Source organism: Dermochelys coriacea, chromosome 6 (assembly GCF_009764565.3).
Source record: "Dermochelys coriacea isolate rDerCor1 chromosome 6, rDerCor1.pri.v4, whole genome shotgun sequence".
Lineage (NCBI taxonomy): Eukaryota > Metazoa > Chordata > Testudines > Dermochelyidae > Dermochelys > Dermochelys coriacea.
Window position 1 is genome coordinate 19,087,445 of NC_050073.1, and position 144,179 is coordinate 19,231,623.

At 42.6% G+C, this 144,179-nt stretch overlaps 1 protein-coding gene across 1 annotated transcript; it reads left to right on the forward strand.

Annotated features, from left to right (window-relative positions):
• Positions 1-973: 973 nt before the first annotated feature.
• Positions 974-75,568, forward strand: LOC119857298 (mucin-5B-like). Its single transcript, XM_038406066.2, has 48 exons — positions 974-1,075; positions 2,734-2,989; positions 6,008-6,122; positions 8,573-8,660; positions 12,198-12,340; positions 12,709-12,937; positions 13,496-13,621; positions 14,646-14,763; positions 18,589-18,727; positions 19,322-19,423; positions 26,869-26,938; positions 27,150-27,287; positions 27,978-28,142; positions 32,722-32,816; positions 38,757-38,883; positions 42,462-42,711; positions 43,964-44,016; positions 45,894-45,994; positions 46,426-46,577; positions 50,220-50,358; positions 52,216-52,326; positions 53,052-53,231; positions 53,775-54,011; positions 54,753-54,909; positions 55,093-55,221; positions 55,707-55,791; positions 56,013-56,050; positions 56,874-57,044; positions 57,988-58,053; positions 58,288-58,389; positions 59,228-59,487; positions 59,929-60,106; positions 60,806-61,056; positions 62,317-62,500; positions 63,027-63,231; positions 64,282-64,460; positions 65,535-65,604; positions 65,792-65,904; positions 66,376-66,407; positions 67,610-67,787; positions 69,453-69,557; positions 70,054-70,094; positions 70,973-71,095; positions 72,592-72,687; positions 73,434-73,562; positions 73,748-73,787; positions 74,481-74,604; positions 75,199-75,568. The coding sequence occupies exons 1-48, from the start codon at positions 991-993 to the stop codon at positions 75,371-75,373; spliced, it is 6,450 nt and encodes a 2,149-aa protein (XP_038261994.2). The 5' UTR covers positions 974-990; the 3' UTR covers positions 75,374-75,568.
• Positions 75,569-144,179: the final 68,611 nt, after the last annotated feature.

The following is a 144,179-nucleotide window of genomic DNA, read 5'->3' on the forward strand; positions in this document are numbered from 1 at the left end:
CCTTACTCGATGAGTGGTCCCATTGACTCCAGCAAGCTACTCTTCAACCTAAGTAATGGGCCTTGATTTGAGGTGACTGGTGATGCAGAGATATTTTGTGTCCCTCAAGGTACCCCTCTTGCATAAGTGCATAGACCAGCTCATGACTGAGCTCTAATGGTATTTTGGTGGGCCTGTGTGAACTGGGCTTTTGAAATCTCAGAGCCTCTCAAGGAAAACCAACTCCAATAAATCAATGAATTCCAGCTTTATGAGACCGAAGACTAAATCACCCTCCTATCCCAGCAAAGCCACATTTATATGGAAGGGGTAAGAAGTTTGCATTCTCTGTACTAATATTGCACCTGTTCTGTGGAAAGTCGACTTCAGTGTCCAGTGCAGCTAACCTGGCCCCTTTCACTTTTTAAAGTCCACCACTCAGCTGTCAATATTTTTTTCTTTAAATAAGCCATTCCTTTATCCTGACCCTACAGTATTTTTTCTTCTATTGCTCAGAACTAGCCATCCAGCCAGCAGAGGGAGAGTGTAATAATGACCAACAAACTGATCCTCAGGAAGAGCAATTCCACTGGTGTCTGAACAAAGGAGTAAGGGACGGAATCAGGGCCATGAGTGCTTGTGTCCAATAAGTCACAATAAAAAGGAAAATGTTTGCCACAAAGGAAAAGACAAAACTGGAAGGGAAGAAGGAAACACCATTTTAAAGTATTTAAAAGGGGAATGGAAAAAGCTGTAGTGAATCCCCTCATGCTCATCCCCAAAAGAATTAAATTCCACAAAAACACATGGTTGTCTTTTCAGAAGGTAATGTGAGCGCTCAGTCTTTTAAGCTTGAATCAGCGAGGGAATAATGAGTGAAGCTCCACCTTTCAGGGACCCTGCCATCAATGTTTTGTTCTCACGCCAAATTCCTGGACTATAAAACTGTGCCGATAAGCCAAGAAAAAAACCATTTCCCTGGGAGGTTTTTCAAGTCACCTCTTCGTAGGTATGATGGGGAAAAAAAAGGGAGGGTCACTATGGATATTCTGCCTAATTTGGAGTTATTGCGAGAGCAAAACACCAGTGCAGATAGGTAAGAAAAATCTAACTCTGAAGTTGTTTGCTTAGATATTTACCTCTATTAAATAACAAATACAAATGTCAAATTAAAAAAACTTGGTTAGACTGAGATATATGTGCGTGCTGTAAATCGCTTAACACTGTGTATGTACACTGTAAATGAACCTCATTTAAGTATTTAATTGTTTTTCTTTGCATTAAAAAGCAATTCATCTGCCATTCCACGGTTCCAAGATTAGTTGTTTAAAGAACAGATTTGCTGGACACAGTTTGTAATATAGAAAATGGTGACATCCTTTTTAATTGTTTGACTTTTATATAGTCTCTAGGGGAAATTTTTCTGCATGATGTCCCCCAGAGTTAATTGCCTGGTACCTGCACTGTAGTAGGAGTTCTATTTTTCCCCCTACTGCACTGTTACCTTCTGATTCCTGGTTCTGAATGTCTCATAGCTTTCTGAGTTCATTTATTACACAGAGTTGATTGTGAATTCATGTGATGGCTGCTGCAGGGTTAGTATTTCTAGCAACTCCACACCAACAAATGAGTAAAACCTACCTATTTTCCCTTGCCTCGTATGCAGAAAGGTGCTCTTTTATTCCACTCTACTCTAGTGTTACAAATACCTATTATCAAATGCAATATGTAAAGACATACTGGCACCTTAGTTTGTGTTATTGATGCATCTTATTTAAATAAAATACATTTTCAATGTATCCCTGCTGATTCCCAGTTATGAATATTTCATAACATTTCAGAGTTCACAGAGTATGTTAAGGGCTGATTTTGATTTGATCTGTGATGTATATTGCTCGGTTAATATTACTGAAGGCCATCACACCAACAAATCAGGAAAACCGTCCCATTTTCTCCTGCCATTCTGCCAGGTAGGCAAAATGAGAAGCTTAAAGCATATTGCAGCAAAGTGTAATTTCTGTTAACGGAGAATTATACCAGTTTTGCTTAGCTTCACAGTCTGAGGTTGTTTCTGAGACGTAGTTTCATACACAGTCAAAGAAAGTTTTGATGTGTAACTTTAGCATATGCAATTGAAAGGTATTCAATTAGGCAGAATCGAGAGGTTCAGTCCTAAGAGGGGGATGAAGAAAAGGTGTCTCTAAGCATCACAAATTGGCTGTACAGGGGCCAAGGTTCTGGCCCAAAGTTTTTGAGATGGGACTGAGATGTACTAGAAGTTGGGGGTCTATTTAAGGTACAGCAAAAGTTTGTTTCTGGCATCACTCTTAAAGAAGGGAAATGTTTGCTGAGTCAATATTAGACACACTTCTGAATTTGAATAACCTATGAAATGCAGCCGTAGTTTAGAAAAGTTTTTAATTACAACCAGCATTTCCGAGTCTACTGCTGGAGGCAGCCATCTTGCTGAAAAGTGATGTTATCTGTGGCACTTGCTGGATGAGAGCCCGATAGAAGAGACTGCAAACCAGTTTCCAACCTGCTTTAATACAGTTTAAGGGGAGGTTTACAGAGGCTCCAAGAGCACTTAGGTACCAATGAGCCAATGAGAGTTGGATGCCAAAGTGCCATGGATGGCTGAAAATCTCCCCCCTTAAATCTCTAAAGTGCTACTTCAGTGGCAGGTGTTAGGCACTGTGTAAGTAAAAGCCTGCAATACACACTGATAACATTACCCCCTATCTCTTTCTACAGTCCAGCGCCCTGCAGTCACCAGGAGTGAATGTTCTACTTGGGGCAGTTTCCACTTTCAGACATTTGACCATGTTAAATTTGATTTCCCTGGACTCTGCCACTATGTTTTCGCCTCGCACTGTAATGACAGCTACCAGGACTTCAACATCCAGGTCAAGCGCAGTGACAAGAATGGATTTCCAGTCTGCTTCACTGCGACCATTGATGGAGTGCTTCTAGAGGTGAAAGAGTCAGGCATCACAGTGAATGGACATGAGTAAGTAAACATTTATTGTTCTCTCTGGGCTATGTTGTTTGTTCTCCCTTTTAAGTACATTCTTGTATATTAGCAATGCATTAATGACCCTTCTAGACTTGGCAGATTCATCAAAGGAAGGAATAAGACATTCAAAATACCCCACATTATGCAATACATCTGTATACCAGGTGAGAGGGGTTTCAACCTGCACCCATCTGGTAGGTCAGATTGTGCCACAAAGGATGAGGACTGACAGAGCTTGTATTGTAGTTTGTATCCTAGTTAATGCAATTAAAGCCCTTCTGCCATTGACAACTCTTAGAAAGTTATACAGGGACTGAGCCTTTGAGGTGCTGAACAATTTCTGTGAGAGCATCTCAGCTGCCACTGACCCTAATAGGAGATGAGGCACTCAGCACCTGGCAAGGGTTCCATTAGAGTTCATAGATGGTAAGGACAAAAGGGACCCTTATGGTAATCTATTTTGATTTTCTACATAACACATACACGTTTCCATCCAATGATTACTGCAGTGTGGGATTAGACTAGGGTGACCAAATGTCCCCATTTTATAGGGACAGTCCCGATATTCGGGCCTTTGGCTTATATAGGTGCCTAATACCCCCCCATCCTGATTTTTAATACTTACTATCTGGTCAGACCCACTGTGATGGGTTGGATCACAGAAAAACCCTTGGGAAATGCCAACTGATGTGCTGAGACTACCTCGAACCCATTTTCTCTCCCAGCCTGGGACTCCACAACCTCGCCTTGTTTAAGCCAGACACGCTTGCCTGCTGCAAACACAGACCCAGGTCTGAACCATGTCCCCCTGCAGGCTTAGCTGAAAACAGCTTAAGAAGTGTTCCTGTCTCCAACATTCAGATGCCCAGCTCCCAATGGGGTCCAAACCCCAAATAAATCCGTTTTACCCTGTATAAACTCATAAATTGTTCACCCTCTATAACACTGATAGAGAGATATGCACAGCTGTTTGCCGCCCCCCCCCCCAAGTATTAATAAGTAAAAAGTGATTTTATTAAATATAAAAAGTAGGATTTAAGTGGTTCCAAGTAATAACAGGCAGAACAAAGTGAATTACCAAGCAAAATAAAATAAAACATGCAAGTCTATGCCTAATATAGTAAGAAAGTGATTACAGATGAAACCTCACCCTCAGAGATGTTCCAGTAAGCTTCTTTTACAGACTATCCTCCTTCTAGTCTGGGTTCAGTGATCACTCACACCCCTGTGGTTACTGTCCTTTGTTCCAGTTTCTTTCAGGTATCATTTATGGGTGGAGAGGCTATCTCTTGAGCCAGCTGAAGACAAAATGGAGAGGCTTAAATAGACTTTCTCTTGTGGATGGAGACCCCCTCCTCTCTCCTATACAAAATCCAGCTCCAAGATGGAGTTTTGGAGTCACATGGGCAAGTTACATGTCCATGCATGACTCAGTTTTTACAGACAGCAGCCATTGCCCACATGCTATCTTGAATGTCTCCAGGAAGACTTCTTATGTGGATTGGGGTCTTCCAAGATCCATTGTCAGTTCAGTGTTTCTTGATTGGGCACTTAATTTGCACATTCCTTTCTCAAGAAGCTGACCAAATGCTGTATTAAGGCTACTTAAAACAAACAAGTACACAGCCAATATTCATAACTTCAAATAAAAAAATGATACATGCATACAAATAGGATGAATATATTCAGTAGATCATAACCTTTGCAGAGATATGTTACATGGCACATGTAGCATAAAACATATTCCAGTTATGTCATATATACATTCATAAGCATATTTCCATAAAGAATTATGGGGTGCAACATCACATCCACAATTAGGTGATGATCAGAATAAGAATTGAAAGACTCTTCCACAACTAAAAGTTCAATTCAGAAACTGTCTTCTCCTATTACGAATTATACAAATATAGTATACATGTGGCATTTCACTTTAAATGGTAACTTGAAATGAACTGCTAGCACTCTGTGGAGCATGGGGTAAGTATGATCCATGCATGAACCACTGCTAAATACATTGACAGCCACATGAAGAATAAGCTGAATTTTTTGACTGATTTTTCAAGGGCAACCCCCTGTAAAGTGCATTGCTGTATTCCAGCACAGAGATGTCAAGAGCATGGGCAAGGGCTACACCTAGCAGAAACACTCACACCCTCCTTGCCAAGCAAAGATGGAAAAAGTATATTGGCCGCTGTTTCTGTCTAGACATCCAGAAGTAGTGGAACATAGGAAAGAGCCATTAGATTGCAAATCTTAGTGACAAAATGCAGGTGCATCTCATCAATCAAAGGAGAAAAAATCTGCAATTTCTTCCAGTTATTTCTCCAACCAAACAACCTACCCTTCCTGTATTGCTAAATGAAATGGGACACCAGCATAGTCCTGGTATATATGTAAGAGAGGGTCACACTGTGGAAAAGGTTGAGGAATCCCTGCTTTGTCTTACATAGGCTGAGCAATTGCTAACTATCCAAACTCCTTTCTCAGCCAGGCACAGGCAAAGTGAGAGACTATTATCTGGCTCAGATGCAAAAGCAATATAGAGGCACTGCAGGCCAAAGCACCTCTGTATCTCCCATACCCCTTAAAGACAGTGGAGACAGAATAGAAACCTGTGGTACCTCACATGGGGGAGCCCCCAGGGCAGAGAAGCAATGCCCCCCCTCCTCAGTACTATGATATGGCTCCTCTTACTATCATAATGGATCTAATCCTCAGCTAGTATAAATCAGCATAGCTACACCGAACTGAATGGAGTCAATCAGTTTACACCAGCTGAAGATATGGCCCAGTCTCAACAGGCTAATGGACAAAATACATTGCCTTGTGGATTAGGATTGGCAAACGGGCATATTGGACAAGATAAAAGAATGCATTGTGCATAAATGAAGACCAACCCTAACTTTTACATGAACATACTTATACCTTTCATTGCTTCAATTTTACTTCTTTTAATTTGATTTGGGCTCTATTTTATAGTTTGTTGGTTTTTTCTGCTCTGTTTTTTAGGATTCCACTCCCCTTCAGCTTGAAGAGCATTTTGATTGAAGACACCTGTACTTACTTCCAAGTCACATCCACGCTTGGCCTGACTCTCAAGTGGAACTGGGCTGACACTCTCTTAGTATGAAGATCCAGTTAGTTGGTTTTCTTTTAGTGAATTTTAGTGTTGCTGAAAGGTGCTGGTTGACAGTCCTGGAGACTGTGGTTCTCTAATTATCCACATAATGGGTACTTCAGAGATTTTTATTCCCTGCAACACAATTCAGAGAGTTAAAGAAGGGAATAGAACAGATAGAAAAAGATCTAAAAGTTGCTGATGTGGATAGAAGGCCAGCTTGGTATCCATATGGGAAAAGGTTCTACAGTCACATGATAGTTCAAATTCTGATTTAGTTTGCTATTTGCCCCAGCCAGGAAGACGTAGAAGTGCTATGAAGTTTGCCCTTCAATCCAGTGGTGAAGAGGATAAGCCAATAGGAGTCACTATCAAGTGTCCAGAAGCTCATTCTCACCAGGGTTCTGCTGTTCCGTGAACATTTAGCATCCTGTCTAGAGTGGGACTGTAGTGCCTGAGATGGGGATGGAAGAAGTTGTCCTACCGTAGGATACTTGTATTATTGATCTAGCTGTGTAATATATTGCATTTAGCTGTTTATCTGATAGGAATAGAAATTGTTAACTATTTTTCCTTGAATTTGGCCTGTCTCCTATGAAGTTCTGTTACAGGTTTATTACTAAACAATAATGTTGCAAATTTGTCTAACATATATTTACATCTTGTAATCCATTCACTTGTATTTGCAAGTTTACATATACATTGTAATCTGATTTCTCCCCCCACCCTTCTATTGGGGGGAATCACCTTCCCTCCTTTGTTTGATGTAGTTGAGTTTATGTAAACCAGGTATCGGCAACCTTTGGCACGCAGCTCATCAGGGAAATCCGCTAGTGGACAGGACGGTTTGTTTACCTGCAGCGTCTGCAGGTTCGGCTGATCTCAGTTCCCACTGGCCACGGTCCACCGTTCCAGGCCAATGGGAGCTGCGGGAAGCAGCGTAGGCTGAGGGATGTGCTGTCCGCCACTTCCTGCAGCCACCATTGGCCTGGAGCGGTGAACCATAGCCAGTGGGTGCTACCATCGGCCGAACCTGCGGATGTTGCAGGTAAACAAACCATCCTGGCATGCCAGTGGATTTCTCTGATGGGCCATGTGCCATAGGTTGCCAATCCCTGATCTAAACAGTTTCTAATTGGAGGAGCTTGGGTAAAGTACTCCTAATTATTTTCCTGGCTTCTTGATCTTAATTCAATAGATGTTTCATGAGCATTGTTTATGCTCAGTAATTCTCAGGATTTGTCCATCCCTTTTTCTAATTAAGCTGCAAGTATATATATGGTCCATTCTATAGCCCTTATTCAGCTTTTTACTGAGGTAACTCTCCACTGAAATCAATGGGAATATCCCTGAAGAAAACTGAGGTCCAAATACTACTCTCAGCCACCTTGGTATAAATCTATAGTAACTATAGATAGTCCAGATTTACACCATGTGACTGAGGGCAGCTGTTCCCCTTCTAGTAAGAACCTCAGGATTTGGGCCACAGAGTGTGTAATGAGAAAGGACTTGTTAAGACCAAATGTATATAATGAAAAAAGCAACATTTTATATTTAACTGAATCTTCATACTTTAAAGCAAATTATGTACTGTGACAGGGTAGAGCCAGATGGCTATAGGAGAGTAATAGAAGGCAGATATATTAGCCCCAGGATAAGTAGGTCCCTTTTCCCTGGGTAAGGTAACAGGGAAGGTTCCAGAACAATCAGGAACCTTCTGGAGACAATTAAGACAGGCTGATTAGAACATCTGCAGCCAATCAAGAACTGCTAGAATCAATTAAGGCAGGCTAATCAGGGCACCTGGGTTTTAAAAAGGAACTCACCTCAGTTTGTGGTGTGCATCTGAGGAGCTGGGAGCAAGAGGCACTAGGAGCTGAGAGTGAGAACACGGACTGTTGGAGGACTGAAGTGTACAAGCATTATCAGACACCAGGAGGAAGGTCCTGTGGTGAGGATAAGGAAGCTGTTGGGAGGAGGCCATGGGGAAGTAGCCCAGGGAGTTGTAGCTGCCGCACAGCTGTTCCAGGAGGCACTGTAGATAGCTGCATTACACAGGGCCCTGGGCTGGAATCCAAAGTAGAGGGCAGGCCTGGGTTCCCCCCAAATCATCCCAACTCCTGGTCAGACACAGGAGGAGTTGACCTGGACTGTGGGTTCAGAAAAAATGGCTAAGCTGAGGGCTGCCGTGAAGTTCCAAGGCGAGCAAATCTGCCAATAAGCGCAAGACCAACCAAGATAGAGCAGGAACTTTGTCACAGTACATTAAATAATGCTCCAAAAAAGTAATAGATAAACACTAAAGGAATGCAGCTCAGCTGTTAGTTTAGAGAGTTTCCTTTTGTTCAGACATACCATTCAACATTTTCACATGATAGAAGAAATTTGACACCTTAGTGCTTTTCCACACTGAACCACTTAAAACCCTGATCTTCCTGTTTGTTTTTATTTTGTAGCTGGACTTGGAAGATACATACAAGGGGAAAACATGTGGTCTATGTGGGAACTATGATGGCAATGAGAAGAATGATTTGCATTTGAATGGTAGGAATTGGATATTATGTGTTCCCTAGAGTTTTATGAAGCATGACACAAAAGCTAAAAAACATTTTCATCTGGTTTGCTGAAAGGTACCCTGATGTACACATTTTGACAAACCTAGGTGACTTTTGAGAAACCTAAGGCTGATTCATGATTCTCAGGGGGTTGCAAACCTGAAAAGATTCACATAAAAACCCCATTGAATCAAAGTTAAATGCAGACCTCTCATATTGTACCACTGCCATATTTAGGGTTGCCAACTTTCTAATCACATAAAATAGAACAACCTAGCCCCACCCCTTCCCTGAGGCCATGCCCCCACTCACTACATTCCCCCTCCTTGGTGGTTTGCTCTCCCCTACCCTCACTCACTTTCACTGGGCTGGGCCAGGGGTTTGGGGTGTAGGAGGGGGTGAGGGATCTAACTGGGGACACGGGCTCAGGGGTGGGGACAGAAATGAGGGATTTAGGGTGTGGGAGGGGACTCCAGGTTGGGGCAGGGAGTTGGGGTGTGAGAGGGGATGAGGGCTCCATCTGGGGGTATGGGCTCTGGGGTGGGGCTGGGGATGAGAGGTTTGGGGTGCAGGAAGGAGCTCTACATTTCGGGGGGCTCAGGGCTGTGGCAGAGGGGTGGGGCTCAGGGTCAAGGCACAGGCTTACCTCAGGTGGCTCCCGGTCAGCTGCGCAGTGGAGCTAAGGCTGGCTCCCTGACTGTCCTCGCTCCACATTGTGCCCCAGAAACGGCCAGCAGCAGGTCCGGCTCCTAGACAGTGGGGCCAGGAGGCTCCATGCAGCTCTCTTGCCTGCAGGCACCACATCCCCTGCAGCTCCAATTGGCCATGATTCCTGGCCAACAGGAGTGTGGAGCCAGTGCTTGGGGCGGGGGCAGCACATGGAGTGTGGTGCCAGGAGAGGTGGAAACTAGCCTGCATTAGACCTGCAGCACCACTGACTGGACTTTTAGTGGTGCTGACCGGAGCCTCCAGGATCCCTTTTCGACTGGGTGTTCTGGTCGAAAACTGGACACCTGGGAACCCTAACTATTTCCCCTTGATAGTAATAGGTTCAAAGGTAGCTGCACTTTCATAGTAGGGATGGGTAGATGTTCCCTCCCTGACAGGACTTCACATTTTCATGCTCTTACAGTTGGGAACCAGTGTGATTTTGCATTTGTATATTGTTAAAAATAATCAACAGTGATCCATACTTTCCGGAAACTTCAATGAGCTGAGGATAATGTTTGCAAAAACCATAGTGCAAGCTACTGCGCTGGAAAGACGTCAATGCAACCCTCAACTCTGGCCCATATGCTCCCTCTGCTTCTGAAAATGGAGGGGAGCCTGCACCCCTGGATCAGTACTGAAGGGGAGCAGCAGGGGGAGTGTCCCCCAGCATCATGCTCCCCTCCTGGATGTTCCTCAAGTTTGGGCTTTGCAGGTGGAGTTCCCAGGAGGATTCTTTTCCCTGCCAATATCTGTGCAGGAAGCAAATAGAGTCTTCATTAACTTAAAGTTCATGCCCTGTGGTAGTTCCAGGGGCACACACTGATCGGGGAAGCCCCTTGCAGTATGGCTCCTGCAGGAGCCATGACATCTGATGCCTGCAGCTACTCATGGGACCGAACAGCACTGAAGAGGCAAGGGTAGGGTTGCCAACCCTCCCTGTTTGGATGGGAATCTCCTGGAATCGCGCTCAATCTCCCAGAGGCTACTGAAGCCAAAGCAGGAGATTTTTAGGTTGCTAAAAGTCTGGCGGTGCAGTGGGGCTAAGGCAGGCTCCCTACCTGGCTTTGCTCCGTGCTGCTCCTGGAAGCGGCCAGCACATCCCTGCAGCCCCTGGAGGTGGGGGGTAGGAGGCTTCATGTTCTGACCCTGCCCTGAGTGCTGAATCCACAGCTCTCATTGGCCAGGAACTGTGGCCAATGGGAGCTGCGGGGGTGGGGTTCCCACAGTGCCCGGAGCCCCTTGAGGCATCCCCCAGGGGCTGCAGGGATGTGCTGGCTGCTTCTGGGAGTGGCGCGGGGCCAGGGCAGGCAGGGAGCCTGGCTTAGTCCTGCTGCACCACCGACCGGGAGCTGCCTGACTTAGGCACCACCCAGCCGGAGCCCGCACCCCTTACTGCCTCTCGCACCCCAACCCCCCTTCCCAGCCCTGAGTCTCCTCCGGCACCTAAACTTCCTCTCAGAGCTTGCACCCCCACCCTCTCCTGCACCTCAACCCCCTGCCCCTGGCTAAACCCAGAGCCCCCTCCTACACCCCAATCCCTTGCCACAGGCTAAGCCTGGAGCCCCCCCTACACTCTGAACCCCTCAGCCCCAGCCCAGAGCCTGCTCCCCCTCCCGCACCCCAATCCCCTGCCGCAGCCCAGTGAAAGTGAGTGTGGGTGGGGGAGAGCAAGTGACAGAGGGAGGGGGGATGGAGTGAGTGGGGTGGGGTCTCAGGGAAGGGGCGGGGCAGAGGGCAGGGCAAGGGTGTTTGGGTTTGTGTGATTAGACAGTTGGTAACCCCAAGCAATGCCCCTCTCTGTGGTAGCACTGTGCCTCCACTGGATCCTGAGGGATCTGCATGTTTTGGGGATAGAACACCACAATCTCCTTCCATGGGAAGGGAACATCCCCTCCCCCTGACTGAAGAATTCAACAGAAACTCTGAGTTGAAACCGAGTGTTACCTAGACACAAAAGCCAGAGTGGTTGAACAAAATACCTATGTCATAGCACTGTTCTCCAAACCATTTTTAATTAGGAAATAAAGGGTTATGTCCAAACAACTTTACTTTCAAATCCATTCTGGGCCCACACTGCATGTTGACAGCATCGGCAGTGCTCACAGCCTGGATCAGCCAAAACCTTGTGCTGCTGATAGCTCCTGGGTACGTGAGAAATGTGAGGATTTCAACTGCACTCCGCCCCTGAAAAGGGGAGAAATGAAAGGAACCCTACATGTATCCATTACCCGACTTACACAACCCTATCAGGCTGATGTGGGGAACTTCAGGATTCTGTGTAAAACTTTCAACAGCAGCTAAATTCAGAATTGACTTAGGAGCCTAAAGACAAAAGGTTCACAATGGCCTAAGTGATTTAGGAACCAAATTTACATTACTTTCCAATGGGACTCAGTCATGTAGGACTATTTTGAAAAATTCACAATAAGTCTCACTGAAAGTCAATGGGACTTAGGCACCTAAGCCACTTAAATACTTTTGACAGTTTTACCATCTAGTTCAAATAGGCACTTAAACAGTTGAAACCCCTTAAAACTGATGACCTCTAAGTGAAAGGTCAAAGTTCACTTTTTTAAAAAAAAGACGTATCATTTCCTAATAAAGGTGTTCCTTATTTCAGGATTCTAACTCAATAGGAATGATGTAAGTCTGTCAGTCCCTATATTTCAAGTGTCTGGGTTATGTTAAAGAATTTGGGTAAAGAACTTGTTGCCCTAGAGCACAATAATTAAATCTGTCTTCACAATACAGAAGCAGAGCTGAAGATTGATTCTGCATCTGATTGGTATTCAGGATGAACTTGGGAATTTTCCAGGTTATAAACTACTCCCGAGGCAGTTTGGAAACCTTCACAAAGTAGAGGAGCCTACAGAAAAGTGCCCTGATGTAGCTGAAGATGAAGATGCCAAAAACCATAAAGGTCGTGCTCATCAACAAAAAAATAAATGTAGTAAATATGTAAGTGTGTGTGGCCAGTGTCACAGTAAGTATAAACTTCCCTGAAATACAGTAAAGTACAATTCCAGAGGTTATCTTGAGGCAAATATTTTATAGACAATGTTCAAAGAATTAAAATTCTTCAGGAATCCAACCATGAATCAGAGCCCAAAATGAACCTGTAGTTGTAAGAATCTGCTGTTATAGCATTACAGATGTTTATAGTGGAAAAATGCATGAGTGAATTTCATTGAAGGTAAATGATATGATGGTCCCTTCTGGCCTTAAACTCTCAGACTCTGTAAGTCAATGGAGCTATGCCAGTTTATACTGGCTGAAGATCAGGCCCCAAGTTAAGATGTGGATTATTCCTTTTTCTTTCATTATAGAAATCAAAATGCAAGAAACTCCTAGCCCATCTTGGGAACTGTTCCAGAGTGGTTGCTTTTGATGACTATGTAGCCACCTGCACTGGAGACATGTGCATCTGTGCAAAGAATTCTTCTTCTGATTCTGCTTTGGTTTCCAACTGCATATGCAGTACCCTTAGCCAGTATTCCCGAGACTGTGTCCTGAATGGGGGAATCCCTGGGAAATGGAGAACCAAAGATCTTTGTTGTAAGTAACTATAGAATTTGAATTCAGTAACTAATTCAGTTGGCATCTAAGAAAAATTTATATATCCTTAGCAGTATTTATCAGAGTAGGAAACTGCAGTGTTCCTTTTAATGTGTTTTATAAGAGCTTCAGAAATTATGTGCTTTCATAAAATTCTCTGCTTAGAATGATTATTCCAAGAATTGAGCAAGTTAAATAAAGGTTAATAATGCAGGTATTTAGTCCAAGCTTCTGAGTGTGTGTGATGATCATCTGCCTGATAGAGCATGGTACAACAGTGACTACTTCATTTTGAGAGTGAGTAAACAGTGAACCATTAGTGTAAATAACATTATAGTATATAATGCCTTCCAATTTAAAAACTGCGAGAGCTGTTGGCTTATAAAACCAAAGTAACCATATACTTAACTGGTTCCTAAAGTGGATAAAATTATACTAATGCTCTGGATAGAACATTTTATAACCAAGATTGTTAGTTTCCTTTGGAAAATGATAAACTGCACTTAGAACATTGATTTAGTACATTACCCTCTATAACTGCTTCATTTGGGTTTGCAGTCCAAGAATGTCCAAATAACCTGGAATATATGGAATGTGGAAATCCCTGTGCCGACACATGTGCCAATCCAGAGAGGAGCAAGATTTGTAAAGCCCCATGTACTGATGGTTGCTTCTGCCCTGGTGGTAAAGTAGCATCCTTCTTATAACAGGCCATGCTTATCAAGGGACTAACGGGGAGATACCTCTCGTTGTTCAGTGAAAGGCATTTTTCTTCATTAAAATGTGAACCTACTTAAATAAAACTGTAGACAGAATTTTACATTCCTGTGTCTGGAAAACTGGTAAGCAGATAGATAATAGTTTGTGTCTTACAAGTTTGCATGAATTATCCCAGGCAGTCATGGAATATCCAGTATTGACTGATGACTAGGGATGAACGAACTGTTTCTTATAACAGAAGAATGGATTAATATAGAGACTGGTTTGAATTACATCTCTTTCTCCTGGTCCAGTCCTCTAGAGGATCAGGTTCATTAAAATGGAAAGGAAGACAGGAGAGTCACTGGTGTAGGACCAGAGAAAAAGGCACAGGTCTGGTTGGGGAAGGAGCATGGAAGGAAAAGCTGTCTCAATGGGGAGAATATAAGCAGAGAAATGTTGTGTGAGCCTGAATGGGTGGTCAGGCACCTCCATGGTTTCAGTTAAGATTTCGATAAGTGACCAAATCACTGGGAACTTGCTCTTCCTACAAATACAAAAAATGTGTGTGCAGATGCAGGCTTGCATATAGATAAATGGAGGCTGGGTTGTGGCCCTGAAGTTCTTTTCTGATTTCTGAACCAGTATTAGAAATGGATGGAGACTGGATCATAATCGTGCATTTGGCCCTTTACAATAGTGCCACACATGATGTAACTTTTCAGCAAGGTGACAATACACAGCACCATGGGATCAGAAATGCTCATTGCAATTAAAACCATTTGCACTTTAGCCATGCAGAGAAATGCCTCTTATCAGCTAATAGATGAACTTTCAGAATGCTACAGACAATTAACAAAAAGACATGATTTTCCTTTAAAATATAGTCACCCCAAGCCAGACCTGCAGAAATGTCCAAGTATGATGTACTGTGTTTTCTTATTTTTTCAATTTTCTTCAGTGTCTTTTCCCACTTAAGAACTATTAATTAGCCTGTGTTTCTGAACAGGGACTATTCTTGATGACATGAATGGCAACAAATGCATCCCCATTGACACCTGTCCATGCATGTTTCAAGGCAAAGTCTATGCAAGCGGAGGGTCCTACTCCACTCCTTCGCAAAACTGGTATTGTTACAAGCCTAATAATATTAATGTAGCAAATGCATTTATTAGAAAGCATTGATGAGTTAAATGTCATTGTCTCCACACTCTGGTCCTAATATTTGTCTTAACTAAAGATAGTACCGATACAAAACTTAGGATCTGATCACCACCACCCACTCTCAGAGTGAGATCTGAACATCATGTAGTTCTGACCTTAGTTGGGAGTCATTTGCAGATACTGTTGCGAATTATACCTGATCGGTCACGCACGGTTCAAGTTTTTAGGCTGAGGCACCAAAAACCAGGTCCAGATCTGCAGAGTTTCCAGTCTGTGTTTAATGTATTACGCTCGAGCATGGTGCCCCCCCCGCTAGTCAGGAGGGGACCTCATATACAGTTTATGCAAAGCTTATATACCATCTGACATCGCGTGCTGCCTTTGTGCATCGGCACCCTTAACCAATGAATTCCATCCTCACCCCATCCTCAGCCACCCTCTGGTGAGTGCTTTCTCGTGTTCTGAGAATGTCAACAACTTTATCATTAAAACGGAACATGCAGTTACACAACATGCCTCGCATACCACAAAGACAGGAAGGACAACAGTTTCAAGGCCCGAAACGATTCCCCAAATGTGCTGCGGTCTGTGCTGAACAGTTTCAAGGCCCGAAACGATTCCCCAAATGTGCTGCGGTCTGTTCTGAACAGTTTCAAGGCCCGAAACGATTCCCCAAATGTGTTGCGGTCTGTGCTGAACAGTTTCAAGGCCCGAAACGATTCCCCAAATGTGCTGCGGTCTGTTCTGAACAGTTTCAAGGCCCGAAACGATTCCCCAAATGTGTTGCGGTCTGTGCTGAACAGTTTCAAGGCCCGAAACGATTCCCCAAATGTGCTGCGGTCTGTGCTGCACAGACAGTGACTGGCGCCAAAAGGTGCCAGCTCTGCACATATTAGCTTTTCCCTCAACATACTGAACCTGAGACTTCAGAATCTGAAAGCCTGAGCCTCCCCTGTCTGAGATAAAGGATCAGGTCTGTTAGCTTGGAGGCATTAGCTGACTCAAACTTCTATGTGGTCTAGTCACTATGGGGGGACAGTTACACTGTGTTAGTCTGGGTTGCATTCAAAATTAGTTCCTATAGAAAAAATGGTCTGCTTCAAAACCCTGGATCTAAACCCCCCTGAATGTTGAGAATGTGTTGATCTGGGTCCAAACTTTGCAGCTTGAACCAATCTCTAGTCTTCACCTATAGAAGGTTTTCACTGAAGAGACCTGTCATGTATGCTGTTTGCCAGTTTTCATTTTACCCTTTTATTCATCATTCTAGAGTCCATTGAGAAGCTCAACAAACATGCTTGTTTTTCCTGCTGGCATTGTCTTTTCCTATTTGCAAAATTTCCCTTTATCCCTAGTTCCTCATGAAGTCCAAGCAATATGCCTATGTTTTGCTGGTTTCCTTATATGTGCATAGCTTTAAGAATGAAGAGTGCCTGTTATCTTGAGTTCTCCATACCTGCTGAACTGCTGCATCTGCAGCATAAAGTAGTGTAAGTCCTGCATACAGACTCTTTTATGTTCTGTGCAACACTGGGAAAAGAAAGCTATTGATTTAGAATCTGTAAGATATTTCTCAACTAATTATAACATCCTGGGTTTTGAAATAGTCAGTGTCCCTTTCAAGGGCCTGAATCAAAGCCCATTGAATTAAAGGAATCATAGCAGTGTTGGGCTGGAAGGGACCTCAAGAGATCATCTAGTACATCTGTGTGCACAGAGGCAGGACCATGTATACCTAGATCATCCCTGGCTGGTGTTTGTCTAACCTGTTCTTAAATGCCTCCGATGGTAGTAATTCCACAACCTCTCTGGGCAACCTATTCTGCTATTTAACTATCTTTATAGTTACAAAGTTTTTCCTAATATCTAACCTACATCTCCCTTGCTGCATATTAAGCCGATTACTTCTTGTCCTAACTTCAGTAGACCTGGAGCACAATTAGTCACTGGCCTCTTTATAGCAGCCCTTAACATATTTGAAGACTGTTATCAGGTCCCCCCTCAGGTTACTTTTCTCAAGACTAAACATGTCTCCAGGGTGTCCACATCTTTCTTAAAGTGCGGTGCCCAGAACTGGACCGAATACTCCAGAGGAGGCCTCACGAGTGCCAAGTAGAGCAAACCACTTACCTCTCATTTCTTTCATATGACACCACAGAATGACATTAGCCTTTTCCACAACTGCATTACATTATTGGCTCATATTCAATTTGTGATCCGCTATTACCCCCAAACCTTTTTCTTCAGTACTACCACCTAGCCACTTATTCTCCATTTTGTATTTGTGCTTTTGATTTTTTAATCCTAAATATAGGACTTTGCACTTGATATTGCATTCCAGCTTGGTATTGTCTGCAAACTTTGTGTGTGCGCTCTATGCTATTATCCAAATCATTTATGAAGATATTGACTAAAACCAGACAAAGGACAGATCCCTGCAGATATTTTCTTCCAGCTTGACTGGGAACTGTTGATAACTACTCTCTGAGTACTGTTTTCCAACCAGTTATGAACCCACCATATGCAGTAGGTTCATCTAGCTATATTTTCTTAGTTTGCTTATGAGACAGTCATGAAAGACTACATCAAAATCAAGATGTATCATGTCTACTGCTTCCTCCCTATGCACTAGCCCAATAACACTGTCAAAGAAGGAAATTAGGTTAGTTTGGCAAGATTTGTTCTTGACAAATCCATGTGGGCTATTATTTATTCAGCCAATTATCCTTCAAGTGCTTACAAATTGATTGTTTAATCATTTGTTCCAGTATCTTTCCAGGTATAGAAGTTAGGCTGACTAGTCTGTAATTTCATAGGTCATCTTTGTCTCTCCCATGAAAGATAGGTGCTATGTTTGCCCTTGTCCTGTTCTCTGGGATCTCACTCATCCTCCAAATATCTCTTGAAGATAATGGTTAATGGTTCCACGATTGCTTCAACTAGTTCTTTAAGTACCCAAGGGTGAATTTCTTTCTATTAATTTCAGTAAGCTTTTATTCTTTCAGGGCCTGATGATGCAAAGCCTTATACATTTGGGAGGAGTATTGCATTTAATAGGTAGCTGAGTAACAAACTAACTAGAGCTCGTCTGAAACTATACATTGAAATGTTTTTCCAACCGAATATGCCATTGTGGATAGAAACTGACATATTGTTTAAAAAATATGTCAATTGTCTCTGACATAACAGTGGCAAAATAATATTTCTAAATTTAAAAAAGTTGTTTCTGAAATTTTTGTTTGGGGAATTCCAAAGCTTTGCTTCAGGGAATTCTGAAATTTTATTCAAACTGTTTCATTACAACATGACAAAGAAACTATTTGATCTAGAAAGGAAGATAATCAATCAATCAATCAATCAATCAGTATTAAGTAGCGGCTGCAATTGATTATTTTAAAAGTGAAATGAAATAAAAGTAATAGACTATTTCAATCGTTATAGTCTGTCACCTTATGATGCATGTTATGAAGTAATGTAAAAATAGAAAATATTACAAAATAAAATAAAATTCAAAAAAAAATTTCAGAATTCCAAAATGAAATTTTTCCAATTTGGAATTTCTCTTTGGCAGGAAATTTTGAAAATGTTTGTTTTTTTTCTGATCGAGAATGGACACAAATTTCAAAAGGTTGAAATTTCCGATGAAATGGAAATTCTAAGTTTCAGCCAGCTCTACAAACAAGAGGAAGAAGATGTGACTGATTTATACAGACATCTGAAGTTTTGGACACAGATGATATCTCCTTACATGTATTCCAGTTATAACTGTTCCTTTTTGTTTTTTATAGTACCTGTGCTGGGGGCCAATGGGTTTGTGTATCTCTGCCTCTTTCTGGAAATTGCAGCGTAAAGGGAGGATTCCACATTACTACGTTTGATAACAAAGAGTTCATTTTTCATGGCAATTGTCATTATGTCTTAGCTAAGGTATGAAAAATAGCTTCTTTAATTTCTCAGTCTATTTAGGATAAAAAATTAAACTATGTTAGAGCTTTAACGCCTAATTTGCTCAGATGGCTCCCAATCTAACAAAGCACTTCAGCATGTGCTTAACTTTTAAACATGAGTGGTCCTATTTGTTACCTCATAACTCTGGATCCCATCTGCTCTGTGCTTATCAGTGGGTCCTTTCTGCATCAACACATTTTAAATAAGTTTAAAAAATATTTATTTTTCTAGTGGACCTATTAGCCTAGATTTCCTCACTTTGTCCTGGTGGACAATTGTCTGGCAAAGGAAGGTGGATGAGCTGGCCCCTTCTTCTCCAAAGACCCACCTCCAAGTAGCCCTTTGAAAAATAGGTTAGTAGCAGATACTGAAGGAATGGACCTTAAGGGAAAGGTTAATGGGCATGGTTTTGAAAGTGGGAGTGAAAGATAACATTTTGCAATTGTAGTTGGCATGCCTGGGTCCTTTCCTATTTCCCTGTAAATGTTTTAGGGATCTATTTTCCCCACTGCTTGCTTCTTAATTATGTGATAGAAAATGGTTCACATACCTGTTTTTCTGGCTTCTTTTCAGGACTTTGGCAGCAGCTTTGTGGTTGTTGGAGAAATCATTCAGTGTGGGATATCAAGCACTATGACTTGCTTGAAGAATGTATTAGTCACATTAAGAGGCCTTGTAAGTCATTGGTAACTATTTAGGTTAAAAAGAAATGTAAGGACCAGGAAAAATCATCTGGCCCACCATGTCTGCACTTTTTTGGTTAAATGTTTGTACTATTCCCCTACAAGATCAGAGCTCCATTGTGCTAGGCTCTGTATAAACACATAAGAAAAGGCAGTCGTTGCCCCAAAGATTTTACAGTCTAAACAGACCCGACTGATGAAGGTTGGGAGAGGGGATGTAGTATTGTCCCCATTTGATAGATAACTGTGGAACACATGAGTCTCTGTCAGGTGCCTTGATCACAAGACCATTCTTTCTCTAATCCGCATGCTTTTTGATCATCCACATACTCTCCTACTCCAGGAACAAATCATTGGGGAATTATTGAATTCATTTGTACTTTTTGCTTCAATTATGTTTCCTGGGAACTTCCTCCAAAGTAAGTCAGGCAACTCTTACCCCCACCCCATATATGTATATAAGGCGGAGCCACCAAAAACAGATCTAAAGTATTACCACCCTTGCAGCATTCCTTCTTGACTGTTTTGAAGGGAAAAGGGAAAGGGGTTTGAATTTGGTTTTATGGGTCTCCTCTGGTAACATAAATCAGCCTAGCTCCATTGAAATTCATGGTGTTACACCACTTTACATCAGCTAAGAATCTGGTCCATATGTTTACCAGCTTAGTTCTACAGAAATCCTCTGTATTCTCCTAGGTTCCTAACTTTTGTGATTCTGCCTCTTGCATTTTTCACAGTGGTAAGAGGTTCAAAAAGGATCTCTATCAGCCTTCTGTGACAAAGCTCTGTCCTTGCCTCCGTGGGTCCCGCGTTTCCTGGTGGATTTCACTAGCCTAAGAGGCTCACTATGACCCTCCACGTAACCCTTCTTTCTCTAGAGACAAGGGTCACAGTCTACTGAGCCATTTTCATCATAAGCCAGCGAGGGAGGTGAGGGGAAGTTATCCTTCCTCGCACAGACTCTGTTGTCTCCCAGTCTCAGTGATTAAACAGGGGGCAAAGGTGGTGGTGGGGGGAAGAGACTGGGTCCACTCTCTTCTCCGGGCTCCAGCCCAGGACCATAATAATAGTATCAGCTATGGTAGCTGACCTTTTAGAAACATGACATGTACAATTCCCTGGGCTACTTCCCCCACAGCAGCCCTCACTTCCTCAAGCTCCGCTTCACCCTTACCTCAGGACCTCCTTCCTTGTGCCTGATATGGTGTGTACTACTCAGCCTCTCCAACAGCGCAACTTCTTCCCACAGCTCCTGACATGCACCCCCACCTGACTGACTGGGAGGTTTTTTACTAATTTCAGCCAGCCCCTGATTGGCTACAGGTGTCCCGATCAACAGCATTCTCCCTGTCTTCTGGAAAGTTCTTAACTGGCCCCAGGTGTCTTAATTGACCTGGAGCAGCTTCCATTTCACTTAACCTGGTACCAGGGATTTGTTTAGCCTGGAGCTAATATATCTATCTCCCACTACTCTTCCATAGCCCTCTGGCCTCGCCCGTCACATATCCCCCCCTCTGCTCAACACCATAGAGTTGGGCAACTTGGGACGCCAGGCAGTATGCTCATGACAGACCATCAGCGTTGCCAGGGTGGCATCCAGCCCTGTGCCGTATGCGGAACTGGAATGGTTGGAGGGATAAGAACCACCTGGTGACCCTTGCATTCTTTTCCTTATTCCGCTGCATCCACTGGAGGGTTGCATGGTCCATCACAAGAGTAAATCGCTGGCCTAAGAGGTAATAACGCAGTGTCTCCATAGCCCATTTGACAGCAAGGCATTCTCTCTCGACTACTGCGTATTTCTGTTCTCTTGGGAGAAGCTTTCTGCTTAGGTAGAGGATTGGGTGTTCCTCTTCTCCCACCATTTGTGACAGAACTGCTCCCAACCCCACCTCGGAAGTGTCTGTTTGTAAAATAAATTCCCTGTTTAAGTTTGGGGCTATGAGTACGGGGTCATTACAGAGGGCCATCCGAAGGTCTGTAAATGCCCCCTCTGCTGCGGTTCACTTTACAATGTCTGGACCTCGGGCCTTCACCAGGTCTGTTAGGGGACTTGACCTACTGGCGAAGTGGGGAATAAACCGTAGGTAGTAGCCTACCACACCTAAAAATGCACGGACCTGCTTCTTTCGGCTCAGCTGGGGCCAGTTTTGAATTGCCTCTAGCTTATTCGTTTGGGGCTTCATTATGCCCCTTCCCACAATATATCCCAGGTACCTAGCCTCTGCTAGCCCTATGGCTCATTTAGCAGGATTAGCAGTGAGGCCAGCCCGCCTTAAGGTGCACAGTACTGCCTCAACTTTCTCCAAGTGGGTTCCCCAGTCTGGCACATGGATGATGACATCATCTAGGTATGCAGCTGCATAACTAGTATGGGGGCGCAGCAGCTTATCCATGAGGCACTGGACTGTGGCTGGGGCCCCATGTAGCCCAAAAGGGAGGACGATGTACTGGAATAGCCCATCCGGGGTGGAGAATGCTGTCTTTTCTTTAGCTTCTTTGGTCAGAGGAATCTGCCAGTACCCTTTTGTCAGATCCAGTGTAGTCAAGAATCGGGCACTACGCAGTCGGTCAACCAGTTCGTCGATGCGTGTTATGGGGTATGCATCAAACTGGGATATTTCATTCAGTCAGCGGAAGTCATTACAGAATCTCATGGTACCATCAGGTTTAGGCACTAGAACAATTGGACTGGACTACTAACTGTAAGATTCTTCAATAACCCCTAATTCTAACATTTTCTTTACTTCGGCCTTGATTTCCTCTCTTTTGGCTGCTGGGATTCGGTAGGGTCTCAATGTTACCTTGGCTCCAGGGATCATGCGGATATGGTGATAGGTCTCAGTCATCCACCCTGGTTTTGTAGAGAACACATCTCTGTTGCGATTAATCATGTCGGCTGCCTCGATCTTTTGGATCGGCATCAAGTCGCATGATATCCTCACTTGCTCGTGTAAGTTATCCTCCTGGGGAAGGATCTCCTGCATGACTAAGCATGCCTCTCGATCGTGCCAAGGTTTTAGAAGATTGATGTGGTAAATTTGCTCCGATTTCCGGTGGCCTGGCTGCCGCACCTTATAGTTCACCTCTCCCACGGCTTCTATTATTTCGTAGGGTCCCTGCCACTGGGCCCACAGTTTACTTTTTGCTGTAGGCACCAGTACCAGTACCATCACCCGATCCCCTGGTTGGAACCGTCGAAGCTTCGCTTGGTGGTTATAATGGGTTCATTGGGTCTCCTGTGCTTTCTCCAAGTGTTCCCATACAACGGGCGTAACTCGGGCTATCCGATCTCTCATCTGCAGTACATGCTCAACTATTCCTTCCAGGATTTGGCTCCTCTTCCCAGGCTTCTCTGGCTATATCCAATATGCCCCGAGGGTGGTGCCCATATAGTAGTTCCAATGGAGAGAAACCCATGGAGGCTTGCAGAACCTCCCGGATGGCGAACATGAGGTAAGGCAATAGGGTATCCCAATCTTTCCCATCCCAACTCACCACTTTCCTGATCATGGCCTTGAGGGTCCTATTGAACCTTTCCACAAGGCCATCTGTTTGCGGGTGGTATACAGAGGTCTGTAGGGCTTCTACATGGAGCAATGAACAGAGATCTTTCATCAGCTTGGACATGAGAGGTGTCCCTTGATCAGTCAATATCTCTTTGGGTAGCCCAACCCGGGCAAAGATCTGTACTAGCTCCTTAGCTATTGTCTTGGAAGCTGTGTTGCGCAGGGGAACAGCTTCTGGGTACCGGGTTGCATAGTTCAGTACAACAAACACATGTTGGTGGCCCCGAGCTGTCTTCTCTAGGGGCCCTACCAGATCCATGGCTATCCGTTCGACAGGAACCTCTATTATTGGAAGAGGTATCAAAGGAGCCCGCAAGTGCGGACGAGGGCTATGTAACTGACACTCCGGACAAGAGGTACAGTATCACCGAACTTCTTCATGTACTCCTGGCCAGAAGAACCTCCGCAGGATCCATGCCTAGGTTTTCTCTACCCCTAGGTGTCCTCCAAACAGGTGACTGTGGGCGAGACTCAATATGGCTTTTTGATGTTTTTGTGGTTTTGTGGTACCAGAAGTTGTTGTATCTCTTGCTCCTGCATTTGCAGCACACGGTACAGGAGATCTTTCTTCACTATAAAGTAAGGTCTGGGACTTCCCATCCACGGGTATCCCATCAATCTCGGACACCTCTTTCCTGGTGTTATATATCTGGGGTCCTCCGCCTGGTCCCACCCAAAAGTCTCTCTCCCGGGACTAACCTGTCCAAGCTCCCAGGGGCCGGCTTCTGCTTCTTCCAATGGCTCGCCACCGTCATGGCTGGGGGCAGCTTCTGGCTCAGCTTCTGTGTTGGAAGTTTCTCTCTTGGCTGCTTGCGTCCATCTGCCTACTAGGGAGGTCTTCTGGCCCTGGGACAGGATCTGGGTTCCTAAGGCATTCACAGCCTTCCTCTCTTTTTTTTTGGTCTTCCTGGTCTTTTGAGGGGCTAAGAACAGATCCTGAGAAATCTCAGTGAACATCGGGGTTGACATTCCCCCGGTGATGAGTCGCTGTCCTCAGGGTCCCCACCCACCTCCAGCTTCTCCGAGGGGAGTAAATTATCAAACCCTGGATAGTCCCTCCCAATGACTACAGTATATGGGAGTTTAGGAACTATGCCCACGGTCACCTCAATGAGGTTTCCCTGAACCTCTATCTCCACTGGGATGGTGGGGTAATGGCTCACAGCCCCATGCATGCACATCACTGCTACGCGTTTGGCTTGTAGCAGCTGACTATTTTTTACCAGCTTACCTGATATGAGGGTGATAGCACTCCCAGAGTCCACAAGCGCTGTAGTCTCTGCTCCATTTATCCTCACTGGCCTGGTGTAATTATGCAGGGCTAATGCGACCCCCGTGAGGTGGATAAGGGAGCATGGGACCTCCCAATCCCCCAAGTTACATTGCATAGGCTCCTTGGTGCTGGGACACTGTGCTGCTATGTGTCCCCACTCCCCACATGCATAACATCTATAATTGCTTTTAATCACTCCCCTATCCCGGGGGTTAGGGGGTTTAGTCCTGGGGTTCCCCCCACTCAGGCCAATCCCTTCCTTCTGGGGTCCCCGCTGGTTTTCGGCCCCCCCTTTCTTCCACCTAGGACTCCCCGGGGGGTTGGCTGCCCAACCTTCCAGGGTTGGGGTCGGGTGCTTGCTTCGAAAGGGGCCTTCCTTGGGTCTGGGTCAGTTCCCTGGCTGTCATCCGTCTTTCTACCAGTGTGATCATTTCATCGTATGTGGATGGATCGTTCTGGCCTAGCCATTTGCGGAGATCTGATGGCAGTCCCCGCATGTAATGGTCCATGACCAGGGTCTCCAAAATCTCCTCCAGCCTGCACACCTCGGGCTGTAACCACTTCTGTGCGAGGTGTATGCAGTCGAATAGCTGGGACCTTGGGGATTTGTTCTCCTGGTATATCCACTCATAGAACCTCTGGGGCCTTATGCTGCCGTTACCCCTGATCGTTCTAGGATCTCTGCCTTCAGACGGGTATAGTCAATGGCATCCGTGGCAGGCAAGTCAAAATAGGCCTTCTGGGCCTCTCCACACAAAAAAAGGGGCGAGAATGCTGGCTCACTGCTCCTGGGGCCACGCCTCATGCTGAGCAGTCCTTTCGAATGAGAGGAGATATGCCTCTACGTCATCTCCTGATGTCATCTTTAGCAGACAACCAGTGGCCCTCAGGGTTCGCATCCTGTCGGATCCCCGGGCCTGGGTGGTGAGGATCTTCAACTGGTCCACCACCTCTCTCAAGAGGGCACGATCTTGGGTCGCCAGGCTCATCAATAATTGATTGGTTTCCTGCTGTAGCCACATAGACTCCTGTTGTGCCATTGCCTGAACCCGGGTGGCCTCCTGCTGGGCTGCCGTGGTTTGTACCAGAGCTCTTACCACTTCCTCCATTGTGGTATAAAGCAAACAAACAAAAACAAAAACAAAAAAATCCAAAACCCCAGTGCACTTTTTTTTAAACCTCTTTCTTCCACCACGCTGTGAATGAAGTCCCACTCCTGAAACCAGTTGTGACAAAGCTCTGTCCTTGCCTCCGTGGGTCCCGCGTTTCCTGGCAGATTTCACTAGCCTCAGAGGCTCACTGTGACCCTCCACGAACCCTTCTTTCTCTAGAGACAAGGGTCACAGTCTACTGAGTCATTTTCATCATAAGCCAGTGAGGGAGGTGAGGAGAAGTTATCCTTCCTTGCACAGACTCTGTTGTCTCCCAGTCTCAGTGATTAAACAGGGGACAAAGGTGGGGGGGGGCCGGGCCCACCCTCTACTCCGGGCTCCAGCCCAGGGACCCTAATAGTATCAGCTATGGTAGCTGACCTTTTAGAAACATGACATGTACAATTCCCTGGGCTACTTCCCCTACAGCAGCCCTCATTTGCTCAAGCTCCACTTCACCCTTACCTCAGGGCCTCCTTCCTTGTGCCTGATATAGTGTGTACTACTCAGTCTCTCCAACAGCGCAACTTCTTCCCACAGCTCCTGACATGCACACCCACCTGACTGACTGGGAGGCTTTTAACTAGTTTCAGCCAGCCCCTGATTGGCTTCAGGTGTCCCAAACAACCTAGCATTCTCCCTGCCTTCTGGAAAGTTCTTAACTGGCCCCAGGTGTCTTAATTGACCTGGAGCAGCTTCCATTTCACTTAACCTGGTACCAGGGATTTGTTTAGCCTGGAGCTAATATATCTATCTCCCACTACTCTTCCATAGCCATCTGGCCTTGCCCCATCACACTTCTCAGTCCTTTTTATAATTTTGAGTATTTTTACTTCAAAAACATCTCCTCTTTTCCAAGAAATAAAAAGAAGGCCAGGTCCCTTATATCTTTCTTATCATTAAGATTCTTGAGACCTAACAGTACCTTTGTTACCTTGTGCTGTATCTGCTCTAATCTCCTTTGTGGAGTACAGTCACCATAACAGCACATAGTTTTCCAGATGGAAGGCCTGATCACGCTCCCCCTTTTGCCTATGGCAAAATTCCAGTGGACTCTTCTGGGAACAGAATCAGGCCTGATGTCTGCACAGTGCTCTGAAGATGTAAATTTCCCCTAAGTAAATTTCCTCTATTGTCCTCAAAAAGTTAAGTGAGTTAACATATGCTGTTGAGGATATTGCTTGGGATATGGGTTCTCTTTTTTTCCAGTACAGCTCTCAGAATTTTTCAGTGTTGCTGCACAGATCCCTGGACCACACCATTCACCAGATAATATCAAACTGTGTTATGGGGTGGAGGAGTCTTCAATGGTATTGATTTATTAAAGACCCTCCCTTCTGTAAGCAAGTTTCCAAGGCTGAAGCATGTCAGAATGTGACACCAATTCCATCCCTTTCTCTGATATTTGATTGTCATTGTGGCATATTTCATTTTCCATTTGCAGAATATCCGACTCTGTTCCTGTGGAAACGTCTATATCAATAATTTCATTGCGGTGCTGCCAATAGCTAGAGGTAAGTGTTCCTTCTTCAGTGTTTACATCTGCCCAAGGTTATCCCACACCTGCCTGCTGCAGGGTTCTTGCACCTTCCTCTGAAGCATCTGTTTCTGGCCACTGTCTGTTCAGTGAGAAAGCAAATGGAGGTGTACATTTGTAGTCCACTTTTCACGTATATGCAGATTTGTGCATATTTTCTTGGTAAAGATATATTTATATATTTTTAGATGGCATCACTATCTTCAGACCGTCTACATTCTACATCAACATCTTGACCTCAGTGGGAGTACAGATTCAAGTGCAAATAAAACCCATTATGCAGCTCTTCATAACAGTGGATGACTCTTACCAAAATCATACATCTGGTACAGTATATTATGCACTTGATGGCTACTCATGTTATAATGGTACATCCATCACTCTTCCTGTACAAATTACTTGCTTCCATTTTGACTTTAGTGAATTGAGAGCCGTATTGAAATACCTTGCCTCCCTCCAATAAAAACTTAAAGTCTAGGTAGAATTGACTAAATCCTTCCACTCTGCTGAAGTAGATAAATTGAATTTCATATTGTGTGGTATGTGAGAATCTTTTGAATTATTAGACTATAAAGGAAAACTGGTTAAGATATTGGGTCAGGACTCAAGGGATTTGGATTAGATTCCTACATTTTCCACAGACTTTCTGTTACACCCTGGAAAAATCATTTAACCTCTCGGTGCCTCTGTTTCCTGCCTGTAAAATGGGGTAATATTCTGTTTCTGCAACTTTTTTTTTGCCATTTCTTTAGTTTGTAAGCTCTTTGAGACAGGAACAGTCTCTAACTATGTGTATATACAGCACCAGTCTCTGTTGGGGCTCCTTGGTGCTACAGTAGTATAGATATAAAAATTATACCTTTAAAAAAGTGTACTGTGTGAACATTAAATATACCAAGCAAGACAAGTCTCCTACTTCCCGGATGGAAACTTAGAGCATCAGAGAGCTAAGCTCATCTCTCTAAATCTCAAAACCCTATTTATACCATTTGTTTGTGATTTATTCCCCCACCCAGGTCTTTGTGGCAATTTCAACAACATCCAGATTGACGACTTTCGAACAATTAGTGGAGTTGTGGAGGATTCAGCTTCAGCCTTTGGTAACTCATGGAAGACTAGGGGTAGCTGTCCTGATGTTGAAGACAACTTTGAGGACCCTTGTGCAAACAGTGTGGACAAAGGTACTTACCCTCACTGATGTTCCAGAGCTAAATGTCTGTTGTATTTTGGGTAGCCTATAATGCTTTAGAAAACTTTTAATCAGGGAGTTTATGATCACAAGAGCTGCCTGTCTTCCAATGCTATTAGCAGAGAGAACACAATGGTTTCTTCTGGAAGTGGATTTAACCTAAAAAGTTTGTTCTTCCATGTTTAAAAGGTGATAGTTTTGTTTTTAAAACAGAATATACATACCAATGCAGAAAGATGTGGCACTTTCCATTTGATTTGATCACTGATTAATTTGAACCCTAAAGAAGATGTATTAGAATAAAGAACATTAAAGACTAAAAATATATTGTTATTAACATTATTCTCCATATCTTCTGCTGATATAAATTGGCATAGCTCCACTGAAATCAGTGGAACTACACCATACTACACTAGTTGAGGATCTGGCCTGATAAGCCTGACCCTACATTCCATAGAATCACAGAATCATAGAAGTGTAGGACTGGAAGGGAACTTGATAAGCAATCTAGTCCAGTCCCCTGCACTGAGGCAGTTCTAAGTATTATCTAGACCATCCCTGAGAGGAGTTTATCTAACTTGTTCTTTAAAAACTCCACTGATGGAGATTCCACAATCTCCCTAGATAATTTGTTTCAGGATCAACTACCCTTACAGTTAGAAAGCTTTCCTTAATGTCTAACCTAAATTTCCCTTGCTGCAATTTAAGCCTATTACTTCTTGTGCTGTCCTCAGTGGGTAAGGAAAAAAATGTATCACCCTCCTCTTTATAATAACCCTTTAAGTGCTTGAAGGCTTTTATCATATCCCCTCACAGTCTTCCCTTTCCAGACTAAGCAAACCCATTTGTGTCAGTCTTTCCTCATAGCTCATGTTTTCTAGACCTTTTATAATTTCTGTTGCTCTCCTCTGGACTTTCCAATTTGTCCACATCTTTCCTGAAATGTGGCGCCCAGAATTGGACACAATACTCCAGTTGAGAACTTATCTGTGCTGAGCAGAGTGGAAGATTTATGTCTTATGTCTTGCTTTCAACACTCCTCCTAATACATCCCAGAATGATGTTGGCTTTTTTTGCAACAATATTTCATTGTTGACTCATATTTAGTTTGTTATCCACTGTAACACAGTGATCCTTTTTTGCAGTACTTCTTCCTAGGTGGTCATTTCCCATTTTGTATTTGTGAAATTGATTATTCCTTCCTAAGTGTAGAACTTTTCATTTGTTCTTACTGAATTTCATCCTATTTAGTTAGACAATTTCTTCAGTTTGCCAAGATCATTTTGAATTCTAATCCTGTTCTCCGAAGCATTTGTAACCCCTTCTAGCTTGGTATCATCTGCAAACTTTATAAGTGTACTCTCTATGGCATTAACTGTGTAATTTATGAAGATATTGAACAGAACCAGACACAGGACAGATCCAGGCAGGACCCCAGATGATATGATCTTCCAACTTGACTGGAAATGATTCAGTCCAACCAGTTATGCACCCACCTTATATAGTAGGTTCATCTAGGCTATATTTCCCTAGTTTGCTCATGAGATGGTCATATGAGACAGTATCAAAAGCCTTACTAAAGTTGAGATATATCACATCCAGTGCTTTCCCCCATCCAAAAGGCATGTTAACCTGTCAAAGAGGGATGTCAGGTTGTTTTCACATGATTTGTTCTTGACAAATCCATGTTGACTGTTATTTTCACCGTATTATCTTCTTGGTGCTTACAAACAGATTGCTTGAATATTTGCTCCTTTATCTTTCTGGGTATGGAAGTTCAGCTTACTGCTCGATAATACCCTGGGTTTTCCTTATTCCCCTTTTTATAGGTAGGCACTATATTTGCTCTTTTCCACTCCTATGGGATCTCTCCTGTCCTACATGAGTTCTCAAAGATGATCACTAATATCTCAGAGATCTGTTCAACCAGTTCCTTAAGTATTCTAGGATGTATTTTGTTAGGCCCTGCTGACTTGAAGATATCTAACTTGTCTAAGTAATTTTTAACTTATTTTTTCCCTATTTTAGCCACAGATTCTACCCCATTCACACTGACTTTTATTATGTTAAAAGAAAAGGAGTAGTTGTGGCACCTTAGAGACTAACAAATTTATTAGAGCATACGCTTTCGTGAGCTACAACTCACTTCATCGGATGCATCGGAACCACTAACCCAGGAACCTATCCTTGCAACAAAGCCCGTTGCCAACTCTGTCCACATATCTATTCAGGGGACACCATCATAGGGCCTAATCACATCAGCCATACTATCAGAGGCTCATCTGCGCATCTACCAATGTGATATATGCCATCATGTGCCAGCAATGCCCCTCTGCCATGTACGTTGGTCAAACTGGACAGTCTCTACGTAAAAGAATGAATGGACACAAATCAGATGTCAAGAATTATAACATTCAAAAATCTGTTGGAGAACACTTCAATCTCTCTGGTCACTCGATTACAGACCTAAGAATGGCTATCCTTCAACAAAAATGCTTTAAAAACAGACTCCAATGAGAGACTGCTGAATTGGAATTAATTTGCAAACTGGATACAATTAATTCAGGCTTGAATAGAGACTGGGAATGGATGAGTCATTACACAAAGTAAAACTATTTCCCCATGTTATTTCTCCCCCCCCCACCCCAACCCACCCCCCACTGTTCCTCAGATATTCTTGTTAACTGCTGGAAATAGCCTACCTTGCTTGTCACCATGAAAGGTTTTCCTCCTTTCCCCCCCCCCCCACTGCTGGTGATGGCTTATCTTAAGTGATCACTCTCCTTACAGTTTTCAGAGTAGCAACTGTGTTAGTCTGTATTCGCAAAAAGAAAAGGAGTACTTGTGGCACCTTAGAGACTAACAAATTTATTAGAGCATAAGCTTTCGTGAGCTACAGCTCACTTCATCGGATGCATCCGATGAAGTGAGCTGTAGCTCACGAAAGCTTATGCTCTAATAAATTTGTTAGTCTCTAAGGTGCCACAAGTACTCCTTTTCTTTTTGCGAATACAGACTAACACGGCTGCTACTCTGAAACCATTTATTATGTTAGTTATCCAAACAGTGGTAGCCTTTTTGGTAAAAATTGAAACAAAAGAGACATTTGACACTTTGCTGCATTTTCTGTTATTGTCTTTCCCTCCTCATTAAGTAATGGGCCTACCCTTTTATTGGTCTTCCTCTGGCTTCTAATATACTTGCACAATGTTTTCTTGTTACCCTTTATGTCTATAGATAGTTTAATCTCATTTTGTGCCTTGGCCTTTCTAATTTTATCCCTACATGCTGTGGGTGTTTTTTTTTTATATTCATTCTTCATAATTTGACCTAGTTTCTACTTTTTGTATCACTCTTTTTTGAGTTTCAAGTCATTGAAGATCTCCTGGTTAAGACAGGGTGGTCTCCAACCAAACTTTCTATCTTTCCTACTCATTGGGATAGTTTGCTTTTGTGCTCTTAATAATGTCTCCTTAAAAGACTGCAAATTCTCCTGAATTCTTTTTTCCCTTAGACTTACTCCCCATCAAATCTTACCTGCCAGTTCTCTGAGATAGTTAAAGTTTGCCTTCTTGAAGTCCATTGTCTTTATTCTGCTATTTTTCCTCCTACGATTCCTTAGATTCATGATCTCTATCATTTTATGATCACTTTCACCCAATCTGCCTTTGACCTTCAAATTCTCAACCTGTGCCTCCCCATTTGTCAGAATCAAGTCTAGAACAGACTCTCCTCTAGTTGTTTTCTTCACCTTCTGTAATAAAAATTGTCTCCAATCATTCCAAGAACTTGTTGGATAATCTGTGCCCTGCTGTATTATTTTCCCAACAGATGTGTGGGTATTTGAAATCCCCCGTCACCACCAAGTCCTGTGCTTTCAATTATTTTATTAGTTGTTTCAAAAAAATCCTCATCCACCTCTTCTTCCTGGTTACGTGGTCTATAGTAGGCCCCTGCCATAACGTCACCCTTGGTTTTTATTCCTTTTTTCCTTACCTGGAGACTTTCAACAGGGCTGCCTCTCATTTCTATCTCAACCTCAGTGCAAGTGTATACATCTTTGATATAAAGGGCAACACATTCTCCCTTTTCCCCTGCCTGTCCTTTCTAAACAAGTTATACCTATGTGCACCCAAAACTCCCAGTTTGGCTTCAGTGCAAGATCTGCCCTGGTAAGTGCCAACATGTGTTATGAAATCTACAGTTTGCTGGTGATCACATGGCTAATTCTATCATGTCTTTGGAAGTGATTGGAAAAAATTGATTGAAATAAGAAAAATGCATTCTAACATCTGTTCTGCAAACCTAAACCACAGGACTGATATTAGTAGCAAATGGAAATGTTCAGACAGGGGTATAGCTAACTGTCTGTCCACTATATCTGTCAATCTAATCACACTCATCATCATGGTTTCTGATTGTCTACTATTTCCTTCCACTCTTACCTGACTGTCTTAAAATATCTTCAAGATGAAAAACATTTTAGAGATTGGTAAAGCCCATTGAGAAAGAGGGAGATTATAAATTTGCATATGTGACTTTGGGCAGTTTATCCCTATTTTCTCTTTCAGAAAAATTTGGGCAGCACTGGTGTGAACTTCTGTCTAATATAAGTGGTGTATTTGCTGCCTGTCATTCTGTTGTAGATCCCTCTTTATACGTCAAGGTAAGGAATTGTTTTAGTCTAGTCCAAAATTTGACCTGCCATAAATGTATTCTTATCAGGTGGGGATTACTTGTTGTATTCTACTTGCTATTTGAAAATAAATGCACTGGTGCCAATGAGGAAGTAATAAAACAAAAGTTTAAGAATGTTCTGCAAGGGTTTGTGGTTCTTTTCTACTGTGGAACCAGCTGGGGTAGCACAAATTAATTAACAAACCCTCTTCCCAGAGCTGCTGTGCTGGCATCATCGAAGGTGTTATTGCATGAACAAGGAAATAAATTGAAATAACATGTTTTTGCCATGAGAAGCAAAACATACGTGAGAAACATAGGGGGAATTACAGTAGAAACATACCAGTGTTATTTGTCAGCCTTGCTGCTCTGGATAAAATTTGTAGAGAAAGATGCTTTATTGTCAAGTTTTTAAGATGCAGTGCTAAATTATGGAAAATAAAAATTATAGTTAAAACTCATTAAAAGGTGGCTCTTTAAAGGATGCCTTTGAAGCCCTGATACAGGAAAGCATTTTTGCTTTTTAAGAGTTAGCTCGCCTTTCCTTTTTCCCTTGTCAGCTAGGCAGTTTGCATGGACACCATTCCTTTAAGAGACACAGCTTTCTATCATTATGTCTGAATTACAGTTCTCCTACTTTTCAGCTACCAATTTCTGCACCCACAAGGCATCAGATGCATTAGAGCTTACTAAGAAATCACACGACAAATCCAAAGTGTATATGGGCCTATTCACAAGGCTGCTTTGCTGTGTAAAGCCAGGAATCCAGCCTTTTCCTTGAACCTGAGACACAGACTGTTCACTTCCAATATTAGCTAATGAAACCTCCTTTAAGCTATCCACACTAGCTTTTTCCAAAGCAAATTCAGTGGATTCATTTTTATTTGAAAGACTTTGGCCCTTAGGCACCAAGAAGAGAGACTGGTTTCAGAGTAGCAGCCGTGTTAGTCTGTATTCGCAAAAAGAAAAGGAGTACTTGTGGCACCTTAGAGACTAACAAATTTATTAGAGCATAAGCTTTCGTAGCTCACGAAACCTTATGCTCTAATAAATTTGTTAGTCTCTAAGGTGCCACAAGTACTCCTTTTCTTTTTAAGAAGAGAGCCTGTTTACTATCAACAATGGCACATTAACAGTCAAAGGAAGCAATTCCTTTTCACCCTCTCTAGGCCCAGCTATTGACTTCTCACAGACTTCAAAGATTTCACCCAGAAATTCCTTTCCTTCTGCAATATCACTCAGGGCAACAGATTCTTTCTGAGCTTTAGTTATGGCCAGAACTGACTTTGGCACAACAGACAAATCACCAAACACCTGCTGAGTTTCATTTACATCCAGAATCACCTCTGGCACATTAAGAGGATTTTTACACAACATCCTTTCAGGCAAGCTGCTAGACTTCAGAGTCAAAGGGTTAGAAGAGTTTTCTCCCCTGTGGCTCTCTTTGCTGACAACAGGTACAAGCTTAGGAACCATTTCTTCCTTGTCACAAGTTTCCACACAGTCAGTGGGCAACATAGTCAAATCACCTTTATGCTTTCCTTGTGTCCTGGCTATGATAGCAACCTGATTAGACAAGGTTGTCATAACTTTACCCAGCAACACACTAGCAACAGGCAAAATAGAGCCTCAGAATTGCTTGGTCTCTGGGAGCTATTTCTGACATTAACTGAAAGCAACCTGGTTACAATGTCATTATTTCTAGCAGACACAAATTTAGGACCACTTCCTTCCTGGGCTTTAGTTGTATCCAGAATCAGCTCTGGGTCAATTGATAAATTTTCAGCCATCACAGGCTGACAGGCTTCTTCTGTCTGCTTTACAGACAGAAAAGAGCTGGAGAAACATTCCCCTTTAACAGACAAACAGCTTGGGATATCATTTCCCTTGTCCCAGCACTTATGGCTGTTCACAGACAAATGCTTGGATAGTGGGACAGCTTCCTTAACAAGCAAGTTGCCACTTCCAACAGACAAACTTCTGCTTTCCACAGACAGTGGCTCATACTGACCTACTTTAAGCAACTAACTTTTACATTGGCTAGACTCATTTTTACAAGCTTTACTAGCCAACAATCCATTACTCACCAAGAATGTACCCTTTTCTTCCTCGGTTAGGGCTTTAACCTGACCATCAACTTTAATCTGCTCTAGAGAAACATTTTCCTGACCAAAGAGTTTTCTCTGTGCTTTATTTTATTCTAGATTCATTTCTGAGATACTAGACAGGCATTCAGAAACTTCATTTGCAGACAAACTGCTTTTTTGCACAGATAAACAGCTATCTTTCTCAGACAAACATTCGGAGAAACGCTCCATGGGCAAGTCCTAGCTCCTAATAGACACAGGTTTAGGATTATTTCTTTCCTGTGACTGGTTTACGTCAACCTGACTGAACAAAGCTTTAATATTGTCCTCAATCAAAAGATCCTTAGGCAATAACTTCCTTACACCAGCTATAGCTTCCTGTTTAACACCATTCCACTCAAGGTGGATTTTGGCTAAAGGCACACTTACAGTAAACTCATAGAGGATTACAATATTCACACTCTTATCTGGTAAGTAATCTTTGTTTTTGACAAGATCTGCTTTAACAAGAGTGATATTAGAAGCTGTAATTTGCCCTAAACAGCTTTTACCATTGATTTTTACATTCTCTGCACAAGTTATGGGGTTATCTTTATCCGAGCTCACACTAAAAGCATTTACATAAAAGTTGGCAATGTTGGGGTATAGTTGTTTACACACAGACAACTGCTTAGAGTCATACAACATTTATAAACTGGATAGATTCTATCCCCATCTTTGTTGTTGAGAGGAGCTGGCTTTTCAGGATGATACAGTTTCTGCTGTTCTTCCATTTCTTTTTTGATTTGGATCTTAAGTCTGACAACCCTCTCCTCAGTGGCCAGCCATTCCATGTGCCTTGCATGGGCTTCTTTCTTACTTTCTTTCTTTCTTGCTTTCTTTCAGCAGCTTCTCTTTTCATATTTTTTTGAGCATGTTCAAACTGCTGCTGGTTTTTCACTGGTTTCTCACTGCAAGCATTTTCGCTGGATTTTTGCATCCAATGAAGTGAGTTGTAGCTCACAAAAGCTTATGCTCAAATAAATTTGTTAGTCTCTAAGGTGCCACAAGTACTCCTTTTCTTTTTTGCGAATACAGACTAACACGGCTGCTACTCTGAAACCGTCTTCGCTGGGTCTACTTCCTTATCACTGGCAATTAACAGATTTTTTAGTTCCTGCTCTGGGGCTTTTTCTTAAAAGACAACTTCCTCTGTGAGCACAACTCTTCCAGGCTTTTTCTGTCAGGATCTTGATCATGGGCCACTCTTTGTAACTTATTTGTAACCTTTAAACTCTCCAATATAAAAATTAATTTTTGACAAGCATGTGGTTCTGATCCAAAAACCCAATTAACCTGTGGTAATGTGTATCCTAGCACAACTATGCCACTGTGACCGGGGTCCCAGTGGGGGCCAGCTAGGATAACTCAATTAGGGTGAGCTACAAAGAATGGGGCAGACAAAACTCAAAGCTGGTGGATAATTCAATACTTAGATTTATCAAGCCAGCATTAAACAGCTTCTGTTATATCTTACTGGTTACTCAGAAGTTCAAACAACCCAGTTCCCTTAAAGTGATCCAGCCTCAGGCCTCCATCCATGTACCCACATCAAATATGATGACGATTTCTGAAAATCTTATTTCATCATATAAAAGAAAAGGTTCTATCAATCCCAAAGGACTGGATACACTACCTCCCAGGTTATTGAATATTCCAGATGTAACTCAAATATACACTTATGCCAATTCTTATTAACTAAACTAAAATTTATTAAAAAAGAAAAGAGAGAGAGAGAGAGAGAGTATGATTAAAAGATCAATATACATACAGTCATGGGTTCAATTAATTGAGGTTCAGATTCAAAGCAGAGATGGTGAGCTTTGTAGTTGCAAAGAGTTCTTTCAGAAATAGTCCATAGGTTATAGTCCAATGTCCTTGCAGGGTGTTCCAGCAATGAGAACTGGGATCTCAGTCCTTGTGGCCTAAGCTTCCCCTGTACAAAGCCTCAAGCAGATCTGAGATGACAGAATCAGGACCCAATGGTCTTTTATACAGTTTTCTAGCCTCCACTTGACTATGCAGTCCTGGGTAAACAATAGGCTTTTGATGTAACCTTCTGTTTCCTAAACATCACTATCATCACAAACTTTAAAGAGACATATAGACAATGACATTATTTCACCCAAGATTCATCTAAATGTTAATATTCCCTTTTGATCTCTGAATTAATAGTTATAGTGACAGACAGGAACAGTCTGTTTACCTGGCTAGCATTTAAGATACACACAATCAGTATTGCTTCTAACTTTTAATAATATAGGTTTGTATTTCAAAGTTCTAGCCTATTTACCATGAATGGCCCTAATTACCATTCACATATCTTTCTAACATGACTTTAAAGGTTGGCCTTGGGTTATTCAGCCTGCAAGCTGTTTAACCCTTTTTGGCCATGAGTCACATTTTATATAAGATTCGTTGCAATTATATAACAGTGGTAGAAATAATGATTTGCGTGATTATATTTTAATTAGACAACATCACAGACCCATTTTCACCAAAAAGATTCCAATGAAAAAAATGTTGATGAGTTCTGATGCATAGACCCATTGTACTCAATGGGGCTGCCCATATGTCTAAAGTGAAGCATAGGTCCAAGTGTTTTGCTGGACTGGGGCTTTTGTAACCAGCAAGGCATTTAAACTAACTGTTTGATATCTTGCCACAAATGGTGCCAGCTCATTTTCATTGTGAAATGATAAGACTTTTAGGTCTTAAGGTCTGAATAAAAGAAACTGAATAGATGGAGGTAAGACACTAGCTTTCTGTGCACTTTGTTTATACCTAGAAGGTAATCTAACATGTTACTTAAGGAATCTTCTAAGAAAGATGTTATAATACAGATCAGTGCTTCTGAAACATCTTGGCTTCACACTTAGCTTCATTAAAAATTCAGATCTTAAAAAAAAAAGAATATATTCAACATCAGCGGCTTTTATATCATACTCTTTGTGGTGAAGAGACATTAGTTACTCCCTATTAAAATGGCAACAAACTGTCCTTAGAAAGCCCTGATTTCGCACCTCTGTAATTATGATACAGAAAAACTGACTTGGCCTGAAAATGGCCATGTTTATTCTGAAGGTAAAGAAGTTTCTGAAAAATTTGAAAAAAAAAAAATCCAGTGTTTTTTTTATACAAGTCACTTAGAAATCACCTGGGATTTTAACCTTGACTTGTCCAATGTGCCTTTGGGTTCATTTAAAAAATGTCTTGTAAGTTACCTTTCAAATGTTCCAAATTATTAAAGCTCATTGAAAACTCGTGTGCCAGCTATGTTTAAAATAGGTTGCAATTAACCAAAACCAGGAATGAATTTTGTTGTGGATAATTTTGCTGCTCCTGTTGATTTCAGTGAGATTTATTGGCCCAGTCCTCCCACTGATGTCAAAAGGGAACTTTTCCCATTAATATCAGCAAGAGCAGGCATGGGCACTGTCTGAGCATGTTCCCTTCTACTGACCGGCTGCAGCTTAGAAAGATCATAAGGGTGTTTCTGTAGGTGATAGGTAGAGGCATTCTTTTTTAAGAGGGAGGATCAGGGTTTCAGTCTCAGCTAACCAAATCTGTGTTGTTAGGAGGAGGCAATAACCCGTGTACCTTAAAAGTTGCAAACACTGTTCCATAATAAAGTTGAATTTATTCGCTTTGTAATCCAAAAAAGGAACATTATTTGGTTTTCAAATATTGAGGGTTAAGTCTCCCTGGCAAAGAGCTTATGATCCTATAAATATTTAAGATGGCTCTTTGTTTCTGCTGCTCTGGCTCTCATCATAATATCCGTTTCCTTGTGTATTGCCTAGAACTGTGTTTATGACACTTGTAATGCTGAGAAGAGTGAAGCAGCCCTGTGTAGCGTGCTCTCTACATACTCCAGAGATTGTGCTGCAAGAGGAGTACACCTGAAAGGCTGGAGGCATGGGGTCTGTGGTATGTGTAACATATTAACATGTGTATGTGCATAGAGAACACATTTTGGAGCTTTGACGCTGTTGAAACAACTATGTTCTGTGATCACATGCCAAGGTGATAGGTATCTTAGAACTAGGATAGAAGCATACTCTCGGCCATATCCTCAGCTTGTTGTAAATTGATGTTGCCCCATTGAAATCAAGATAGCTATGCTGATTGAAACCAGCTGAGGGTCTGACCTAGTGTGTTCTTTCTATGGGAATAATGGATGAATTTAGTATTCATGAAAATGAGGGATGAATATCCTTAGCTAAATCAAGGCATAGCATGGTCAGGAATTAGGCAAACTCTGAATACAAAGGACTCCCAATTTATTTTAGTCTTGGCTGCCATAGGATCCATTTCTGTTCAGTATCTGACGGATAACATCTACCATTACAGTCCTTACCTCTATACAAACTTGCATCATTTTAATTAAACTGATTTTTTTATGTTACATTAAAGTATTAGTTTCTTGCATAAAGTGTATTTGCACATATCATCTGAGGATCATAACATACTTCATAAGTATTAATGAATTCAGCCCACAAACTCTCCTGTAATTTAAGTACTAATAGCCACATTGTATAGATGGGTAGTCTATGGAACAAAGTGATTAAATGACTCTCAGAAGGCCACATAGCAAGTCAGTAGCATAGACAGGAGTAATATAGGAATCTAGCATTCAGCGTTCTGATCTTACTACTAGATAGCTGTGTCTCCTATAGACCATTTCAATAGTCTTTGGGGTATATATGGATAAATGCATTTATGCTTATAAATGGGTATATATTACATCACATCTTTTTCCTAAATGGGGTTACTTCTTTGGGGCTTGATCAATTCACTGTTGAAGTTAATGGTAGACTTTCCACTGACCTTGCTGGGTACTGGATGAGGATCAACACCTGGGGACTAAGTTTTCTCTGTTATCTTCATTTTTATTTCTGCATTGCCATGCTTCCATTGATGATCTGTGGATTCACCTGATTAACTCTTGCTATCATAAGTGCTGTTTGTTTGCAATAATTCCCAAGTTATTGGTATGAGAATAGCTTCTCATTGACAGCAGTTTTGGAAGATCTCACTTTTCCTATGAATGTGCAATTTAGATTCCTCTTGCATCTGCTACAGTTTGTCTATCTATTGGTTAATTACATGCCTTTGAGGCTACTTGAATTTTCCAGATGAGGTAAACAATGTAATTAAAGTAGTGAGTTGTAGAAAGAATTTAAAATTACAGTACGAGCAATTTAACAAACTTTTGGTACAGTAATTCAAAAGGAACACAGTGTATTCTACAGCTGATTGGAGTAGAAACATATAGCTGTATGTATTATATACAGTGTCTGTCTATTAAAAGCTTTCCTGACAGGTGAAGAATTGTGGAACAAGATGCACTCTAGTGTGTGCCAAAAGTTAGAAACTACATTATGAAAAGCAGGAGAGGGCTGTAGCATTGGTTTAAGAAACAAAACTTCCATTCTCTCATGATGAAGTTGGTAATATCAGCTTCAAACAATACCCAAATTACCCTCTAATGCTGGGAAAAAAATACTGATTGTTCAACCTTCACAATACTTCTTTGCCTTCAGACTTGGGTAAAGAAGAATAAGTACCCTTTTGGGAACATACCAGTGCTAAGAATAAAATCTGTTGTGCAGCATTATTCATGAGAGAATGAGTAACTATGCCAGAGTGTGCTCCATTTCACTGGTGTTTCACACTGCTTTGATTTCCAAGGCTCTTTCAGATACTGCAGAGACATTAGAAAAGAACGGACCTGCAGCCAGATGCAAGGCAGTTCAAACCTCAAAGGTTACACATCTTTAACAGTGAATTGTGTAATCAAACATCTTCTCAGAAAACCCCACAGGAGAGCTCTCATCCTTGAACTAGTTACCTATGCGGCAAAGGCAGAATGATGGAGCAGTGTTTGTCCCTCTGATGGCTCCAAAATTTGGCTCAGCCCTCCATCATATTTAGACCTGCACTGCCAAACACCACCAAGTCTCACTCCCTTTTAGAGGCCTTTGGACTGACCAATAGTCGTAGAGGACACTGCGCTGCCCTGCCCCTCCTTATGGTTATATCCACCATTCTGGCTCTTCCCTGTAATCCGGCACCAGCTAAAATGGCAGGAGCCACTTACCTCTCAGTGTAAGCCAAGGTTATTTTACCACATACTTAGAGTAGAGATTTGAAGATGCCATTCCTCAGTAGCCCAAGCAGTTTGATCAGCCTTGCTCAGAAGGATAACTGAGGCTTGTTAGACTTGATACTTCGCCTTTCAGTCCACACAGAGAAGCCCAAAGGCTTTGCTTCTCTTTTTTTCCAAAGGATGCTCCATGAGTGATTCCATCTTGCTATTCTTCTCCAAAGAGCTTTTGGAACCTACATGTAGTTTCCTTGGCAACAGCATGTCATCAGCAGAGAGTTCTCTGGCAGCTGCCCAGCACTTACAATAATAGTGTTGTTGGGTTTTTTTTTTTCAAATTACTCCTAATTGGAGAGTCTCATATCTTCAGTAGATCTTACTGTACTAAGTTTATATATCATTGTCGGCCAGGGATTGTAGGTAATTTCATGGGAGAGGGTGACCACAGCTACTCCAGGAGCAAAGAACAGTGTGTGTGTTTGTGTGTGTGTGTGTAAATTAGGCAAATTCTCTCAGGTTATAACACCTCCAGAGGGGTGCCACCACCTGAAGAGGCTTGCATATACTGGTTCAAACTGGATTCTTTAGATACCAACAGACAAAAAAAGGACTTTTGGATAAAATAGTGTGAGTTAAAACTGATTCAGGCCCTGCTTTCTGATCCAGCAAACAGACAGGTCCTTCTATCCAAGGGAGGCCCCAGTCTTTCCTGGGAAGAATTGGAAAGACTTGACCTATTCATGAGGGTTCTTGTTCTGAGCAAAAGGAGTTATGACCTTGTAACCACAGAGAAGCCCCTGTGTGGGGTTTGAAGGACTGACTCCTGCCAGAGCCCTTGTTGGGGTTGGACAGGAGAGGGTGATCTCTGGTAAGCTTCATTAGCATGTGTGTAGGTTCTTTTATTATTTTTGATTTGTTTTCTTTCATGCTTTTGCTTTAAGAATAAATATTCTTGCTCAGAAAGAGCAGTGTGGTAACTTAATCGTGGGCAATTATACTGTTTCTAACATCTAGAGAAAAAGCAAAGCAGGTCTGCTTAGGCAGTCTGACCTGCTGGGGAACAACACAGGGAATTGTGCAGCCTGGAAAAACCTCAGTCAGCATAAGTGCTGGAACTACAGGTGCTGGGGGTGCTGCTGTTTATTTTTAAACATAAGGAAATGTTAGAAGTATGTAGTTTTTGGGCCCTGATATGTGATAGTATTGTATATATTTCAGTGTTTTGGCTAATTAATTCTAAATACCTTAGGCAAGGAGGGGTACAACACTTTCCTTTGGAGAAGAGCCTTCAGTATATGTAGTTATCAGTATATGTAATTATCACCTACATCAAGAGGTGATAATTTAACACTGCAGGTCACAAACCCATTTCAGTCCTTGTTTTATTTGTCTTGCAAAGATGTCTCTAAGGATTGTCCTGAAACGATGGTATTCAGCTATGATGTGAAGTTCTGTAACCACTCCTGCCGCTCCCTGGGCGAGCCTGATCTGCTGTGTAATGTCCAGAGCACTCCTGTAGAGGGCTGTGGTTGTCCCAAGGAGACCTACCTAAATGCTGATGAATGTGTGTCTCCAGAAGACTGTCCATGTTACTACAAAGACAAGACAATTCAAGCTGGGAAATCATTCCAAGAGGACAAACTCATGTGGTAAGTTGTTTCAGATGAACTGAAGAATGTATAGTAGATGGATTGCCATGTTAAACATACACTTCAGTCTATGCGAGTAAAAATCTCTGAACGAATTCATATCATACCAAGGAATGATGAGATTTTCTATTTGACAATACTGGCTCCACCATGTCCAATGGACAAACCCCAAATTGGTTAATCCAAGTGCTCTAAGAGTTAACAAAAGGCTTCTATAACATGGGAGGTGAGAGGCACACATAGTTGGTAGGAGCACAAGGAGAGATTAGCTGCAATGGGCAGGGGTGGAGTGCATGGAAAGGGAGAAGAAATGGAGAGTTGATCAGATTTAAGGAGGAGGGAGATCAGAGGGACTAGCAGAGTAGAAGGGACATTAGCAGGGAGACAGGAGGGCAGTGGAGAAGTGGGGAAGGAATAATGAGCTGCAGAAAAAGAAAAAAGAATGGTAGGGGTGGAAGCAAATGTGGGACACAATGGTAGATTTATGAATGGCCTGGCCTCAGGAGTCCTCCTCATGCAGTATTAGGACTGACTGAAATTTCACTTTTTTTGTAATTTTGTGAAAAATGGCTTTTTGCCAGTATTACAACTTGTTGCAGAAAATTTTTATTTTCACTGAAAATTTCTTCTTTTTGAAATGAAAAACGAGAAAGGAAATCAGAACATTTTTTACATTTTTCAAAAACAGAATACTTTGGATCCGAAAATGGTCTTTGAGAATCAAAATTTTCCAGCATTGAATAATCAAGAAATTGACAGAAACTAAAACAATAAAAGGATTTAATTTTCCATGAAAAATAACTGGCATTTTCAACCAGCTCAGTATATTACGCCGAATAACAGAGCATCGCTAATTATGATAATGTGCACTTATACAGAACCTTTCACTGGAGGATCTTAAAGTATTTTATAATTATATATATATAATTATATAATGCTAATTAATTTAACATCGCAAGACCCCTCTAAGTAGGTAAGTACCATGGAGAAACAGATGCAGAAAGTTGAAGTGAACTGCCTAAAGATAAAAAAAAAAAAATCTGTTGCAAGTGAGAGAACACTAAAAGTTGTATGCCCTTCTCTGCCTCTCTCTCTGAAGTGATAATTCCATCTTGGCATATGGGTGATTACATGAACCACTCACTGTGGCGTGACTGATATTCTCCTGAGTGGTGGAGCTTTTAGATAATGTTTGCTTTCTTGTATACATGTGAGAAGAGCTGACGTTTCTCATTTTATGAAATATCTTTAGCAAATGTATTCGAGGAAGATTAGACTGCATTGGAGAAGCCATAATGAAAAAAGGTGAGATTTTGCTAAATTCTACCATTGAGCTGTAATTTACAATTTAAAGTAGTTTTCAATGTATTTGTCAGGTTTTTGTAACAGATAGCTGTGTTGTATGCATGTCTTGCTTCTCCCTGAAATGTGTTAATTATAGAGATGAGTATTAGCCTATTGATAACTTTCTTTATAAAAATATCATCAAACTTCCTGAACTCTTCAAAAATAGATATATCTCTCAAAGTTCATGAGATGAGAAAAGGGTAATTTTCACTTCTAGATGCTTCAGGTCATTTTAATAACTAGTCCTTCAAAGATGGAAAGATGGTTCATTTGGACTCGGTCCTTTTGAACACATCATCTCAAATGTACACACATCTAGAATTTGTGAGGTGTCTATCACCTCTGTGTTTCTTCTTTTCCAAAAAGGGCATTCTTTTCAATATCACAAATAATTCCAATCTCTGACAGGGTAGAAACAGAGATATGTGTACGGATGGGTACAAATGAATATGTATGAATGAGTTCTCTCACAAGCCATTGATCTGATATAGATAGAAAATAAAAAGGCCTTTTAATACTGCTTGGTTACTGATCTCTCAGAAGACCTCTCAGGGAGGAACTTGGTCATTTGCATCCTAAAGGTGTGGAAGCAGATTTTTTTTTCAGCAATGACTGTCAATGTGAAGTGCTGGCTCTGCTTTGAAAGGCTGGGCTATTTAGTCATCCAATAATTTCTGCTTCTTCCCTGGATCCTTAATAGGCTGACAAAAAATCAGTCATACAAGGAACAAGTGGTATCAGTAGCTTCATACTGGCTCTGCTCCTGACAGAGTTGGTTCTCTGGATTAAGCCAGCACCTGACTCAAAGGATTCCAATGTCCAGGATTGGGTACTCAATCCTTCAGTGGAGAGAAGCTAAAGCCAGTGGAAACTGACAAGTGTGAAAGGATGGGGGATCCATGCTTCCCTGTCCCCCCAAGTCTATTCAAACCATAAAGTGGAAGCAAGGTTCATTGGATCAAGAGGAAGGGAGGAGCAGCTGCTGTCTGCAGCATGCTCCTGTCTAAGCCTGGCATCTCCCCTTTTATACCAAAGTGGGAGGGCACAAATATGGGAATAACCAACGGCAAGAGGGTGGAGGATTCTAAATGTGAGGTCTCTCAACACTACAAATGTGGGATTGAGCGTTACATCATGGCTGCTCCATAGGATTTCCAGGCTGTATCTGACACACATCCCAGTATAAGAAACCCTTTTCCCATGAGGGGAAAGGGACAGGAATTTCCCGTATGCCACCTGATTTGAATTTTTGTTTCTAACAAATAACTAAATAGAAAACTTAACAATTTTTTTGTTTTCCAAAAACATTTTCACTTCAAATTTTCAGTAAAATGATCAGTTTTTAAAAACCAAAAAACTGAAAAATGTTACCAAAACCCCAACATTTTACTGAACAATGTTTTTTTCTGGTTTTTCCTCAAAATGAAAAAAATTCAACCAAAATGAAAATTTTCTGTGAACATTTTTGTTTATATTGGAAAATTATTTTGAGAAAAAATATTAAATTTGAATAAGTACAGTTGAGACCTCCAGAGACTGATCTTCATAAGGAAAATCAGTGGAGTATTAGTCTTACATTTTATAGAAAAGAAAAATATTTACTCTTTGTAAAGTTCCTCAATGGGGAAAACATCTGAAAAGACAAAAAATGTCTGTCATTTTCACTTTTTGAATTCAGCCAACAGTTCAAAATTGTATAAAAGAAATTCCCCCAATCCTAGCTGACATGCTCAGTCATGTATTTTGGGAAATGTCTACATTGGCACAAATTGTTTGATGGCATCCATTCCAGTTTCACCAACTGACCCTTCTGTAATGGCTTTTCCCTCTTGTAGATTGTCCTGCTCCTATGTTTTACTTTGACTGCAACTCTGCCGGCCCAGGAGCAACTGGATCTGAGTGTCAGAAAAGTTGTAAGACACAGGACATGCAGTGTGTAAGGGGCTAAATTCATATCAATAAGTACATGCATGGCTTATTTATTATTTTGCATGCATGATCATGCATAACAAATGCTAATATTGCATTGCTCACAAACCACCTTTTCCACTGATAACAGTAGAGAAGCGATAGCTACCCACATTGTCACCATGCCTGTTGTTATGTTAATGAATATGCAGCAGTCTGATTTGATGATTTTTAAAATCTTATTTCCCACTGGTATAGAATAAATTAATGCACAGAAAACCATAGATCTGTAAACCGGTTGGGTTCCAAATTAATATCATGGACCTGATTCTTAGAAGGGTCCCAGCTCGACTTCTGATTTGGCAGCTGCAATGTAGCAACCAGAGCTAATTGTCTCCACTTTTTCTTTCTCCTTCCTGGATTAATATATCACCTTGCATTGTACTTGTATGTTCACAGTATGCCACAGAATGTGTCTCTGGCTGCATGTGCCCCTATGGGCTTATATCTGATGGTAAAGGGGTCTGTATTGCTGAGGACCAGTGCCCTTGTGTCCATGGAGGAAATTTCTATAACCCTGGGGAAAATATCACAGTCCGCTGTAACACATGGTATGATATTCCACAAAGCCTTATAACTTGTTTCTTCATAAGGTAATAACTCGTAAAATGCAAGCCAGTAAAAAAATGAGTTAATGCCCAGAAACAGGAAGTATTTTGAGATCTGTGCAGGATCTTCCCATCTATTATGGAAGCTTCATTTCAGTACCCCACTCTTCCACTGGGAATAAAAGGGGAAAGGTGTTACTCTTTCCTGTCTGCACCACATTGCACCAATTCATATGCATATATGGCAACAACAGGTATCATCCCCGCCTTAAATTACCTTTGACCTCTTCTGTGAACTGGTCATGCACATACCTGCCTGAAGCATGAAACATGAAAATCCCTGCCCGGTTCAAAGCAGGACTGTACCCTCTCATTACACAGGTATACAGGGGTGAGGCTGCTGGTGGTTTCCGTCCTTACCTACCTCTCTACAGAGGGACTAGCCACTTAAACAAAAAATAAAGGAAATAGTTAGAAAAGTGGACTGGACTGAAGAAGTCAAGGACCTGAATGTGGAGGAGGCTTGGAATTACTTTAAGTCAAAGTTGCAGCCTGCATCCCAAGCAAGGGAGAAAAAATCATAGGGAAGGGTTGCAGACCAATCTGGATGAGCAAGCATTTCAAACAGAGAAAGCAGAACACCTACAAGGAATGGAGGATTGGCAGGATCAGCAAGGAAAGCTATCTCTGGGAGGTCAGACAGCCTAGGGAAAAAGAGACAATTGCCAAAAGCCAAGCAGAGTTGTACCTTAGAAAGGAGATTAAAACTAATAGTACAAGATTCTATAGCCATATAAATAAAAAGAAAGCAAGGAAAGAAGAAGTGGGACTGCAAAACGCTGAGGAGGGGGTGGAGATTAAAGATAATCTAGGCATGGCCCAGCACCTAAACAAATACTTTGCCTCAGTTTTTCACAACGGTAATGAGAATTTTAGGGGTAGTGGTAGAGTGGCTAATGGAAACGAGAATATGGAAGTAGAAATTAGCACATCTGAGGTGGACGTTAAAATCAAATAGCTTAATGAACCAAATGGGGTGGGGAAGATCATCTCCATCCAAAAATATTACAGGAACTGGCACATGAAATTTCAAGCCCAGTAACAAAGATTTTTAATTAATCTATAAACTCAAGGTTCATACTTTATGACTGGAGAATTGCTAACATTTTTTAAAAAGAGGGAAAAAGTGATCAAGGAAGCTAAGGGTCTGTTAGTTTGACCTCAGTTGTATGCAAGGTCTTGGAACAAATTTTGAAAGGGAAAGTAGTTAGGACATAGAGGTAAATGATAATTGGGATAAAAAAACAACTTGGTTTCACAAAAGGTAGATTGTGCCAGACCAACCTGATCTCCTTCTTTGAGAAGATAACTGATTTTTTTTAGACAAAGGACATGCAGTAGATGTAAGCTACCTGGATGTCAGTAAGGAATTTGTTACAGTTCTGCATGAGAAATTATAAAATTTGAGAAGATGGGAAATATGAGAAATGAAAGGTGGACAAGAAACTGGTTAAAGGGGAGAGTACAATGGGTCATACTGAATGGTGAACTCTTGGGCTGGAGGGAGGTTACTAATGGAGTTCCTCAGGGATCGGCCTTGGCACCTGTTTTATTTAACATTTTTATTAATGACTTTGGGCATTTTCTACCTTCCTCTGCAGAATGAGGCATGGGGGTCACTTGTAGGTTTAAACTAGTGTAAATGGTGGATTGAACTTGAAGTTTTTAAATCATGATTTGAGGACTTAAGTAACTCAGACCATACAGTTATGGGTCTATTACAGCAGTGAGTGGGTGGGTAAGGTTCTGTGGCCTGCAATGCACACGAGGTCAGACTAGATGATCATGATAGTCCCTTCTGGCCTAAAAGACTATGAGTCCATAATTTATTCCTTCTGTTCACCTGCATGCATGGACTACTCTCTCCTGGAGTCCATGTGGGCTCTAAGCATCCCAAAATAAGTGGGGAGGAGCCAGGACCAGGCTTCTCCCTCCACAGTTACAGCAGACATGATTGGCTGTGGAAGGGAGTTCACATATACCTAGTTAAGGGTTTTGTGGCGCCCCCTGTATCCCAAGGGTTTCAGCACTGCCCTTAATTCAAGACCATATCTATTGGGCACAGTTGAGACTTACCTGAGGAGTGAAATTCCAGCAGAGAGGAGTTGGAGGAAATCTTCTTGAATCCTACATTACAGATCACAGTCTCCTGTACATGCAGCTCTTGGGAAATAGTTGAATTTCTCCAGCTGCTGCTATAGTTTCTGCAGAGCCTGCAGTTTGTGGCGGAGCACGTTGGAATGATATCTTTGAAGGATCACCTCAACAAGGAGAAGACATCCAGAAAGCTCTTGTAGATCTCTCAGGAAGAGTAAATAAATGTTTGGCTATCTAGGTGACAATGGCATATCCATCTCCTCACAAGCATTTCAGTGGGACACAAAGACTAAGGGAGAGCCAAAAGCCATAACACTGTTTGGCCTGTGGGCAGTAGATCACCATTTTCTATGAGCACTAAGTATTAATCTGTGCTGCCAAACCACCATTATTAATTATTTATGTTACAGACGCACCTAGATGCCCCATCAAGATCAATGCCCTATTGTGCTAGGTGCTCTGTACACACATAGGAAAAAAACTACAGTCCCTGCCTTGAAGAGGTCACAGGCTAAGTACTCTGCCCTTGAATCTGGTGTAATTCCCGTGAAGTCACTGGAATTACATGGGATACACACCTGTGTAACTAAGAGCTGATTTTTTCCCATGATGCTTCATTAATGCTGAAATGGCTTTCTCCAAAGTGACCTACCCCCAAAATCCTCACTATCAGGTTCCAGGTCTTTATGTGGGTGACACTGGGAAAATTCATTAGTTGTTTTAATGCAATTTAAACAACCAAAAGAACAAAATGTAAAAGTCAAATATGTGTCTTAATGACACGATCCACAGTCTTGAACCCAGGCCTACAAGAGCCGCTATATTCCAACCTTCCACATAGCAGCAGCTTAGTTAGGATCAATGAAGTGCAGTTTCAGTATAAGTCTCCACCCCTGATGTCTAGTTGGTGCACTCCCAGGGCTGATTGGCTCTACTGAAGCCAACAGCAGGATCAGGAAGCTGTCTGAACAACTGGGCTCACCCTGCTACATTGAATGCATCCTACTCTCTGAGCCCGCTTTTCTAGTGTCCTGACCTGGCTTGATTCCTCCAATCTGACTTATGGTTCCTGACCTCCAGTTTATCTCCTGCCTCTGATCTCCCTGGCATCCTGATCCAGGTTCCCAACTTTGTTTCTGATCTCCAGTTTGTTGTTTGCTTCTGACCTCCTGCTATCCTGATCCTGCTGACTTTTGAGTCCTGTCTTGTGACTGTGGATTCTGGCTCTAACTACTAGATCTGGCTGCCTGAAGCACAGCTTTGACATTCAATATTAAGCATTCATGTTCTTTTTGTGATTGTTAAGCCAATATTAAAGCGAGGCCTCAAAGTACCGTCCAGTCCAACACTACTAGTATGAGAAGCCACTGTGTTCTGTGATCCACTAAAAGGGATTAATTTAAATGTTCAGTAATTCCGTAACTATCCAGAGTTATGTAAAACCATCTCTGATGTAATGATTGTAATGTTTTGCCTTCCATCTCCTAGCACATGTAACAACAGACAGTGGAACTGCACAGAGAACCCTTGCCAGGGAACGTGCACTGTGTACGGAAATGGACATTACTTGAGCTTCGATGGAGAAAAGTTTGATTTCATGGGAGATTGCGATTATATTCTAGCTCAGGTAACAATGCATCATTACCTGTCTGAGAGCTGTTGCTCTTCACAGGCTCAAGTTGCAGTGCTGTTTGAGTAACTAGATGGCTATCACACACAAGATAATAGGCACCGAGGGACAGAGCCTGCCCCTCCACTGCTGCATGGGTATAGAAGATCCCAAACTATATCAGCCCTGGTGATGTTCCACCAGACAAGGGCAGGGAGCAATCAGGATATCAATACCCACACAGGGGGCACTTGCTTCCTTGGTGTCTCCGTCTAAGTTATCACACAGAGAAATTTTAGGGGTAGAGCAAGACTGATGAATCCTGTGCCATGTAGATGCACTTGTCATTGCTCCTGGTAGAATTGAGACACTAAGACTATAAGCTCTACTTCAGTCTCTGGTCTTAAGTAGTAGCAACAGAGCAGGAGGCATTCTCTCCAGAGAGAGCTGAAGCACCGGGGGCTGGGCACAGGGCACAGGATTTTGAGCTGAGTGACTAATGCATTGGTATCTCTAAGAGAAGGTTCTGCCTGACAGCTCAGTATAATGGCTCACTCTCCCTGGTCTCCTTGCTAAGACTGCCAAGCTAACTGAAAAAGTAAATCTGAGAGGAGATAATAATGAAATTGGGGGTACTCTCTGTCCCATAATATTGGGGGGAAAGGTGTGGCGCCTGACTCAGGGCCAAGTTCAGAGTTGAGTGTCGGTAGCACAGTTGGTGTCACCAGCCCATGCCATCACATTACTTTTTCTGATAAATACCTTCCTTCCTTCCACCAATTTACCCTAATTTAGACTTTCATAACACAGCTAGACTTCAGGGCCCAGTTCAGAGGTGATGTGAAGGGGCTGCAATGTGTCCTTGGGGAAGTGGTGGAGATTCTAAGGGCCAGATTTTGATACTCATGGGACATATCTCGACTAGAAAAATACTAGGTGAAATCTTAGGGTTGACCACAACCATCAAGCATGTGTTTAAAGGTGTAAAACCTTGTCTGTATTGGTACTAGCTAACCTTTTAAAACATGACTTGTTTTCCTAGTCTAGGCATGGCCTTACTCCCTGTGTTGGACCATTGGCTTCTATGTGGTCATTCAGCAATAAAGAGATCTGGTCTTAAAGTAGTGTAATCTGTATGTTTAACCAGTTTAGATTTCTTTACACTTCCTTTTGAATTTGGTCCTCCCAACCCACATCCAAATAATGCCAGCCTGATTCTAGTGTGTTCTGTTTGTTGGGTGTGTGCTATTAGATGGCGAACATAATTGAGGGCCAGGTTTATCCTTGGTGTAACACTACTGACTTCAGTAACAGCACTGCTTTGTAGAGTAAGCTAATTCTGAGTCCACGTGAAAAACCAAACCCTTCTACAGCACAGGCAGTCCTAAAGTGACAACACCTTTTTGTGAATGAAACATCTGAAGGTTAAACCTGCATGTTAGTGACCTTAGATGCAGTGAAACTCTTTTTGCAGGGAGGTAGAAATCAAGGCCTCTATTATGTCAATGTTTTGAAATGTAGAGGTTGCAGTTCTGCTCATAGTGAAGAGCCTGTGTAGAGTGAAACATGCATTACAGAATGATTTTACTGTATATTTTTGGACATGTCAGGTGGGGTCTTATAAAAGTGTTCAGCATTCACCTACTTCTTCTCCCTATTAAAATTCCCTTTGACTTCAACATGAGACGAGAGAGGCTAATGCTGGGCGCTTCTGAAAATCCCACCTGTAACCTTTTCTGAACAAAAAAAAAAAAGACAAGAAATGTAGAGTCAAATATTAGAAATATAGATCATTTACTACTCCCTCGTGGACATTTCTAAGACATGCACTAGTCAGATAACAAGATCAGATATGGTTTTCTTTATTTGTACAAGGACTTTTGCCCCAATAACCCCAATGATGGCACCTTCCGAATTGTAACTCAGAACAATGCGTGTGGGAAATCACTGTCCATCTGTTCCTTGAAGATCACATTGATTTTGGAGGTGAGTCCAGCCTTAATTCTGGATTATGTGGGAGTAGCTGATAGAATGGGATATCTGACTTAATTTTGTGAGTAATGAATTTACTATACCCTAACACTGTGATGCAGCTAATATTAGAAATGTCCCGAATGAAGCCTTATGGCCAAAAAAGAAGGTGGTAGGTGAGGGTAGGAAGGGATGGGCATATGGAGTAGATCAGTGGGTGCCGTGGGGACTGGGCATTTAAGATGGGGATGGGAAGGAAGCAGGGAAGACAGCAACAGATGAATGTGTGACGGGAGTGTGGACATTTAAGGGATGGGAAGAGGAAGAGACAGGCAGGCATAAGAAGAGAATTCCAGCACGTCTGAGTGTGTGCTATAGGGAGCTGCTAAGGCAGAACTCAAGATGGCTGCTGAATTTCCAGCAGAAGTGGATTTCTGTGACCAAGAAAAGGCTTTTTGAGGAAGCTGTCCTGAAAGATTCTGTGGCCATGGAGTCATGGAGATCAAATTCTGCCCTATTGACTTCAGTGAAGGTGCAAGGGTATAAATTGTCCCATTGGGACCTTGGCCAAGATGCAGAGGTTCAAGGGTAGAAGAAATAGGATGGGCTGTGATGCAATGATCTGAATGAGACTCCTGCACAGAATGGGATAAAAGTTTGTCTGTCTGTAATGCCATGTTTCCTAGTCAGTTGTGACTCCATCCTTGTTTCCTTCAGTGCAATTTAATTCCTTATTCTAGAACATTGAAATCAGACTCCTGGAAGGAAAAATTCAGGAGATAACCACTGAGCCAGATGCGGTAAAGAATTACAAGTTGGATCTCAGGGGGGTTTATATTGTGATTGAAACTTCCTTGGGAATGACCTTCATGTGGGACCAAAAGACCACAGTAATGGTTCTGGTGGCACCCTCTTTCCAGGTGGGTACAACTGCAGCAACTGAGGGACTGATTTTCAAACTGTGCCTCCATTTCTGTGATGGCCAATTATGTGCCAATGACTAATGGTGCTCTCAACTTTTCTTTCAGTAATGAATTTTCAGAAGTGGGTTTTTTTTGGGAGGGGGGTTCATCTCAAAATTATGCCTGCAAAAATGGAGCCCCTGTTTAAAAATCCTGGCATGAAAATGAATTCACTCTAATGGGTAAGAGGGCACTAATTTATTGCCATAGTTAAATTATTTCATGATCACATCAGTATGAAATATTCAAATTATTGAAGCTAGATGTAAAGCCAGGACACAGTACAGGGCTATCTAGGCCTTTAATGGCTACATCTTGTTACTTATACCTCAGTTCTTTCCAAGAAGTGTTCTGCAGTTTGGTATGTTTTCGGGAATGTTTGGAATTTGCAAATATTTTTTCTAGGCTTTTACTAGCATTTTGTTAGTTCATTTTCCGTGCAAAAGCAGACCTCATTTTGTTTTTAAAAAGCACTTCTTATAATCTGTATAAATTCTTCAGGGCAAAGTCTGTGGCCTTTGTGGTGATTTTGATGGCCGTTCAAAGAATGACTTTACCACCAGAGGGCAGTCAGTGGAGATGAGAGTGCAGGAGTTTGGGAACAGCTGGAAAGTCACCAGCAGCTGCTCAAACATAAACATGACTGACCTGTGTGCTGATCAGCCTTTCAAATCTGTACTGGGGCAAAAGCACTGCAGCATTATCAAGAGCAATGTCTTTGGAGCCTGCCACAGTAAGGTGATCTCTCTCATTATCCCAATACTCTTGACACTTCAGAGGCATTTTCTATCTTCTCTGTGCAGCAGATTTACAAATACAAATCCTACTACTATTGAAGAGAGCTTCATACATACACAAGAGTAGAAGAGCTACACAGACCACCCTTTCACTGTTTACACCAGTGAAATCCCATTGTAATTTTCTCAAGGAAATATTAAGTGAAACTTGTTTTAAGTGACCAAAGACCCAAAAGATAATGCTTGGCTAGAAGAGGGTAATACCTAAGAACTGGCTGGAAACCTTTGGGATAATATAGTATATGGTTGCCAAAGACAAGTGAAATCCTGGCCCAGTTGAATTTAGTGGACCCAGGATTTTATCCTAGCTACTTTGAAGTAATACCTGCCTATTAGAAAGGTCTCACAATAGATAGCTGTTCTAAACAGCTCTAATCCTATGCTACAGACCATATGTTCTAAAGGTACCTTCAGTGCAGGTTTCATCATTTTATACATTTGAATCACAAAATTTATAAGGTCCAGCTCTACCAAAACAATCCAAGCAAATGAAAACAAGGCAGCTTAAAATGCTAGTCAAATTGCCCAGTCCCTTTAAATATCAACTTCCCTCATAGGCCCATCCAGATTCTGCCAAAGAAACTGACACTGAATGGCAGATTTTTAGAGCCCTTTGTCTTCTCTGAAGACAAAGTACTGAGAACGAATACGTGTTATAACAGAGTTTTTGTTATTTTGTTAGATCAACCCGATGCCATATTATGAGTCTTGTGTATCTGACTTCTGTGGCTGTGACAGTGTGGGAGACTGTGAGTGCTTCTGTACCTCAGTAGCTGCTTATTCAAGGAGCTGTAATAGAGTTGGTGTCTGTATTGACTGGAGGAGACCTAGCATTTGTCGTAAGTACTCACAGACAGAAATGCACATTAAAAAGTACCCTTCATACAGTGAGTCATACTCGAGATAAGAAGGATAATATCCTAACTTCTGTGCAGGTGCATGACTAACGAGCCCTCTTACTTTAAGGAATTAGAACATGGACCTTATCCATTATCTCAGATTTGGCATTTTTTCTCTTCCAGCTGTGTTCTGCGATTACTACAATCCACCTGACAAACACGAATGGTTCTACAGGCCTTGTGGAGCCCCCTGTTTAAAGACCTGCAAGAATCCACAGGGAAAATGTGGTAACCTGCTGTATAGTTTAGAAGGTAATTCTTGTTTGCCTTTGATGGGTCTTAACCACATGTTTAAGTGCTTTCCTGTAGGGGCCTAAACTAGTCCAATCTTGTTTTGAATGTCTTAAGCAATGGGGTCGCTTTGTCTTTCCTTGGAAGACTAATCAAACTTCCCCAGAGCACCACTGGCCAAATTCTTCCCTGCCTTACTCCCCATGTGACTGTATTGACATCAAGGAGCATAAGTCAGGGCAAACTTGGCCTGATGCCTTCAAAGTCTTGCAGAGTTAGAGGGTCACTAATTCTGGGTTTATAAGAGAATTATTGGTCATCTATAGTTAACGAATAGTTGCTGGTTATAGGGAGAGGGAAAAAAAGGGGACAGATGATCTATTCATGAAGAATTCCAGCTCTGTGAAGACAAATACATATCTTTTACAGCTATTTCAGTGTGTGTGTTTGCATTTGGGTCTTTACTACTCAGACAAAAGTCTCCATGCTCTTTGTTCACTTTCCAGGCTGTTACCCAGAATGCAGCACTGAGAAGCCATATTACGATGAGGAACAAAGGGAGTGTGTCTCACTGCTTGACTGCATGTCGTGGTAGGTCAATGGGATGATAAGAGGTTTGGATAGAACTCACCTATTAGCCAGGCATTACGTGGGCTCTGCTAGTAGGGAATCTCTGCAGTTCAGCTCTCATCAGCTTCTTAATAGAAGGTGGTTCTCTTTTTAATTGGATACAGTTGTGAATTTATTTTGCTACTCTGTAAGGATTTAAGGCAATAAAGCATTAATCACATTTGCTTGTTGTTTGTCCACAGCAACCCTAAAGAAAAACTGTGCACAGAGGACTCCAAGGGTAATCTTCCCATCAGCTTGATGATTAATAATTGTTTTCTGTTAGCACAAAGAAGCCCCAACAGAGATGGGGCCTGCTGTGATGGGTATTGTACATAACACCTTGTGCAAGGCCGCCTCTGTTCTAAAGAGCCTGCTATCTAGATAGACAAGAAAGACAAAGAATGGGTGGGGAAACAGCGGTTAAGTGACTTGCTCATGGACACACAGCAGGTCAGCGGTAGAGCTAGAAGTAGAACCCAGCTCTCTGTAATGCCAGCATGATGCTCTATTCATTGGATTACACAGCTTCCCCTTTATTACTTCAGCATACATTCCCTGGAGATCTGAGAGGCTTTTTGTGTATTTAAAGTTTTTGATAGTGGTTACCTGACTCATTAGCTGGTGAATGTTGGTGTCCAATAGCTTCCTGGAAAGCCACTGTGCCATAGAGGGTCTCGCCAATGCATAGGGACATCCAATCCACATCCACTTTCTTATGGAAATTCCTGTTATGCACAAGGCTGGCTTAAAATAGCAGTTCTATGCTACTAATGATTCTATCCTATTCAGTATTTCCCTTTACACAAGGGAGGAAGTCAAGCCAGTTTTCTGGCTACCAGTGGTGCAAAAATGGGATCCATTTGTTTAAAATGAAATTTAGATTCTAAAGCACATCTTTGCACCAAAAGACAGAGTGAATGCTGCAGCCATGAGCACCTTTTACTTTACAGTTGATGGTCTGGGGTGGATTATGGCAAATCTGGGTTATTTTGTCTTTGTTTATATCAGTTTGTGGTGTGATGTTATCTGCTGCCATTGCATTTACCCTCTCACTGCCTCAGACTGCCTCTGCTGCTACCAGGAAAAGACCTACACCTTAAATGAAAGTATATACAGTCAAACAGATGGGGTCAGCTGCTGGAAGGCTGACTGTGGCCCTAATGGGAATATCATTAGAACATTCATTCCTTGTGGAACATCTCCTACAATGGTGCCTGCTATAGAGGAGCCAGGTACTAGAGTTTGTTTATATAAGTTTTGGGGTATTTTAGTTGATCTCAAAGTTTGCAATTGTGCCAAGATTCCTAGTCCTTGAAAAATTCTATGTGTATAATACAGTGTACATGTAAGAGCTGCGTATAATTCAAGGCTGTACAAGTCTCAGAGAGATGGAGCCACATTCTTTAGTCTGGCTGAGCTGAAGGACCAGACAGTTGGAGGCAAAGATGATTTTATGCCATTTTTGTAAATTCCCAGTACATCTTTTATAGCAGCATCAGGGTTGCTCTAATTCGCATCCAGCTGCCAACAATACCAATATCATATAACTCTAATGCCAACTTTTTATTCTAAACCTTTTTTCCTGGCCCCATCTCATTCCTCACAGCACTGACCTTGCTACATTTGCCCTGCAGCCAGAAGTCAGCCAATCCGCATGGATCATCATTTGCGAAGAAAAGCACCTCCAGCCAGCTGATTGTTTTTGGAAGACCTCATATTTAAGACAAACTAAAAAATACTCCCACTGCAAAGAAAACATGGCAGAGAGGGAGTGAAAGATCAATGTAGTTGCACCTAGGGCTTCTTAAGGACCTGAAACTGAAACCAGGAATCAACCAAAAACAAATAAATGGAAAGAAGGAGAAATTACACAGCATTAATATAGTAAAGAAAACAAAATCAAAGAGTAAAATGCCGCAACGTACCACTTCTTGCACAAAGAGCAAAGATATAAGTTTGGACAAGGGAAAAGAGAGTATAGCTGCTCTACTTAACTGGGTGGGAGAACAAATGACAAGGGATAGAGCAAAGTGCTCAGTAGCCTTGTCACTGCAGAGATAGCAGTAAGAGGACATGTAATGGAATAACAGCTTAAAAGAAGAGAGCAGTCAAAGGCAAAATGAAGTGGGCTGGTTAAACACTACCTGAGTAACCTGCATGTCTCCAAATCAACAGGGCCCAAGCCCAAGGAAAGGGCAGATGAAGAATCAGAAATCACTTCCCCAAAGTCACGGAGGTCAGGTGAGGTCCTGGAGGATTGGAAAGGGCAAAGAGGGTTTATTTAAGAGAGATAAAAAGGGGATCTAGGGAATGGAAGACCAGTGAATTTGACTTTTCTTCTTTCTATTGTCTTCTGTTTTTTCCATGTGTTGCAGTTACATAGGCTACTATAGAAGATGGGGGGGGGGGGTTAAATTTAGCATCTTCTGGTCCATGATACAGGATTAGAATGTCACTTGCTTTTAATTATTTTAGGAGTAGAGAACATTATAGAAGCACCTTCTACCACATCAACAATAGCCGTAACAAGGGCATCCCCATGCTACTGCAATGTAAATGGACACCTGATATCTCAGGGTGAGTAGCAATCTAATTGAATCTTTCTTTCATTTGTGTCACTTTTGTATAGGGGTAGAAATGTTTGGCTGTTCCGTAAAATACTTGCTTTTGAGCAAATACACATTCCTGCTGCTGGAGCTGTCAGTTCTCTAATTATAAAACAGTCATTGCTCTTCAGTCAGTCAGATCTCTGAACTGGTTAAAATACCCTTAAACTGGTCATTCTCACAATACCATAGCCAGATACTCTTCTTGTATTTTTCCATTGTAATGCACCTGGATCTGATCCATTCGTCCAGATCCAGTCTTCAGTGGGCTACATTACAAACCCTGGACCCAAACTCTCTAGAATGTAAGGCCCAAAATCCACAATGGAATATGAACTTTCTCCCAAAGATGGTTGATGAAAGGCCCTGCTATTTCTGTTGCCAGCATCCTGAGCCATCCATCCTCTTTATTTTGTTTTGTGAACACTGCACACAATGGAGCTAACAAACATTACCTTATGGCCTAATGCTTCTCTTTGGTATACATGTACAACTCCGACTATCTATGGACAGAAGAGTTGCATATTGAATGAATGAGAGGTTCTCCCAGTCTCTGCCAGCTATGGTGGATTCAGAGAACTGTAGACTGAATATCACAACTGGTTATGGCCATCAGCTGTACTATAGAAGTCATCCCAAGCCAATAAAATTTACTTCTCAGTCTGTAGCCAGTGTGGGAGAAGAGGAATTTTCCTGTTCGGAGTGATACTGTGCCACATGGAGACTGATAATTCATGACAACATTATTGGTAAAGTATGTCAAACTCACGAGCAATTCAATTCTAGTAATTTACTTTCTGGTCTCGCAGGGAGTATCATATCTCAGACAACTGATGGTTTGGGTCGGTGTTTTTACTCCGTATGTAATGCCTCATGCCACAGTGAATTAATCCAGAGAGAATGTGCAACCACTCCAAGACCGAGCACAGCTCCTGAGAAGCCCAGCAACCACTGTCATTCAGCTTTACAGAATGGACGTTGTGAAAACACTCTTCCAAGTGCAGCAAACACATCTGCTCCCAAAGTAACTCCTATGAGAGACTGTTCATATCTCAGTCCTCCTAGAAAGGTAAGTGAACAAAAATAACATACTAAGCTATGGATAGCACACAACAATATGATCTATGAAGTTTCTCTGTCTTGCGCCTGGCAACAGAACATCTGGGCAATGCAAAGGTGGATCATATTTGTGCCCTCCCTGCAAGAAGTGTAAACTAAGCTAGGAAACTACTCTTTCAAACTGGTCTTTAAAGATCAGAAGTGGTCATGATCTCAATACTTGGTCTTAAACAAAATATTGTATTTTATAGAAATAAGTATGAAGTCTTCATTGATTATTACATATAGTATGTTTTAAGAGCCCCAGAGTTAAATGATGAATGAAATAGTAAATTCTTCATGCTAGGTGTTTAATTGAGTGGCCTGTTCCCTACATGTACTAAAGCTCTGAAAATTACACTAATTTCTCATGCATATCCCTCCCTTCCTCTTTCTTTTAAAATGTCAACAGTTTAATGAATCATGGGACTTCGGAAACTGTCAAATTGCCACTTGCTTGGGAGGTGGAAACGATATTAAACTGTCCAAAGTGAATTGCCCTCCTCAGCTTTTAAACCTCTGTGTCAATGGTTTCCCACTCACAAAACACTATGATGAAACTGGCTGCTGTGAAGTGTTTGAGTGTCAGTGTAAGTAATATTGCAGTGAGATTCTGACTTTCATAAGGTTTTTGAATTGAGTCTCAAGTGATGTATGTCCATGTGTTCAAATTGTGCTCTGCATTATACTCGGTTCAATGGGATTGCTTCATATATAAATGTGTATATCACTGTGGCAGAAGCAAACTAGTTTGAGTACTTAAACCAGTCATTTTTATTGTGTAGCTATCTAAAATTAATATTAGGAAGGAATTGTAAGGGAGTAAATACAATAAGTAGGGGAGATGGAAGCCGAAAGGAGCAGGGATATGGGACAGTAGGGGTGTAAGAATAGAAAGTAGAATGAATGGGAAAGGACCATATGTGAGTGAGTATGGAAAGAAGAGGCTAAGGAAAGAAAGCATTTGTATCGGATCAGGGATATGTAGGACACTGAAACGTGTTATATCTTATTATACAACTTTTCTTGTGGCCCTCTCTTAGGGGACGCTTCATCTTTGTTATGACATGGGGAATCCGGTAGAACTACCAAAACCAGACCACTAAAATGAGTATATCAGTGGAGATGAAATGTCACAAAGAAAAAGTCATACTATGAGACTGGCCAAAGAAACATTGTGTGACAAGATGCAACTCTATCAGATGTCACAGAGTTCAAATGTCACTGACAGAATGTACATTTGGAAAGCCCAAAGTAAACCAAACTTTAAGCCTGTCTCTACTTTCTAGGTGTTTGCAGTGGGTGGGGAAACGAACATTACGTGACTTTCGATGGAACATATTACAATTTCCAGGGGAATTGCACCTATCTCCTGGTGAAGCCAATCCAGCCTGACTCTCAGAGCTTCTGGATTCACATGGACAACTACTACTGTGGTACAACTGATGGAGCAATTTGCTCGAAGTCCCTTGTCATTTTTTATAAGAATTCCATGGTGATTCTGACACAAGCAGTAGACCATAGGAAAGAAACTAACTTGGTAATGTATTTTTCAGTATCTGGATATTATTATTATGCTACTGCCTAGTGAGCCCAGTCAGGATCAAGGATATAGCTAATCAAAATTGGGAGAATTCACAAACAGTTCTGTGAAATATTTGCTCTCCTTTTTAGTCTGGGGAAATGTCAGTGAAATTTTTCAGATTATAAAATTTTGACTGTAGAGAAGGGCTATGAAATGGGAGGGGTGTGTGTGGGAAATTCACTGAAATTTAATTCCCTTTTATTATTTGATCCTCTCCGGCTGCTCAGTGCCTCCTGTCAAACTTGTTTGGTGTTCTCTGTCCAGTTCCCAGTGATAAACACCTACATCACAAAAACAATCACCAGAATTGGTACTAACTAGCATTGTGGGATCTTATTCTCCTACGGTGAAATACAAATAAGTCCCATTAAAGATTTCGTGGGGTTACCCAGTTTCTTACAGCAGGGACATTTTGGTAGCAGATTGGGAGTTTCAACAGAAAAGCCAATTGAAAAAGTCAGGAAGCTACATTATTCTTTTACACCAAGAGGTGGTCCCTCTAGGTTAGGGCTAAGGCATGTTAGCATAGCAACACAGAGAAGTTTGCACTGCAGGCCCTTACCTGCTCTGTGGTTTGTTGGAGGGTGTCGGACTGAAGGGCTCACTATCCAGTCTATTTCCAGAGCTTGATATTACTTGATATTACTTGATATTACCATATATTAGTGAATATTTGTGTCTGGTGTATATATTTGTTCCTCAATAACAAATAATGCCATTTTGGCTTTGCTGTTATAAAGTCTGATCCAAAGACCCTGTTGTCAGTGGGATTGTTTTCAATGGGACTTCAGCATTGGATCAGGCCCATGATTGGGGCCATGATTGCCTGAAAGCAATAGCCCCTGGATGATATAAGACATATACTGTAAATCAGTTGTGGGTTTTTTGATATTATCTATACAATTTCAAATTGTAAGGAAATGACCATAAATGAAACAGTGAGTGATCCAGAAAAACAGTTTGATGACAATTGATCACACTTGTTGCAAATCACCACCATGTCTTTTTTTTTTTTTGCTGCTAATATTTTCCCTGAAGTCAGTAACACAAATATTAGTGCTTGAAAGGCAACAAACAACCAGCAGTCTAGCCCTGAAGGGATTGCAGAATTCTCTGAGAGCAGAATTTACCCCAGGTCTTCCAGAAATATAAAATTTATACACTAAGCAACATAATAAGGATGATCATGGTGGGATTTTTGACTTGCCCCTTTAGGTTCTGTTTAACAATAAGAAGGTTGTGCCAAATGTTTCCAAGAATGGTATCAGGATAACCAGTTCTGGCCTCTACGTTGTGGTTGAAATACCTGAACAAAAACTGTATGTCTCCTATGGACGACTTGCGTTTTACATAAAACTCCCTTTCAGCACCTTTTATAACAATACCATGGGGCAATGTGGTAAGTGTTACATTCAGTTTTAATTAACAGATATACAAACTGTTCCTCCCTTATTTGTATCAAAGTTCTGTTACCTCAGGATATGATTATTTAGCACTACAATTTAACGTGTTTCTTGCTGTTCATTTGGGTCAGGGTGGAAAGAGAGTCTCAAATCACCTCCTTTTACCTTTTCCCATTTGGTGGTGGCTGGAGGGGTTTGTGTGTGTCATGAAGTCCATTTTAGGAGAACTTGGGGAGCCCTGTGTTCGGCAGAACTGTCTCAATCACTTAAGCCACCTGGAAGAATTCATTAGCTGTAACTTTAATTGCACTTGTCACAAGTAAATGCCAAGCTACCTATATTAGCCTTCTCCTCCTCCAGACACTTTCTTCCTATGAATTCAAGCAAGGCCCTGTGCCTGACATCCTTCCAACAGGAGTTAAAACTTTCCCTGTTCCTTTTGTGTGGATACCCCTTTCCTCTCTTATAGAAGCACTCTCTGTTTTGTAACCATTACACAACTTGCCTTTATATTGCTCTCAGGTACATGCACCAATCAAAAGTCTGATGATGCTATGAAGAGGAATGGTGAGATTGCAGACTCCTTCAAGGAGATGGCTTTAGACTGGAGAGTGCCAGATCGTACCAACAGACATTGTGAATTAAATACCCTGGCGCCAGCTCAGACAGAGACCTCATTATCCAAAGTGGGAGCTTGTGCACCCAGTGCTCTTTGTAAACTCATCTGGTAAGACACACTCCCAGGTGTGTTACGTACATAATCAGTTCTACAAGAAGGCAGCTCTGTACTTCACAAGGTGACTGGGTGAATTTTCTTTAAAATATAAAGTAAATTAAAGAATGGTAAATTTAGCCAGGCATCGAGGACACAGATTTTAAACAGTGGCTAGTGGGTTGGGACTCTGATTTTCAGAGACTGGATACTCGAGTGTTGATTTCTGAGGAGGGGATTTAAGGTGTCTAAAGTTTGGCATCTGATAGAAGTAGTAATCTTTGGAAAACATAGGCCAACGTTTTTGGGTATCTTGATTAGTTGCCTGTGAACTGTGAATTTAAATGGGCACAGTCAAGTATGTTCAAATAGTTAGTTTTTTAAAATAATTTTGTTACTAAAAATAAGATTACCAAAATGAAACAGCACACCCATGGAACAATATTTGTACTTCGAATTAGAGCACTATGTCTGCAAAGGAGTCTTAATGTGATGTTTCAATCTATTAGCAGATAGCTCGCTGGGGGTATCTCTATGCTGCAGCTGGGAGTGAACCACCTCACCCAGACAGAGAGACTCACACTAGTTTTGCTTGAGCTACTGTGCTTAAAATAGACATGTGGATGCTGCAGCTGCTGTGGTGACTCGGGCTAGCCACCGGAGCTCAGACCAAGGGGATCAGGTGGGCTTGAGAGCCTGAGCTCCAACCCGAGCTGCAGTATCCACACTGCGATTTTTAGCATGCAACCTCAAGCAAAGTTTGCACAAGTTGGTCTACCTGGCAGCGAGCCTCCCAGCCACAGTGTAGACATACCCTGGGAATACAAGGTGCTATAAATAATGTTCAGACAGAAGTTATCATTAATTGAGATGAAAGTCTGATTTGTTTCCACTGATAGTTATGCTGGATATTTGATATCGAGGGAACATTTCCCATTAGATTTAAAGTTGGGTCTTCAGCTTGACAGTTTTTCTTGGTGGATGCTTTTTTCTGAGTAAAATTCTTGTTATGAAATTGCCAACACTCGCTGTGAAAAACAAGTCCCATGTCTTTTCTTTAATAAGGAATTTGACAGGCTGTCACAGTGCCATTCCTCCTCGACCTTACTATGAGGCTTGTGTTGTGGATGGCTGCTCAGCACAACGCCAGAAGGCTGAATGCCAAAGCCTTGAGACCTATGCAGCCTTGTGTGGATTCCATGGGATCTGTGTTGACTGGAGAAGCAAAACTAACGGGCAGTGTGGTGAGTTGGGGAAGACTTTGCTGGAGTGGAAGCTATTTTATTCTATTCCTCTTTCTGTTTAAATGTGTATACTCCCATTCGGGAAGATACTCAGGGCTTGCGTCTTCTTGCACGCGCACTGGAGCAAATCAGGACTAGCGCCATTGAAATCAATGGAGTTATGCTAGTGCGGAACTAATGTAAATGAGGGGAGAATGTGGGCTCATAGTGTCTTCTGAATGGTTGAGCACCAGGGTAGGTTTAAAAATGTTTGTCCCAGCTGAAAATTTAAACTTTTGTCAAAAAACTGAAAACTGCCAAAACGAGAAATATTTTCTTTGATTTACAGATATTTGGCTTTCTGACCAAAAAAATCAAATATATTTGAGGAAAGCAGATGCTTTCTGTGATTTTTTCCCCCTTGGGTTAAAAAAAAATTGCTGTCAAAGTTTCCACAGAAAAATTTTGACCAGCCCTATTCAGCACACACCCCAGGTAGGTCTGCATTCTCACACACTCTCTAATCAGTAAGAGGAGCAGCTCCAGAGTCCTAGACAATCCATTGCATTAAGAAAGCTGGCAGGCCAGATTCTGCTTTGTTACACTAACATAAATAAAAAGCAACCCCACTGACTTAAGTGGAGTTACTCTGAACTTATGCCAGGGTAACAGAGAAGAATTTGGTTTAATAATTCAGCCCCATCATTCATAACATTCTAGTTAAGGCACTGTCATAATGCTTTTATTCAAGGGTTTAGCATGGGAGGGAAAATAGATCAGAACTTAGCTATATTTCAATGTTTCATAAATGGTTTTTAGCTTGTTAAAATATTAACTACAATTTAATCACTAGATGGCAATATTGCTTAATACATTTGGTTTCCCTCTGCTTGTTTTGCCTCTTGTTGTCAGAACCATTTATTCTAGAATACTAGAAAGCCTATGCGATTGCAAACACAACAGAACCCCTCAGTGGAAACAGCTTCCTTTGTGTTTTCATCTGGGTGGGATATTTTACTTAATACATTATAATTTGAATCCACGAGTGTTTGACAGAGCTGGCACTCTAATCTGCATATTGTAAATATTCCACAGAAGCCAAATGTTCTCAGGACCAGATCTACAAGCCATGCGGGGGAGTAGAAAGAAGCACGTGCTTCAGCAGGTGGGTCATTTACTAAGCACCAAGGGCAAAGACTGATATTTTCTAAAAAGCTGAAGGGAGTCAGAATTCCAATGGGATTTGGGTGCCTAACCACGCCAAATTTCTACTCAAAATTCTGTGTGACATCAGCCCTAAAAAGTAGATGAAAATAGCTCAGTCTCACTCTTCTTTCCCTATGTACATGCAGGAAAACCACCATCCCCTTGCAAGATAAGGATCCAGCGCTTGTGGAAGGGTGCTACTGCCCTGAAGGAAAGATCCTGCTGAATAATCTTGATGGCCTGTGTGTTTCTGTCTGTGGTAAGAAAATGTGAAAGGTGGGAAAAGATGAAACACCAGTTTAAAACCACCAGTTTAGGCATCCGTAGTTTGCCAGCCTGGTCTTTTGCACCCAGGGGCTGTCTGTACTGTAGAAAGAGTATGCTTAGCTCTGGGAAAAAAATAAAGAAAGTGTCTAATGTAGCCTTTGGGTGGCCTTTTCTGGCCAGCTCAGAAATTATTCTGGTAAATTCTGAAGGGGGAATATGTCCCCCCTCTTTTTATGCAGAAGGATGAGCCTTTGAGTCAGGAAGTAATAAATAGAAAATCTTCAAGATCTTTTGGATGGATGACCTGTGCTTTTCAGCCATGGCTCATTCTTTTCAGGTCCCCTTTTCAAAGCCTCCCAGATCCTGGTTTTGATGTATGTCTCTCTCTGCTTCTGCCACTCTCTCCAGCTCTATTACATTCTTGAACTGACCTTCATAATTATACAATTGTTCTATTTTGTAGGCTGTATTGGACCTGATGGATTAGCGAAACAGGTAAGGAATAGGATCTAAGAAGAAGTGCTCTTTGAATAACTGTTTACACAATCGCCAGATGCCTTCACCTATTGTAAATATGATTACAAGAATTGTTCATTCTTTTAATGCTGTACTCAATAGCAATGTACTGTAGAGATAGTGGGGGAAAACAATGGGCCTTCTGACTTTTGACTATGCTTCATCACTCCAATCCTCATCTGAGATACTGACGCAAAATTGGCAGCCTATGAAAATCACTGTTTGTTGGTAGACTCTTCAGGTTTGTCTCCTAACACACACACCTGCAGAGAAAGGGAAGAGGCTACAGTATGATTTATCACAGGGGTGGGCAAACTTTTTGGCCTGAAGGCCACATTGGGGTTGCGAAACGGTATGGAGGGCCGGGTAGGGAAGGCTGTGCCTCCGCAAATAGCCTGGTCTCTACCCCCTATCCACTCCCTCCCACTTCCCGCCCCCTGACTGCCCCCCTCAGAATCCCCCACCCATCCAACCCCCTCTGCTCCTTGTCCCCTGGCCACCCCCTCTAGTGACCCCCGCCCCTAACCACCCCCTCACCTAAGCCCCCCGCTCCTTGTCCCCTGATTGCCCCGACCCCTATTCACACCCCACCCCCTGACAGGCCCCCTGGCACCCCGACCCATCCACCCCGCCCCCACTTCTTGTCCCCTGACCGCCCGCTCCCAGGACTTCCATCCCTAGCTGCTCCCCGAGGACTCCACCCCCCTTCTCCCTGTCTCCTGACCGCCCCCCAAACTTCCACCCCATTTGACTGCCCCCCAGGACCTCCTGCCCATCCCCAGCCCCCTTACCATGCCACTTAGAGCGGCAGGACAGGCTTGTTGGAAAGCCTGGGAGGTGGGCGGGTGCAAGCCGCGCTGTCCGCACGGCAGCGTAACTAGGAGGGAGGGGGGACAGCGGGGCAGGGGCTGGGGGTGAGACTTCCCAGCCGGGAGCTCGGGCTGGGCAAGACAGTCCTGCGAACCAGATGTGGCCTGGAGGCCATAGTTTGCCCCTCTGGTTTATCATGCAGATCTTTTCAGTTCCCTTTGGAATTAAGAGTCTCCAGGATTCCATATAAACAGCCCAACACCAGACTGTAGGATAAGAAACTTTGGCTTGTAGCAGACCCTCGTTTCTCATTAATTTATTACTTCTAGGTTCCGTTCATTGGTTGAACTGTCACTTTTTTATTTGCACAGCCTGGAGAGATATGGGAACATGATTGTCAGTACTGCACCTGCAATGAGGCAACCTTGAATATCTCTTGTTCACCCCACTCTTGTGTTAAGTCTTTGCCAGTCAACTGCACTAAAGAAGGATTTGTTCCTAAAATACAACCGCATTCAGAACATCCCTGCTGTCCAGAGACAGTGTGTGGTAAGAGATCGATGACATTGTCTTGTTTACAGAAAGGATGGTCATTCTTGGAATGATAGTTCTGTGACGGGTTGGACCCCCTTCCGGGGTGACACCTGATGTGCTGGGGTCCCACTGATCCTGCCTGTCCCACCAGCCTGGGTCTCCCCACACTCCAGCCCCTTCAGCACACACACACAGGTAGGGACAGGCCCAGCTGTAGAATCACACAGAGTCTTCAATCAGCTCTGTGTGGGAGGGGTCAGCTCGGGGAATTGCTCAGCACTTTGGTGCACACCCCCTCTGGAGTGTAAACCCAAAATTATAGTATCTTGCACTGTATAGAAATGTATACAGCATAAGCTCATGAAATTCACCTCCTCCCTGAATGTGGAGGAAAATATGCACAGCTTTTTGCCACCACCCCCCCAGCTATGAACTGCACAAACTGGATTTTGTAATAAACAAAGAACAAGTTTATTAACTACAAAAGGTAAATTTTAAGTGACTATAAGAGATAGCAAACAGAACAAAGCAAAGCAGATTACTGAGCAAATAAACCAAAATGCACAAACTAAGCTTAATACACTAAGGAATACTGGCTACAAATAATAATTTCTCACCGTAAGTGCTGTTTCAAGCAGGTTGCAGAGTTTCTTGAAGGTAAATTGCACTGCTTGCTGCTTAAATCTCCAGGGATTCCTTTTACAAGATGATCTGTTACTCCTGGACTCAGCTCCCTGCCCCCAGCTTAGTTCCTTTGTTTCTTCAGGTGTTTTCAGCAGTCTTCCTTCTTTGGTGGGAAAGCAGTGGATGAGAGCCCCAATTAACTCACTCCCCTGCCTTAAATAGGATTTACATATGGTGGGAACCTTTTCTTTCCCAATCTGACCCCCATCCCCTCTTTTAATGGAAAAACACTGAAAGCCCAAGACAGGGGGCTTGTACCAGGTGACATGATCACATGATCCTGCAGTGTCAAAGCAGCAACCCAGAAAGCTTCTGAGGAAGGTGGGAGAATAGTATCTTCAAAGTCTTATTGTTCTTCCTAATGGCCCATCCAGGCTGATTGCTTACTGTCTGGTGGGTGTTCCCCAAGTATACACACAGTTGTAATTATTACATAGTCAATATTGCTAACTTCAGAAACAGAAATGATACATGCACACAAATTGGAGAATTACATTCAGTAAATTACAACCTTTCCAGTGGTACATCACATGACGCATCTTGCATAAAACATATCTTAGTTATGCCAAAATCATATCATAACAATATTTCTATGAAGAATATGGGGTCATAACATCACAAGCTCCAAAGAGGCCAATGAAACTGGGCCTCTGGGGTTGTCAGCTTGCAAAGTTCCCAGTAACTCCATCCCTCTCAGGCTTCCGCGGGTGGCTGGGTATCCACCAAGGTCTAGGCGTGCTTGACCTCTGTGATCTCAGGCTCCAGTAGCTCCCAGAAGGGAGCTTGCAATGTGCATCCTCCCTCTTCAGCAGTCAGCCCTGACTGAGCTGGGCTGCTCCCTTTTATATTGAAGCTCCAGTTGGAGCATGCCCAGCAGTGGTGAGGGGGGGTGGCTTCCTCTGTCCACAAGGGGTTAACCCCTTCTTGTCCAGTGCGAGGCTGATACACCCCATCACAGGGGCTTTGACTCAATTTGTCTACATCTTCTATTTACAGAATGTGATGTAAAGTCCTGTTCTCTCATCAGAAGACAATGTGATTTAGGCTTCCAGCCAGTGGTAGCTATTTCTGAGGGTGGCTGCTGTCCTATTTTTTCCTGTAGTAAGTATAGTTTTCTTTCTATATGCTAGCTTTCATTATTTCGAAGGGGATTTCATCTAGGACTTTAGTCCCAAAATGTACTCCATCTGCTAGTTTTTAGTCACAGAACTGTAATACACAACTACAATATCATGAGTGTGACCCAAACCCCTATTTGGTCTTTGGTCAATGCTGATGATGCTGTCACAAACAATAAAGTAAAGAAGTGAATCTCTGCTAATTTCAAGTGTGATTAGAAACATGGGGAGAAAACAGTGTTTGCCAGATGGGAAATACTGGTAGGTGAAATTTACCCCCATGCACTAAACATGGGCAAGGGGGTGGAAATTAGCAACACATCCCAGCCATTCTGCACTTCCTATGTTGGGTATTAGGGCTACTAGATTTGTACAGTTGTTTTCTACAACTTGTTTAACAGACAGTTAAGAAATGTGAAACTAATACATGCTGATGATATCATTCTTAGAGCATCCTTTTTGTTCCATTTTTCTTATAGTACCAAAAAATGTATGTGTTTCTGAAGGAGTTGAATATAAGGTAGGACTTGCCACTTCTTTCAGTGGGCTGGCATGTCATGACTTCAAGATACTATTAACCCGGAATTATCCAAATTCACCTAAAGATTTCATTCAATTAACATAAAGCCCCATACTAAAATGACCCATTGTTTCTTATTGTGGCCTAGTGAATAGTGGACTGGGCTTCAGAAGGCCTGGGTTCTAGTCCTGGCTCTCTTACTGGCCTGCTGGGTGACCTTGGGCAAGTCCCTTCACGTATTCTGTGCTTCACTTTCCTTTGTTCCAATGTTTGTACAGCATATAGCACAACAGGTCCACAATCGGGGGTTCCAAGGTGCTACAGTAATACATCTAATAAATAATAATAATAATGGGAATAATGATATGGATCTCCTTTGTAAAGTACTTTGAGAGCCACTGATGGAAAAGTGCTACATAAGAGTTAGGTGTTATGTGTTACTAGAGAAATTACCTAATAGTGATCGCTAGGGCAACAGTTTCTATCATAACAGAGATATTCCCCTGTATTTCAGAACTAAGATGTCAGAAATGTAGCTGAAGGCAATAACTGAATACAAAATTTTCAAGTATCAATGGAAGTTTTAGGAGTAGCAAATTGATCAAACTGTAGAAGGAAATGGAATAGGGAAGTTCTCACATGTTGAAGTAATAGCTACATTTAGCACATTTGATTCTGTTGCAATGTTATTCTAGTAGAGTATTAATTTTGTGATATTGATGATATGTTAATTCAAGATTGGAAGGTGTTTGTGTCAAAACCTTGTGCCAAAAATAAAAGTCAGAAATAGTAATTTATTAGTATTTTACAGAGAAATGCACTAAAATGTGTTTTAGAGGCTAATGAACTCTCCCCTCTCCTTTCCTCCTTATTTTAAGCCAGGGACAGTGGTGCCTAAAAACTCTTGTGAAGATTGCTTGTGCACTGAAAAGCTGGACCCTGCTACACAAACCAATCAAATTCAGTGCACTCCAGTAAAATGCTCAACTGGTTGCCGGCAGGTAAGTAACTTCTACACTGTAGTTCTCTCTGCTAAACTAAAACTAGATTTGTGTTCAGGTGAAGAGCAATGGTTGGTTGGGGATGTGCCATCTCAGCAATCAAAAAGATGAAACATAACAGGTACTTAACCTGCTTAAAGAGAGGAAGATGCAGCAAGCTGCTAGTTGCAAAATGACTTCTTTAGAGCTGTCGCTGTTTGTCTCTGACAAATTTAAGGGGCCTGCCCCAGAAAGGCATGATGGGAAAAATGTTTTCTATAAAATGGCAACTCCACCCACAAGCTGGTTAATGGGGAAGATAAAGTCACTGAAAGATGGTGTTTGCATGGTTGCCTTGGTGATGTCCATCACCACTATGTGGTAAAAATGTTTGAAAAACTATTCTGATTTGGTTCAAATGAAAAGGTCCCAGTGAAACTAAATGTTCTAAAATTAAATGGATTAGTTGTTTGTAGGCAATATACAAACTGTATGTTAAGACTTTTAAAAGTACTAGTGAGTTCTGGTAGGAGAGTTTGTTTTGGTGGTACAAAAGGGTTTTCAACTCCACTTAACAGCACAGGGGATGTATTTAAAAGATGCCAAATTTACTGAAAAAGTGGAGGGTGCTAGCTGTTGAAAAAGGGCTAATTCCATGACTGTTGAGTTTGCTGATTCCATGGATTTTTGAGGCAACTCTTGCTGGTGGAGTTCTTGTGGTGCACTGCTAAATCTTAAACCTCTCTGGTAGAACCACCATGGAGCGCAACGGTGCAAACGCCAGCCACTATCCACAGGGATGATTTGCTCCTTCAGTGGACACGGTTCTCCTGGCACTGAGAGGCATAGCTTGTATCTCTCTGCAATAATTTTGCTGACTCTAGCCCTCTGTATTTAAAATTTTGAATATATAACTTGAATGCAAGTAGAGAAAAGCTTGATCGTCTGCCCCGCCCCTGCTCACATAAGGCCAGGCCTACTGCAACATTCTAGCTCCTCACTAGATGATGCAGATGGAGCCACACACATGCCTCATTCTAGGACTGAAGTCCACACAGGAGGAATAGGTGAAAGTAGTTGTAAATACACCTTACCTTCAGTCTTCTCAGCACATCTGAAATAGAGACCATACCTGTAGAAAAATGTACCAGACAAAGGGCTGTCTTTGGATCTTGCAAGTAACACATGGTGAGTTAGTTATTTTGGCCTGATTTGAATATCAGCTCAGATAAGGATAGGAAATGGCAGATTACCCAGGATGATGCCACTGACAAAAGGGTTACTATTTAGGAAAGTATTAAAAGCTAATATGACAACTGTGTGGGTCTAAGCATCAGGTTTGAAATACCTAGATTCCATCAAACAATGGGGTTCAAAAGTCCTTCTAAAAAACAGGAGTATAATCAAGGGTTTTCCCCCCATTGCATGAAGAAGGGGAATGTGCATTTTGTCTGAATGCTCTTCACAGGTAAGCCACAGGTGATGTGGCTAAACGATGGTGCATTTGTGCCCCGCAGGGTTTCCGCTACATCAGAGAAGAAGGCAGGTGTTGCGGCCAGTGTGTGCAGGTGGCCTGTGTGGCGAAGCTTCCATCTGGCATTGTGACCGTTGAGGTGTGTGTGTGCGTGTGCGTTCCCCTGCTCGACAAGGAATTGCAGTATGATACGGGGTCGTCGTTTTAGAAATACAGCTTCCCGTCAACTTCAATGGAGAGTTCTGCTTAAAAACTGAGTCCCACTATGTGTTGCAGCATTAGGAAGTTAGGGCCTTTATGAAATAAATGCCTTTATGAAATAAATGCATCCGATGAAGTGAGCTGTAGCTCACGAAAGCTTATGGTCTAATAAATTTGTTAGTCTCTAAGGTGCCACAAGTACTCCTTTTCTTTTTGCGAATCATTATTGAGTTATCCATGCAGTATCTCTGTGAGGTAAGGAAGTGTTATCCCCATTTTACAGATGGGCAGGGCGGACACAGACTGACAGACCTGACCAAGGCCACACGAAGTCTCCTGAGTCTTAGACTAGTGTCTTTCTCTCTGCTGCATTGCAAAGTGTATCTGTTTAGAACAGGCAAAAACCTTGACCAGTCTGTGATATGACACAGTGACTAGTGGTTTATCACATCAATGCATAACTGTGGGCCTTGGTATGTCTCTTAATATCCCTACTGTTGTGAGCCTTAGATTATTTCAACCCAGGTAACAATTACAGATGGGATTGTCGAAGCAGCCTAAGGGAGTTAATGCAGGATGAGATTTTGGGAGTGGCTAATACCTTTCAAGCCAGAAGAAAAATCCCGTCCCTATGCTAGATTATGTGTTGTCTCAGAATAACTTTATTTTTTCTGCTTTATTCAGGTTGGGAAGACCTATAAAGTTCTGGAAGATAACTGTGCTCTGTATAATTGCACTCAGTCATCAGGCCAGTTTGTCTTGACTAGCACAATAATATCCTGCCCAGAGTTTGATCCATCAAACTGTGTCCCAGTGAGTATTTTATAGCTGAAATGGTGTAAGTGAATGATATAATCAGCTTTGTGATAGTGGACCAGTGGATTGATTGGACACTGTGTCTCATTATTAGAAATCTCTTATTGCTGCTGTTCTGTCTATAATGTGCACATCTAAGATTAGAATCTGAGCAATTCTGGTTCTGTTTGCTTTTAATATAGGGAACTGTTGCGACAACTTCAGATGGATGTTGTAAGACATGTGAGTATGGTCAATCCAGAGATTCATTAATCAAACATTGTCAGGCTCTCCATTCATTATGGCTCTGATCCTGCAAGGTAATGAATGCCCTCAACTCCCAGCGAAGTCAGTGGGATGTGAGGGCAGTTATCACTTCTCGGGAGGTGCTCAGTACTTCTTTTTTAAGGCTCAAAACCAGCCTACCTCTTCCAGAGGTGCCACTGGAAACATCTTCATGCTCTCTCTTACTTGGTTTTATAAAGAAGTGAGATATTTATAGATTAGACTAAATTCCTGATGAAAGAATGATGTAACCTGGTAGAGAATGTGTTTTGGATGCTGGCATATAGGAACTGCATAGAAAGCATGGTTCTGTTACTGTAAACAGTGTTGGCTGCTGTAAAGCCATAAAAGTGACAATTAGCTAACAAAGGTCATTACAGAAATGTAGGCTGTATAAAAAATATACAATTGCATCTGCTTTAGGCCTGATCCAGCAAAGCAGTTAAGCCTATGTTTAAGACCATCCTTAATCAGCAAAATACTTATGCAAATGTGTAAGTGCTTTGCTCCCCTTGGGTCTTTAAACTCTCCTTGGCTATTTGAACTCTAACTGTTCTTAATGAGACAGAGACAGAGCTTGGTTGTTTAGCAGATATCTCTCAGTGCTTTAACTCAAATCTGAGTAAGGCTAATAGGATCCTTCCCTCTTAGGTATCCCATTGTCACATGTCTGCAACCTGAAGCTGAAAAAAGAATACATTACTCACAAGAACTGTAAATCAGCAGCTCCTGTCCTAGTGCCTTCATGTGAAGGGTCCTGCAGTACATACTCTGTGTAAGTAAGAAACTGCTTCTCCATGCTTATGTGATGTCTTGTCCTCACATGTTCTTGCCCCTGCAGGATCACAGCTACTATCTCCATTAACCCTTTTCCTTGATCCTCTTAAAAGGAAACTGGATGAGCAGAGCACCAGCCTTTTAGCCATGATGCTTTACTGTTTTGTCACTAGGATTGCTGTATCTAGGCTAGATAAATAGGTCATGTTTAACAGGTTGACTAACACATTTTTACTTATACATTTTTATTTTTTATTTTTTAATTGCAGTTTGGGCTCTGCATTAGGCTCATTCTTTATTTCTGTGGGGTCATTTTGGGCCTAGTCCATGGCTCATTTAAGTCTATGGAAAACCTCCCCCTTACTTCAGATGGGAGTTTTTCCATCAGCTTCAGAGGTCTTTGGATCAGGCCCACCAATGTCCTGAGAATAGGCTGTTACTGATATTGTTCTCTCCCCACCCCCACCCTTCTTACAAGCAGAAGAAACCCTAAAGCTTTCCTTCCCCACTCACAGTTCCAGGGGAAGCTAAGGTTAATGGAGAGCAGGAAAGCAATAGCTAATGGATTGATCTATTAGTTTTGTTCCGCCAGGTATGCCTTTGGTGACAGTGAAATGAAACACAAATGCACTTGCTGCCATGAAACAAAGAGCCACTTGATGAAGGTGGATCTGATTTGCTCTAAGAGGAAGAGAATCGAATACACGTATGTTCAGGTAGATGAGTGTGACTGTGTGGAGACAAAATGCCAAGAGAAAAAGCCATAAAGACAAAGTGCTGGAGAAACATCGATTTTTAACGCTTCACCTGTGAATAGTGTAGAACATAGCTGTGAGTGTCCACTGACCTTTTAATGAGATTCCGTCCCTCTTCTGCTGTTCCTTCCAGTAATCTGTGCGATTGTGGAAATTCACTGAAAGATGCTGCTCTAAATGTTTGTAGAATAAACTACGTTCAAAGCTGTTACATTCTGCTGTGGCATTTATACTCTCAACTGATATGTATGCTAGTGTCTTTCAATCCAAAGTATTTTATAAGCTATTTATATGCAATTCCAGAGAAACGTGGTACTGTGCAAACACAAGACTTAGTCCCTGCCTGAAAGAACTATACATATGCAATCTACACTTGATTCACCTGGGCAGTAAAACATAGCACTCATTCAGTTGAAAAAGCAGCGATGAATACCATAACCAGCTGAAACTGTAAGGAGGAATTCAGAGTGACAGGTTGTAATATGTCTAGCACCGTGGCTGGAACTCTTACTCTTATGCATAAGCATAAAGGGATCTCTTATTGCTATGAGTGGTCAGGATCTCTGCTGTACATCTCAGCCAAATCCCTGCAGCATCAAGAATCCCCTAGCATTCTCCGGTGGTAATGCATTCATGCTAAGCTGCAGAGAAGAATGACACCTATCAAATCACCAACATGGCTTCATGTAGCACCCAGGTTTTCAGGAGATCTCCTGTGTCTGGGCTACTTTGGTTTAGATGGCCCTAGTGGATTCTGTCGTATCATAAAGCCAGCATAATAGTGCCAGCATTATACTCCTCCCTGCATCCAGTATAGGTGACATTGCCAGGGAGAAAGGGGGTGTGGCTGAAGTTTCTCTGCACCCTGACAATCACGGACTGACTCTTCCGGCCATTAGCAGCTGGTGTGATTTAGAGCAGCCAAACAACTTCCCTAACTTATATACACAGACCATCCTAGTACATAGTCAAGTCAGGGATACACAAAATTACTTTAAACCACCTTTACACTAGCCGCCTAAGCTCTGCAAAACTTGGCTGAGGATCTTGGTCAAAAAGACATGAAGCGAGGTGTCATTTTCTATTGCATCCCGAGCATTACAATAATGGCTTTCCCAATGCAGTTCTAAAAACACACTTTTTGTATAAATGCAAATAAGTGTTTATTTGTACACCCTTCTGTTCTTGTCTGGCTTGTTGGTTATTATATAGACTAATATCTAAATGGAACTAAGGTGACACTGGCAGACTGGCTTCACTGGTACCCAATGAGAGACTGACATCCAAACAATATTATTCATTACATCCTATCATGCAGTGACTACTAGCCACATTATAAACAATCAACTACTATTCTAGCATCTCCCATGGGACAGAGGAATTAAGACAATGTGATGTTGACCATGGTCAAAAGCTGACCACTAGATGTCACCACTGTTACATATGTAAAGTATAAAGAAAAGGAGTACTTGTGGCACCTTAGAGACTAACAAATTTATTAGAGCATAAGCTTTCGTGAGCTACAGTTCACTTCATCGGATGCATTTGGTGGAAAAATGCTTTTGTCTTTTTTCCACCAAATGCATCCGATGAAGTGAGAAGCTTATGTTCTAATAAATTTGTTAGTCTCTAAGGTGCCACAAGTACTCCTTTTCTTTTTGCGAATACAGACTAACACGGCTGCTACTCTGAAACCTGTCAATATGTAAAGTATACAAGCAAAGCAGATTAGTACACTTTTTAGGTGCATCCTGGAGTTTGCTGCTATCCTAGTTTCCACACGAGATCTAGAAGTTGTGAATTACTAATCCCATCTATGGCCCAATCCTGCAATTTGATGCATGTAGGCTAACAGCAGTGTCCAGAGGAAGCCCCATCACATCACAGGATCAGGGTCTATCAAGAGAAGAGTGGAAATGTCAAGTCACTTACCCTCTAGTTTCTCTACATAATCAATAGTTTGAAAACCACAACCTGCCTGTCTCTTCTCAGTAAAGATTCCAAAGCATTAAATAATACGATATAATCTCATTTTTTCACTGTACAAATTTATAATGTTTTAAAAGTTGTGCTTCATAACCTTAACCAGGACCATAGATAATAGATAAAAATAATTTATTGAGAAACAAATAGGTTAAGATTGCGGAAAATCTGTTACATAGTGACTACATTTGTTTTGCCTTTCAACAAATAGATTAATAGATTACAAGGCCAGAAGGGAGCATTGTGATCATCTAGTCTGGCCCCCGGTGTAACACATGGCATAGAACTTCCCCAAAAGACCTTCTCGAGAAACATCAACTCATGATTTAAAAATTGCCAGTGATGGAGAATCCACCATGACTCACTGTTACTATTAAAAATTTACTCATAATTTCCAGTCTGAATTTGTCTAGCTTCAATTTCCATACATTGGATCATGATATATCTTTCCCTGCTAGACTGAAGATCCCATTATCAAATACTAACGCCCGATGTAGCTTCTTATAGACTGCAATCAAGTCACCCTTTAGCCTTTTCTTTGTTAAAATAAACAGATTGAGCTCCTTTTGTCTATCACGATAAAGCATTTTTTCTCATCATTTAATCATTCTCTTGGCTCTTCTCTGTACCCTCTCCAATTTATCAACATCCTTCTTGAATTGTGGACACCAGAACTGGACACGGTATTCCAGCAGTGCTCATAGTTGTAGTTAAGGTTAAGAACTATTTAGGATTCTCCTTCAGGAATAATAATATGCATTTTAAAATGGATAAATATGATTATAGCATTACTTCACTCCTTGGAATGCTTATTCAAAAGGTACGTGCCTATGTTTTTAAAGTGACTAATGATGTAGATATGAAGAAACTTAACTTTTAATTTCCTTTATTTTAAAGCAGTGAGTGTGTGGAATGCTAACTAGCCTTAACTGTAATTTAATGCTGTTTTTGTAAATGTTTTAACTGGTCTCAGGGCAGTACCACATGGACAGACATACTAAACTGATATTTATTGGCACTCTGGTTGTCAGTCTACCCAGGCAGGCCCAGGATTTGAATGGGCACAGCACATGAATGACCTTCTCCCTCTACTCTGCCCAGAATGGCTCATCCTGTAGTGAGGCATGTCAGTGGGACAGTGTAGGGAAGCTTACACAACCACTTCAATAGTCTGCACGTTGTTCTTACTCTATCACCTCTGTGGTGGCAAGAGATGCTGAATATCGCTAATAATCATGCAGAGAAGGGCATTCAGCCCATGGCAGTTTTGAAATGTAAGAAAAAGGAAAATTACATTCTAATTCAAAACTACTTAATGTATTCGTTCTCCTCTTAGCCTGGATACTACCTGCAGTCAGCCCATATAACTACAGCTGAGACATTTTTTTTTTAAAAGAACTTTTAGAATCATAGAATATCAGGGTTGGAAGAGACCTCAGAAGGTCATCTGGTCCAATCCCCTGCTCAAAGCAGGACCAACACCAACTAAATCATCCCAGCCAAGGCTTTGTCAAGCTGAGCCTTAAAAACCTCTAAGGATGGAGATTCCACCAACTCCCTAGGTAACCCGTTCCAATGCGTCACCACCCTCCTAGTGAAATAGTGTTTCCTAATATCCAACCTAGACCTCCCCCACTGCAACTTGAGACCATTGCTTCTTGTTCTGTCATCTCCATCACTGAAAACAGCCTAGCTCCATCCTCTTTGGAACCCCCCTTCAGTTAGTTGAAGGCTGCTATCAAATCCCCCCTCACTCTTCTCTTCTGCAGACTAAATAAGTTCCCTCAGCCTCTCTTCGTAAGTCATGTGCCCCAGCCCCCTGATCATTTTCGTTGCCCTCCGCTGGACTCTCTCCAGTTTGTCCATATCCCTTCTGTAGTCGGGGAACCAAAACCGGACGCAATACTCACCACTGCCGAATAGAGAGGAATAAGCACGTCTGTCAATCTGCTAACAATGCTCCTATTAATACAGCCCAATATGCCATTGGCCTTCTTGGCAATGAGGGCACACTGCTGACTTATATCCAGCTTCTCATTAAATTAAGAAGTTTTAATTTCACTTTTGTGGTTGGATACAATTTAAAAAGCGAAAGCCCTTATTTTTAAAATATACCACTTAAGCACTTTTCTGCAGCAATGTGTTTTCTTTAAAATTATTTTAGTTTAGTGAATGTATCACTTGCAGAAGGGGGCCAGTGTTGCAGACCAATGTCCTCCATTTAGCTACAGTACTGGCAGAGGCATTTCAGGTCCTCCTTTTTTTATTGTATCTAATTATACCCTCTGTTTCCCTGAGCTCTGGCTCTAGCAAACAGTCGGGTGAGCTGTCTCAGGCCAGCAAAGCTCCCCCACGCTGCTCCACCAATACTACTTTATTCCTGTTCTTTATGAACCCCTCAAGGGTGGGGGGGAAGAAGATAGTTCAGTCTCTGGGCCTACTCAACCCTTCGCCTCCTTGTTTAGATTGACCACATGGGAGCCAATAAATATTAATGCGATATGTCTGATTGGGAGGACTTCATTACTGCAAGCTTCCCCACACAGTTCTACCGATATCCCATTCATCCTACTGTGGTACATACTCATCTGGTATGGATGAGTTATTCAGTCCTGGACCTCCCTACTTAACACTGCAAATCAGGGCCAGGATGATGTGGCTGTCCACATGGAACTAGCCAGTAACTAAGTAAGATGACTGCTTGTCACGTGGCTGAGTGACACAAAGAAAGAATAATCAAATGCAATGATCAGTAGAAGGAATTAAAACGTGTGGGGTTAGATAGAGCAGTGGCTCTCAACCTTTCCAGACTACTACACCCCCTCAGGAGTCTGATTTGTCTTGCCTACCCTCAAGTTTCACTTCACTTAAAAAAACTATTTGCTTAGACATAAAAATACAAAAGTGTCACAACACACTGAAAAATTGCTGACTTTCTCATTTGTACTATATAATTATAAAATAAATCAATCAGAAAATAAATATTGTATTTACATTTCAGGGTACTGTATATAGAGCAGTATAAACCAGACATGCCAAACCCATGAAAAACACAGAAATTGGGCTTGATTTTGGCTTAATTGGCCTGTGAGTTGCTGGTTGGCTAGTTTTTGGCTTGTTGCATCTTTTTTTTGATTGGCTCCCAGCAAGCAGAGGGGACAAGCAGGGGCAAGGGTGCACAGCGGGCCCACCACAGTCCCAGACTGCACGCTAGGGGGGAATCTAGTCACATAGATTGTTGGGGTTCTTAGGGATTGGCTTGTTTTGGCCTTGTTTTGGGATTAACTTGATTTTTGGCTTATTGTGAAAATTGGGGTGCTTATTTACTGTGTGAAAGTTGGCAACTGTGGTATAAACAAGTCATTGTATGAAATTTAACTTTATACTGACTTCGCTAGTGCTTTTTATGTAGCCTCTTATAAAACTTAGGCAAATATCTAGATGAGTGGATATACCCCCCTGGAAGACCTCCATATCCCCAGGGGTATGCATATCTCTGGTTGAGAACCACTGAGACAGAGGATGTCATTCTCTGAAGGAGTTGAACTGTCCCTTGTCATAAGCATTAAATTCACTAATTTCTTTTTTTTTTTAAAAGAAATCATGTTACTGAAGAAAGCTGAAGAAACTCTCTACATTGTCTATTTGCCAGATCCTTAGCTGGTCTAAATTGGTGTAAGCCCATTAAAAGCAATAACAGTTATAAGTGTGGCAGGTTATGCAGGATGGCCCACGTTTTGACTGAATCATGCTGCCTGTCATGTTACACTGCAAAGGCATTGCAAACACACCCCAAAGAGAGTCCCTTCCAAGTGTCTGAGGGAAAAGCATGCTGAGTTGTTAGCCAGGAGACCTTGAGCTCCAATCTCATCTCTACTGTAGATATTTCTATGTGCCTCTCAGCTCTTATTACTGATCAAGGCCTCTTATCCAACCCTAAAAGACATCTAGTATTAGCTTCCTATTGCATAAATAATTTAATGAGTATTTGCATAAAGTCAGTTCAGAGTTAAGACTAAACTAGTTTCTAATGTGGCAGACCCAAGTCTTATCCACTCAGGCTTTCATGGCCTGATAGAAACCAGGATTCCTTATCTTTGGTATTTTACTGCACCCTAGCAAAGCGTCGTTTAACCCATGAGGAACACATGTACCAAGTTTCCTCCAACGGCTGATCCAGGGAGAGATTCGTTGGTATTCCTTAAACTCAAGTGATCGCTGTCTCTACTGAGGATATGAAGGGCCGGGGTTTAAATCCTGCGCTTGACTCATGTGGGGGTTCTTATGGTTGCATGTGATAGAATATGTTCTTCCAGCTTTCTTTTTCAAAAGTGGTTTATTTAATTAAACATCCTTTAAAACTAGTTTAAAACATTATATTCTGTAAAATGTGCAGGGCATGCAACAAAATGCACATGTTCCAAATTTCAGTCATTCATCACACATTTGATTGCTGGTTTCATACACTGGCAGGTATGAAGATGGAGAAGTAGAATCAATGGGAACTTACACCAGCTGAAGAACTGACCCACATTCTCTCATTTCATTATATTCATTTGTCAAAGTTTAAAATTAAAAAAAAAACCTCAGCTGTAGCAACATGGGCTGAATGCGCCTGGTAGCCAGGTTAAGAACGACATTTGGTACATCATTGATTTAAAACATTAGTCTGAAATGGAAGAAGAAAAAATATAATATACTGAATACCCTTCTTTGTTAAATAATAAGTTTGACCCTGGGAAAGGGCATGTGGTAATCCTTTGTTAACGAGGCTTCTCCGCAAATTTCACATTGTCAAGGATTGTGTTCCTGCTGGTATTGGTCAAATAACACAAACTTTGCAACAGAAGTCTAAAAAAGACATTTCTTTTACCCGTCTCCCTTTAGTGAGGAATCCCGCATTAAATTGTGATTTTGCCATGAGCAGGGCAAATAGGTTTTGTTGGCAGTCAGAGACACATGCATATGAATTAGGTAAATCAATCATTCCCACTAGGAGAGTTTAACAAGGGCATTAGTGAAAAACTCTCACCACCCCTACATTGTGTTGAGGGAAAAACAACCACTAATCTCACAAGGCATGCTCTTAAAACTGGTTTCATTCTGTCTTTTACACACAATGAGACATTTTTATAATGCCATTTTTACTTAAAGGTATATTTTCTCATTTATCTTTAGCATGCAAGGTGATTTTCAGCTGGGTAAAATGATTTTAGCTTAGAGATGGCTAATTCCAGTCTGCAAGGTGCTGTCCTTCTGAATGTCTGGTGCACCTGCAAACCTTTGGGGTAGACATGATATTTTGTTTCATCAATCCAGCTCCAATCTGCCACGTTGAACAACAGCCGTACAATGCAACTTCTCATAAACGATGATGTCTGTTCACCCAACACTGAAATGGACTTGTTGAGCTTTAGATGGCATATTAGTTGCACTGGAGCAAAACACTTTGTAGAAGGGCAGGGAAAATGTAGCTGGCTCCATGCTACCTTTCTGCTCCCTCAACTCAGGAGCAGGTGATGTGACAAATGTCTCCCTGCCTTTTGAATTGATCTGGTAGTACAAAAGGACATTAGCATAGACTATGGATCTGAGAAGAAAGGTAAAGACAATTGGTCGTATTTTGTCAGAAGCAAAGAAGACCCAGGGAAGTGGTTATGATTGCTACTTACAAAAGCATAAGGGTCAACAGCAGGGGGAAAGGACTAGATTCAAAAGGTAATTAGGCATTGCAATACTCAGCATCCCAACGCCTAACTTTCAAGTGCCTAGAAAATCATAGGAACACACTGCAAGTAACAAAGTCTGAGTTAGATGCCCAGGCTCCCTATACAATGAATAGGGAGAGCTAGGCACATTAGACTGCAATTCACAAAAGCCAGCAGGCTAGGCAGGGAGTCACCTAAACTAGCCAATGGGAGATGCTGACAAGAGGAGTGTGACCTTCCCCTCTCACAGAGTTAGGCACTGACATCTGGGCTGCGGGGAGGTGCCTATCTCTACTAGCGATTCTTAGCAGTGAGCCCTCTGTGGAGTTAGAAGCCTAAGGCATTTTTTGCAAGAGGCCGAGGAGTGGGGAGAATGAGAGTGGGAATGTTGCAGGGAAGAGGAGTGAGGGGGACAGGGCCGGGGAGAAGAGGTGCAGCTGGAGCGTGAACCTGGGGTGAAGAGGTTGGGAGGTGAGAGAAGGTTGGAGCAAGCAGCCAATCAGCACAGGGCAGAGGAAGTTTGATGAAAACTGTAAGAAGTTCTCAGGATGTCTGAAGGTCCCTGCTTTGGCTGCTTCTGCAGTTGCTCCTACCAGCTGGAGACTTTGGCTGACTCCTTCCTGCTGTTTTCCCCCCAAGGCCACATGCGGGTGGAGGGGAGAGGAGGCAGCTCCTGTTGGTTCTAGTGTCCCTAGAAGAAGAGGTATTCTTTCCTGCACAGGTCTGGGTGTTGGGGAGGCATGGCTCAGTCTGGGCTCCATCTGTCCCCCTCGTAATGCTAGTTCACCCACAGTGACTGGGGAGAAACAGGGTGAGGGGAGTGTGAAGTGAGATCAGGGAAAGGGACTGCAAATAGCTCCTGTACAAGATCCCCCTGACCTCCTGAAGGTAGGACCTCTGTGGAAGACATGGCTACTACATGGCCACTTCTCAGCTTCTTCACACACATTCCCAACCCCTACATATACACAGCATGGGCTGCGCTGTTTCACAGACTGACCCACTTTGTCCCATCCAACGAATGACTAGTCACTGTGAGTGAAATGTATCCATGGTGTAATGCTATGGAAGTCAGTGGAGTTATCCGGGGGCTGATTTTGTGTACATCCATTAACTCAGGACCCTCAGCATCCAGAAGCATCAGCTTCACTGAAGTCATCGAGGGAACACCACCTTTCAGCCAAGCTAGTAGGAGCTGTGCTAAGCTAGTTTCATCCAGAAGCCATTCTTTATATATCTTAAAAGTGATCTGACTGGACTGCTTTGAGCCGATACTCCAGGAAGTGCTGCCCTTTGGCTAACCCATATAAGTAAAATAAATATTTCCTTAATAATAAATCATGCTGCCCAGCATCATATAGCCATGTCCTGAAGACATCAGAATACTTACTCACACTGCAAAGGGATTGCCATGGGAACCTTAATGCCAACTTCCCCATCTTTCGTGGCCCTAAAATTTTAGCCCTAAGGTTGCATTAACATCATTCCTTGCATCTAATCTTTATTTTTTTTTTAATCTGGGGAGAGGTTCTATTGTCTTATATGGCTTTCCATTGAGCAGGTCAGCCTACTGAGGAATCAGCTCCTGGGACTTCTAGTATCAGTTACAGTATGCTGTATTGATATAAATCTGTTCTGAGATCTATAATCTTGAACTAAAAACAAAGGCTGTAGACTGTAAATATCCAGCAAATACAGAAGGAATTGTTTAAAAGAACACTGCACCCATTTTGGCTCAGCACAGTTTTAACATTGCAACTTTCTCATTCTAATTGTTAAGCCAATGTAAACATGAAATATTTTGTTTGAGTATTAAACAGTAAAGTTATTTTAGTGGCATTAAACTAGTACAAAAACTAGCCTGCAAGGCAGTAAGGATCATCATGTGGTTAAGGCACAGAACCAAGAGTTAGGAGATCTGAGATCTATGTTCAACTTTTCTGCAAATTTCCTATGAGATCTTAGGCAAGTCACTTAACTTATTTGAACTTCCCTTTTTCCGTATGGAAAATGAGGGTAAGTATAGCTAGCTATCCCCCCCAGCCTATCTGAGGCCATTAATGTTCATAAAGCACTTTGCACTTACATAGAATTTCCCATCTGAGGATTTCAGTGTTGTTATTACCTCTGACAAATGTCTCAGGGCATCGCTTATAGAAAGTTCAGTAACTTTTACAGAGATACACAGATAAAAGTATCTGTTTATACTATCTTTCTGATTTGTATTCCAAAATAATCTGGTTATTCAGACTCTTTTGGATAACAGTTGGGCTTAATTCTGAACTGGGACCCTCTAGGTTTGCCCACTATACATTCATTTTCCCATTCATTTAAACTGTTTCTCAACAATACTCCCTCCCTGGGAAAGACAATCAGCAGCCTGTGTGTCCAATGACATCAACTATATAGGTATATGTATTGGGGCAGCCTATAGTTTGATCACAGATGCGTGGAAAAGTCTTTCTCATTGATGCTTGTCTCTCTCATGAATTTTGGGTCTTTTCTGGTCTGCAGATCCAATCCATCAGACTTATATCAGAAAATTCACAGATAGTCTCCTTAGCTTTGATAAAAGCCCACTCAACAAAATGGAGCCCTTCAGCCTCTACCCATTCATAAAAGGGCCGGTGCCAGTATAATAAGCCTTCTGTAGGAACCAGTGTAAGATCTACACATTGACACAATTGTTTAATGTGTTGTGGTGTTGGTAACGATTGATGGTGAGGGCAGCTAAATCCTGAATTGAAAAAATCTGCCTTCTTAGAACAGAAATGACTTATTGTTCTTACTCCACTTCCTGTTGCCAAGTGTCTACAACACAAAACCCACCATTGGCATTGTTGTTAGCATTCTGAGCTGTTTGAAGTGAGATGAGCAACTGGATTTCCCTCCTTTTTCTAAAGGAGATACCTGTGGAGCATTTTTGAGAGGTACTATGGGGGAAGCTGTGCTGTTTACTGTGATGTACCCCTTGTGATTTAACAGAGGACTTTATTCTGCAGTGTATTCATTCTGCAACTTGTCACCAACAGGATGTTATCTTTAAAAAAATAGATAATACAGAGGACAAAGATATTTACAACTTTATACATTAAAAGCGCAAGCCAAAATTAATTTTCAGCTCGCCCCGCACACTCAAATGCTGACTGCACTTTTTTTAAAAAGACTCCCTGAGGCACTTCAGATGGGACATTAGATTTGTAAGCTTCACAAAGACACTAACAAAATATTATCTACACCTGTATCAACCAGTCTTCACTCAAAACCCCTCTCTCTATTAAGGGTGTAACAATGAACACATGTATTCCCAGGTTTTCAAGAACAGGCTTTGGAAGAACTTGGAGGCTACAGCGATCACATATCAAAATTAATCCAATCTCAGGACTCTGAACAATTGACCCCTTCATCCTCACTTTAAACAGGACTGGTGCTGGGAACCTTATTCTGTTCATTATTTGTGATAGGCTATTATTTTGTCTTTTGTTTTTGCATTGTAGTACAGATCATTGATTTCATTCTGCACCCATGACAAAAATGTGTGGCAGATTTTAACCTAAGGCCCCTTTTTATCACTCTGGCAATTCCAAGTGGGCTTAAAGATACATTAAATGTGCAGCTAAGGATTTCTCTGCCATCCCTCAGAGTTTTCCATGGGGGGGGGCAAGGTTCAGCTTTAGTTCCTGAAGTCTGCTAAGGGAATACACTGGATTAGCACATAGACCAGCTCTTCTAGCCCTTTCATGATCCTCTCTCCATCTTTTGTGCTGCATTAGTTCTCTCAACTTATGCAAGAAGGGAGGATATTGCAGCTGCTTCTCACCACCCCAAGCTCACCTCTCCACAAGCCCTGTCAATTTTATGAATGCCTCTGTTTGTTTGCTCATGATAAGGTTCCACAGCTTTTTCAGATTGATTCATCTCATTTTGGGGTATTAGCATGGGAAATGTGCCAAATCATCATGGAAAGAATGATGTAAATCCAGCTCTCTCTTTCTGACCACATCATGAAAATTTGCATGACCAATTAGACTCTCCACCAGGCCCTTCCTGAATAGCTAGTTTTCATGGGGACCTCCAAAGATGTTTAAAGTCACTGTCAAGTCACTCTTCCTTTCAGCTTTATGTGACAAATTCCGCCTCTGCTGATTGACAAATGGCCTTTGTGTGCTCTTTGTATGCCTGCTTCCTCTGTAAAGTCCAAAAAAGATAACCAGATGTGGTTCTGGGCTAGATACAGGACTAATCGGGTTACTTCTATGTCCCGTCTTATGCAAGTCAGCCTAGATGTAACTGGGTGTGCTGAGACAGGAGCTAACTCAACATCCTGTCACTCTAATACCCACCAGTATATATTAATCAGGACCTAATGGAAAGATAGGTAGTTGACAGAAGGTGTCAATTAGCTGAGAAAAACTACAGGTGAAGGGCTTATTGAAGGGGAAGCAACCTCAGCAGGTGGAATTATATAAATTAACAGGAAGGAAGTGCTGGAGAGGAGAGAGCCTGAAGAAAGGCAGAGGAAGGATGAACAGAGAGACAGGCTGGCATTGTCCCTGTCCCTGTCCCTAAAACCAAATGAGGAAGCTGGCTGTGGAATGTAGATACCCGTAAATAACACTATAGGCTGTGACCTGTGGAACAAATATAATAAAGTATGGTGTTGATGAGGACGTGGCGTGGTTGTAGTCTGTGATTAAAACCTGAAAGAACTCTCAAGGGGACACTAGCCTATCATAATAATTCCTCTGGCCTTAAAATCTATGATGGACTAGTAATCTGATTGTCTCAGGTCAATAGTCAATGTTATCCATACTTTCTGAATTGGATAATTAGATGTCCCAGTACGGACAGGCTGATCATACAAAGATCTCACTTGGAAATGGGAACAATGCCCATTAATTCCACCCTTCACCTCCTGTTGGCTGAAATTCATACAATGAAGAATGGGAAGAAAAAAATGATAATTGCTTCCCCCCCCCAGCATGATGTTTTATTTTTTGACCAGCCCTGGAGAGGTTGCTTGTACTCCCTGCAATGTGTTTATCAACAATGAATTAATTTAATATCTTTCAAATGCTGGTGTTTTTCACTTTGTTGTGAGAACTGAAGCCAGGGTACAATCTAGGAAGTTTCTCTTTTTTTGCTCCTCTGAAACATTACAGTAGCATATAGCAGCCTCAAAGGATATTAGTACGCCATTGAGCATACTATACATACACTTAGTAAGAGACAGAGAAAAGTCAGTGGGAGAAAATATTTATTATAATCCCTATTATATAGATGAGGAACTGAGGCAGAATGATATTGAATTGCCCAGGGTCACATAGGGATTTGCTGACAAACCTGGGAATTGAACCTAGCTCTCCTGGGTCCACTGCCTTATTCACACAACCATCATTCCTCTCTCATAAGCTATTTATTTGCAATGCATTTATCTATTTTTAAAGAAAACACCAAAAAGAATAGAAATCCTTCAGCAAACAGCTCCACCACTTTTGTAAACAGGATTTAAAGTCCCTGGAGATTTCTGATAAGTGTATCTGATTACTACACTTCTAACAACTCTGCCCAGATCCTGCTCTGGGCTGTTTGAATACAGGTGCTTGGCCATGTCACAAAAGTCCACACAAATGGTGAGTTAAAAGAAAGGCAACACCGTTCCTCGGAGAATTATTCTCCATGACTGTTTTCACCTGTGAATACTGCTAGCACATCACTTATTAGCAGCCATTTACTGATATACATCAATTCACTGTCATCGTGTCAAACAACATTCAACTCAAGCCTAGACCTGCAAGCTTTGAAAGCATACATACATAAAGAAACAGATGAGCAGACTGCTGGTCTTCCTCCATCGGCTTCTTTCTTCCAGGCATCAGGATATTTTGATGATGACATAGATTATCAAGGTTGAAAAGGAGACATACAGTTGGATGTCATCCTCATACTGGTGACAATGAAGTCATCTCAAAATTTTTCCAACCAGTCTAATATGTATGTTGAAGAGGATAGGTGAAAATATTGATCCATGCAGGACTTCATGAGTGAGATGTCTTGATAAAGAGGAGCAGATGCCAATCCCACCATGACTTTCTAGCGTCAGTCTGAAAGGAATGAATGAATTCATTGAAATGGTACTCTGTTTACTTCTAGTAGGCCTTGTTTGCATAAATACTATATGGTTAATGGGGCTGAAGGCAGTTGAGAGAACTAGCAGCATAAGAATGGAGGTTTATTTTCAATCCATACCAAAAGAAGGTCATTTAAATCAGGGCTCTCTCTGTGTTGTATCCATGTCCAAAGCCCAATTAAGAAGGAACCAGAATATTAACATGGGGGTTGCTGGCATTTAGTTACCACTAAAACCTTTTAACCATACCGAGAAAAGTGTAATCAGTGACACAGTCTCTGATTCTGTTGATTATATCAACAAAGTCAAGTAGAAGAATTCCAAGTCAATTAATCAGGTTACTCTATGGAACAGTTTTGCTGGTTGTGACTTGGAGACTTCGACTGCAGCTGAAAAGAGGGTTCTTTTTGCTTCTTTCACTTGACTAGCATATGTCTGCAGGTAGTAGGCCTTGAGCTCTTGCTGAACTATAGTTAAGTGGGTGCTGCACCGTAAGAATTCCATCTGTCCGATTTTCTTCTTCATCTATCATCGCTCACTGATAAACCAGGATGATCAGGAGTAGGGGAGAAGACATGGAGTTACCATTCCAGCAGCTGCTTGTACTATTCTAAAATACCATTGATATCTTGCTCTTGTAGCTGGACCTTTGTCTTTCTTATAGGGCCTTCTGGTGATTCACCTCTGTGTTTAAGCACTGGATTAAATCATCCCATCCACTGATGTCTGGGTGAGGAGTCCTGCCAGACTGTGAGCTTCATCTACAATCAGGTAATAGATTACCCTGACTATATTGACCACTGAGCTTCCATACCAGGATTCTGAGACTCTGAGTTTGTGATAGTGCATTTTTGGGTATTGTTTCAGCTGGTAAGGTTAGTGAGATAGTTAACAAATGTCTGGCATTAGGTGTAGAACTCCTGATATTTTATTCCCCGGGAATGGGAAAGAGTTGGTCTTTGCACAGCAGCTTTCACACGCACTATACTCAGAAACACTTTACAATAAGTTTGATACAAGTAGATTGAAGCTCTGAATATCAGGCCACTTAGGGGCCTATATATAGATCTAGTTGCCTAAGTTTGAAAATGTTGGCCTAAATCATTGGCAGATGGTGACCATATTGACTATGTGATGATGAATATTTGGATCTTAATTGAGTGAAGAGTCTATGAACTTGGAAAAGTGAAAAACTATAGAAGGCGGGAAGAAATTTGGTGGTCTTTGAGTCTTCTATTTAGGGACAAATTAAAACTAAACATGCGTGGTTCAGTCAAAAACATGGGGCCACAAATCTGCTTGCCTGTTTTTGAGAGGAGATGACTGAGTCACAAGGTAACAGAAAAATTTCCAGGCATACCACTTTGCACTGTTACCTTATCAGATCCTGTAACTTGAGTAGGATCAGTACCGTGATGAGATGCCAGGTGCAGCAAGAATTAGTTCTGGTTATTCAATAATTGGTGCCTTCCCTGTTAAGTCATTATTGAAACAATTCCACAGCATCCTGCTAATTTGGCCCTGTACTACTGGAGGTGTCAGCTGTCAGATGAAAAATATAATCAATACTCTGGATGGTATAGTCACTAAAATTAGCATTGAGTCATTAGTTAGCATGGCTCACAAGACCTTTTCTATCCTGACAAAACCAGAAACCATTATCCAACATGGCTAAATTCCCATATAATTTGAATAGGGTTATTCTTCACATCTGGTGCTAAGCTGCTGGTGTAATATTACTGTCATGGGCAGATGTGCTGCATTTCACTCCAGAAGTAATGGTTTAGTTGCACTGCACTGGTGGTGAAATAATCTGAATTCTACAGTATATGAGACCTACAGACATGATTCTCTTCTAATTTACATTTGTGTAAATCAGCTGAGTTACACTAGTGTAAAACTGGATTACGTTTTTGTTCTGTGGGTGTATGGTGTAGAACAAAGTTGGTTTCTAAATGATGAATTGAGCTCCTAGGAGACTTACAATAAAAATAAATTAGTAATAAATAGGGCCTATGGCAGTGGTTTACTCAATTAGTTAATTGGTATGGATGGATGGATAGAGAGTGTATATACTAGGGGTGGGCAAACTTTTTGGCCCGAGGGCCACATCTGGGTGGGGAAATTGTATGAAGGGCCATGAATGTAGAGCTGGGGCAGGGGGTTGGGGTATGAGAGGGAGTGCGGGGTGAGGAAGGGGGTGCGGTGTGCAGGAAGGGGCTCAGGGCAAGGGATTGGAGTGCAGGAAGGAGTGCAGGGTATGGGAGTGGGCGGTTCAGGAGTGGGCTCAGGGCAGGGGGTTGGGGTGCAATAGGGGGTGTGGAGTGCAGGAGGGGGCTCACGGCAGGGGTTGGGGTGCAGGAGGGGTGCGGCAGGGGGCTCAACAGGGGCTTAGGAGGTTCAGGGCAGGGAGTTGGGGTGCGGGGTGCAGGAGAGGTTTGGGGTACAGGCTCTGGCCTGGTGCCGCTTACCTCATGCAGCTCTGGTGTGACAGTGGTGCACAGCGGGGCTAAGGCATGGTCCCTGCCTGCCATGGCCCCGCGCCACTCCGGGAAGTGGCCAGCATGTCCAGCAATGGCTCCTGGGGGTGGAGTGGGGCAGGTGGCTCTGCCGCATGCTGCCCTCGCCTGCGGGTATCACCCCTAAAGCTCCCATTGTCTGTGATTCCCTATTCCCGGCCAATGGGACCTGTGGGGGGTGGTGCCTGCAGGTGAGAGCAGTGCACGGAGCCCTGTGCTCCCCCCACCCCCAGGGGCCGCAGGGATGTGGGGCTGGCTGCTTCTGGGAGCAGTGCAGGTCCAGGGCAGACAGGGAGCCAGCCTTAGCCCCCTGCATCATGGGGCTGTCAATCCCATGGGCTGGTTTGAAAGCCCTGAAGGGCCAGATCAGGCTCGCGGGACGTAGTTTGCCCTCTCCAGGTATATACAGTCTGCAAAACACCTTAAGCTCTGGTTATTTAGATAAAATTGGTTATATTAAAGTATAAGGGATTGCTATTAATTAGGAAAATAGAATTGTTTTTTTCCTCCTTCAGTGGTCAAGAATCCCAGAGCAAACACTAAAATATTTAATCTTGGCTTATGAGAGGATTTTGAATGTACAGAAAGGTGTTGGCTCATCTGCACAGCTTGTTTTGGAGGAAATACAAAATGGTTGTTTATTTAATTCATATTATATCTGTTTAATAAAATGACTCAGTGAACTCTCTTGTTCTTTGGTGTGAATAACATATGCTGATGGCTTCTGAAATGTCTGACTGTACTTTCCCAATACCTTTGTGTCATTTCCACTAACATCCATGTAGTCTGTAAATAACCCATACGCGTGTCACCCTATCATGACCACAAACAACAATTCATGTTTTAAGCAATTTTATGTTATAGAACCTCAGTAACAACACCAGAGTTAGAGGTGAAATACATTTTTCAGCTGTATGCCGTGACTTCGGGAAGTGAATTGTTCAAATATTTTAAAATTCAACGGACTAGAAATTATTAACTCTCTTAAAGGGATGTTCTTTAAACAAATTTCAAGGCTAACGTTCTACTCCCACAGGGCTCTGCTGAATAGTGGTGTGTGGGGGGGGGGTGTGCACACGCAGCAACCTTAAAGGAAAGCCACACATACACGTTGTGCTGTCCCCGGCTCTTGTGGTGAGGGTGGGCAGATTTGGGCTGGACCACAGCCATGTAAGTGTGGTGGCTCCTGGGCTCTGAAATAGCACACAGTAATATAGGGGGCAGGGCAAATTGGAGGGGCCTTAAAGGGGCAGATCCCCACTCAAGTTGTCCCGGCTGGTGAGGGAGTGGAGTGGCTAGTAGGAGTCTAGAAATTAGGTGGCCACTTATTTAGCCTACTTCTAAAGCTGGTTCTGACAATTGTAATGATAATGATATATAACACATCCCGAAGACAGACAATGCAATACAACTTATATATGTGAGTATTTGGTTCTACTATTCCTTTCATCTTTTGGGGTAGTGGATACATGCTGTGGATAATACATCTTGCCATCTGACTTTCTGATAAGAATGAAAAGAACACTCAGAATGTAGTTACCTGGAATTTCCATTTCCAGGGGCTTGGTCCAACCCACCTACAGTATAACCAGAGTGGTTCCAGTACATGGGGAATGGGTAGGATGTGGGGAATCTTGCACATCAATGAAGCCAATGGTAGTTTTGCCACTGATTTTACTGGGATGAAAATTTGGCCCCTCTTTCACAGCTCAGCTTCATGGAAGTTTACTAAGTTTTGCTGCACATTGGCAGTATGCAGGGTGGAAAGGGCTAATGAATTCATGGCTATATGGATCTACCAACTGTTTCACCACAAGGAAAGGGGAACAGGTGCAGTGGAAGTTACTCCAGTGCCTTGCCCCCAAACCCCCACAGTCAGCTCCTAAGGAGAGCGTCACCACATAGGCTAGCTGCTCAGGCTGCATCTGATGACAGAATTCTGTCCTTCATAAAAAAGCAAAACTTTGGTCTTTTTTGTTGCACAGATTATAAATTTTTGGCCTTATCATTCCTCACGCCATATAGTCACAGTTCAGATCAGCAGAGGTGCTCAAGATGGTTTTCTGTTGGTATAAAAAAAGGTGTAGGGGCTTCTGTCAGGGTACTCTTTGAGAGTCCAATGGCTTTGGAATTCACTCCCCAGCCCCTTTGGTCTGAAATAGCTTAGCTCTGAGGTCCATCAAAGCATTTGAAAATGGTAGAAAAAAGTTAGACTGTGGAATTTTATGGCAGGATGGGAATTTTTTAAGTAGCCTGACTGTCTGGGGATGGGCTACATAAAACTGTACTGCTGCACTTAGGATATTTTATATGATATATTCTTTAAGTTGTGTCAAGTGTGCCGACAGGTTCCCTTTTTCAGCATTAGCAAATAAATTAAATAAAAAAAAATAACCCACATTACAAAAATCAACCAGTTATTCCATACATCAAGATTTGATTGTTCCTACATGGCACCATAGAACACAGTGCTGCCGTTAACAGGACAACATAACATGTTACTGCTATTAGTAGCTCCAAGGACCTTTCTGGTGCTTTGATTACATTCTGTTATGTCCCAACCCAAGAGCTCGTTTTTAATAACTCAATATGGTGGGCCTGGTCAGCCACTATTTTTTGTGCCTGGTGCGGTCATTTACACCTGTGCAAAGAGAGGGCAAACTAAATATAAAACACTGCCATTCTGATGGGTTAGCATTTAAACCCGTTGTGAAAACAATGACACAAAATATAAGACAGTGGAGTGTCAGGTCTGATTCATCCACTTTTCATGATTATTGGACCCAATTCTCTTTTTGCTTACATTAGCAATAAAAGAGGAGAAATGGATTCTTGAAATCAATTGTTTTTTCAAAACAACTGCCTTTGCTAAATCTGTTGATCTTTCCACCCTTCTTCTGTTGACCTTCTGGGTGTATATGACGGCACCCCAGGCAATAAGCAAAGTGATCCTACATGCTTCACTTAAACAGTTCAAACAGCTCTAAATCCCTTAGTTTCTCAGCAAACACTGTTGATTATTTTCAGAAGTATCCTGGACACAAGTGGGAATTAGTAGATCTTTATTTCTCAATGTTTATTTCTCAGTGTCAATAGACTTGCTCTGGGATAAAAATCAGTGTGAATGAGAGTTAGTCACCTTGTGGTTATTATAAAATAGTAACTACATTAATCATATACCCATTTGCTTGCACACTGATCCTTTTGACACAGTACTTGTAGAATTTTAAATAGGACTTATTGAGAAATAAAGATCTACTAATTCCCACTTATGTCCATGATACTGATGATTATTTTCAGAAGTGTTTGCTGAAAAACTAAGCTGTTCGAACTATTTAAGTGAAGGGTTTAGGATCACTTTGCTTATTGCCTTGGTTGCCTTCATATACACTTGGAGTCAACATAGGAAGGGTGGAAAGATCAGCAGATTTAGCAAAGGCAATTATTTTGAAAAACATTTGTGTTTCAGTCTATGTCCTCCTTAGGAGGGCAAGTTTTATTTGTAGTCTTAAACTGCAAATATAACTGCTGACTGTCAATACATTCAGCATTTGCTAGGGACATTAGAAATCAGGAAGGAATATAAAAAATAATGATTGGGGTTGAGAGGGGCACACAGATGGAGATGTCACGGCTGCGACTCTGAAACCGGTCATTACGCTAGGCACTGAATTTAGCCGTATGGAGTGGAAATCCATCAACTTCATGAACAAACTTGTACAGATACAGACAGACGTCTTCCTTTCCAAATGCAAACAGATAGATGGACATCATACCAAAAGGACTGAAGGTAAAAAATCCATTACAATCTACATACCACACAGACTATGCCGACAGCTTGTGCCACACGCTCTGAAAGAAACTGCGGAACCACCTGATCAACATCCTCTACAGCAAACAGGGAAAGATTAAGAATGAGCTCTCAAAACTGGATACTCTCATAAAAAAAACAACTTTCCACACAAATTTCCTCATGGCTGGACTTTACAAAAACTAGACAAGCCATTTACAACACACACTTTGCTTTTCTACAAAAGAAAAAGGACACTAAACTATCTAAACTACTACATGCCACAAGGAGCCACAACAATGGTTCCCTTAACCCACCCAGCAATATTGTTAATCTATCCAACTCTTAGCCCAGCAGAAGAATCTGTCCTATCTCGGGGCCTCTCCTTCTACCCTTCCACCCCCACGAACATGATACAGTTCTGTGGTGACCTAGAATCCTATTTTCGACATCTCCGACTCAAGGAATATTTCCAACACACCTCTGAACAACATACTAACCCACAGAGACCTTCCTACCAACACTACAAAAAGAAGGATTCTGGGTGGGCTCCTCCTGAAGGTTGAAATAACAGACTGGACTTCTACATAGAGTGCTTCCCCTGACATGCACGGGCTGAAATTGTAGGAAAGCAGCATCGCTTGCCCCATAACCTTAGCTGTGTAGAACACAATGTCATCCACAGCCTCAGAAACAACTCTGACATCATAATCAGAAAGGCTGACAAAGGAGGTGCTGTCGTCACCATGAATAGGTCAGAATATGAACAAGAGGCTGCTAGGCAGCTCTCCAACATAACTTTCTACAAGCCATTACCCTCTGATCCCACTGAGGGTTACCAAAAGAAACTACAGCATTTGCTCAAGAAACTCCCTGAAAAAGCACAAGAACAAATCCGCAGACACACACCACTGGAACCCCGACTAGGGGTATTCTATCTGCTACCCAAGATCCATAAACCTGGAAATCTTGGACGTCCCATCATCTCAGGCATTGGCACCCTGACAGCAGGATTGTCTGGCTATGTAGACTCCCTCCTCAGGCCCTATGCTACCAGCACTCCCAGCTATCTTCAAGACACCACTGACTTCCTGAGGAAACTACAATCCATCGGTGATCTTCCTGAAAACACCATCCTGGCCACTATGGATGTAGAAGCCCTCTACACCAACATTCCACACAGAGATGGACTACAAGCCGTCAGGAACAGTATCCCCGATAATGTCACGGCAAACCTGGTGGCTGAACTTTGTGACTTTGTCCTCACCCATAACTATTTCACATTTGGGGACAATGTATACCTTCAAATCAGCAGCACTGCTAGGGTACCTGCATGGCCCCACAGTATGCCAACATTTTTATGGCTGACTTAGAACAACGCTTCCTCAGCTCTTGTCCCCTAATGCCCCTACTCTTCTTGCGCTACATTGATGACATCATCATCACCTGGATCCATGGAAAAGAAGCCCTTGAGGAATTCCACCATGATTTCAACAATTTCCAAACCACCATCAAGCTCAGCCTGGACCAATTCACACAAGACATCCACTTCCTGGTCACTACGGTGCTAATAAGCGATGGTCACATAACCACCACCCTATACTGGAAACCTACTGACTGCTATGCTTACCTACATGCCTCTAGCTTTCATCCAGATCACACCACATGATCCATTGTCTACAGCCAAGTTCTATGATACAACCGCATTTGCGCCAGCCCCTTAGACAGAGACAAACACCTACAAGATCTCTATCATGCATTCTTACAACTACAGTATCCATCTGTTGAAGTGAAGAAACAGATTGACAGAGCCAGAAGAGTACCCAGAAGTCACCTACTACAGGACAGGCCCAACAAAGAAAACAACAGAACGCCACTAGCCATCACCTTCAGCCCCCAACTAAAACCTCTCCAACGCATCATCAAGGATCTACAACCTATCCTGAAGGACGACCCATCTCTCTCACAGATCTTGATAGACAGGCCACTCCTTGCTTACAGACAGCCCCCCAACCTGAAGCAAATACTCACAAGCAACCACACACCAGAACCACTAACCCAGGAACCTATCCTTGCAACAAAGCCCGTTGCCAACTGTGTCCACATATCTATTCAGGGGATACAATCATAGGGCCTAATCACATCAGCCACACTATTAGAGGCTCGTTCACCTGCACATCTACCAATAAGAAAAGGAGTACTTGTGGCACCTTAGAGACTAACAAATTTATTTGACCATAAGCTTTCGTGAACTACAGCTCACTTCATCGGATGCATTCGGTGGAAATGGAATTAATTTGCAAACTGGATACAATTAACTTAGGCTTAAATAAAGACTGGAAGTGGATGGGTCATTACACAAAGTAAAACTATTTCCCCATGTTTATTTCCTCCCCCCCCGCTGTTCCTCAGATGTGCTTCGTTTTCCACCGAATGCATCCGATGAAGTGAGCTGTAGCTCATGAAAGCTTATGCTCAAATAATTTTGTTAGTCTCTAAATTGCCACAAGTACTCCTTTTCTTTTTGCGAATCCAGACTAACACGGCTGCTAGTCTGAAACATCTACCAATGTGACATATGCCATCATGTGCCAGCAATGCCCCTCTGCCATGTACATTGGTCAAACTGGACAGTCTCTACGTAAAAGAATAAATGGACACAAATCAGATGTCAAGAACTATAACATTAAAAAAAACACTCAGAGAACACTTCAGTCTCTTTGGTCACTCGATTACAGATCTAAAAGTGGCAATTCTTCAACAAAAAAACTTCAAAAAAAACTCCAACGAGAGACTGATGAATTGGAATTAATTTGCAAACTGGATACAATTAATTTAGGCTTGAATAAAGACTGGGAGTGGATGGGTCATTATACAAAGTAAAACTATTTCCCCATGTTTATTTCCTCTCCCTCCCCTCCTCCCTGCTGTTCCTCAGATGTTCTTGTCAACTGCTGGAAATGGTCCACCTTGATCATCACTACAAAAAGTGTGTCCCCTCCCCCCCCCGCTCTCCTGCTGATAATAGCTCACCTTACCTGATCACTCTCATTACAGTGTGTATGGTAACTCCCAGTGATGAGCTGCCAAAATCTTTACAACCCGGTTCCCTATAAAAAGTTCTGATTTAAGGGATGTGCCCCAGTATGTATTTTTTGTACCAACAGAGTTACCATATGTCCATATTTTTAAATTTTAAAAATTCCTCCCGGATGGCGATTTAAGAACCAAAAAGCCCGACCTGTCTGGGAAAAAACAGATGTATGTTAACACTGCCTAAAGTTTTTTTTTTAAAAAGATGGGCCTGAACTAGAAATGAGCTCCGTTTCACGTGTGGGTCCCCGCCACTCCCTGGGGGTGTGCTAGGGTGACCAGATGTCCTGATTTTATAGAGACAGTCCTGATTTTGGGGTCTTTTTCTTATATAAGCTCCTATTACCCCCAACCTTCTGACCTGATTTTTCACACTTGCTGTCTGGTCACCCTAGGGTGTGCACATGTGTGGGTCCCAGCTGCTCCCTGCCCCCCCTTGAAGCAGGTGTGCAGAGTTACTGCCCTGGGAATTGCAGGGCACCAGTGGACATGGGGCCAGCTGCAGACAGCGGTGTAGGGCAGGGCTAGCTGGAGGCAGGGGGTGCAGGGCTGGCTGCGGGCAGGGCAGGGGGTGCGGGGTTGGCTGGAGGCAAGGGGGTGTGGGGCTGGCTGGAAGCAGGGCAGGGGGTGACTGGAGGTAGGGGCTGGCTGCAGGCAGGGCAGGGGGGTGCAGGGCTGGCTGGAGACGGGGGCTGGCTGCGGGCAGGGCAGTGGGTGGCTGGAGGCGGGGGCTGGAGGCAGGGGCTGGCTGTGGGGGTGGCAGGGGTGGCTGGAGGCAGGGGCTGGCTGTGGGGGTGGCAGGGGGTGCAGGGGTGGCTGGAGGCAGGGGATGGCTGCGGGCAGGGTGGTGGGTACTCATGGGGAGAGCAGCAGGACACAGCCCAGGCCCAGCAGAGCAGCCAGGGACCCACCAGGCAGCATCGGGAGCCCCAGAGCCAGGGGAGCAGCAGCAGCAACAGGGCTCGTGCCCAGGCCAGGTGGCAGCCCACATGGCCCCCGCAGTGCAGCGCCCCCGGCGGCCGGAGGAGGAATTACATCACTTCCCGGCTGGAGCCCATCAAAGCCACAGCGCCCCCTGCAGGGAAGCGGGTTAGCAACCGGTTCTAAAACTGCTTCAAAATTTAACAACCGATTCGCGCGAACCAGTGCGAACCAGCTCCAGCTCACCACTGGTAACATCCATTGTTTCATGTTCTCTGTGTATATAAATCTCCGCACTGTATTTTTCACTGAATGCATCCGATGAAGTGAGCTGTAGCTCATGAAAGCTTATGCTCTAATAAATTTGTTAGTCTCTAAGGTGCCATAAATTCTCCTTTTCTTTTTGCGGATACAGACTAACACGGCTGCTACTCTAAAACCTGTCAAATAGTTTTGTTCATTCCAATAAATGATGGCTACATGATTTCAATCTGGATGGATTCTCAGCCTCAGTTACATGGTGAGTGACTCCAGAGTAACTCCTCTGAAGCCAGTGGGGCTATTCTATTCTTTCCACATAACAGAGATTCGAATCCGGCTGAGTAAGTGCTCTAATCACTGGGCTAAAGATTATAAAGGAGACACCCTCCTCCTTTTCTTGAAAAAGAAAAGTCACAGCTGTGACTCCCAAGTGGAGAGAGGTGCCTCCCTCTGGTCTGGATTTAGACACCTAATTCTTTCAAGGGGTGGAGCTTAGGCCACAGCCCTCGAGGTGGCATTTCCTATTGGTTAGTTTAGGTAGCTCCTTCCTGAGTGTGCTAGTTTTTGTGAATCACATTCTTAAGTGACTAATTTTGCCCAGGAACTGTATAGGGAGACTGGGCACCTAACTGAGGGTTATGACTTCCATTTGGCAGCAGGACACCTAAAAGTTAGGTGCTGCAACATGAATCCTTCTTGTGATTCTATATTTTTTAATGGAAGCGGAGATTCTGATCTTATCCTATGACTTCAGGAACTTAGGCCCTAAGCATGGGTCAATGACTAACCCAGCCCTGCCCAAAGGATAAAAGAAAAGTGAGTAACAGAGTAAAGATATTCCCTATTTAAATCAAACAAATATTCCCCCCCCCATCCTCCTCCCACACACTTTTACTAAATGATCCTTCCTGTAACTTTACAATAATGACGGTGAGGCCAGCTTTACTGGAATGCTTCAGCATTGCAAAACAGGCAAAACATACCTGTGAAATTGGTCTCTGAATAATTTTAATTTGTAGAAATGAGATATAGGATTAGTACAACAAGTTATGAATGGAGGTGGTATTGCTTACTTGCTTGAACGTTGTCTTCCTGGACAATGACATGTTTTCTGTGGAAAATCAGAGTTGAACTCTTGCCTGACTTCAATGAGTGTGCACAGATTACAGACTAAGTAGAAGGCTACTGTCAGGGCTCTGAGTCATAGCAAGCATTCTTCATAGCACATATCTCCAGTTACGTTTTCTTCTATCCTAATTTGTGATAATGCCATTGCATTAATTTGGTCTGGTCTTTTCAGTGACCTTTCATTTCTACAGATTCATAGGTGATTGGATCAGACATGCCCATTCGTTCATCGAGTCTGACCTCTATAACACATGCCATGGAATTTTATCTAGCTGCGCCTTGTTATTTCTTATGCTCCATGCCATGCTTTGAGATCTCATGAGGCTTCCCTTTTTAGAAGTCCACAGTTGTCGTCATCTTACATTCAGTTATTGTAGTTGCCATAATCAAGGGTTTCAGGGCCTCTCCCCTATTTTACTTGTGGTACGAACATTTTTTAATCACTTTAATCTAAGCTTAGTGTGAAAGTTTTCCATGTAGCATATCTTGCATACTGGGCCATAATCTTAATATATTGTGATATGTTTTGGGTTGCTGGCATGACAGGCATTAATGAAGTGAACTACTGTATATCACTAATGTTTGTTGTTGGATGCATATGATAACATTTGTTTTTGAAAACTCATGCTCAATAGAGTTAATACATCATTCAAGCATTTTTGAATTTCCTTTGAAGCATTGATAACCTCCTGCTTCACTGACCACATAGAATTTAGTAAAAATTCAATATGGAGAGTTGAGAAAATTCTCAGACCTATGTGCAAGGGTGAGTCAAAGCTTTTATGTTGTTAAAAGCCTTTACTTTTTTCAAAATCTAAAGTAAGCACAAATGAATCACCCTAATAATAGGGTATTTTTTGTTCCGATTGAGTTTTAGGAAGTGTTCCTTGCAGAATTCCATCAAGCAACAATGTTTGTTATATCATCTCCATGGGTTTGATTACTGTGTTCAATTCGTTACAAAGAAACATATCTTTAATTTAATGTTATTGATTAACAAAAACTGAAAAAGATTACTAAGGCAAACAAAACTCTGTTTTCTGAGTTCTTACCTTTCTCATTATATAGAAGGATTTCCTTAATGGACTTTAAGGCGTTACAAGAATGAAATGGTTGAGTTCTCTCTCGTTTTCTCATCTTTCTGAATATTTTCACTTATCTGTCATTGGGCCCCAGTTCAAAACCCAAACTTGGGGTGAGTACAGTGAGTTTTGCATATGCAAACACATAGGGCTGGATTCACAAAAGGACTTAGGTGCTTAGCTGCCACTTTAGGCACCTAAATCCCAAAATCAGGCCCCACTGGGATTCACAAAAAAACACTCAGCCACCCACAAACCCTGTAGTTGCCTAAAATCACTCAGAGCCTAAATTTTTTTATTTCCCTAGATGCCTATGTTTCTGCACTGGGGTCCCACAGCAGGTATCCAGTCACCTGAGCCTCAGAGCAATGCACGAACCTGGGGAAGATAGGTGTTTGGCTGCCTAGCTCACCTGCAGGGCCCTATCTAGTAAGTGTGCTCAGAGCTCGCCTAACAGCTCCAGCTCCAGCCCCACTAGACAAGCTTGCACAAAATGGAGGTTTCAGAGTAGCAGCTGTGTTAGTCTGTATTCGCAAAAAGAAAAGGAGTACTTGTGGCACCTTAGACACTAACAAATTTATTAGAGCATAAGCTTTCGTGAGCTACAGCATCCGATGAAGTGAGCTGTAGCTCACGAAAGCTTATGCTCTAATAAATTTGTTAGTCTCAAAAGGTGCCACAAGTACTCCTTTTCTTTTTACAAAATGGAGGGGTGCCATGCCCGCAGCCCTCATAACTTGTAGCCGACTGCTTAGGGTACTCAGCTGGGATGTGGGAGACCCTCAGTGCAAATACCCCTTCCCTCTGAGGGGGGAGGGATTTGAAGAGGGAAATGGCACCTCTTGGGTGAGTGCCCTAACCACTAGGCTAGGGGATATTCTGATGGTGCCTGGGGTCTCTCATTATCTCCTATTGAAGCTGCTCCACTTTGGGTCATAAATAAAAACAATTTATTTACAAACAAACAAAAAACACTGAAGCAGAGGGACTGGCTCCCAAGTCTCCCACATGAGTACTCTAAGCACCAGGCTACAGAGTCATTCTTATGCGCTCTCTCAGGCCCAGTGAGTCTTTCATTATTCATTCACAGCTTCAACAGCAGAGACTAAGGGAGAGCTCCATCAGATTATTGGGTTGGGGGACAGGGGGGAGGGAGGGCTTGAACCAGAGGTCTCTCCCGTCACAGGTGAGTGCCCTAACCATTTGCCTATAAAGTTAAGGGAAGTTCTCCTCCCCCATCCCTTCCTGGCTTCTTGCTAAAACAGCATAGGCGTCTAATGCCAAGAGGGAGTTTACAACTGAGAAACCCAAGCAGAGGGAGATGCCTCCCTCCAGCCTGGATTTATGTGTCTATCTCCAAAAGAGGGGTAGGATTTAGGCATAAGTGTGCTAAGAAGGGAAGGGCTTAGCACACCCCCCTAGGCTTGGCATCTCCCATTGGCTAGGTTAGGTGAGAACTGGCCTAGTGTGCTGGCTTTTGTGAATCCCATTCAGAGGTGGTTCTCTCTCCCTATTCATTGTATAGGGACCCTAGGTGACAAATGCAGGGGTTGTGAATCCCAGTGATTTTCTAAAAAGAAAATGAGTACTTGTGGCACCTTAGAGACTAACAAATTTATTAGAGCATACGCTTTCGTGAGCTACAGCTCACTTCATCGGATGCATTTGGTGGAAAAAACAGAGGGGAGATTGTTTCATGTTCTCTGTGTGTGTATATCAATGGGTAAGGAGAGTGATCACTTAAGATAAGCCATCACCAGCAGCGGGGCGGGGGAAAGGAGGAAAACCTTTCATGGTGACAAGCAAGGTAGGCTATTTCCAGCAGTTAACAAGAATATCTGAGGAACAGTGGGGGGTGGGGTGGGGGGGAGAAATAACATGCGGAAATAGTTTTACTTTGTGTAATGACTCACCCATTCCCACTCTCTATTCAAGCCTAAATTAATTGTATCCAGTTTGCAAATTAATGCCTATTCAGCAGTCTCTCCTTGGAGTCTGTTTTTGAAGCTTTTTTGTTGAAGGATAGCCACTCTTAGGTCTGTAATCGAGTGACCAGAGAGATTGAAGTGTTCTCCAACTGGTTTTTGAATGTTATAATAGAGACTGGGAATGGATGAGTCATTACACAAAGTAAAACTATTTCCCCATGTTATTTCTCCCCCCCACTGTTCCTCAGATATTCTTGTTAACTGCTGGAAATAGCCTACCTTGCTTGTCACCATGAAAGGTTTTCCTCCTTTTCCCCCCCCTGCTGCTGGTGATGGCTTATCTTAAGTGATCACTCTCCTTACAGTGTGTATGATAAACCCATTGTTTCATGTTCTCTGTGTGTGTATATCAATCTCCCCTCTGTTTTTTCCACCAAATGCATCCGATGAAGTGAGCTGTAGCTCACGAAAGCTTATGCTCTAATAAATTTGTTAGTCTCTAAGGTGCCACAAGTACTCATTTTCTTTTTGCGAATACAGACTAACACAGCTGCTACTCTGAAACCAGTGATTTTCTAGGCACCTACGTATCTTTGTGAATCTAGCCCACAGTGTAAGTAAACTGCTGGTTCATTAGTGAGTACTTGGGCACTCTCTTTACTGTGAGATAGAGGGGAAAAGGATTGAGCGACAGTTCTTCCTGAAGGTTCAGGGACCAAGATCATTATCTAGCCCGTAGAGGGCACTGTGTGATCCAGAACAATGGAGAAGGAGAAATGAGGACTTAGGGTATTGAGAACGCGAACAAAGGGCTGATGTGTGTGAGAGATCAGAGAGCCAGTGGGTGGGGATCTAGCTGAAGAAAGAAGTCCAGGAAGCAGGATAGCATGGCTGGCCACAGACAGAGCCCAGAAGAACTGGGTTCAGGAGATGGGGTGGCCTCTACCAAGGTAGCAGTAGCTAGTCGTGCTAATTCTAGTGGAAACAGCAGACTGAGATGAGCCAGGGAGCTGAGCCACCAGCAGCTGAGCAATACTAGGGAATGGGCTTGAGTGGCTGCAGGCAGTGGTGAGCTGGAGCCAGTTCGCACAGTCATTAGAACCGGTTGTTAAATTTAGAAGCCCTATTAGAGCCGGTTGTTCAGCGAGGGACAGTCGGTTCTAAAAGGGCTTCTAAATTTAACTGGCCCAAAGTGGCACCTTAGGCGCAGACTCCATGGGTGTTCCAGCCCTGGAGGAAAATTTGGCACTTTTTGGCTCCCCGCCCCACCTCTGACCCCAGCTCACCTCTGCCTCCTCCACTGAACGCGCCGCCCCGCTTCTCCACCTCCCCAGGCTTCCCATGAATAAGCTGTTTGCGCAGGAAGCTGGAGTGGGCTGAGAAGCAGGCCGCGGCTTCCCGCTCAGGCCCAAGGAGGCGGAGGTGAGCTGGGGCTGGGCAGGGGGTGGGGAGCTGCCAGTGGGTGCTCTGCACCCACCAAATTTTCCCCGTGGGTGCTCCAGCCCCGGAGCACCCAGGGAGTCGGTGCCTAAGGCACCACTTTTGATGTGATCAGTGGGGGAACGGCCACTCCCGCTGCTCCCCCCTAGCTATGCTCCCCCACCCCTAGGAGCCAGAGGGATCTGCTGGATGCTTCCTGGGAGCTGCTCCAGGTAAGCACCATTGGGACTCCCCACCTCGCTCCCTGGCAGGTGCCCCTGGCTCTTAGGAGTGGGGTGGGCACCCACTATGGTGGCTCACGAGACCCTCCTCTGGGTTCTGGGGGCAGTCAGGGGTCAGAGGAGGGGAATGACCCCCTCGTGGGGTGAGGAGGGAACCCATTAAGATTTTGGCAGCTCATCACTGGCTGAAGGGGATCATGTAGTGTGAAATTCACAGCAACAGAACCCATCTAGCAGAAGAGAACATATACAGCAAAGTGTTGGCACAAAGACCCCAAATGTGACCACAGGGAGAGGCCTAGAACACCAATGACACAATAAGAGCAGGCCTGTTACACCACGGGCTTAGGAGGATTCTATCCACCTCTGAGAGAGCAGTAAAGAGGCAACTTGGTTACCAAACCCAAGGAAGCCTATGAGCTTGTGGTCCACAGAGCCAATCACCAAATATCCAAAAAGCATGGTGTATATTTACAAACATTAACGCCCTGAGGTGGGGTCAGTTACAATCTCATTTGCTATGCAGTGCAGGTTCCTTTCTTGTTTTCAGTCCATTGCATTTTGCCACTGCTACAGCGATCATTAATTTTTAGACCTTGGATCTCTCTGAGTGGAGTTCATTCCATCAAACTACCAGCGTGCAGTGGCTAGGTAAAACAAACAGGCCCATTTCACTTGTGACCTAAAGTACATTTGAATCCTGGAGAAGAAACTGACTAGTGAATTAAACCATACCTACAGGCCCTCCCAACGAATCTTTTTTAGTGATCTTACTCCATTTCTTATAAAATACTCAGCAGGAAATGTCCTGTCTTACAATTAAATCCTGCTCTCCACAGAGTTGAGAACTCTCTTGGGTACCATTGACTTTAACAGGAAATGTTCAGTGCTTTGCATGATGGGGCACTAGAGCAGCAAAGTACAATCCACCTGAATTTACCTGTGAAGTTTGACATCAGACCAATACCTTGGAAAAAAAACCTCTTCTTTATACAACCAGTTCACAACTTGGAGCCGTTTTTTCATGAATATTACTAGAACTTCTTGATTCTCATTAATCTTAAACTCAACATTTTCAGCAAGATTACTTAACACACTTCTGCTAAATGCCCTTGATTGCTTCCTTTGTTACTTTCAGGGATGTCTGTCCAGACTTCTGATTTATTAAGGGGATTATATTACTAACATGTTTTCAACAGAGAAGACAGTGCTTCACAACTTTTTCCAATACAGGGAATCCATCTTCTCTTTGGAGTTAGATCAAAACACACTTACTTAGGAATAGATTTGGGCTGATCCTTGCATATGGGTACGAGGAGCTTCCCCTGCCCCTTGTACTCTGTAGAATGGCCTGTTACAATATCATGAGGCAGCTTAGTGCCTGCTCCCTTCTAGTACTCTGCCAAGGACCAGCTGTCAAAAACAGCAGGGAAGGTTTGAGAGAAGGCAAGGCTTCTGTCCCCTCAACATTGGCCACTGAGGTTGGCTGGGTATGGTGCATCCTCATAGATTCATACAGTCCAAGGCCAGAAGGGAGTGTTGTGATTATCTAGTCTGATCTCCTGTAAAACACAGGCCATAGAACTTTCCCCAAACAATTACTAGAGTATATCTTTTATAAAAAACATCCAATCTTGATTTTAAAAATTGTCAGTGATTTAGAATCCACAAGAACACTTGGTAAACTGTTCCAATGGTTAATTACCCTCACTGTTAAAAATTTACACCTTATTTCCAGTCTGAATTTGTCTGGTTTCAACTTTCAGTCATTGGCTCATGCTATACATTTCTCTGCTAGACTGAAGAGCACATTATCAAATATTTGTTCCCCATGTAGGTACTTATAGACTATAATCAAGTCACCCCTTAATCTTCTCTTTTTAAGCTAAATAGATTTAACTCCGTGAGGCTAACATTAAAAGGCATGTTTTCTAATCCTTTAATCATTGTTGTGCTCTTCTCTAAAGACTCTCCAATGTATCAATATACTTCTTGAATTGTGGGCACCAGAACTGGGACACAGTATTCCAGAAGTGATCACACCAGTGCCAGACACAGAGGTAAAATAACCTCTCCACTCCTACTCAAGATTCGTCTGTTTACGCATTCAAGGATCACATTAGTCCTTCTGGCCAGAGTGTTGCACTAGGAACACGTATTCAGACCATTATCCACCACCATCTCCAAATCTTTTTCAGAGTTACTTCCCAGGACAAGTTTCAGAGTAGCAGCCATGTTAGTCTGTATTCGCAAAAAAGAAAAGGAGTACTTGTGGTATCGTAGAGACTAACAGATTTATTTGAGCATAAGCTTTCGTGAGCTACAGCTCACTTCATCGGATGCATTCGTGGTTCTCTGTGTGTGTATATAAATCTCCCCACTGTATTTTCCACTGAATGCATCCGATGAAGTGAGCTGTAGCTCATGAAAGCTTATGCTCAAATAAATCTGTTAGTCTCTAAGGTGCCACAAGTACTCCTTTTCTTTTTTTCCCAGGACAAAGTTCCCCATCCTGTAAGTATGGACTGTATTCTTTGTTGCTAGTTATATACATTTACATTTAGCCATATTAAAACACATGCTGTTTGCTTGTGCCCAGTTTACCAAGAGATCCAGATAGCTCTGCATCAGTGACCTGTCCTCTTCATTACTTATCACTCCCTCAATTTTTGTGTCACCTGCAAATTTTATCATTGAGCATTTTGTTTTCTTCCAGATCATTGATAAACATGTTAAAGAGTATAGGGCCAAAACCCAGCCCCTGAGGGACTCCCCTAAAAATGCACCCTCTTGAAGATGTTTCCCTGTTTATAGTTGCCTTTGGAGACCTATTTGCTGCGTGCCATGGTAATTCCATATTGTGCTCGTTTTTTTAATCAAAATGTCATGCATTGCCAAGTCAAACGCCTTACAGATGTCTGAGGATATTAAATCAACACCATTATCTTTATCAGCCAAACGTGTAATCACATAAAAAAAAAGATATCAAGTTAGTGTGACAGGAGCTATTTTCCATCAACCCACATTGATTGGCATTAATTATATTACCTGCCTTTAATTCTTTATCAATCAAGTCATGTATCAACTATTCCCTTATCTTGCCCAGGGATCGATGTCAGACTGACAGGTCTATAATTACCCAGCTCATGCTGTACCCCCTCCAAGGATGGCTGAGCTTCCCCTACAACATGTGTGTCCCAGGGCCTGACCCCTCAAAGGGGAATTCTGGCCCACCGAGGTGCCCCTCCATGCCAACACGGATGTTTCTGAAATTGTCTAGGGCAACAACTGCCCAGGTTAGGGAGGAAGGATGATTTGTGGTTACAGTACTGGACCGGAATTTAGGAGATTTGTGGTTCAGTGCTCAGCTGTGACACAAACCTCCTGTGTGACCTTGGAAGACATTTAGCACCTGATTTTTTAAAAGGTGCTGAGCATCCATGGCTCCCGCTGACTTCAGCGGGCATTGGGAATGCTCAGTGCTTCTTACAATCCAGGCCCTCAACTTCTCCATTCCTCAGTTTCCCCATCTGTAAAGTGGGGATACTATTTCTTGTCTCTCACCCTTTATATTGTCTGTAAGCTGTTCAGGGAAAGGACTCGCTCTTACTGTGTGTATGTACAGCACCAAGCAGGATAAGCCCCCAATATGTGTTGGGGCTTCTAAGGGTACATCTGCACTGCAATTAAATACCCACAGCTGGCCCATGCCAGCTGACTCAGGCTCATGGGGCTTCGGTTGCGAGGCAGTTAAACTATGGTGTAGTTGTTCTGGCTCAGGGTGCAGCCCAAGCTCTGGGACTCTCCTGCCTCACAGAGTCCTAGGGACCCGGCTGAAGCCTGAGCCCAAATGTCTACACTGTAATTAACCAACCCCTCAGCCCAAGCCCCAAGACCTTGAGTCAGCTGGCACGGGCCAGCTATGGGTTTTTAATTGCAGTGTAGACATACACTTAGTGCTAATGCAATACAAATAATAAATAACTATCACCATTGTACAAATTGTACAACCATCTCTATTCAAAGGCTTCCAGATGGTCTTTTTCAAAGACCATAAAAACCAAGGGTCATAATGAAGAAAAACTGACTTTATCTGTTTTTTGTTGTTTTGGTTTTGGTTTTAAACCATTTGATAAAGGCAAAGTTACAATAAAATGTTAACATCATCGTACATTACTTATTCAGGATCAGATTATTATTCAAGGAACCTGGCTAAATGTGTAATTTTAAAAGTCTATACATACATTCTGTTAATGATTCGGGATCTCAAACAGTGTTCACTATTTATTTCTAAATTGTGGCCATTAAAATTCCCAGGAGTAGCATGTAGCTCTGGAGTCTTGGCCAAATTCCAGTTTGGGTAATTCCACTCTGCCTACTTAAATTTGCCCTGTACTTTCAGCTGCTGTAATTAAGGTATTCTTTTCCTATCCTAAGCTGTTGTCAGTGTTATGTGATCTCAAACAGTTGCCCCAGAAATGCCTTGCATTTCAGTGATGGGTATGCCGTTCCCTATTATAATGCTGCTTGCTAGGTAAAGAACATATTATCAAGACTGCAAAGCAGTTTACCTTGAAACCACCTTTCTTCATGTAACTATCCAAAAAGATTCCGTTGGAGCAGATATTTTCCATGCTTAGCCTCAGCCCAATTTGATTTTTTCCTGCTAGAAAAAATGACCACACATTTTATCCAGCAATTCAGTGTGCATTTTTCATCTAACATTGTTTGTCCTTCTGATCGATCCCCCTACCATCTTTCTTTTCTAGCTCTTGTAAAGTGTCCTTATTTTAGGCAGGGAGATATCATGCTAGAGGGGGTCAGATAGATATTATTGTTGTAATAACTATAAGAAAACCACTAAAACTCTATGTCAAGAAAGAAATAAAATGAAAGAACCTTGAAACTTGGCATGTAAACAGTGCCCATTTTGTGTTACATCTGCTATCTACTTTGGATAGTATTATGAGTCAAAATCACTTCTGAACATGCTCAATGGACATTGGCTGAATTTTTTTTTTAAAGCAAAGAGTTTAAGGAAACTCCATCCTGTTTGTGACGGTGCAGTGCACATCCTCATTGCCCAACCCAAATGTTCTAGCTGTAAAAGAAGAAAGCCCCAGCAGTTAGAACACTGTGTTGGGACTTGGGAGATGGGGGGGTTTATTTCCTGCTCTACCATAAGGACTTTGTTACCTTTGGTAAGTCATTTACGATATGTCCTGTGGCAAATTGCCGGTATGATTATGATGGGTCCTGTGCTTCGTCTTTGTGTGGGGGGTTCAGGGCACAGTTTCCTGACCCTGAACTAAGGTATTTACTGTCCCACTAGTAACCCAGAGAAAGGTAGAGGAGAGGGAGGGACCCAGGCCCGCCCTCTACTCTGGGTCCCAGCCCGGGGGCCCTAAGGATAGTGGTAAACCACTTGAACTAGTGCTTCCTTCTCCTGGGCTACTTCCCTCTCCTGCTCTTCAGCTTGTGGGACTTCCTGCCCTCTCTCTGCACAAGCTGGGTGTCTCTTTACCTAGGATCTTGGTCTTCTAGCCAGCCACAGCACTTCTCCAAACTCTCCTCTACTTCAGCTCCTCCAAACTGCTCTCTGCTCCAATTCCAAACCACTCTGCTCCAACTCCTTCCCCTGGCTGATTGAAACAGGGGGGTTTTATCAGGTGACAAACTTCAGACGCTGTAATTGGCTTCAGGAGCTTTAAATTAATCTATAGAAACCTTTCTTCCCTCTACAGGGAATAAGGCTTCTCCTCATCCTGGGACTTACATATCTCTCCTATATCACTCTCCTGCTGCCTTCTGGCCATGCTGTATTACAATCCATACAAGCAGCCACAGCTATGCCACAGTAATAGAGGCAGTTGTTATGGCAATGGAAGGATTTTTATTATTTTATTATTTATTGTAGTAAATCCATCCCCTTGAGAGGTGGTAGCTATGTTAATGGATGCATTCTTCCATCGACCTAGTGGTGTCTAGATTGGGTTTATATCATGAACTCTGTCTCTCAAGGGTGTGAATTTTTCACAGTCTTGAGCAAAGTAGCTAGGTGATCAATGTTTTAAGTGTAGACCAGGCCTTAATATCTCTGTGCCTCCATTCCCCAACTTTAAAATTGGGATAATAGTTCTTCTCTACTTCCTAGGAATGTTGTGAGTATAAATAAATTAAAAATTGTGAGATGCTTAAATACCTTGGTAATGGGAGCCACATAAATACATAAAGAGAACATGAATGATGGAAGTTCTCTCATTGAGCTACCCATAGCCAACATCTCAAAGAAAATCTTGTCTTAACTTCAGGGACAAGAGAAAGCTGTGGGTCTAGGGCTGCCAACTCTCCTGGATTGGCTGGGAGTCTCCTGCAATCAGCCTCAATCTCCCAGTGGCTACTGAAAGCAATCCAGGAGAATTTAATAGGCCACTAAAAGTCCTGTCAGTGTCAAAGCAGGGCTAAGGCAGGCTCCCTACTTACCCTGGCTCTGTGCAGCTCCCAGAAGCAACCCACACCATCCCTTTGGCTCCTAGGCGCGGCCAGGTGGCTCTGCGCACTGTCCCTGCCTGCAGGCACTGCCCGCACTGGCCACAGTTTCCAGCCAATGGGAGTTGTGGAGTTGGTGCTCGGGGAACCAAACTCCCTCCCAGAGCCCACACCCTGCACCCCCTCCTGCACCTCAACCCCCTGTCCCAGTCCTGAGCCCCTCCTGCACCCAAGCTCCCTCCCAGAGTCTGCACCCTGCACCTCCTCCTGCACCCTAAACCCCTGCCCCAGGTCTCAACCCAGAGCCCCCTTCCACACTCCGAACCCTGGGCCCCACCCCCCCAGTCCAGAGCCTGTACCCTTTCCGGCACCCGAACCACCCACCCCAGCCTGGTGAAAGTGAGTGGGGGTGGGGGGGACAACAAGTGACAGAAGGAGGAGGGAATGAAATGAGCGGGGGGCAGGACCTCAGAGAAGGGGCAGGACAGAGGCAGAGCTTCGGGGAAGGGGGGAGGGGGTGTTTGGGGGTGCGATTATGCAGTTGGCAACCCTACGTGGGTCCCATACAGTCAGGGACTGTGCTCTGTGTTTGGTGTGCTCTGAAAACTCTATTTTTCCCCCATTTAAATACACATGAAGGCCCCTATCCTCCAAACAGTTATGCATGTGCTTTACTTTCTTGTGTGAACAGTCCCATTAAACTCAATGAGACTATTTGGGTTAATAAGAATGTACCCAGGAGTACGTCTACACAGCAGAAAAAACCCCCACAACAACAAGAAGGCCCAGAGCCCAGTTCAACTGACTCAAACTCATACAAGGCTAAAAACAGCAGTGTTAACATTTGGGCTCAGACTGGAAAAACGCAGTAAGGAGTAGGTGGGTCTCAGAGCCAGGCTCCAGCCCAAGCCAGAATGTCTACACTGATATTTTTAGCCCCATGAGTCCAAGTCATTTGACCCAGGCTCGGAGACTCACTGCTGTAGGTTGTTGGTTTTTTTCCCCTCTGTGTAGACATACCGTGGGTTGTTACATAATCATAGGGTCAAAAAGGTTGTTTACGCACAAATTTCACCAAATTTGTAAATTGGTACAAATCCCTGTGTGAGTACTTTTCTTTAGGTTTAAGAGTGGCTTATTTTGGTTTAGCTTAAACCTGTTCCTAACTGATTTAAGCTAAACCAAAATAAGCCTGGTTTTAATCCAAATAAGAGTGTCCACACAGACTTCCATACCAGTTTAACTAAACAGTTTAAAAATCTCGCCGTTAGGCTGTCTTCATTGTAAAAAAAAAAAATTGTGTTATCACCTCAAGATCGGGGTGAAAGTAGGCTGGTAGGGGCCAGTACAGCATACCGGTAAGAAGTGGCCGCCGGTACCGGCTTGCACGCAGTCGATGTTAAAGCGCTGCCACTGTAGCGCTTTAATGTCACTGCCACTTTTGCCTCCCCCGCCCAGGGCTGCCGATGTGGGGGCGCGCGAAAGGGGCAGCTGGCCCTGGGGCCTGGTGATTTAAAAGGGCTTGTGGCTCCTGGTTGCCGCCGACTGTGGCAATGGCCAGAGCCCTGGGCCCTTTTAAATTGCCGTTGGAGCCCCAGGCAGTGCGGGCCATGCAGTGCGGACGGGCTGGCTGGGGAGGCTGACCCCCCCAGCCCCACCTCTTCTGTCCGAGGCCCTGTCGCCGGGCTCCATACTGGTAAGTCGTCTGTGCTACTTTCACCCTGCTCAAGATACATAACTCAAGATTGCTCTCTCAATGTAAAGTCCTAGTGGGGACAAGACACAGGTAGTTTTTACCCCAATGTAGCTAGTTGAGGTCATTTCTACACCCCCTGCTGGGGTTTACCTCAGCTAGCTGCATTGAGGTTAAAGCTACCTAGGCTTTGTCTCCATTAAGATTTGACATTGAGATATCTATCTTGAGTTAGGAATCTTGATGTAAAAATAGACCTTTTATAGCCCTGAAGGCATCTCCTTAGTTACACTGGTGCAACTCTGCATGTTGAGAAGACCCAACTTTCCATCCTTTCAGTGGCCAAAATATCACCATCAGAAACTAATCTGTTGTTCTGCTGCCCAACTATCCCAGCCTTGCAGAAAAGTCCCTCTGGGAAAGCAACATAATCAGTCAGAAGTGTTGATTCATTCACCCGTCATCATTTCAATGAGATGGATGCACTCCTTCAGTCTTTATCCCATTCTCCTCAATGAGGTGTCAAATTAAAAAAAAAAGTTGGGACCATTTAAAGGCTATTTTTTAAAATATGGGTAATTTCTTCTGCCTTGGGCCTCTTGTATTTAAAAAACCAAGATACTCAAATACAAAAACCAGTTGGCACATTTAAAAAAGAAAAAGTTGGAAAATGAACAATGTTTTTGTAGGAATTTACTTATGATGCATGTATCCTGCATATTTAATTTGTGTTTATTTTTATAACTTAAACAGAAGTACATTAAGCTGTTACATATTTAACATGAAAAACAGAAATAGAAAATCCTATGTATTTGCAAAATAACACGGCTAATATTAGTGTAGAAGGCTGATCATTGCCATTTTCTCACTGTTAAAATATACACATTTTAAATGCATCACCTTAATGGTAAATTGACATATGCATTTGCAGTTAAAGCATAGAGTTTGTTACACAGAGAACTTCTGAATCCTTCATGAAAAAAGGCACTGTTATAAATGCAATGTATTATTATCGCTGTTAATATGTTAACAAGAACAGTTTTAAAGGCGTTGATCTAGTTGTTCAATCAATATTGCTTTAACCACAATCAATATCTATGTACAATATTAAGGGGATTGAATCCAATCCATAACAATGTCAAAGTCCAACTGAATTCCATTTATAATGCATTAACAGCAGGAAAAGAGATAATTTTGGAAGTGTAGAATGTTTGTATTTTGCTCAATTTGAATAATGTCCCTATAAAAGGCCCTTTTTTGTAGCATACAGCTCACCCACTCTCAGAGATGCGCACCATTTTGAATGCTAGTAGAGCACCACATTTATGACAAAATATAATCAAATAATGTTCCTGGAATATATGGTAAAAAATACTTGTTTTACGCCATGATGCTGTGATAGTCTAGGGCCCTCAAAGAGATTTCTACAATTTAGAAACCCGAAGGCTGGAAGAAAATTTCCTGAATCTACAATACATGGTTAATTTTTCAATTTGCTGCAGGTAAAAAGAAGGAAAATGTTTAATTTCCAGATTTGACTGAATGATTGCAATGCCATGAAGTCACATTTAGATCAGAAATATGGAGTGGAAAATGTCTGATGGACTATGGCTAGATTAATAATGAAAACTCCTTAGTTTGTCAGCACTACCATCTTTACGACACTTTTCCCTTAAAAAGAGAAGCTGTTCTCATTAGCCAATCCCCTTTTGTGTGCTGTTTATTTAAGAGTCATGGTGGGTTGGACTTAAACAAATGCTCCCAGTGGCTTTATAACAAGTTTTCCTCTTAAGTCTTGTTCACTTCATTGTGTCTAATGCCAAAAGTATTAGGAATTTTATTGCTAGAATTTCCTTTTCTCCCCACATTCACTGCCAAGTGATTTGCAATTATAACTGATAACTAGGGCTATTGTTTTGTTACTGCATTTTTTTAATAAAAAGTCATAAGTTGGTCCTAGTGAAAAAGGCAAAAAAATCACAGAAATATAGTTGTTTTTTTACAATTCAAAGGCATTGCTTTGAACTCAAGTAACCTTTATCATCTCAGTATTTTGCAAATAGCTAGGACTGTGTTTGTGCTGTGATAATTGTGTTGAATACGATAACTGACATCTGAGAAACAAATTCTGGAAAATGATCTTTAGGCCCTGATTCAGGACAGAATGTAAGCATGTGATTAAGTCCACAGCTGTTCAGGAAATCACTTAAACATCTGCTTAATGTTAAGCATGTTTCTCCCTACTGTAAGTAAGCAACCTCAGAGCTGCTCTAACTTTATCTCTAATGCAGTAGCCCCCAAGGGAGCAACTTCCTCGCTGGACACATTCCTGACACATTCCCTACACTGGGAAGTTCTACACTCCCCAGGGAATCCCCTTATGCCAGTGGCATTCTCCAGGGGCCATTTCTGCCATCGATTGGGTCCATTTATACCACTGCGGCGGCACAGAACTGGACTGAAAAATCAGCTTCCTGGCCCTTAATCTAATTCTGCCCCGGGTGCTAAAGTTTAGCCCTCAACCAAAATAAGGGGTGGGGGGAGATATTTTTTTAAAATGGGGTTCTTTAGACTGAGTTTATTATGGTTGTCTCTGCTTGCAATAGGCATCATCTTGAGTTACTATACATAGATAAATAAAGGTCCCATTTACACATATTCTGCTTCTGTGACGGAGACAAGAATTCACCTCCTTCCACTAAAAACAGAAAAGTTTCTAATGTGCTTGAACGAAATCCTGGGATCAAACAAACCAAACTTTGGAATGTTCAGATTCTGGACCCTAATTTACATGTTGGACCCATCTCAATTTCATACACCAAAAGAGAGAAAATAAAATCTGATGGCTAATTTGTTGTAAACTGCAAAAAGCATAAATGAATTGTATTCCCCCACTCTAATATTACTATTTTCATATCCTGTGTATGGTGAGTTTGTGATGCATCTGCAGAAGCAGCACATGACCTCATATTCCAGAGAAATCTGTGATATGCACTAGGCAGCATGAGAAACATCATAGTCCCCCGAGTCCATACCACTTCTAGAGCTGGAAGGGTTAACAGGGCATAAAGTGGCTATTGACAAATTGTAAAGATTCAGAGGTGTTGCAACCAGTCCAGCAAGAAAAAAAGAACTGTCAAGACATGGTGCATTATTAGTTTAATGGTTTGTACACCAAAGGGAAGGTCAAAACTTTTGTTGTTATAGGTGATTGGGGTTGGCACAGGATCTGATCAAGCTGATCTCACCCTTGAGAAAATTCTTAATAATTTCCTCCTGACATTTCAAGAAATCAAAGACTTTCCATGACACTACTTCCTTCTGGCATACCATGCCTATAATACGGCACATACTGTACTGTGTGGGGATAAACTCTATGGATATAAGTTTAATATCTGTAACAAACTATCTGTTCCATTTGAATCCCAACTGTATCCTGCATGTTCAGTTAGACAGCTCAGTCTTATATAGGTCACTGAAAATGGCAGTTCACTATGTTAACAACATCTAAAATCAGAATGGCTACCATAGTATGTAAAGGCTTGAGAAGTTGCATAGATCTGTCTTGAAAGACAAACTCACCTACAGCAATGAAAATAGCTAGGAGAAATACACTGAAAGATGGTGACCTCCATACCCTTCAGCAGCAGCCAACATATAACAAGATCATGTATACACTCTGGTTGACCAATAGTTTTTATTTTTCTTGTCTTCTCCCTCCCCACAATCCCCTCTGATCATTACACTGTTCTCTGATATGTGCTTGCATTCTTACTATATATTCTGCACAGTTCAGTTCCATGAAAATCTGGGAATAATCTCAGTCCATGAACAAATACAAGCCTGCATACATTCTACCTGTTGCTTGACCTGTCTTGCACAAATGTATGTTTGCACATGATCAGAGCTGTCCACAGATCTTGTGAAACTCTGTATTTGTTTCAGAGTAGCAGCCGTGTTAGTCTGTATTCGCAAAAAGAAAAGGAGTACTTGTGGCACCTTAGAGACTAACAAATTTATTAGAGCATAAGCTTATGTAGATAAGCTATGTACATAATGATGTACATAAGCTATGTAGCTCACGAAAGCTTATGCTCTAATAAATTTGTTAGTCTCTAAGGTGCCACAAGTACTCCATTTCTTTCTGTATTTGTTGGCTCCCAGCTCCATACACATGTACCACTGGGTTCTTCCCACTACATGGGCCAGGAATCCAAGAAGTAGAGCTGAAGCATAACTTTTCCAAATGGGGAGCATGGGAGGGCTGTTAGGAAATTTAATCTCTGCCATAGCCCAGTGGTACCAGAATCAGGTGGACATAGACGGCTCTAGGCACAAGCAGACAAAGCAATTGCTTAGGGGCCCAAGCAGCTCAAGGTGGCCACCTATTCACTTTTTATTATTAGAACTTGCCTGTTTTAGTATTGCAGGGGGCAGGATATTCCTGCTTAGGCCCCAGTGGCATAGCACTGGCTCTGCCATTGGAGTTGCAGCTAGGGAACTGGAAAGGAGAATGTGTAGTGTTGCGAGACTCACCCAGCGGTGTCTCCTGCTGGTCGTCCAGGGAATTAGCTTGCCAGCCTCCGGAGCACCCTCTGTCGGCCCTGTGTCTCGCCTGTTACTGGCCCCCCATGTCCCTCTTGGACCCCAGTGCTCCCTATCCCTTGGGTCCTGCCCCCTGGCAGTACCCCCACAGTCTCTGGGTCTCCCCTCCCCAGAGAACCCCCTATCCCCACCTCACCTCAGTATATGGCTACTGCCAGTCACCACCTAGCCCATGTTCACTGGGGCGGACTGCAGTGTACAAGCCACTCATCACAGGCAAGGGGGATTTGGACCTGCTGCCTCCACCTACCCTTGGGCTGCCCTGTTGCAACCCCAGTACCCTGTCTTAGGCCATTTGCCAGACCTGCAGCCTGGGGCTTTTCCAGCCTGGAGCCTACCAGCTCCTCTAGCCTTCCTCAGCTCTGCTTCACCTCAGGTACCCTGGTACACTCCCCAGCAGCCAGGCCCATCTTTCTCCACAACTTGAAGAGACTCTGTCTGAGCATCTGGCTCACAACCCTTTTATAGGGCCAGCTGTGGTCTGTTTGGGGCTTGGCGCCAGCTGTGCCTGCTTCCCCAATGAGCCTGGGAACTACTTGCCCCCAGCCACAGCTCTCTCTTGGGCTGTTTTAAGCCCCTCGGGGCCAGAGCGGGTAACCACCTCGCTACCGACTGTCAGGTAGGCTTACTTTTATCTGCAGCGCTGCATCCCTGGAGGTGCTTGGCATTATATGGCTCTATAGGCTATAAAGATCTACTACTAACCTTCTCTACTGTATAAGACATATGCAGGTGTTTGTACTGCACAGTATTATATGGCCATAGCATTATATGGCTATATAAGCTATATAGACCTACTACTTGAGCTGTAGCTCACGAAAGCTTATGCTCTAATAAATTTGTTAGTCTCTAAGGTGCCACAAGTACTCCTTTTCTTTTTGCGAATACAGACTAACACGGCTGCTACTCTGAAACCTGTACTACAACTGTATAAGACATATGCAGATTAAGTTAAATCTTGAACAGCTTTCAGGGATATATTCACAACTCAGTTTGTGGGTGGGTGTTAGAGAGCTTATTCCTTCACTCTCCCACTTCCCTGGTCCTTCTCGCATGAACAGAGAGCAACAATACTCGAAGTCCAAAGGTGCAAACAATTCGATATTTATGGGATGAACTTCCAGCAAGCTTAAATCCAAGTTCCTTTTTCCTCATTTTCGAATCCCAACTTACTTTCTGTTTGCCCCTAATTTATATTGTAATATTCTTAGCTATACCTTAACTGATCTATTCTACTAAAATTTACCTAACCAATCCTAACATATTGTAACATGATTAGCTAACCAATTATATCCCACCACCTTAATTAGTTTATACCCAGCAAAATTAATTATACAGCAGACAGAAACAATCACAGAATCAGACAGAGACCATGCCAATAAATAATAGCAAAGTGGGAACTAGAATGACAAAACAATACAGAAGTGAGGATTTCACAACTACATCTATAAAGTCATAAGGGTTTCCCAGCTGTGTCTATTGATAAGTGAGTTCTTACCAGACAGAAAAACTATCAAACTAAATTTCCTTTTACATCTTCTAGGCTCTTCCCTTTCTCTGGAGGTGATAGATCGGATCACCTTGCTAACAGCCCCATATTGACTAGTTTGGAATGTGAGGATGTGACCGGTCGCTTCCCAGCTTATGGCTGCCTCTGCTGCTTAGGCATTGGCCTCAGAACAGGGCCTCAGACTGTCACAGTGAGAGAAGGCCCTTACACAGATTCTTTCTTATATACCTCTATTACTAGCTAAATGATAAACATATACCTAAATTCTTAGAGTATCAGCCTTTACAGGCAGGCCTGAATATCTATATCCTAACAGTGGGGGGTTGGGATTTAATTAGAATTAGCTTGTTCTGACAAATCATTTAAAGATACTTGACAGCTCTGCCATCTGACTTGATTTACATGTATGTTACAAAACCTTTCTCAGCCTCTCTAAGGGTACATTAGCCCATCATGTGACAAATAAAGCTTTCATGGGCCTCTTACACTAAAGGACTGTGTCAAGGGTAAGCCACAAATTTGACTTCCCCTTATTTATATTTCAATGCCTTAGTTGTGCTCATGTGTTGCTGGAATACAGAATCTAACTGTTTTAAAATTAAAAAAGGGTTAGCCTAGATACCGTACTTAAAAGGCACGATTAAGCAAATTTTCCATAACTTTTCAGAACAGACGTCAACTACATTGTCAACCAATGCCAAGTTAAATATTACTTCTGATCTCTGATGGCAGTCACTGATTCCTTCCTGACATGCACACCTGCCTTTTTCTAGCACCACCATTTTCACATCTAGCCTTGTGACTAGGTGGCATTATTAGGATTAAGCTAGAACTAACAAACTTCTGTGAGGCAAAACATTGCACTGGTAGAAAATGGCTTCAGCTCTCCGTGTCAAGTGGTCAAGGTGGTGACATAGGGCCTGATCCAAAAGCCACTGAAGTCAGTGGAAAGACTTTAAGGAGCTTTGGGTAAAGCCCATAATTTTCAATTCCTCAGCTTTGGCATCTCTGTGTTGCCATCTCTCTGTCTAGCTTAATCATAAAAGGAAAAGAGCCCCTGGAAGGCTGCTGGTATTTATAACTCACCAACCCAAGGTCCCTCGAATTCAGTGGGAGCAAAATGTAGGGCCAAGTTGTGAGCGAACACAGGGAGGACTCGACAGCAGATCAGAGAAGCATCTTCAGAGGTGTAGCAGGGCTGAGCCAGGGGAGGGCCAGTTTATTCATCACTACGTATCCAGGCCTAAACACCTCTGTACTGCCTCAGCTACTACTACCATCCACTGAATGCAATAGAGACAGCCATCTTGAGTAGATGAAACAGCAAGTAGAGAATGTTCCTATAACTTAAATAAAACAGGTTTCAGAGTAGCAGCTGTGTTAGTCTGTATTCGCAAAAACAAAAGGAGTACTTGTGGCGCCTTAGAGACTAACAAATATATTTGAGCATAAGCTTTCGTGAGCTACAGCTCACTTCATCAGATGCATTTCATTAAATGCATCCGATGAAGTGAGCTGTAGCTCACGAAAGCTTATGCTCAAATAAATTTGTTAGTCTCTGAGGTGCCACAAGTACTCCTTTTGTTTTTATAAATAAAACAGACAGTATAAATTCTAAAGTTCTTTATTCTCTCAACACACATCTATACTCAGCTGTTATTAGCCTAATTTAACATGGTACCTCTTATTAAGAACATAGTATAAACAGCACCATATTTGGAAAGTTTTCATGCTGCTTACGTGGGAAACATTAATCTGTTTTTTCCCCATTATACTCATACTTATTAGAATATTTTTGTATCCACTGTTGCCAGAACACCGAGGATCCCTTGATGCAACCCCAGTACTGCCCATTATGCTATTCTTTATTTTTAAATGCATCTTTTAATGATAAAGTCAATAAATTGTTTTAAAAGTGCAGCTCTTCCTGTTTAGTCCAGTTAACTATTATCTCCATTTTGCCCTATCTTTAATTACCACCCTTGGACAAATGCCATTAAACTAGGACAGTGGGGGTGAAGGGGAAGCCAAGAGGTACATGCAACCCAGGAAAACTAAATAATTGTCCTTGGATTAGGTTTTATCAACTCAGAAAAATATCACATTTAATATTAAATTTATGGAAGCCGAGGCCAGGGTGTGTCTGGTCTTTCCAGACCAGCCATCCTCATGGGTAATAGGCTGTACTGCACATCCATACTTCTGCCTACAATACTTCTGTCTACAATATTTTCTGTGTTCTTCCCTTTTTGTAGCTTTTATAGACACAATACCAAAAGGATTAATGATGATCTCCCAGTAGGCTTGATGGTAGAAAAATACACTGACCTAATCTCTGTTTTGACAGAGTTGTTTACGAAAGGGATCACAATTCTCTTTATCCTTTACAATGCATCCATCATTTCTTAGACTCTCTGCATTGAAAGCATCCAGGCAGAAATTTCTAACACATGATCACAGTATCAGTTCATTTGTTGTAAATCAACTGACGGTTCTCATCACAGGCTGCACTTGGATTCTGTGCATGAAGACCAGAGATAAAGGGGTCCAAGAACACCAAGAATACCTCTTGAATATCAACCCAGTCTTCCCTCCCTGCAGTCAGAATGTGTATTGATGCCAGACTCTAAATAGGATGCTGTATTAAATCTCTCTTTCTTTGAATACTTTAAGACTATGCCAAGTTAGTGCTTTTTCACTTTCCTAACTCAGGTCTTGAGCCTGCAATGTTCTGAGTTCTCCTGCGAGGTATCAGTTCTCAGTGCCTTTGCAGGATCAAACCCTCAATACAAAGTTCTTAGCAGAAGTGACGGATGAGTGATCTGATTCAGCCAAAAATACCTGAATGTTTATCAAAATCTTGAACAGAATCTGATTCAAACATTGTTTGAGCTTAAAAACACTCTGAGTTCCTTTTAAAAAAATGTAACTATTGTTTCCACATTTGTTTGGGATTCCTGGATTCACCAGAAGTACCAAAATCCTGTAAAAATATTCTTTTGGCATTTAGTGCTTGACTGCTGACAGAAAATATTTAAATGTGGTGAGAACCTGGTCTCGGGAAATATCCAGCCTGATTTCCTGATCCAAGAGGTTGCTTTTGAGCTTCGGTCAAGCCCTGGGCACTTATGGGCTGATGATGGCCTGTTGTCAAGGCACAGGCTGTGTACATTACTGGCTCATCACCTCTAGCTTGCAGGTCTGATTGCCAGGAAAGATTTCTCAAAAGAGGTCTCTGAGTCATATTTTCCAGCTTGTTGTGGTGTTATTAAGTCAGGGATCTCTGTGAGCTCTCTTGCCCAGCAGCTTTAGCATGCTTGGCTGATGTCAAAGCACAAGTCTTTTTGACATCTCTTGCTCAGTATCTCTAGATTGGTGGGCTGAAACCAAGACACAAGCTTTTGTGAAGTTACTGACAGAGCCTCTTGGTCTGGTCTTATGTCCAAGTACAGGCCTTTTGACAGGGCATTAGGTAAACAGCTGGAATTTTCTTGAGCTTTTGTGAAGGTTGAGACTTCTGAAAGGTGTCTGGTTCAGAACATCTCCCTTGCTGGTCTCATGTCAAGGGACAGGCTTAAAATCTCTAGTTTGCTAGTCTGATGAAGGCACAGATCTCCATGAGATTGCTGGCTCAAAACCTGTAGCTTGTTAAGGTACAGGTCTCGGGAGTCATTGGATCAGTAACTCCAGTTGGTGGGCTTATAAGAAGGTACAAATTTCTATGAGGTCTCTGGTTCAGCTCCTCTGGCTTGCTAGAATGATGCCAAGGCAAAGCCCTTTGTGAGTTCTTTTGCTCAGCAGCGGTAACTTGCTTGGCTCATGTCAAAAAAACAGGTCTCTAAGATTACTGACTTGGCTGTAGCCACTGACTTTAAACTTAATTTGTTTCTCAATTGTTCCTTGCATAGATTTTGTGATCAGGGCAGGATTTTTATATAGGTAGAATCATTATGACATGGAAAGACTATAAAAGGTTATTGCAGACTCCCCTAAATCCTGGAATTTGCATTAAATATTCTAAAGGAAAATGGTTTTATTATTTTTAAGTGTGGGGAAAATATCTTTGTTTCGACTTAATTGGGAACACTAACTCATTTTGTAACAGAAAAGGAGACTTACAGAGACATGTTGGCAATGATTCTCTTGCTACACTGGTGTAAATCAGAAGTCTCTCCATCAATATCAAAGGAGTTACACCAGTGAAAAACTACTGTGAGAAGATTATTAGGTCCAATTTTTAATCTATCTAGATGCATATGTTTACATATACTGGGAAAGGAGTTCTCAGAGGCTAAGGTTGCATGGGCTTTTATGAATGTTACATATGTGGGAAGAGAATTTTTATCTAAGGAGTCTCAAATCAGAGGGCCAGATTTTCTACTCCAATCTGACTGTGCAAAGAAGTCCAAATCTGATTGTATTTAGCCATCTGAGAGTTCCCTCAATGTGTGGGTGGGGAGAACGCTCAGACCAATTTCCACACCATCCACCATGGCAGCAACTGGGGCTGTATCAAGTTGGGGGCATAAGTTAGAGCAGCCATGGCTGGTGCAGATTCTCTCTCAGAATCGGGGAGCCATAACTGGTTTCCTTACAATCCTCTACCCTCTCCTGAACCAAACAGATGTCAGCACAAGACAGAATCTGAGCTGGAATCTATGATTTACCAATTGAGGAATTAAGAACAGGGAACCTTTCCTTGAATGCTGTCTCTCTTACTTTTCCCATCCAACTTGCTCCACCTTATTGTTTTGGATTCTCGAGGACTGGGAGCAGTAAAACACATGCGAGTTGGTTTAGTGCTCCTCACTTTACCAGTGCATTTGCTTTTGTCAAATTTCTTATGTTAACAAAAGGGAACAAACTGATAAACGTTCCAGGCTAGCAAATAAATGACCCTGTGTTTGTACAACTGTGCTCAGTACAATATGTATATGCTGTGAGGTCACTGGTAGCAGTTTAAAGGCAAAAAAGGTGAGCGGGGCAGTGCTAAATATGTAGGCCTGATTGGATAGATTGAAGATGGGGGACCTGGTTTGGGCTCCCTGACTCCCTGCCCAGCCCTGGCACAAGTTAGAGCTGTACAAGGGCAGCTCTGACTTACACCAGTAGAAGATCAGACTTAGCAGGACACTGTTCTACTAAGCCCACTCCCCTCACTGCCCCACCCTCACCCCACTCCTACTACTCCTCACCCCTGACATGCCCTTCCTGCCCTTACACAGAGAATAATGGGGGTGGTGACTGGCTTAGCTACCTCTGCCAGATTTTCACTACCAGCAAGTTAGCTTGCACAAGGATAATTCTCCACTAGCTATCTCCATTGACTTATGGCCACTTTGGGTTGCTGATACACCTCAAAGTGACTCCACCAGAGGGGAGAATCCAGGGCTTTGCGTGAGGACAGTGGATTAGTCACTATGCACAAATCCACCAGCCGTTGCTTCTAATGAACCAGAAGTGCAGGAGCCATGGGATCTACTCAGGCTGATGGCTGTATGAGCACACACAGATAAGTTTCCCTTTCAGTACCTTGCCTGGTGAGGAACATTCCTTTATTCCAGGAGCCCCAGCACATAGCCTAACTACTCAATCTATGTAGGGGGAAAAATTTACCTCTTATAGAGCCAACCTAAAGTGGCACAGCATGTTCCTTGTAACTATATAGTCTAGCAAATATATTGTTGCTCTCACTATAGGTACTTACTCAACAGCTTTCAGGGTCAAAGTACATAAATCCCAAATTCTCTAATTAGGACTCTTCAATATCTACTACAGTCAGGTTTCTGCAAGAATGCTACAGCACCAGTATGACCTGCTGATTTAATGAGTGTCTGTCTTTCCACCCCATATGCAAGGCAATTTAGTTTAGAATTAAATGTGACCAGACTAGATTAGCCATTTCAGACTCAGTACCAATATTACTAATGATGAATTAAATAGAGTGGATCAAGAGTGTTTGATGAAAAAAATTAATTAGCATTGGCTCTCAAAATGAATTTTTCCCATTGATTTTATAACTTTTACATATCCCAAATGTCATTATTCTGCACTAGCAGAAGCTGCTCCTGGCTTGTGGTGGAGTGGCCATACTACTGCTGCATGGCAGGGCCAGAGTGCTCAGAGGAGTATAGAGGGGATTCCACAATGGCCTCTTCCATGAGAGTGTAAAGGGATGCTTTTGTCTGGCAAGACAAGTGCTGAGAACATGGCCAATGGGTCTGTGAATAGCATGAATCCACTTGACATACACTTTGCCTTCAGGGGAAAGAGTAGGCTGCAGACAAGCTGGAAAGGTGTCCTGGCTTCAGGTTCAGGGAGGGAATCTACCTCTGATTTGGACCTCTGTATAAAGACTGTTTACAAGGTGGCTAACAATTTCATCCAAAGGATCCCGCTCTTTCTGCTTAGATAACGGGCATAATCCTGTCCATCTATTTCCTGTTCATTTATATACAAGCTTATACGACAATGCAAAAAAGAGCTAAATACACCGGACCAGTTTATCCTTAAAGTAATCTGCAGTCAATGGATTAATTTCAACTAAAATGCACATGAAATCCCCAATCTTGCAAATAGTCATGAATATGCTTACTTTCAAGCATGGGCAGAGTGCCTTTGATTTCAATAGACATATGCCAATTTACATCAGCTAAGAATCTGATCCACCGTTCAAATGGGGGCTAATGAAAGGGTGATACTAACAAGAAAATTGATAACTCTTGTTTAGGAATTATATTCATTATTAATTATTATTATTAATTATTATTAATTATTATTTTATTTGCATTACCATAGCACTTGGAAGCCCTAGTTATGGATCAGGATCCACATTGTACTAGATGCTGCACAAATGAATTTAAAATGACAAAGAGTACAGGAGTTTATCCTTATAGTGAGACCAGCATCTGAAAGCTTTCTCCAACTTTTCTAACAGAAAGCAAATTGTTATATTATGTGCAAACATAGATAATTAATTGAAATCCCATCAATAAAAATATTCCAGAGGAGATACGAGGGTAGCATAAAAAGATAAAAGGTAAAAAAAAGATAAAACATTTTAACAAGCCACAGGTTACTGTAATGATTTCTTATCACTTTATGTTGCTAGTAAAGATCAAACAAGTGCCACTTTAAAAGTATAATAACGAAAGTCTATGCAGTATAAAGAACTCAAAAATGTTGACATCCTAATGGAAAGAGAAGATAAGTCCATCTTATTTAACACCGTAATAAATGTCATTCCTTTACTAAAGGCCATATGCTTGTATTAAACTCTAATTAATAACGGGGTTGCTATGACAAATAATATCCAGAGACAGTTTTGGCAGAAGGAGCTTGCCAGTGCCATTCAGTCCTACCCATTCTTCCCTTCTGCAAATTCCCAAAAATTTTCTGGAGAGAGCTACATTAGACCTGAGCCCTTTCCCAGCAAATGGACACAGTCCTTACCTGACCAAATATGTTTCCCTTGTCTGGTCATCCTGAAGAAGCAATACTGGGAGTAGCACAGATCACTCAAGTTCTGTTGTTTGAGTTTTGTATAACCTAAACCTAACTTGAGATCTAAAGCAAAACTGTTCTTTTAAGGCACAGCCCTGGATGGATGTGACGGGCCTAAGAGGGAGGAGTGGTATCACTGCAGCGGGAACTGCAGGAGGAATGCTAGTTCATACAGCCAGAATCCTTCCAGGGAGATGGTGCTGCAGTTTCAGTTCTGCTACCTTTGGGCCTGAACTACCATGTGTTCTTTTCCTGCTCCCATTCAGCTCTGTTGAGTGGTGTGGAGGGAAGGAACTGAGGCAATAGTCATGTCTTTACATCACCTCACTTGGGCATTCATGCAATAAAGAATTAAAATATGTGCCTAACTTTAAGCATGCATTTAGTCTGGCTGACTTCACTGGAACTACTGATATGAGTAAAGACAGGCACATTCATAAGTACCTTGCAGAATCAGGGTCTAGTGTGGCCAGCAGCACCATCATGGAACAATGCTTCCACTTCCTCTTCCACATAATGGCTGGTCCTGGTCAACAGTTTACAGTGGTGAGGACTCCTTTCACACTTTCCCCAACCCTTTGCACATCTAGGCAGTGTCAGTGACAAAGCAACCCTTTATTTTTTGGTAACCACCTACTATATTTGTAGCAGTCATATTTACTTCTTAGTTCATTGTATGTACTGAAATTGTGTAGGTACTAGACCTGGTCAGAAACCGGAATTTCCATTCCATGGGAAATTCTGACCTTTAAAAAATAATTTGTTCTGAATCAGAACAACTTGCCAAAATATCAACATTTCCTGCTCACTGAAATTTCAAAAAATGTTCTATTTGGAACCATCAGAAAGTTTTGTTTTGATAAAATTGAAATGTTTCACTGCAATAAGGTAAAAACATGTTGTTTCAATAAGGTAAAATATATTGTCTAGACATTTTGATTGATTTTGTTTTGATTTTTATATTAAATTCAAATATTAAATACAATAATTTACATATAATATGAATATTAATATTACCACTTTAATATAAAAGTCCAAACTAAATTAATCAAAAAGATAAAGTAAAAAAAATGTTTTTACCTCACTGAAATGACTTTTTCCTGTCAAAATTGACATGTTCCTGTGAAACATAAATTTAAATGAAACTGCATTATTCAATGAAAAATTGTTTTGTTGCAAATGTTTCAACCAGCTCTAGTTTATGTGCTTTCAGCAATTTGTCACATAATGTAGGAGAATGTTTGCCCAATAATCTGGATTAACATGATAGTGTACAGGTAAAAGGAATATGCACTCAAAGAAACCCAAAGCACTCATTAGGCTAAGAGTGTTTGAGTCAAAGAGCAACTGTGTCTGCTCTAAGCGCCTAATAAAACATCAAAAACATTAGCTTGTAAAAACTAAAAATCAAAATGTGCTTTGTTATTTCTTAATGAAACAAGGGTGTTTTATCTTTTCACAAAGCTTACTCATATTTATTAAAATTTCAGTAAAACTGTAACATTTAAAATATATCTATTTCATGGGTCTGATTAGGTGTCTGGCAGACTATGAAAATTTCCTGCTATCTTGGGATCTAACCCAAAATTCCCTAATGTCAGTTGAAAACCTTGCCTAACACAGCATCTTGTTTGGCTCTTAATTGCCATGGAGGAAGTTGACTGCAATTCCCAAGCAGCCACCTGAGCAGCTATCAGCATCAAATAAATATATTCAAGCAATGTACATAAACTCTGTAAAATTAAAATATTATCAGGTCTTTTCATGCACTACTAGCCAAACCGTGTGTTGACTTATTGAAATCCATGATTTGAATACTGATACTGCATCAGGTATAACATAATCCAATGGCTGGAGGTTGAAGCTAGACAAATTCAGACTGGAAATAAGGCAAAGAATTTTAACAGTGAGAATAATTAACCATTGGAAGAATTTATCAAGGGTCATGGTGGATTCTCTGTCAGTGGTAATTTTTAAATCAAGATTGGATGTTTTCTAAAAGATATGCTCTAGTAATTATTTTGAGGAAGTTCTACAACCTGTGTTATACAGGTGGTCAGACTAGATGATCATAATGGTTCCTTTTGGCATGGTGCAGAGTTTATCCCATAGTGTCTTACCTGTTAGTTAACTCACAGAGCTGCTGGTGACTTCCAGGCAGCAATGGACTCAAGACATAAAATAATTCAGATCTGGATTTCAAATATTTCAAAATTTGGAGGGGTGGGGGTTGTTTGGTTTAACTCAGTTTATTATAAAAGCATGGGCCATGATCAAAAACCAGACAGAGGATCTAAGTTTGAATTTCATACACCTTTCACTTGAGATTTGGTTTTGATTTAAGCCCTTTCTCTACTTCTAGAGCTGCAAAGACAGTTCATACTGAAACACAATAAGGAAAAAAAATGGGTCCAGATCATCAGGATCTGGCCCACAAACTTTTTCACTGGTTTTGTGAAAAGACAGAAGATATTACACTTCTCCAGTGCAGTTATTTTTGCTACAAATAAAAAAGAAAAGTCCTTGAGGATTGGCTCTTGACCAAACAGAATTTATCAAGGGGTAATTGAGATTTAAGCCATGATCCTGCAAACACTTATGCATGTGCCTAAAATTATGCATGTGTTGAAGTCTTTGCAGAAACAGGGTTTTATATTTTAAAATCCTAGATTGTAAATTCCACAGGGCAAGTACTTTTATTCTTATTTGCAATTAGGATGCTACATAATTAGTATATAGTAAAAAGGAATGGGGATAGTTCCTTGCATAAAATCCATAATTTGTTTAAAATATGTATATATCTCTTTTACATAAGCAGTAAAGTCCATGAGTTAGATCTTTCCTGAACTCTCCTGTAACATATACATCCTCTTATGCCAATGATTTTACATAGAGCTTTATCCTGCTTCCAGTGTATTGAATGAAAAGTTGAGTTTCTCAGGCAGTCTCTTAACTTCAGAAGCTGTCTTTTTAAAATAAGCACCAAAATATCATGAGACACATGATAAAATCACAAGAGTTGCTTGCACTGATTTGTATCATTCCTATCATCTTTGACATGAGGAGGATTTATGCAAAGAGGGCCTATTTCTGGTTTGTTGGTAAATTCTGGATAGCCATAATCAAGTTGTGCACTGCACCCAAGCTGATTTCTTTTTTCTCTTCTACCAGTATTACCCCCTACAAAATGGTCAGTCTCTAGAAATCATTTGCTACATTATCTTGGAAACATATCAGACCAAGGAAGAAGTCTGGTTAATCTCTGTGGTCAATCGGATAAGGCACTAACTCATTTATAAGATTAATGCCGGACAACTACAGATGGTTAAGCTTGATGTGGACATGACTCATCAACACTCAGGTCTCCATGAAGCCCTTGCATTCCTCTACATTCCACTTGGGCATGTGCCTTTTTTATGTTCTCTCCCCTGCTATGAAATGTCAGAGATGAAAATTCCATACAGGCCTATGATACGCAATTTAAATTTCTGCATATTTCTGCCCAAGGAGTGAGGAACTACCTGATCCACTGTCTGGCTGCATTTCAGTGTATATCACTGGTGAAGCATTGTGAGATCCTTTCAGTGGAACTAAATGGAAGTTATTTTCTATTTTCATCCGACACCAATAACTTTGTAAACAGATGGTAGAAATGCCAAGTGTAATAGCATGTGCTCGCCTTTTAAGGCAGGCTGTAGGGCCAGCTTAGCCATATTCCTGATTGTGGCCTAGAATGAATAGAATTCTGGGTGTTGTAGTTCCCAGGGCTGATAGGCGTTAAAAGCAGGGAATGCTGGGAAGGAGTGCCAACTACTATCAGTATCCTGATCTTTCAAAACATGGAGAGACCAGGGAAGGAGCTGTCTAATGCCTTAATTTAAAGCCAAATAAAATCACTGGGAGTCTTTACACAGATTTCAGAGGGCTTTGGTTCAGGCCCTGTATCTCCTCACACTCCTTCCCAGCATTCCTTGCTGCGACAGCCTCTAACTCCCATCACTGGGGACTACAACTCCCAGAACTCCTTTCATTCTGGACTAAAATCAAGAGAGGAGACAGTGCTGGTCCTGTATCCTTAAAGGGTCCGCATACATTATTACAACCCACCTGGCCACATTAGTATTTGTAAACCAGCTTAAGAAACTCTACCTGCTCTAAAAATAAGTAGCATGATTTTCACCCACACAACACAATCTGTATTCCTGAACCACATTCAGTACCCTCTTTGGAGGTAGTCTTCAATCTGGCTTTGATTAAGACACTTTCAACTACTGCCAAGGGAGCCATGCTCACTTACTATCACAGCAAAATTATTTGCAAAGCCAGTTTAGTAACATGGGTAGCTTAACCATTTGAGAACATCAGCCACCCTCTTCAATTATTTATGCTTTGGAAAAGGTCTTTTGGTAGCTGGCTTAATTATAAAATGCCTTCTCCAATAATAACATAAGTTATTGACACAGTTGGGACAGAAGGCTGGTCAATAAAATAATTACAGTCCTCCTGAGCCTACCTACCCACGAAATTAGTACAATCAGGGCCAAGACAAACTAGGAGGGGAATAGAAATATAAATAAATGCTTCTACTCCCCAAACCCGCAAGTCATTGTATAATAACAATACTTTACATTTATATAGTGCCTTTCATCCCAAAGTGCTTTACAAACTGATTTACAAACTATATCCAGGGATCACTTCCTCCACCACTGAAATACAGACACATAACACAGAAATTACAATGGTTTAGTTTAGCAGAAGAAAAGAAAAAAAATTGAGCACCTGAAAATAAACTGCAAATTTAGATAAGGATAAATACAATTACTCAAATCAGAATCTGGCCCTGACACCAGGTTAACATCCTTTTCATTTAGGCAACTCACATGCCATCTTTAAGGGACAGCAAGCAATTGGGACCTCCGTTTCACACCTTAGCTGAAGAAGGACTCGTTATAAAATGCAGTGCCCTATAGCAGTATGATGAGGGCTTTAGTCCAGTACTGAGTCATAGGGTTCAAGGCCCAGACTGCTTGCATTAGTGTATAGGCATTTCAGTTATTTCTCTCAGACATCACCCAGTTTTCAACCTTGTCGTGTTCCATTATCCCTTATTATATTTTAATTTAGCTGGTTTTCCTGCACCTATGTGTTGGGGCGTGGTGTGGAGATTTCACAAGTCTACCAACCTTCTCCCCTCACCTCCTAAGCTAAAGCCCTTCTTATCAATCATGAGGCAAAGGTTAGTGTCCCCTGCTGAATCACCTATACCACTAACTACATCACTTTGTATTTTCCACAGAGGCTGCTATTCAAGTATAACCTGTCCTGATTGGTCTTAAATTGTGAAAGCTAACCATCACAGCAAAGAAGTCATATACATTAGTTCCAGCCACCATTTTTTATATATAAAATATCAGGATAATAAAAATCTTCACTCAATGGGTTGTGCAACTGTTCTTGGGCATTGCTTTCCTGGAGGGTGTAATTACGTCTCTTTTGCCAGAAAATAATCTCCTCTTCTTTGACCATAAGAAAAATAAAATCTTCCCACTAATACAGTTTTTTAATCAGGTCTAATCACCTCAGTTCCCTGGCTCCACTTAGGCATTTTTTAAAGTTTGGATTCATTTCTCTGGCTGATTTACAATGCTACCAGTATGTACTACCAAACGTTCGGTACGTGACTGCCTCACCAACACAATGAAGAATTTAAAAATAAATAGTTTAAAAAACAAATGCCTGTCTTTAAAAGGAAGGGGCAGAATTTTTCCAATCCATTTATCCGTGATAAAGAGAAGTAAGGAGATTATGGTCATTGGATTACTGCCAATGACATGTTGCATTACAATGTTCAAGGGCTATCAGTAATAGTGAATGCTGAGATATCACCCTTTTAGGAAAATTAAATAATGCAAGATGGTAGCTCAATTTTGTTAGGTCCTTTGCAGATTGAAAGCCAAATGCATAACATGAATATTCTCCTTATAATACTTCATTTTATTTAATCTTTCTGATTGTCCTCTTTCGACTCAGATAGAGCAGAGGAAAGACCAGATGCAAAAAACCCCAAATCAAACCAAAAAGCCTTTCAGGCCATCTTTATCAATCATAGAAAGGCAAAAAATGTGTACATACCCCAAATATTTTTTCCTACAGCTCCTTTAATAAGTCTACATTTGCCAACAGTTACTATCACCATAGCTCTGATTCAAAGCCCAATGAAGTCAAGAGGCTTTCCCTCAGGCTCCAGTGTATCTAAGATTTTGCAGTATTTCCCTGTACTAAGAATAACAAATTCCTCCGCTAGCCCAGATATGCTGGGTTGGTCACTGTTGTTAATTATTGACTTTTAAGTCGAGATCACTAAATGATTAATCCAAAATGGCTTGCACCATTTTTTAATTTTCTTGTTTGTTTTAATACCAAACCCTCTCCTGTGTGTAGCTGCTACTGTCCTGAAAATATATCTGCGTGGACAAAGATATTATAGTGATGGATGTCCAATGCAAATGTTTCTCTATTGAAATTTTGCTGCTGCACAATGTTATTGTCATTCAGTTTAATCAATACAGTTTGGCATATAGCCTCCATAAACATTAGTTATACCATGCAAGCCAATTGTTTTCTCCCAGACAACAAGATTGAGGCTAAAATCCATGTATCATAAACCAGCCACAGGCAAGGTACAGTAAACTTGACACACCTGCATGTACTAAAGTAACTCAGCAAGTTTGATAGATATCTATTATAGTCCTTTGTGCCTTTGATTTATTACAACATCCTTGTCAAAGTTCCATCCAGAAAGACAGTTCAGCTTCTAGTTTAGAAACATTTTACAAAAACTGGCCAGTCACTATGCATTTCTCTGGTATTTGCTTTATTTCTTTGTCACACACATTAGGTGGTACTCTAATCTCTTTTTTGAGTTCAGACGATCCTTTAATTTTTTCCTGTCCCATACCATGTCAACACTTCTGTTGAAAACAAACTTGATGCAGCCTTCTTCAGAGCCTTGTCAATGCTGTTCCTTCAGTCAACTTCCACAGCAATTCCAGACACTGTTCGTTCTGAAGTGAGGGACTGCGCTTGGGTCCCTCATTTGGGGCCTGATTCAAAGCTCACTGAAATCAATGGTGAGACTCTTTCCATTGACTTCAGTGAGCTTAGGATCACCTTTTTTTGTTTCCTAGCTGCCTCTACACTAATGGGTCAGAGCCCTTAATGTGTGGTTATAACAAAATGAGTCACAGTGTACCATACTGTGCCCCTTAAATCCATGCACAGATGATCCACTGTGCCTCAGGGAGCTGGTAGGGAGTACAAATTGAGGCCCAGGTTTCTTCAGAAAAGTTACTGAAGACTGAAGCAGAATTAAATTTTCAGAGCTGCCAATTTTACCCAGCCCTAATCAAAATCTAACTTTTGATTCATTGAAATCCTGGAGGATGAAGAAAGCCCACACGTGACAAGCGCCCGAACCAAAGCTAACAGATTTGCTTGAAGACCTGGCCTTTCCAGCCCCTTTGGAGAATGAGCATGGCCTCCACTCCCATGAGGTCAGACCTAGGGTTATTATTGCCTTTATCAAAATCCTAGAAACTTCAAGAAGAAACCATAAGATAAATTCAAACAATTGGTAATTTTAATTCTTGGTTGACGTTGGGCCAGCGACCTATAGGAAAGGGAAAGCATTTCAAAATATTATAAAGGAGTTAAGGCAACAGTCATCAGTTTTCCTACAATTCCTGGCCAGGTATAAGGTTGCTCACAGCCAGGGGATGAGATCTTCCTCCAGTGAAGCCCCTACTTTTTTGCAGACCCTTAAACAACCAGCACAATCCTGCGGAACAACCAAAATCATTACCAGAACTAGCCCAACAATTACATACTCTACGTGATAGTATCCTCAGCTGTTGTTTCTTTTGCTAGCTTTTTAGCTACTTCTGGTATTACAAGTAAGGTAAGCACAGAAGATCCCCAAGAACAGAAGGTGAATGAACTCACATAGGCTTCTAATGTTTCCAAAAGCATTGTACTGTCTACACAGTATCTCTTTGCCCATCCTGAGGTCTTGATCCAGCATGGTAGTTAAGCGTATAGAAATTGAGGTCCTGTTCATAGGGTGGAAGGAAAATAACTGTGGCTCTCACAGGTTTTTCCAAGGTGAATGTTAAATATAATCATTAAACTTTATATTTTCAGACACAATTTTAGAAGACACAATCAGTTTTTGCAGTAAGAACTGATATAGGAGCAGAAGTTTAACATCCATCGGTTCTTTCACTTCCATGTATTTTTAGCCTAAAACTCAAAGCATTTTACAGGAATCCAAAACATCTGTATTTGCCAAGTCTCTTTGCTTCTTTTCTCTGATCTTTCTCATATTCTTCAAATGACATATCTGTAAAACTACTATCCCCATGACTCAGATTTCCTGGGAGGTTTTCCATGATCCCATACTCACTTTTTAAAAATATTTATTGTAAAAAACATGTAATACAGTAGATTATACAGGTGCTTAGCATGTCTAGTACATCCTGAAGCACACCATCTGCCACTGCCTTTATTGAAGAAAAATGAATATCTTTCTGTCTGAGGGTTTTGTACTGCGACCCATCAGTGTAGCATCTCCAGATACAACCAAATCAACTGGGTAAAGAGTAAAAAGAAAAGGAGTTCTTGTGGCACCTTAGAGACTAACGTCTCTAAGGTGCCACAAGTATTCCTTTTCTTTTTGCGAATACAGACTAGAGTAACACGGCTGCTACTCTGAAACCTGGGTAAAGAGTGCATCACAGTGAGAATGCACCCAGTGTGTCATTATCTAAGTACCATGAGTAATCACAGCACCAATCAAAAGTCAGTAACAACCCTAGTTATCATCTACATTCTGTCTCAACAGACTACCAGGTTTGAACCGCACTAAACTTGTTTGGAACAACATGAAATGGTCATATACGTCCTATTAAATCACTCAGCAAGGATGGCTTCCTGGTTGGTATCCACAAACCCACAATGATGTTATAACTTTATCATTTATAAGCAGATGCATAAACCATAGTGACAAAGTGCTGTAAAAGAGGTTCTAAGTCTGGCTGGTGAATCTTGCCCATATGCTCAGGGTTTAGCTGATCACCATATTTGGGGTCGGGAAGGAATTTTCCTCCAGGGCAGATTGGAAGAGGCCCTGGAGGTTTTTCGCCTTCCTCTGTAGCATGGGGCACGGGTCACTTGCTGGAGGATTCTCTGCTCCTTGAAATCTTTTAACCACGATTTGAGGACTTCAATAGCTCGGACAGAGGTGAAAGGTTTTTCGCAGGAGTGGGTGGGTGAGATTCTGTGGCCTGTGTTGTGCAGGAGGTCAGACTAGATGATCAGAATGGTCCCTTCTGACCTTAGTATCTATGAATCTATGAAAGAGCACTCAACACAATTATGCAAAATACATTTCTCAGTAAGTTATAAATATTGCAAATGCTTTAACCCAGTGCCCAGCTTGTGTGCCTCATTGGGTGGGAGGGGTGCATGTTTGTGATTTGCTAGCCCCACATTTTCCCAAGCCCACTGCATTGCATCCCTGGGAATAATTGGAGAATTCAATGTTCATAAGTGGGGCAATTCAGTAGCCCCTCCTCACAGGCCCACAATTCTGCATGAGATCTGGGGAATAACCTGACATTTCACTGGTCATTAAGACAGATTCATTAGTCCCACACCTCCAGCCTACTGTGCTGCTTGTGTCCTGGAGTCTCATTCAAGGGAAAAGGAGCCTAAGCATCGCAAAAAGAAAAGCAGTACTTGTGGCACCTTAAAGACTAACAAATTTATTAGAGCATAAGCTTTCGTGAGCTACAGCTCACTTCATCGGATGAAGCTGTAGCTCACGAAAGCTTATGCTCTAATAAATTTGTTAGTCTCTAAGGTGCCACAAGTACTGCTTTTCTTTTTGCGAATACAGACTAACATGGCTGCTATTCTGAAACCTGTCATTAAGCATCGCAGTCACTCTTTTATCAATTAAAGAAGATTGAAAGTAATTTGTGGACACACTCATTCTGAAGGAAGACTATGTTGGTTAGAGGTGTGATTTTTCTTTAATTGGTACAGCTGTACTGACACAATCCCTAGTGTGTCCACCGTTATACTTTCAGTGTGCGGCATTTTGCAGTCCTACTGCTCTTTGGTACTCAAGCGAGATAGAGCATTTTAAATCTGGGGTGAAGAGGGGGCAAATACATTACAGCACATCCACAAGGACATAAGAATAGTCATATTGGGTCAGACCAGTGGCCCATCTAGCCCAGTATCCTGTCTTCCAGCAGTGGCCAAACCCAGTTGCTTCAGAGGGAATGAACAAAACAGACAATCGCAAGTGATCCATGACATTTGCAGGTAGCGATGCCAAACTGCTCAGTGTGCCTCACCACAGTTAAAGCTCCCGAGTAGCAGTGGTGCAAGTTTTACTATTGTCACCACTATGAGCCAAAGTGAGCTGAATACTCATCCGTTTTATGCAAAATTAGCATAATTGATTATTCCAGATTATTTACAGGTGGGTGATGAAGTGCAAAGCAAAAGAATGCAATTTGATTCGTCAGGTACATGCTTGAGGCTGCTAGTGGTAGCAGCAAGGGAAATTTAGTTGAGACTTATAAAGTGAGCATATCTTATATGGCAATCAGTGATAGAGAAGAAATATGGAATAAAAAGATATGTGACGTGTCTCCCTGTGCAGTCAGGACCACTAAAGTCCCACTTAAACTATAAAATTGTTCTCTGTGCAGGGATGAATTTTGTCCTTTTTGAGTAAGTTCTCACCTGCACTGTGACATGGGATAGAGCTAGTGCACAAGCCGCTCAATAACGGACTCAGGACCATCATTGTTCTAGCTGGTTGGGGCTGAAACAATTAATCTTCCACAGGGATGAGAGAAGGAAGGGTGCATTTCACCTGAACAACCCTGGAAGCTGATGGGCAATCTGGTTTCCCTATAAAAACTGTCTGCCATCCTAGCTCCAGGGTGAGTGCAAAGCTATGGCTGCTTTGGCAGAAAGGCAGGACTATATCAAGTTGCTGGTGAAAGACTTGAATAATTTTTGCACTGTGGGCCTAAGTCTCTGCATACCAAACACTATTAGTGAACTGCTTGGCCAGGGACAATGACTAATGCCATGACTCTGTCAAGGAAGTCATGGACTCTGTGATTTTAAGAGATGTCCACGAGTTCTGGAAGATTGTTGCTGGGGCCGGCATTACTGGGTAGCAAACAGGGCATTTGGCCGGGGCCTCACGTCAAAGCAATGATCATTTTACACTACTGTGTGTCACAAACAGCTAGTTATACAGCCCCTGCTGGCCAGCTGAGGACTCACTCAACATGAAGGTATCCCTGGGAGCATAGAACCTTTGTAGCTAGCTCTGTGCGACCATTGTGGCACCTGCTATAGGGACCTTGTCTGTGTGGTGGGGTCATGACAAGAACATGACTGGCATGAACTGTGGTAGACAGTGGCTGGCATAATAACTCAGCAGAGATCATTATCAGCCAGCACAAGTGAAAGCAACACTGCACTGCAGATTGAACTGGTCCCCAGTAAGCCCCAGTATTGGTGTGTGCATGCAAGTCAAGCTGGTGTAAAACCACATTTCTCTCAGGGCCTCCCATTGGGTTTTACACTAAGTGGAATCAGCCAGACCCAAGATATACGAGTTCCTTTCAACACACCCTGAACAAACAAATTGCCACTTTCCTCCACCTTGAAGACATGGGAAAGGACAACCCCATTCAGTGTGGTAGCTGTAAGATAAACAGCCAGGCTATATTGTTTTCTGCTAATCCACCTGGAAACATTTTAATTACCACTGATTTACAAGTGTTTGGATAGTTTAAAAAAATGCATCAGTCTGCCAATGTTTGCTATCTCTTTACAGTACAGAGGCACGCAATTAACACTATGTATGCTGCACATATGCCTTTAGTAACTTTTCAGACATATTCACCAAGAGTGGGAAGGTAGCTGCAGGCTACCGGAGTTTTCCTTTTTTGCCTTACTGCATAAGGACAAGATTCTTTCAGTTCCTGTGGCCCACTGGACATTTAACAGGGCTGGCCTTACCATGAGGCGAATGGAGGTGGCCGCCTCAGGTGCCAGACTGGGGGGGGGAAGGGCGCCAATAGGACCCAGAGTGTAGAAAATTGTGTCTGCTGCTGGGGCATATGGATTCTCTCTGCTCTAGATGCACAGAGATGGTGGAGTGCTGTGCTGGAGGAAGGAGGGCACAAGAGACATAACAGGCGGGCAGGAGAAAAGATGAGAGGGAATAACAGAAAGCAGCAAGAGCTGCAGGGAGAGAGAGGAGGAGGAGCCTCTTATGTACCTCTCTGACACCCCCAGGAGCCTGGTCTGATTAACACTAACTTCTCAGGGAGCTTCCTGTTTCCTGCTGCTTTCTTGGACCCACTTGAGGAGAACAGGCAGTCAACTGAAGTAGTCGGAGCCAGTTAGGCCCTTAAGCCGCTGATATCTTCCCTCACTCAGGCCCTGCTATCAGGCTGCTTATTTGTCCCCTTCAACTGAGCGTTGAGAGCCACTATAGCTGACACAGACCAGCAGTCATGAGTGAAAGAAGAAAATGCCCCTCTGGGGCAGCATTCAGAAAAAGAAAGAAAGCAAAGGAAGCTTTTCTATCTAAGCAGGAAGGAGCTCTCCTGAGATACATAGACACAAATGTTCATGGTGAGTCTTCTGGCCCCAGTGAGGATGTGAGTGGTGAGGAGATGCCTGATCCTTCAGTTAGTCAGAGTGCAGGTGACCTGGCAGCTACTGCAGCATCCATATCTCCATCTCAAATGGATGTAACCATGCACATTCCTGAAGAAAAGTGTAGATCAGAGAAGAGTGTGGTGGAGGTGCAAGAAACAGCTGCTGCTAAGCTTAGTTCCTTAAGTCTAGATGATCCAAGATTGTGGACCCACTTGAGCAGTAGCCTGAGGGCTTAGGTATTCAAAAACCCAAAATGCTGCATACTGTTTTTGTTGCAAACTCTTCCAGTCTAATGGTCCAGCCACATTGGGTTCTACAGGAACAAAGGACTGGAAAAATCTGGCTAGAAATCTGCCAGGAGAATGCCAGGAGAAGGCAGCAAGTCACCAGAGAGCATTCCAAAGGTGGAAAGAGCTTGAGATGAGACTAAGGTTAAAGGCCACCATAGATGATCAGCATCAGGAGAAGATTGCATCAGTCTCTTTACTGGCAAAATGTTCTGAAAAGGCTCATTGCCATTGTGAGAATGCTTGCTACCAAAACCTAGCACTATGTGGCACTTCAGATCAGCTGTATGTGCCTGTAAGGGACTGCGGAAGACTTTGTTACGGCCTAGCCAGGGAATTTCCGCTTTCTCGAGCCGAGAGGTTACTGTGGGACATAGATAGCTGCTTTGTTATTTTGGGACAGAGTTAGTTTTGAAGGACACAGCTGCTTTGTTATTGTAGGAGATAGTTCTTGAAGGACACAGCTGCTTTGGATGGCCCTTCGCCAGGTAGTAGAAAGCCCCCCTTTAAGAAGCACCTAACTTCATATTCATGAGCTGTTTTTGTGTAATGCTTATTAATGCTGACTGTCTGCCCCTCCGTCGGACTCTGTCCCAGGCAGAGCTCCGGTGTGCTGGGTTCCCCGCCTTCGTGACTGCAACGCTTGGAGTCCCCATTGCGGGTGGGTCACTAACCTTCAATAAAGCCAATAATTCACAGCTGCGTGTAAGCCTCTTTTTTCTCAGAGTACTCCTGCCGGACCTGTGGTGCTTTGAGCACCGTGGCCCAGAACATTTGGCACAGCGAGCAGGGTACTCTGAGAAGCGATGCTGCTTTGGCCGAAGGTAGGGGAAGTGGGGAAGCTGTTGCTGTCCCTACAGCGCATACCAGGATGGCCCTCGACGGAGCGCTGGGGGCCGGTAGCACAGATCATGGCCAGGTGGGCTGCCCTGGCGGATTGGCCAGAGTTTCAACAGGCTGCGGGGGTCACACCCCTGCAGCTGGTAGAGGGGTTACAACAGTTATGAGCGAACTGGCACTCAGGGTGGAGAGGCAGGCAATGAGGGAGCTAGGGTGGCTCCTGCTGACCGCCGTCCAGGCCCAGGACGAGGAGGTGCTCCGCTTACAGCGAGCACTGGAAGGGAAGACTCAGGAATGCATGGCGCAGGCGGAGGCCTGTGCCGTGGCTCAAGAAGTTGTCACCTCTCAGGCGGAGCGCGCCCAGGAGCTGATACAACGCTGCGAAGTGTTGGTTGCCCGGGTAGCGAATAAAAGGCGCCTTAGGCATGGGCGGCAGCCGGTAACCACCGCCCAAGTGCGTGCGGTGACCGCTGCCCCCTCCTGGGTCCCCGAGACTTGGGATGGGAACATTTGGGACTCCTCATCCTCGGATGAGGGGGAGGAGGAGTCCCCTGCCGTGGCTCTGGTGTGCCCGGTCCGGGAGTTGTGGGTGCCAGGAGGCGCCCTACAACCAGAAGTTGTCCGCACATTTAAAACGAGTGAGTTGCAGGAAATTGTGAAGACATTCCGACAGGAGCCCGGGGAGAACGTCCTGCAGTGGTTCGTGAGGGCCTGGGACAATGCAGGTAACACAGTTTTGTTGCTTTCTTATGAATTTCAACAGTTAGGGGTCCTATTGCAAGACTCTCAGGTACGTGCACAATTGGCAAACCCGCCATGGCCGCAGGCCGGGGGACAAGACATCGAAAGCCCCTCTTTGTACCGCTGGATGGCAGCTGCAGTGGAAGCGGCCTACCCCTCGGTGGGGGAGTTGGAGGCACAGGCGTGCCCCTGGAAGACCGTTCTGGAAGGGGTGCAAGCCCTCTGTCAATTGGGAATGGCCTGGGCTGTCTCCATGGGCGGGGAGATGGGGCCGGACGATGTACCGGTGACAAAATCGATTAAAGCCACAGTGTTACGCCTGGCCCCGATGAGTTAAAACCTTCCCTCCTCGCTGTCGTCATGGCAGAGAATGGGCGCGTGGGAGACTTGGCAGCCACCCTTATGCAACTGGAGGCCGCCTTGGCGGGTGCAAGGCCAAGAGCCATACGGGCTGCGAAGGAGCAGCAAGGCGGGGGACAGGAGAAAGGGAAGTTGCGGGTGCCCCAGAAGACCTTGTGGCTAGATCTCTTTTAGGCTGGTGTCTCTCGCGAGGAAGTCAATGGAAAGCCAATGGCAGACTTATATAAGCGATGGATGCAGCTGCCCCCTATCAAACATAGTGCCGGAGGAAAAGGGGGGAAGAGTGTGGAGTGAACCAAGCCAGCGGAGCCCTCTGCTCCTCCAGCCAAGTGGAAACTGCCGCGCCCATATTGAGGGCATGGCAGGTCCTCCGTTCTATGTGTCGCGGCGGCCACACATGGAAGGGAGGTGGGGGGACCAATGCCCCTATGTACCCCTAGCAATTTGCTGGCTGAGGGGAGGAGTCCAACACGTGTTGGCGTTGATAGATATGGCCATCTGGGTATTATACAAGGGCCTCCGGACCTGGATAACTGCATGGGAGGCGAAGGGTTGGGAACTCGCAGGCTAGCCCCTGTGGGGAGCGGCGCTCTGGCAGCAATTCCTGTCCGACAAGCCCCTCAGGCCGTGCGACATGTAGATGCCCACACAAAGGCTAAAACCTCTGAGGCCCACTGGAATGCAGCGGCCGATGCAATGGGAGCGAGGGGAGGCCCTGTGTAATCTATTCCCTTTACCTCCCATAGGTCTAGAAACCAGTGCCCCAAGTGAGACGGAGTGGCAGTATTGACTAACATGTGATGGACAGTACCACTGCAGGAATTGCAAGCCGCTGTAGTCCTTACCACCAGGGAAGGAAGGATGGGCATACATACTCCTGGAGGGGGAAGACTATCCCCGCATGGTCTCGCTCTCCTGTTTGTCGCGGTGCTCCTTATGAGAATCATCACTGCAGGAGCTACCACCTCCTCCGTGAATACCTGGTTGGTGTTAGCCCAAAGTGCTGTTAATGCGACGTCATTTTGCTTACCGCATATGTATGCCGTGGGTGCCGTGATGGGGACTTGTTTCATCGGCGTCTGCACAGACCTGACCCTCGTCCAGCACTATTCCTTACTGAAGACAATTGATAAGACTATTACATATACGGATTTGTATGCTTGGCCCAGAGCTCCGGTGTGCTGGGTTCCCCGCCTTCGTGACTGCAACGCTTGGAGTCCCCGTTGCGGGTGGGTCACTAACCTTCAGTAAAGCCAATAACTCACAGCTGTGTGTAAGCCTCTTTTTTCTCAGAGTACTTCTGCCGGACCTGTGGTGCTTCGAGCACCGTGGCCCAGAACAGTGCCAAACAATGGAAACTTCCTTAAAATTGTGGAGCTGATGGCTGAGTTTGATGCTGTCCTCTAGGAGCATCTAAGAAGAGTCACCACCCAAGAAATGTACTGTGACAGTGTCGGGCCAGATGGCTATAGGAGAGTAATAGAAGGCAGATATATTAACCCCAGGCTAAGTAGGTCCCTTTTCCCTGGGTAAGGTAACAGGGAAGGTTCCAGAACAATCAGGAACCTTCTGGAGACAATTAAGACAGGCTGATTAGAACACTTGCAGCCAATCAAGAAGCTGTGAGAATCAATTAAGGCAGGCTAATCAGGGCACCTGGGTTTTAAAAAGGAGCTCACTTCAGTTTGTGTTGTGCATGTGAGGAGCTGGGAGCAAGAGGCACTAGGAGCTGAGAGTGAGAACACGGACTGTTGGAGGACTGAGGTGTACAAGCATTATCAGACACCAGGAGGAAGGTCCTATGGTGAGGATAAGGAAGCTGTT

Excerpts from the sequence above, each read along its gene's own strand:
- LOC119857298 (XM_038406066.2), top strand. The coding sequence starts at position 991 with ATGATGGGGAAAAAAAAGGGAGGGTCACTATGGATATTCTGCCTAATT. Across the intron at positions 32,817-38,756 it reads ATCCCTCTTTATACGTCAAG|AACTGTGTTTATGACACTTG; the intron begins GTAAGGAATTGT and ends TGTATTGCCTAG. Across the intron at positions 60,107-60,805 it reads TGAAGTGTTTGAGTGTCAGT|GTGTTTGCAGTGGGTGGGGA; the intron begins GTAAGTAATATT and ends TCTACTTTCTAG.